This window comes from Podarcis raffonei, chromosome 12 (assembly GCF_027172205.1).
Source record: "Podarcis raffonei isolate rPodRaf1 chromosome 12, rPodRaf1.pri, whole genome shotgun sequence".
NCBI lineage: Eukaryota > Metazoa > Chordata > Lepidosauria > Squamata > Lacertidae > Podarcis > Podarcis raffonei.
This window is the reverse complement of record NC_070613.1, coordinates 45,369,034-45,485,443: the sequence shown is the minus strand read 5'-3', so window position 1 is coordinate 45,485,443 and position 116,410 is coordinate 45,369,034. Positions and strand designations below refer to the sequence as shown.

At 45.9% G+C, this 116,410-nt stretch overlaps 2 protein-coding genes across 5 annotated transcripts; both read right to left on the bottom strand.

Moving 5' to 3' along the window:
• Positions 1–31,794: 31,794 nt before the first annotated feature.
• On the bottom strand, positions 31,795–75,085 carry NOD1 (nucleotide binding oligomerization domain containing 1). Of its 2 annotated transcripts, XM_053359151.1 has the most exons (13): positions 74,685–75,085; positions 68,987–69,064; positions 67,949–68,288; positions 62,081–62,255; positions 58,069–59,869; positions 57,104–57,187; positions 54,041–54,124; positions 52,248–52,331; positions 51,312–51,395; positions 46,029–46,112; positions 36,310–36,393; positions 34,610–34,693; positions 31,795–32,045 (listed from the first exon to the last, which is right to left on the bottom strand). In XM_053359151.1, the coding sequence occupies exons 3-13, from the start codon at positions 68,162–68,164 to the stop codon at positions 31,973–31,975; spliced, it is 2,853 nt and encodes a 950-aa protein (XP_053215126.1). In that variant the 5' UTR covers positions 68,165–68,288; positions 68,987–69,064; positions 74,685–75,085; the 3' UTR covers positions 31,795–31,972. The 2 variants fall into 2 exon arrangements, with proteins under 2 accessions (XP_053215126.1, XP_053215127.1); XM_053359152.1 differs by lacking the exon at positions 68,987–69,064.
• A 1,895-nt stretch (positions 75,086–76,980) lies between these two features.
• On the bottom strand, positions 76,981–89,172 carry GGCT (gamma-glutamylcyclotransferase). 3 transcript variants are annotated; one of them, XM_053359183.1, is made up of 5 exons: positions 88,985–89,172; positions 86,431–86,614; positions 84,954–85,099; positions 82,330–82,465; positions 76,981–77,148 (listed from the first exon to the last, which is right to left on the bottom strand). In XM_053359183.1, exons 2-5 carry the CDS (start codon positions 86,596–86,598, stop codon positions 76,999–77,001), a joined length of 600 nt encoding a protein of 199 aa, XP_053215158.1. In that variant the 5' UTR covers positions 86,599–86,614; positions 88,985–89,172; the 3' UTR covers positions 76,981–76,998. The 3 variants fall into 3 exon arrangements, with proteins under 3 accessions (XP_053215158.1, XP_053215159.1, XP_053215157.1); XM_053359184.1 differs by having other exon boundaries at positions 88,989–89,172; XM_053359182.1 differs by lacking the exon at positions 88,985–89,172 and having other exon boundaries at positions 86,431–87,136.
• Between the last annotated feature and the right edge of the window lie 27,238 nt (positions 89,173–116,410).

Sequence of the window (116,410 nt, the reverse complement as noted above, 5' to 3'; positions counted from 1 at the left end):
TACTAATACAGTTCACATGAGGTACTGGCCAGGCTCGTCGGGCCTCACCACACCTTCTGACGAAGTGAGGGAATGTCCTCTAACACACCCAGAACTTCATGGTAGGGCAGGATTTATAGTGGGTGGTAACAGTGTCTGAACAGAAAACTTCTCTGCCCATATCTTCTCATTGTAGAACATCTAACAGACTTCCCAGTATTTTCTGAAGCATAGCATGCAAACCACCAGGATAAGTGATGCACTCATTAAACAGGGACTGAAATATTTTATTTTCATGTATGAAGCAAGATTGCACCTCCCACCATCTCCCCAGCTTTGAGAAGATGGAAGAATAATTTGAAGAATGGCGAGGGGGGAACTAAGCAGTTAGAAGGCGCATTTGAGCATAGTTAATTTGGAAGGCTATCTTTTTACCAAGCAACGATTCAGGACTGTCTGTACTGACCAAGAGTGTGTGCTCTTCAAACCATTAGATTCATGCTATGAATCAGCTGTTTGGACAAACTCATTTCCACAACACGTTAGATGGAACTGTGAGCAGGACGCAGCTTAACGTTGGTAGTGGCAGTGGGCAAGAAGTCGACCTTCCTTACCCTGCTAATAAACCAGAATGCAATTAGCGACGTCTAATGTAACACGTTTGTAACTTTTTTAATTGAGCTTGTATGGTTGGGGAAATGAGGATTTTTTAAAAGGTTCAACATGTACATGGTCTGCCGGTAAATGATCATTGATTCCACCCCCCCTTTTTTTAACTGATCTAGGTTGTATGTTTTAACATTCCATTTGTGTAAAATAATGTACAACAAGAAGTTAATAAAAAAAAATTGAAGCACACTTTCCATTATGACTGGGTGTCTTCTGGGCTTTTTAAAACAGGAAACTGAACTCTGATTTTCTGTTGTGTTTCTGGATTTTCGCTGTTAGAAAAACGTGTAATGAAGGAAAAGTGGGGTGTATCTTCAGCTGCGTCCTAATTCATTCTGGTCCCTATTCACCAGCTGCTATGGGGCAATGGCTTAGTTGTAATTACTATTATTATTTATTAAATTTGTATACCTCCCTATACCGACAGGTTTCAGGGCAGCTCACAACATAAAAGCACAATATAAAATCACAAAATGCATAATAAAAATAATCCCTCCCCTCCCCAAAGCATTTTTAAAGGGCATTGGATGTGAGTCAGCCAAAGCCAAGGTTAAAGAGGGACATTTTTGCCTGGCACCTAGAGATGTATAATGAAGGCGGCAGACAAACCTCCTGGGGGAGAGCATTTCACAAACGGGGAGCCACTGTAGAAAAGGCCCATTCTCATGTTGCCACCCTTGGGATCTCTTGTGGAGGAGGAACACGCAGAAGGACCTCAGACGATGATCTCAGGGTCCGGGTAGGTTCACATGGAGAGATTCGGTTCCTGTAATTATTCTCCATTTCTGCTGTCGGTTCCAGGTGTTCAAATCCTGCCTTCACCCCATGCCAAGGGCCCACACTGTCTAGTACAGGGGTTGGCAAGGCTTATTGGGCATGGGCCGGATCACTCCCGCAGAGATCCTCCGTGGGTCGGGCCAGTGCAGCGCAACGCTGGAAATCGTGTCTGCACATGCCCAGATGCTGGAAATTGCACCTGCACAGAAGCGATTTCTGGCGACATGGACATGCGCAGACGTGATTTCCGGTGTTTGTGCATGCGCAGAAGTGATTTCTGGAGCCGCGGAAGAGAGTTGCCACACTGCTCCGGTTTAGTGCAGTGCATGGGGACTTGCGGAGAGGGCGGCTTGGTTCGGGGGCAGCTTGTGGACCAGTTAAACGGTCTCTGTGGGCCACTTCTGGCCCATGGGCCTTAGGTTGCCGACCCCTGGTCTAGTATCTGTTTAGGGAAGTTTTTAATGTCTGATGTTTATTGTATTTTTAATATTCTGTTGGGAGCTGCTCAGAGTGACTGTGGAAATCCAGCCAGATAGGCAGGGTATAAATAATAAATTATTATTATTATTATTATTATCATCATCATCCTCATCATAGCTCAGTAGTAGAGCACATGTTTTAGCAGTGTAATCCTATGCATGTTTATTAAATCAGTAAGCATTGTGTGTTTAGGATCGCAGCCTAATCCTGGATTAAGGCCCCAGATTCACTTCCTAGTGTCTGATTTAAATATATGAGAGAGAGAGAGAGAGAGAGAGAGAGAGAGAGAGAGAGAGAGAGAGCTGGGAAAGAACATGAAGAGGAGTTAGAACAGGTGCTTAGCAACCTGGTCCAACTTGGTAGAAGGCAGTTTGGAACAGAAGACCTTCGAGGTCCCTTCCAACTCTCTATTCTATCATTTTGAATCTGTTCTAATAAATTAAAAGCTTTGCAAACTTTGCTCAGCAGTTTTGCTAGACACCTTCCAAGTTTGCTGACCATAACTTGCTGCACTAGGCTCTGTTGTCAAGGAGGCAATGTGATCACACAAGAACCGAATCCGATTGGAGCTGGATGGGTGGAGCCAGGAGCTGGCTGGGGATTAGTGAGGAATGTTACACAATCTCCAGTTCATCTGCCTCATCTGTGCCTCTGATCTCTCCCCTGTTGTCTGTCCAAACAGAGTCCTAGCAGAAAATAATTCGTTGAGGAGCGTTCTGTGTGAACGGGGCCAACTTGTTAAGATTCACTCCTTGTCCGTTTGTTAAATGCAAGGCTGCAAATGTTCAGTCTCTGCACCGCCCGAAGAAGAGTAATATGAAAACTGTCGCAAGGCAACTTAGCATAATTAGAAATTAATTTTTTTAATTGCATTTGGATAAAACAAACCCTTTCGTTTGCTCGACAGGCTGACTTCTGATCTTTAAATTCCCCTCCTTGCTGAAAATGCCACAACCCCACCATAGTTCTTGAGACAATGCAGAGGCAGGGAAGGAATCTATTGCAACAACACAGAACCATAAAATTGTAGAGTTGGAAGGGGTGCACTGGCTCTGGCCTGGTGGAACGCTCTGCCTCATGAGACCAGGGCCCTGCAGGATCTGATTTCTTTCCGCAGGGCCTGTAAAACAGAGTTGTTCCACCTGGCCTTTGGCTTGGAGCCAATTTGATTCCCTCCCTCCCTCTCTTTCTTTTTTCTTTTCCTTCTCCTCCGGCAATGAGGCTACATTTTAATATTTTAATGTTCCATTATTTTAATGTTGTATTTTATTTTTGTTTTTAAGTTGTAATCATTCTTCTTGTTTTTATTATTGCTTGTAAGCCGCTCTGAGCCCGGCCTTGGCTGGGGAGGGCGGGGTATAAATAAAAAATTATTATTATTATTATTATTATTATTATTATTATTATTATTATTATTTGTCCCACACAAAGATGGAACATGCATTGTCGGCACCACCCTCTTAACTCCCACAGTTCTAATGCTGCATGCATTGAATTCATCCTTATATCCTCAAAAGAAAAGTTACCTCTTAGCCTATGGCTACTGTGAAACCTTTTGAAGCTACTAGCTTCTGCTGGCAGTCAACATTATTATTTATTTATCGAATTTGTCTAGGGCATAAGTGGGTGTCTTCTTTTTTTTTTTTTAAAGAATATTTATTAAATTTTCCAATTTTTTAAACAAAGAAACAAAAAGCAGAACAAACAAAAACATTAAAAAAACATAAAGTTCATAAATCATACTTTTAAATAACAAATTTCTCAGACCTCCTCATACTTCTCCTCCTTGTATCCCAATTAAGATTATTTGTTCAGCAAATCCTTCATTTAAAGCATTACAGCTTATAACATTACCTTATTTTTCAAACCCTTTTTTCCCATCTATATTCCTTTATATCATTACAGCTAGAAACCACTCAGTTTGAATCCCATAAGTGGGTGTCTTCTATTGCCACCGGCTATGGTTCCCCGTGAAAATCAACTGTGGGCACCCTCGGTAGTCGGGAGTAGCCACGTTCCGACTTTGCAAAAGGAAATTATTCCAGTCTAGTAGGTGTAGAAGTTCATGTGTGGAATTTAAATGAGCACCTGTGGACTCCTCACCATCTCTCTCTCCTCTATGTATTGGCTCTGCCTTCAAATTACGAGGGTTGTGCTTCATTGGTCTAATGTAGCGTACGTGCCTGTAGACTTGCTTAGATATTACATTCCTTATCCCAGGGTTGGAACGGGGCCTGTTGGCTGGACTTAATCGGCATATAACGGGAAACCAGGGACAGATGAATAATATCGCTCGGGGTGCAGTCAGCCGGAGAGTTTCCTGCCTTCTCTATCAAGAGGGGAAGATCAACAAGCTATCCTTCTAGGCCTGATGGGATACGGGAGAATTTTGTCTCAACATCATACCTTTTTTCAGTGCAACTTGCCCACCCCTCCTGCCTGCCCTCAAGCAAACTGTGGCATGCAAAACCAAAGAGCTTGCAAATTGCTGTTCAGCAAAAGCGCTCCTGAACAAGCACAGATGTGTCAAAGCCACAAAGGTTTTCTACCCTTTGCTGTCTGTGCGTGGCACTTTGGAGCGGCAACCAATCTGGGTTGCACCCTCTGAATTGCGCTGCCCGCTTTTTGTGAATTGGGTGGGACCTGGAGAGGTGGTCAGGTGCTTTACACATCACCTGGGAAGACAGGCAAACTAATGCCAGTGTACGTGGGTGGCGCTGTGGGTTAAACCACAGAGCCTAGGACTTGCCGATCAGAAGGTCGGCGGATCGAATCCCCGCAATGGGGTGAGCTCCCGTTGCTCGGTCCCAGCTCCTGCCCACCTAGCAGTTCAAAAGAATGTCAAAGTGCAAGTAGATAAATAGATACCGCTCCAGCGGGAAGGTGAACGGCGTTTCCGTGCACTGCTCTGGTTCTCCATAGTCATGCTGGCCACATGACCCGGAAGTTGTACTCCGGCTCCCTCGGCCAATAAAGCGAGATGAGCACCGCAACCCCAGAGTCAGTCAAGACTGGACCTAATGGTCAGGGGGTCCCTTTACCTTTTTTTACTGGAAGAAGCAAAGATCACCAGTGTCGAAGCAATGATTCTTCAACATCAACTTCGTTGGACTGGTCATGTTGTGCGGATGCCTGATGATCGTCTTCCAAAGCAACTACTCTATTCTGAACTTAAAAATGGAAAGCGTAATGCTGGTGGTCAACAAAAGAGGTTTGAAGACTCTCTCGAGGCAAATCTTAAAAAAAAGTAGTATAAACACCAACAGCTGGGAAACACTGGCCTGCAAGCACTCCAGTTGGAGAACAGCCTTTACCAAAGGTGTCGTGGATTTTGAAGACACTCGAACTCAGGACGAAAGGGAGAAACGTGCTAAAAGGACGGCACGCTTAGCAAACCTTCACTGTGATCAACTCCTGCCCGGAAACCTATGACCCCACTGTGGAAGAACCTGTGAATCTAGAATTGGCCTCCACAGTCACTTCTAGACTCACTTTTAAAACCATGGTTATGGAAGACAATCTTACTCGGCTACAAGTGCTTGCCAAAGAAGAACCATGTGAATTGTTTGAAGGATATCATATCAGCTTTGGCTGTGCAGCTTAACTATCCTGACCAACCTGTTGTGTGGTTTAACTCCACGCAAAATCAACACTTTATCTCCAGGAACAAACTCCCTCAAGGTAGAATTTCTACCATGAAGAAGTCATGGTATTCTCACCAGTCTTCGCAAGGAAATTTCTGCTGACTCACAAACTTCATCAAACTGATTTACATTTCCAATGACAGGAACTCAATTCCTCAACACATTGGCTAGACATTCACCAAAAAGTTAACCCTTTAGGGTCAGGCGACAGCTCTTTTTGCTGCTGAGCTAAATGCTGTCTAAAAGCGAGATCATTGCCTATAAGGCAAGGTGCAAACATATCATTTTCATGTACTAAAACTGGTAAGGACCCTTTAAAATCTTTGTTTTCACAATCCACCCGGGCTAGACTGGTTTTTACTGCTTGGCCCCCATAGGGAGATTAGACCCAATCCACAGTTCTCCTACTCCTTAATTGCCCAGCTACTTACAACAGTTTGGTGGTGAGGAGCTAGTTGAAGAATGATTAGCTTTGAGCAAATGGTTTTGAATCTGTCCTAATCCCTCTGTTGGTTACTAAGCAATGGGTAAAAGTGCAGCTGTGTTTCAGTTTTGAGTGTGGAGCAAAGTGGCTTGATGCTTTTTCTCTACAAGGCTACGCAAAGCATTAGGATGGAGGAGGTGGCGGATGGGGTGCCCTGTCATATGTCTTGGCCACACCACTTCCTGTGCCTCTCTAGGAGACTGGAACTTTAAACTAGCTTGTTGTTGTTTAGTCGTTTAGTCGTGTCCGACTCTTCGTGACCCCATGGACCAGAGCACGCCAGGCACTCCTGTCTTCCACTGCTTCCCGCAGTTTGGTCAGACTCATGCTGGTAGCTTCGAGAACACTGTCCAACCATCTCGTCCTCTGTCACCCCCTTTTCCTTGTGCCCTCCATCTTTCCCAACATCAGGGTCTTTTCCAGGGAGTCTTCTCTTCTCATGAGGTGGCCAAAGTATTGGAGTCTCAGCTTCAGGATCTGTCCTTCCAGTGAGCACTCAGGGCTGATTTCCTTAAGAATGGATGCGTTTGATCTTCTTGCAGTCCATGGGACTCTCAAGAGTCTCCTCCAGCACCATAATTCAAAAGCATCAATTCTTCGGCGATCAGCCTTCTTTATGGTCCAGCTCTCACTTCCATACATCACTACTGGGAAGACCATGGCTTTAACTATACGGACCTTTGTCGGCAAGGTGATGTCTCTGCTTTTTAAGATGCTGTTTGTCATTGCTTTTCTCCCAAGAAGCAGGCGTCTTTTAATTTCGTGACTGCTGTCACCATCTGCAGTGATCATGGAGCCCAAGAAAGTAAAATCTCTCACTGCCTCCATTTCTTCCCCTTCTATTTGCCAGGAGGTGATGGGACCAGTGGCTATGATCTTCGTTTTTTTTGATGTTGAGCTTCAGACCATATTTTGCGCTCTTCTCTTTCACCCTCATCAAAAGTTTATTTAATTCCTCCTCACTTTCTACCATCAATGTTGTGTCATCTGCATATCTGAGGTTGTTGATATTTCTTCCGGCGATCTTAATTCAGGCTTGGGATTCATCCAGCCCAGCCTTTCGCATGATGAATTCTGCATATAAGTTAAATAAGCAGGGGGACAATATACAGCCTTGTCGTACTCCTTTCCCAATTTTGAACCAATCAGTTGTTCCATATCCAGTTCTAACTGTAGCTTCTTGTCCCACATAGAGATTTCTCAGGAGACAGGTGAGATGATTAGGCACTCCCATTTCTTTAAGAACTTGCCATAGTTTGCTGTGGTCGACACAGTCAAAGGCTTTTGCATAGTCGATGAAGCAGAAGTAGATGTCATTCTGGAACTCTCTAGCTTTCTCCATAATCCAGCGCATGTTTGCAGTTTGGTCTCTGGTTCCTCTGCATCTTAAACTAGTTAGAACTGTTGATTTTCAGGAGATGCCTTGATGTAGTACATGTTTTATTCCATTTCAGACTTTGGATCAAAGCACAGTGTCTGTCTTCCTGTGACCTGTGTGTGTGTGTACAGTGGTACCTTGGTTGTCAAACGTCTTGGTACTCAAAACAACTTGGAACCCAAACACTGCAAACCCAGAAGTTTTCCGGTTTGCGAACTTTTTTTGGAAGCTGAACGTGCTCCATTTTGAGTGTTATGCTTCCAATTTGAGTGCCACACTTCCATTTTGAGTGCCGCACTTGTCTGTTTTTGCTATTTATTTTGCGCTTTTGCTTTTGCAGCTCTTTTGTTTTCTTTGTGTGACTGTGTGGAACCCAGTTCAGCTACTGATGATTGATTGATTGTGCTTTCATTTTATGGAACAATGGTCTTGTTAGTAAATTTCATGTTAAACTGCTGTTTTAGGGGTTGTCTTTAAAAGTCTGGAACGGATTAATCCATTTTGCGTTACTTTCTATGGGAAAGTGTGCCTTGGTTTTTGAATGCTTTGGTTTTGGAACAGACTTCCGAAACGGATTAAGTTTGAGAACCAAGGTACCACTGTATGTGACTGATTCTTTTTGAAGCCCTTTTCTCCCTCCCCTAGCCGATCCCAATGACAGTTGTATCACTTTGCCTTCCTGCCCACCCAGGAGCAAAATGCTCCCGTTTTCGGCTATGCTAGCTGAATTTCTTTAACACGATGTTTCAGAATGACTCCTCTCCCTCCCTCCATCACCCGGGTGAAACACAAACGCATCACGCCTGTCGTCATTGCTCCGTTTCCCAGCAAGAGCACGCAACTTACAAGTGTGAGAAATGATTGTTATGTGGGTCTTGACATTTCCTGCCAAGACAGAATTTCAGAAGCCACATTGCCTCCCTGCCTGTGTGATAGTTCTATCACACAGTTATCAGCACTTTGAGGATCTGTAGCAGGCAATGATCTGCGGTTTGATGGTGAGGTTTGCAGAAGGCTCTCCTCACCAGCAAACGGAATATGGAATCTGCTGACTTGGGTAGCTCTGCATTAACTTGGTAGCTTTATTTTGTTCTTGAATGCTTTCTTCAGAAAACTGCTTTATGGATTTGTGCGGCATACTGGATTGGGATGAAGGAGGAGCTAGTAGTGCAAGTTCTTAAAAGGATTGTTGTTGTTGTTGTTTAGTCGTGTCTGACTCTTCGTGACCCCATGGACCAGAGCACGCCAGGCACTCCTGTCTTCCACTGCCTCCCGCAGTTTGGTCAAACTCATGCTGGTAGCTTCAAGAACACTATCCAACCATCTCGTCCTCTGTCTTCCCCTTCTCCTTGTGCCCTCCATCTTTCCCAACATCAGGGTCTTTTCCAGGGAGTCTTCTCTTCTCATGAGGTGGCCAAAGTATTGGAGCCTCAGCTTCACGATCTGTCCTTCCAGTGAGTACTCAGGGCTGATTTCTTTCAGAATGGATAGGTTTGATCTTCTTGCAGTCCATGGGACTCTCAAGAGTCTCCTCCAGCACCATAATTCAAAAGCATCAATTCTTCGGCGAAGGGCATCAAATCAGAGGAAATGTGGGACATTTATTGTACGTTTGCTCCAAGGATCTCAAGGTGTCATGTGTGATTTCGACCTATAAAGCCTTAAATGGCTCAGGACCGCAATACCTCAAGACTGCCTCTTTCCATATGAACCTACCCGGACTCTGAGATCACCTTCTGAGGCCCTTCTTTGTGTGCCTCCTCCTCTAGAGGGCTGGAGGGTGGCAACACGAGAACGGGGCCTTCTCTGCAGTGGCTCCCCATCTGTGGAATGCTCTCCTCAGAGAAGTTTGCCTGGCGCCTTCATTATACACCTTTAGGCGCCAGGCAAAAAATATTCCTTTTTAACCAGGCCTTTGGTTGATCTGTTTGACATCCTGTACCCTTTAAAATTGTGGCTCTGTGCTGGAGGGGAGGGGTGTTATTGGGTTGTTGTTTTTATTCTGGTTATATATGTTGTGATCTTTTCTGTGAACCACGCTGAGACCTCTGGGTATAGGGCGGTATATAAACTTAATAATAATAATAATAATAATAATAATAATAATAATAATAGCCCTCCCATTCCCTGGTTCCTCACAACAACCCTCTGTGATACAATAGGCTGAGAAAGTATGACTGGCCCAAGGTCAGTCCCTCTGTGAGCTTCATGTCTGAGATCAGAATTTGAACTTTGATCTCCTGGTGCTAGTCTAACATTAACTACTGCTACATGCTGACTTTGTACCATGTTTGGAGACCATGTCCAGGGAATCTAGCCAAATGCAAAACTTGACCCTTAGAAACTTCCTGTATTTTACTGCTTGCCAACCTTGGGTCTGGGAATCAGAGTGGCGCTGTGGGTTAAACCACAGAGCCTAGGACTTGCCGATCAGAAGGTCGGCGGTTCGAATCCCCGCAACAGGGTGAGCTCCCGTTGCTCAGTCCCTGCTCCTGCCAACCTAGCAGTTTGAAAGCACGTCAAAGTGCAAGTAGATAAATAGGTACCGCTCTGGCAGGAAGGTAAACGGTGTTTCCGTGCGCTGCTCTGGTTCGCCAGAAGCGGCTTACTCATGCTGGCCACATGACCCGGAAGCTGTACGCTGGCTCCCTTGGCCAATAAAGCGAGATGAGCGCCGCAACCCCAGAGTCGGTCACGACTGGACCTAATGGTCAGGGGTCCCTTTACCTTTAACCTTGGGTCTCCGAATGTTGTTGGACTCCAACTCCCATCATCCCCATCCGGTTTAGCCCAAAGGTCAGGGATGATGGAAATTGTAGTTCAGCAACACCCAGGAACCCAAGGTTGAAGAACATTTGTTTTGATGGCTTGTTTCAGTTCCCAGTTTTAGCCATCACTAAAGACCAAGATAAGGTTAGAACGACAATGCATATGTTTGGATGTCTGTAATACAGTCAAGAGCGATTTGCTTAATACATTCACTTGGAACAACAAACGCTAGTACAAATGTGGCACCTTCCCTCACCCAAACTGTATGAAAAAAGCAAGCAAACCAAAAATGGCGCATGCCATTTCAGTTGATAGAAAACCCTTTAAAAAGCCAGCAAAATGTATTTCTTCTACAACCGTTAGGTCCAGTCGTGGCCGACTCTGGGGTTGTGGCACTTTATTGGCTGAGGGAGCTGGCGTACAGCTTCCAGGTCATGTGGCCAGCATGACTAAGCCGCTTCTGGCGAACCAGAGCAGCGCACTGAAACGCCGTTTACCTTCCCGCCGGAGCGGTACCTATTTATCTACTTGCACTTTGACGTGCTTGCGAACTGCTAGGTTGGCAGGAGCAGGGACCAAGCAACAGGAGCTCACCCCATCACGGGGATTCGAACCGCCGACCTTCTAATCGGCAAGTTCTAGGCTCTGTGGTTTAACCCCCAGCACCACCCGCGTTCCTACAAATGTGGCAAGTTCCCTCACCCAAACAGTATGAAAAAAGCAAACAGACCAAAAATGGCGCATGCCATTTCAGTTGATAGAAAACTCTTTGAAAAGCCAGCAAAATGTTTTTCTTCTACAACCTGCAACAGTAGATAAATAGGTATAACAGAAGTGTAAACTTTAACGGGATTTTGGACGACCTACGCTCTTAACACAGAAGACTGACAAGAGTATGTTCCCTTCTTCAGTTATACTATTGATCTTCCAAGCCTGGCTTACACCTGAGTAAACTGTATCTAGGAGTAAACAGACATTTTACAGATATTTGCTTGCTTTTAAAAAAAATATAACACAATTTTAGACATTTATTTGAGGTCCAGGATAGTTTACAAGCTCGGTATCAAATCTCTCTGGATAAATATGTCATAAATTCTGGTTTAAACCCCTCCTTAAGCCCTTGGCAGGAGTCACAATTAGATTAAAGCAAGCACGTGGGTGGGGATGAGCATGTTAGCCGCCCCCCCCACTTGTCACTTTATGAATGGCAGAGATCTGAAGAGGGGAGCATTGGTGGAAGTTACCTGCATGCTTTATTGCACTGATTTTTTTTAACCAGTTCTAAAATGTGTGCATTTTAAAAAGCGGGGGGGGGGGGGGAGCAGAGACATCACCTTGCCAACAAAGGTCCGTATAGTTAAAGCTATGGTTTTCCCAGTAGTGATGTATGGAAGTGAGAGCTGGACCATAAAGAAGGCTGATCGACAAAGAATTGATGCTTTTGAATTATGGTGCTGGAGGAGACTCTTGAGAGTCCCATGGACTGCAAGAAGATCAAACATATCCATTCTTAAGGAAATCAGCCCTGAGTGCTCACTGGAAGGACAGATCCTGAAGCTGAGACTCCAATACTTTGGCCACCTCATGAGAAGAGAAGAGTCCCTGGAAAAGACCCTGATGTTGGGAAAGATGGAGGGCACAAGGAGAAGGGGACGACAGAGGACGAGATGGTTGGACAGTTTTCTTGAAGCTCCCAGCATGAGTTTGACCAAACTGCGGGAGGCAGTGGAAGACAGGAGTGCCTGGCGTGCTCTGGTCCATGGGGTCACGAAGAGCCGGACACGACTAAATGACTAAACAACAACAACAAAGATTTCTGGAGCAGGCTGATTATGTGTCATTGCCAAAGTGGAAAGGGTCCTTTGCAAACTTAGTACGCCTTGTTCCAAGAAACCCTTTTTTAAATAACAAAAATAATTCAGATGCTTTTGCTTTTACAGTTGTACCTTGGATCTCGAACGCCTTGGCTCCTGAAGAAATTGACCCCCGAATGATCGAAACCCGGAAGTGAGTGTTCCGGTTTTTGAACATTCTTTTGGAAGCTGAAAGTCCGACGGGGCTTCCGCAACTTCTGACTGGCTGCAGGAAGCTCCACTTTGGTTTTGGAACGTTTTGAAAGTCGAACAGACTTCCAGAATGGAGTCCGTTTGACTTCTAAGGTACGACTGTACAATCAACGTAAAAAATGTACATAGCCATAGGGCACAATGGGGTTCATCTGTAATTCCATTTCTGTGGACAGATAGTGGGCATTCTCTGACAGATGCAGAACAAAGAGACATTTGGTCTTTCAATATGGAATTGCTCTCTATGTCTCTTATTAAAACAAATATTCTGATGTCTGAAATAAGCATGCTTCTCAATTCCTGTTTTCTTTATGCTACAGATTTAATTGATTAAATACCGACTGCCTATCGCTGGGGTTTAAAATAATAAAAGCAGCTTCACTTTAACTTTTTCTTTAAAAAAAAAAAAAAAAGATCTTGCTGGGCCCAGCATCAATGCCTGGCTCAAGATAAAGGTTTGTATATTCACGTGCCAATGAAAAGACAACCCAGTTCCAGCAGGAGACTATTGCATGATTGCATTCTTTGCTCAGTTCTCTTTGAGATCATATTCCCTTGGCTCAGGCTATTCTGGCCTTTTTGTTTACAGAGGCTTTCCTATATAGAAGGGGCTCGCTCTTCAAAAAATAAAATAAAATAGAAAGGTCATAATCATGCGCTCCACTGCAGTGCAGTTTGAGAATAGCCTTGCTGGGCAGATTAGGTATTCTCTCTCAAGGATGATATGTTATCTACCCTGTCTGCTCTTCTGCTTTGTGCCGAAGTCAAAATCCATTTGCAAAGTACAACATCCTCTTCTTGGATTGCAGCCCACCACTCATCTGCACACGGATCAATGTTTGGATCTTGGCCTGCTTCTTCTGAGGGAGCTAGGGCTGTCGTTTTTTTGGCCTGGCCTATTATGGATCCATGTGTGACAGCACAATTTATGAATCTGAATCAACGCAGAGTAGCCCGAGCGATTGTAGATGCCAAGGAAAAGTGGCAGCAAGAGGAAAGAATGTCCTTAAATGCTTCATATTGAACTTTCAAATCCATCCATACCTGGTAAATCAGATTTTTGCAGAATCCTACAGTGTGCTAGGAGACCTCTGTTGTAAACAAAAATCTGCCCTTATGGGGTATCCAAGAGCCCATATAGAGTCCTTACGTAGGTTCCCTATTGGTAGGAGAAAATAACAGAGGCCAACCAGAGAATACTGAGAAGCAAAGCAGCTAGTAAGCTTGATTTTTATTGATCTGTTGCAACAGGGTCCTCACTCACCACACACAAGAGGGAGGAGGAACCCAGAGCAATGGCACGCAAGGCCTTATATAGACATTTTAAATTCCCTGCCCTGGAGCTCAAGGCCACCCTTCCATACATCATACATACATCACAGAAGGGGTGTAACCTAAGACCCCCCCCCCAGATACATCACACCTACATCACAGAAAAGGCGGTCTACAACAGAAATTTGAATGTTGTTTTTCTCCTGTCGTTGTTTATCTCCTGTCTGGCAGGTTACTTGATTGGATACCCTGGAGAGCCTGGCCAGTCTTTTGTAATGATAAATACTTAGTTCCTGGGCCAGGTCACAGGCTAACACCCTATTCATATCTTAAATGTGTCCTTAAGACAGGATTTGTGAGGAAAGAGACAATGGGGAGGTTTCCCACTTTGACCTTGCAGAGATAACATTTGCTCAGTTTAGGAATCAAAATGGTTCCAGATCGGTCTTCCTGTGCTGATCTATGTAGGTGCTTGGTTGGTACACTTACGAACATTTAACATATATCTAAGACCTCAAAATTCCTATCACACCTCAAAGCCATCTAGTCTACATGAAACTTAGCACACTGGCCAGTTTTACATGTAACACTAAACCAAGGTTTAGTACACCTGTTAACCTACGTCTGTTGTTGGGATCAAACTCCTGACTTCTCTCAGCATTGACCATGCTGGCTGGCTGGGAGTCCCAAGAATATCTGAAGTACCACAGGACAATACCAAATACATATCCATCTTTAGAGATTTCTCTGAATCTCCAGACTTCCCACCCTCCCCTCCATGGGTCTTATTGTCAACATTTTCAACTGCATATTGTTTCATAATCCATATTTTCTGTCTCTCCATATTGTCCATAATATTTGTTACATTACAGGTGTTATTAGAATCCTGCTAATGTTTTCATCTGCTTACAGTGGTCTCCTAAATACATTATAATCCCCCCCCATTCTTTATTGAAGTTTTTGTCTTCTTGGTTCCTGAGTTTTCCAGTCAGTTTTGCCATTTTGGTGTACTCCAACAGCTTAGTTTGCCATTCCTCTCTAGTAGGGACTTTGTCTTCTTTCCATCTCTGGACTAATAGCATCCATGTGACTGTTGTTGCACACATAAAAAGTCTTTTCTGCTCCTTTGGGATATCGGTACCTACAATTCCTAATAAAAATCTTCTGGCAACATGGCTTCCCTCAATGAATCCTGGGAACTGTAGCTTACTAAGGGTGCTGGGAATTGTAGCTCTGCAAGGGGTAAACTACAGATCCTTGCGTCGTAGCCTCGTGATGGAATCGGTGCAGAGGCCAAATACTATGTAAAGGTAAAGGGACCCCTGACCATTAGGTCCAGTCGTGACCGACTCTGGGGTTGCGGTGCTCATCTTGCTTTATTAGCCGAGGGAGCTGGCATACAGCTTCCGGGTCATGTGGCCAGCATGACTAAGCTGCTTCTGGTGAACCAGAGCAGCGCATGGAAACGCCGTTTACCTTCCCGCTGGAGCAGTACCTATTTATCTACTTGCACTTTGACATTCTTTCGAACTGCTAGGTTGGCAGGAGCAGGGACTGAGCAACAGGAGCTCACCCCGTTGCGGGGATTCGAACCGCCGACCTTCTGATTGGCAAGTCCTAGGCTCTGTGGTTTAACCCACAGCACCACCCGCATCCCATTGGCCAAATACTAACCCTTAGTTATTATGCTGTTTGGGCATAGAAGTTCAAAGGGCATTGTATTAAATTGCTCCCACATTTGTTTTGAAATGAGGTTGCTGCGTAATGCAGGGTCTTCTCATATGGAAGGACTTTTATGTTTGTTGGGGAAGATATTGGGAGGGTATGTGAGAGACTATAATCGAACCTGCCTGCCTGATTGCGGAAAGTGTTTTGAACCCGGTGTGTTCCAACCTGAGAAGAATGATGCTTTACTGGGGACTAGGCTGACAAATAGTTTAAAAGGCACATCCCACTGGGCAGGATTCCTTAACCTTTCACCACACAGCTTTCTTGCTTAGTCTGTGCTGCAGACATGCTTCGAATGACTCATCCACCAATTTGGACTTCTGCGCCGCACCTTATCGCTTCTTTGTGTTTCTTTCTGTTTGGGGTTGGACCTTCAAACAGCAACGGTTCAATAGATCTTGCGGTCTGCATCTAAGGACCTTGCGCCAAGCTATCAGCGAGGTCTGAAACTTGTCACCTAGCCTGCAGCTTCGGCTGCCAGGTTCAAGGCTGGAAGAAGCTAAAGTGTAAATATTGCCAGGGCAAAGCACAGAAATCTCCCTGGGCAGGCAGCTATCCTCTGACAGTTAGTAGATGGAGCCCTCTAGCAATAGGTTCTCAAAGCAGTACTTCATCATTGCCTCTTAAATGAGTAATGCAGGAGAAGATGGACTTTTTTCCCTCTCTACAGGGATACTGCAAGATGAGTTCCTGGTACGCTTGAGGAATCTGGCACACAGCAGAATGTTGCATTTAATTAATAGACCTTGGATGTGCAGAGTCCAGGCATTAATACGTTTTTTGCCTGTGAAGATACAGATCGTATTAGGCTGTTCCTTTGCCCCAGTACAAATGAGGGCACAAACTGCACTACCAGCACTTTAACGGGCAAGGAAACTGAAATAACCAGCTCTCTTCTCATTGGAAAAAAGCTTCCCTTGCTTACAAGCAATTCTCACTTGCCCTAAGCTATAAAGCATGTAGCTCTTTGCTGGCTTAAATTATTTACTGTGTGTAAATTGCATTCAGGTAGCCAAACGCATTCGGGTATAGGAGAAAGAAGGCAGGATAAAGCTTTCCTTTGTAACAGGGATGTGCCTTTGTGTCCCCAGAGGATGCCCTGTTCCTGTCCTCCACCTGTAACGTTTGATGCCATTTGCGACGTGGATCTTCCCAAGTTGCATGGAAAGCTTCCTGTCTCGCGCCGATGCTGCTGTTGGTGTTGAAGCTCCACACATGGGGGAAGGTGTCAGTGGCAAGCTGTACTAGACATCACTGCCAGGACATCATGCAGAGGGCGAAAAGCAGAGAGATGAGTGACTTTTGTTCTCTGGGAGCCCTGCAAACAAGGCTTTCAAGACTTCCCTAAGGTAACCCAGGTCTTTGCCAGGCACCAGAAAGAAGCAAACCTTCCTGGAGAAAAGGTTCCGTGGGTAGGGAGGGTGCCATCACCAAGAAGGCCCTGTCCCCAGTCACCTTTCTTACTTCAGAAGGTAAAGGGTAAAGGAGCCCTGGACGGTTAAGTCCAGTCAAAGGTGACTCTGGGGTTGCTGCGCTCATCTCACTTTCAGGCTGAGGGAGCCGGTGTACAGCTTCCGAGTCATGCGGCCAGCATGACTAAGCCGCTTCTGCGAACCAGAGCAGTGCACGGAAATGCCGTTTACCTTCCCACCAGAGCAGTACCTATTTATTTACTTGCACTTTGACGTGCTAGTCGGTCACGACTGGACCTAATGGTCGGGGTCCCTTTACCTTTACCTTTACGTCAGAAAAGCTTCAGGTTCCCCACCATTGCTTTAAAGGGATGCCCCACCAGTGCTTATTTTTATTTGCCCAGGTCTTTGGAAGTTATTGTTTCGGTGAGGCTTCTTTTGGGTTTTTTGTATTTTGAATGTGGTCATCTAGCATCAACAATTCCATCAGCAGAAGGTTGGGGAGAGAGGGAGAGAAAGAAAGAGAGAGAGGAATATGGCTGAGTCTTCTCATCAGCTCAGCAACTTTTATCTCTTCATCCTCTTGCACTCCTTCCATTCCAGCCGATCTTTACAAGAATCCTGTAATTAAGAACCAGTGCCTGAGTTCACGTCTTTCCTCCTCCCCCCACAATCCTCTTTCCTTTTGAGCTGCTTTTTTACACTGTACCACTGACTTTAAGCAGGGACTTGTCTTGTAAACTGCTCTGGAAATTCTCCCCCCCCCCCCCCAGTTAAGAAGCAGGGTTATTTTTTTTAAAAAAAAATGCTTCCAATGAATAAATATTTCATGCTGGGTTGTTTCGGTGTCTTGTTTAGATTTAATGCTCTGCTGTACTAATGGTTTTTCTTTAATGGTGTCGCGGTCCACTGGTGGGTTGGTATTTAGATCAGAGCTGCAATTCAACTAAAGAAATTTCTTGACGGGACTGGGAACAAGTCCATTAACTTTGCATGACAATAGTACAGATAGTTCTTTGGTTACGACGTGATTACAGAATTATCCGCCTTGTTTAAAACCCCAACCGCAGTGTTTATTTGCAGAGAACACGGCTACGTTGCAGCATGTGATAGTTTTTTCTTCAAATCCCCTGCATGCATCTTTCAGAGCATTCATCTCACGTGTCTTTGTTTCTAAGGAAGGATGCTACTTGCAGTCGTGGGGGGTGGGGGTGGGTCTTGCTTGGGGAATCTCTCCAAACAGCCCCTCCTCCTCAGCTTTTACAGACTGCCAGAGAGACTAACTCACTAGCAATCCTTGGGTCATCTTCCATTTGTCTTAAGCTCTGCTGCCTTCGTGCCCCGTTCTATTTTTTCATCTCTGATTCAGCAAATAGTTGCTGGCAAGCCAATTAACTTTTATCAAAACACAACCCTCTGGGGTTCAACCCCGTTAAAGATTCAGCAAAATCCTTGCTCAAAATATATGCACGGGCTGAGTCTGCAAACAAGCCATAGGGGGTGAACATCATCTTTAAACTGCACCAGGGCGTAACAAAGCCCCTTCTCCCTTGTGAAATGTTCCTAGGAGGCTGTGATCTGTGTTATAAGAATTTCGAGGTCTCAAATATAGAATAAATGTTCATAAATCACACATTTCTAAATATATGTACCATGTGTGAAATATACAATGGTACCTCGGGTTAAGTACTTAATTCATTCCGGAGGTCTGTTCTTAACCTGAAACTGTTCTTAACCTGAAGCGCCACTTCAGCTAAGGGGGCCTCCTGCTGCCGCTGCGCTGCTGGAGCACGATTTCTGTTCTCATCCTGAAGCAAAGTTCTTAACCTGAGGTATTATTTCTGTGTTAACGGAGTCTGCAACCTGAAGCATTTGTAACCTGAAGCGTACGTAACCCGAGGTACCACTGTACTCTGAGTCGAGAGTGGATTTCATGCTCTTTATTCAGCTCATAGTGTTGAGGAGGAATGGAAGTTCCCCCAGAATGTCTGCTTTATATACATTATTTACACAATGGGCCCCACGTGATTGGCTAATTCCGGGATTCACCTGTCGGCCAATCAGGTTGCAGATTCACTTCCACCTGGAGCTGCATTCTGGACCCTTTTGTTCTAGGACCAATCAGACTGCTGCATTCTGAATCCTATTGTTCTAGGACCAATCAGACTGCTGCCTTTTGGATCCTATTCAACTCAGTACATAACACCGTGCCTGGCATGGCATGGTATGGGAGAGCAATCCTGAAGCCATTTTGACTCTCCCAATGGCCTCAAATATTCCTCTGCAGTAAGGGAGACAAATGGGGAAAGCCTTCCCATTGTCTTTTTGCTTCCAAATCCTGTCTTACAGGCGTATTTGTGCATGAATAGGGTGAGCCTGTGACCAGCATTCAGGAACCATGACAAAAGAACAGTCCAGACTGCCCAGGTAATGCAATCAGTGACCATTATCAGGTATGCTAGCAAACAGGATTTCTGCTGTAGACCTCCTCCTTCTGTGATGTATGTGTTAAAAGAATTTATGTTCTCAAATATACAAATTAAATGTTCATAAATTTACAAGGCAAACACATACGTATATAAACCACGTGTCTAAAATAGTACAGGAGAGCAATCCTGAAACCATTTCGACTCCCCAAATTGACCTCAAATGTTTCTCCGCAAGGAGGAAGGAAATGGGAACGCCTTTCCCTTGTTTTTTGCTTACCTGTCTTTGGGGCATCTTTGTGTATGAATAGGGTGAGCTTGTGACCTGGATTCAGGAATTAAAGTATTGACCATCATAAAAGAATGGCCGGGCTGGCCAGGTGAAGCAATCAAGTGACCATTATCACTATTCTGCCAGACAGGATTTGTGCTGTAGCCCGCCCTTTGTATTTCTGCTGTAGACCGCCTCCTTCTGTGATGTATATATGATGTTTTGGGGGGTGGTCTCTGGCTACAGAGGGACGCGGGTGGCGCTGTGGGTTAAACCACAGAGCCTAGGACTTGCTGATCAGAAGGTCGGCAATTTGAATCCCTGTGACGGGGTGAGCTCCCGTTGCTCGGTCCCTGCTTCTGCCAACCTAGCAGTTCGAAAGCACATCAAAGTGCAAGTAGATAAATAGGTACCATTTCAGCGGGAAGGTAAACGGCATTTCTGTGCGCTGCTCTGGTTCTCCAGAAGCGGCTTATTCATGCTGGCCATATGACCCGGAAGCTGTACGCCGGCTCCCTCGGCCAGTAAAGCGAGATGAGCGCCGCAACCCCAGAGTCGGACACGACTGGACCTAATGGTCAGGGGTCCCTTTACCTTTACCTCTGGCTACAGGGTGGACAACTTCAAGAGTCTATATAAGGGCTTGAGCACCATTGTTCTGGGTTCCTCCTCCCTCCTGCATGTGGTGAGTGAGGACTCCGTTGCAACAGTTTAATAAAGATCAGGCTTACTAGCCGCTTTGCTTCTCAGTATTCTCTGGTTGGCCTCTGTTATTTTCTCCTACCAATAGGGAACCCACTTACGGACTCTATATGGGCTCTAGAATACCCCATAAGGAAAAGGGAGCAGTTTTTCTTATAACATTTGTACTGAGGGTAAGAAAGGACTGTTTACCCCGTCCCCTGCTGGTTTGACTTTGTGGGATGTTAGCATCCCAAATGCTTGTGTAAATGGTCCATTGCAAGAGCTGTAGAACTCTGTGATATCATACATTTTGTGAAAGTTATGGCAGTTAGTCTAACAGTTAGAGCAGCAGGTATGTTGTGTTGTACTGCTGTCTGCCTCAGAGTTAGCTAGTCTGCTGCAACAGTTTGATCTATGTCAGACGTATTAGCAATTTAAGAAACATCCACCCACATTGTATAGTTAATCAGCAACTGCAAGCACACTCAGCAAAAGTTATTTGTTCCTTAAACTTTAAAAGAGAGTGCCTTGCGAAATTTTTATAGGAGGGGAAAGAGAACAAATTAAAGGGTCAAATGACCCAGGGTTGTCTTCCTTATATTCTGCAAATGGGAACTAGAGTCTGTCATTCCCACAATTTTCCCCCTCTCCACACCCACCGTATTCCAGGTCAGTTTAGGAACAAAGCTTCCATGCTCTAGTTATCTCACGCTTGGACTACTGCAATGCGCTCTACGTGGGGCTACTTTTGAAGGTGACCCGGAAACTGCAATTAATCCAGAATGCGGCAGCTAGACTGGTGACTGGGAGCGGCCGCCGGGACCACATAACACCAGTCCTGAGAGATCTGCATTGGCTCCCAGTACGTTTCCGAGCACGATTCGAAGTGTTGGTGCTGACCATTAAAGCCCTAAATGGCCTCGGCCCAGTATACCTGAAGGAGTGTCTCCACCCCCATCGTTCTGCCTGGACACTGAGGTCCAGCGCCGAGGGCCTTCTGGCGGTTCCCTCATTGCGCGAAGTGAGGTTACAGGGAACCAGACAGAGGGCCTTCTTGGTATTGGCGCCCACCCTGTGGAACACCCTCCCCTCAGATGTGAAGGATATAAGCAGCTATCCTATCTTTAAAAGACATCTGAAGGCAGCCCTGTTTAGGGAAGTTTTTAATATTTAATGCTGTACTGTTTTTAACATTTGATTGGGAGCCGTCCAGAGTGGCTGGGGAAACTCAGCCAGATGGGTGGGGTATAAATAATAAATTATTATTATTATTATTGCTTTGGGAATACTTGGTAGAGGTAAAATTGGATTGGCAGACAGGTCCCAGGGGAAAGAAAACATCTCTGGTAGGGAAAGGGTTAAGCATGCTCTTGCTCCCCACCCCCCAGCTAAGGTGTGTACACACTGTACCTTTAAAGATCATTCTTCCCCTCAAAGAATTCTGGGTACTGTAGTTCAGAGGAGCACTTCGAAGCAACCCTTAACAAACAATAGTGCCCATAATTCATTGAGGGAAACCGTATGCTCTGAATGCCATTTAAATGTCTAGTGCAAATCGCCTCCATCTTGTTTTGCAGTGGATAAGAAGCTAGTGTGGATTTGGATATGTACACTGAGTTTAATGTGTGTCATTTGAGTCCTTTGTTTCACATAAGTGCACATGGAAAAGTATTCATTGTTCTAGTTGCCATGAGGAACTCGGTCGTCATGCAGGCGACCCAGCAGCCTTTATGTTGCTGCCTGTCAGCGCAGCCTGTCCAGGTTTGTCTTGATAAGGAAAAATCCTGAGGTGTGGATTTACTCTGCTGCCCAGCTCGACGCCCCACAAGTCTCTCCAGTCAGCAAAAGAAAGAGACTCCAGCCAAGTTAAAGAAGCAAACAGCAGTCTGTAGACCTGATCTTTATTTGTTGTGTTGAAAACAAAAATTGCCCTTTTCCCTTATGGGGTATCCAAGAGCCCATATGGAGTCCTTACATAGGTTCTCTATTGGTAGGAGAAAATAACAGAGGCCAACCAAAGAATATTGAGAAGCAAAGCAGCTAGTAAGCTTGATCTTTATTGATCTGTTGCAACAGGGTGCTCCCCTCACCCGCAGGAGAGAGGAGGAACCCAGAAAAATGGCGTGCAAGGCCTTATAAAGACTTTTGAAATTGTCACCTTGTAGATCAAGACCACCCCCAGAAACATCATACATACATCACAGAAGGGGTGTAACCTAAGACCACCCCTCAGATACATCACACCTACATCACAGAAAAGGCGGTCTACAACAGAAATTTGAATGTTGTTTTTCCCCTGTCATTGTTTATCTCCTGTCTGGCAGGTTACTTGATTGGATTGCCTGGGGAGCCTGGCCATTCTTTTGTAGTGATAAATACTTAGTTACTGGGCCAGGTCACAGTCTCACACCCTATTTATATCTTAAATGTGTCCTTAAGACAGGATTTGTGAGGAAAGAGACAATGGGGAGGTTTCCCACTTTGACCTTGCAGAGAAAACATTTGCTCAGTTTGGGACAGTTTGGGAATCAAAAATGGTTCCAGGTCGGTCTTCCTGTGCTGATCTATGTACGTGCTTGGTTGGTACGCTAATGAACATTACCATATATCTAAGACCATAAAATCCCTATCACAGTTGCAACAAGGTTCAAACACACAAAGAGTGGGAACCTCTGAGCATGGGGTTGCGTGAACCTTTAAGACCTCTCCCCATTTCCCATAATACATTTTTCAACAGCATTATCAATACATCACAGATATGTCACAAAGGAGGAGTGCTTGCCATGTAGAAACATGAGCCCATCACCCACCCCTGTCAATAACCCTACTGACACCTTTTAACACATCCCCCTAGCTGCAAGGCTTTCCTGCGCTTCTCCTCTGAAAGTGTCAGGATTCAATCCACCATCCAGATGGATTTCTGCCTGAGGTATCTGCTGCCCTTGATCGCCTCCTGCCTCCTATTGGGAGGCTAAGTTCACACCTTGTGGAGGGGCAAGGAGTATGTGACCTTATGCTTAAGGGATTATGGAGGCAGGGGGAGCCCTTCCAGAGGAGTCATTAGCCATTGGAACCAAGGAAATCGGTCAAACCGTTGAATTTTGGTGATTCTTTGATTCTATATTGGATAGTCAGAGGAAACAGTACAAGGCAGGGTATCCATTTATTGCTACAATCTTATCGTCTTTTTTCGGAGTCTCTTTGCTGTTGTGTATGTATGGTGCCTGGCCTTAGTTAGAGGCTGTGGTGGGGACTTGGGATTTTTGGGGAGTCATTTAAGTGCCCCCCATTCCTGGTTTTAACAGTCTCCACCTGCCTGACACCTGACATCAGAAACAACATCAGGTGTGGGGGGAAACAGCCGCTTGGGCAAAACTGGGACCTTGTTGTTGTTGTTGTTTAGTCGTGTCCGACACCTCGTGACCCCAGGCACTTCTGTCTTCCACTGCCTCCCGCAGTTTGGTCAAACTCATGCTGGTAGCTTTAAGAACACTATCCAACCATCTCGTCCTCTGTCGTCCCCTTCTCCTTGCGCCCTCCATCTTTCCCAACATCAGGGTCTTTTTACAGGGAGTTTTCTCTTCTCATGAGGTGGCCAAAGTATTGGAGTCTCAGCTTCAGGATCTGTCCTTCCAGTGAGCACTCAGGGCTGATTTCCTTAAGAATGGAGAGGTTTGATCTTCTTGCAGTCCATGGGACTCACAAGAGTCTCCTCCAGGACCATAATTCAAAAGCATCAATTCTTCGGAGATCAGCCTTCTTTATGGTCCAGCTCTCACTTCTATACATCACTACTGGGAAAATCCTAGCTCTAACTATACGGACCTTTGTTGGCAAGGTGATGTCTCTGCTTTTGGCCCATGAGCCAGAGCTTCCCCAACCCTGTTCTAGTAATATGGATATTTCTGACTCTTCAGTGTAGGATTCATTGTATGTGGTGAACAGGGCCGCCCCACCCATGAGGCAAGATAAGGTAACTGCCTCAGGCTGCAAGGTCCACTGTGGCAGCAGATCCCAATGTAGATCCTTCTTCCCCTGCTTGTTCCCAACGTACATTTTCTTTCACCCCTTCTTACCTGGCAGGGAGGGGAAAGCCATTTAGGGATCTGCCTCAGGTGGCAAAATGTCTTGGGCGGGCCCTGGCGGTGAATGCTTTTAGTGTTGTACCTTGGAAGCCGAACGCCTTGTGAGTCAAACGTTTTGGCTCCCGAACGCCACAAACCCAGAAGTGATCGTTCCAGTTTGCAAACGTTCATTGGAAGCCAAACATCTGACGCGGCTTCCGTGGCATCCGATTGGCTGCAGGAAGCTCCTGCAGCCAATCGGAAGCCTCGCCTTGGTTGCCAAACGTTTTGGAAGTCAAACGGACTTCCGGAATGGAATCTGTTCGGCTTCCAAGGTACGACTGTATTTTTAATTGTAGCGCTTCTTTGTTGCTTGCCTCCCTGGGCTATTTGGGGACGAAGAGTGAGATAGAAACATAACTGCTAGTAGTGATATTTGTGTCCAGATTCCTTACTCGCCATCCCTAGCTTAGTGGTAAACTCCATAGACGTCTCCCATTTTGACGATGTTGCTTCAAAGCTCCGCCGCTTTGGACAAGCATTTTGAGAGCTGGCTTATGCTGTTGTGCATTTGCTGCCCACTTCAGCCCACACAATCTGGAACCAAACAGCAGCAGCTAAACCCGCCAGCAAGTTCCTTTGAACGACACCATCAAGCTTGGGTTCGATCCGGCGCCTTGTCTGGCACGGCTAGAAACCGAAGCAAAACCGGTCAGTTTCCCCTTAAAGTCTTTAAAGGTGAATTTATTAACAGAGTCACTTACCTCCGTGGAAAGTGCTTTTCAGCAAATTACCGATCCCTGTGACGTACCGGTCTATTTTAACTTGGAACGTAAACCTATTTTTATTTCCAGAGACCTGAATTCTGGCGAACAAGGTCCCATTGTAGGCTGCCAAGCTCCATTCATTGGAAAAGGCCTATTCCCCCCGTGTTGTTGTGCCAAGATGCCAGGCTCTTTGAGACGATTAAAGGGGTCCAGCTGTATTTTCCAAGAAGCACAGTTTAGACAGAGCTGGTGAAATGACCACAGAATTTTTAAATAGATCACTCAAGCTCTCCACTCCCCAACGACCTGGGAGAGCTTGGTGTTCCTCTTTAAAAAGCTAAAGAGTTATTTTAACTCCAGATCGATTTAGCTCTTATCTAGCCCAGGTTTTGACATAGTTGGGCTCTGGCTGAAATCATCAAGTGCTCAGAACATGTGGTGGACATGCAAGATAACAAAAGCATTCTGGGAAATGATATATAATGAGTTAAAAAAAATGTTTAAAATAACTTTTGTGAAAAAATCAGCTTTTGGGGGCATTTTAGATGCAGAGATACCAAAAGAGCAGAAACGATTGTCTATGTATGTGATGACAGCAACACGGATACTAATGGCCCAGAAACGAATGACTGATGAAGATGATGGACTACGCCGAAATGGCGAAAACGACCAGGAAAATCAGAAACCAGGAAGATAGAAACTTTAATAAGGAATGGGGGAAATTTACAATTTACTTAAGAGAACACTGTAAACAACTAAAAACTTTGGCAGGATTTGAGTAACGCTTTTAATGCATTAAAAACTAAGGAGGAAATTGTTTATTTTAAGAAAATAGAGAAAATATATGATGCATGGCCAAAGTTTGTGATGATGGCAGGAGCAACCCAGCAATAGCTGGGGGGGTGTCAAATGACTCCCCCCCTACCTTTAACCTCTCAGATTTGCTGACACTGAATTGAAAAGGAATGCTTTCTTCTGTAACCAGGACAACAAAGAATGTGAGTCTTGTATATACATAAAATAAGGGATAGAGGTAGAACCTCCTTCGTGCTCTTGCAAATATACCGTATTTTTTTGTGTATAAGATGTCCCCCATGTATAAGACACCCCCTATTTTTGGGGACTCCTAATTAAGAAAACACCCCTCAGCACTATCCGTGTATAAGACGAGCCCCAATTTTAAACCTAATTTTTTTGGTTAAAAAACCCCGTCTTATACACGGAAAAATACAGTAATCAGATTTGAATCCTGTGGCAGCAGCTATTTACCCCCTATTTTTTTTTCCATTTCTAGTGAATTAGCTCTTATCTACGCCGTTACCCAGAAGTCAGTACTGCTGTTGTGTACAAGGCCCCTTTAATTACAGAACAACGGCACAGATTGTGACCTAAGGCTATATTCACACCATAAAGCACTACGATGCCACGTGAAACCATCATGACTCCCCGCAAAGAATTCTGGGAGCTGTAGTTTTAAGGGTGCTGGAAGGTGTTAGGAGACCTCACAGAGCTACAGTGGCCCGAGTCCTTTAACCATCTATCCCTCTTAACAAGCGACTCTGGGAGGGGAAGCGGGGTCTCCTAAGAACTCTCAGCATCCTTAACAAACTCCAGTTCCCAGAATTCTTTGGGGAAAGCCATGACGGTTTAAAGTGGCACCATAGTGCTTTGAATGCAGAGTGTGATTGTGACCCAAGATTGGTGCATCCTTAACAAACTCCAGTTCCCAGAATTCTTTGGGGAAAGCCATGACGGTTTAAAGTGGCACCATAGTGCTTTGAATGCAGAGTGTGATTGTGACCCAAGATTGGTGCAGGCCGATAGATGTTGCTTGGCATTGTGGTCATGAATAGGGTTAGGCAAGAAATGCAGCTGTGATAGAAAGTGAAGAGACAGAGGAAACTTGGGAGAATGGACTGTTAGAATTCCTGCTCCATGACTGCAGTCATGGGATTGTTGTCTATCACATGACGGTGTATGTTTTGACTCCACAGAGTGGGACGTGACGGAGACAGGATGTTTGTGTTACTGTGTTCCGTGAAGTGGGGCTACTGTCCTTTGTTCTTTTCCTCTTTGCTGTCTCATGCTAGAGAGAGAGGGAGCCATGTTGCAGTGCTCCGTGTGTGTTTATATGTAAATAAAGTAGATTAGCCAAAATGCTGAGTTGCTGAGGTCTGTTACGCGAACTGCGCAGACTCTGCGGATCCCTAAGTGTGCCGATGTCTGTTGGCATCGGTCGCTGTGATGTTCAGGCTGAAGAAAGCTTATGAAGCTCCTGATCGACCAGGAGAGAACATGCCAGTCGGGCACGTGTCTCTGCCAGGGTCCTGCTCGAGTGTAGGCTGGAGTTTGGCAGATGTTTGTGCCTAGCATTCCAGGTCAGCGGATTCCCCATCCCACCCATTGCCCACTTGGTCACATTTGAGCCCCTGTTTGATGGTTACTTGCCTGGGTTAAGCTGGTTTGTAGCTGGTATGGCTGTAAGCATGAGGATGGCAACTGAGTGACATCACAGTGCAAAACTGTTGGCATCATAGTACCAAAAAAAGGGGGGGGCCAAGGGAAGAGGCTACAGAAAGGCAGTGCTGCATTCGTTTTTCACACCTGAATTTTGCTATTTGAAAGAGAGTAAGCCAATGGAAGAGAGTAAGCGGGACGCGGGTGGCGCTGTGGGTTAAACCACAGAACCTAGGACTTGCCAATCAGGTCGGCGGTTTGAATCCCCGCGACGGGGTGAGCTCCCGTTGCTCAGTCCCTGCTCCTGCCAACCTAGCAGTTCGAAACTACATCAGAAGTGCAAGTAGATAAAAAGGTACCGCTCCGGCGGGAAGGTAAACGGCATTTCCGTGCGCTGCTCTGATTTGCCAGAAGCGGCTTAGTCATGCTGGCCACATGACCCGGAAGCTGTACACCGGCTCCCTCAGCCAATAAAGTGAGATGAGTGCCGCAACCCCAGAGTCGGTCACGACTGGTCCTAATGGTCAGGGGTCTCTTTACCTTTACCTTAAGCCAATGGTTGTGGCTTATTCTGCGGACTGCAAGCTGAATACTATAGGCTGCCTATCACATAGAATGTGAATGTTAAAGGCACCCATTCATCCTCTTGTCAGGATGCTGTTAGCGAATCCCGGCTGGTTGTGCAGGAAAGTACCGTATTTTTCGCTCCATAAGACACACTTTTTCCCTCCTAAAAAGTAAGGGGGAATGTGTGTGCGTCTTATGGAGCGAATGCAGGCGGGAGGCTCTGCGCAGCGCTCCCTTTAAAGAGCCATGCGGCGCGTGTGTGCGGCTCTTGGGGGCTTTTCCCCAAGGAGGGAGAAGGGCAGCCTGTCAGTCCCTTCTCCCTCCTCGGGGAAAAGCCCCCAAAAGCCGCACACACGCTCCACGCGCTTTTTAAAGGGAGCGCGGCTCTTGCGGGCTTTTTCCCGAGGAGGGAGAAGGGCAGCCGGTCACCGATGGGCTGTCCTTCTCCCTCCTCGGGGAAAAGCCCGCAAGCGCCCCACACACGCTCTGCGCGGCTCGTGAAAAGGAGCGCTGAGCAGAGCCTGGGATGCATACAGGCTCTGCTCAGCGCTCCCTTTAAAGAATTTTTTCCCCTTGCATTCCCCCTCTAAAAACTAGGTGTGTCTTATGGTATAAACACAAGGGAAAGTTTCTTACTGTCCTTTTTTTATTTCAATCTCTACAGAGAGAGGCTATAAAACTCAGCCTCTCGGATAAGGGTGTTGTCCCAAGTGAATCTCCACCCCCCATTTCTTCATTCATCATCCTCATCACCTCCTTTGCGAGTGCTGCTATGTGCCTTCTGTCTTTGCTTTCCTACTTTTAAGGCCCGTTGGGTTTTGGAAGATGGAAGGTCTGGAACTCTTTCTCATGACGTTGGGTGTTGTTCTGGCTCTCTCATGATTTTCCAGCTTTCCCCCTCATCTGCCTCTGAGCTGCGACCTCCCTCAAACCCATTGTAAATCTAAATTGTCTTCCTCTTTCTCCTCCCTGGAAGGTCAGGATGTGGAGGCGGTCTCTACCATTTCCCCTCTGCCCAGTCCACAACGCCTCTGCATAAACTCAGTTGCTCTTTTGCTTGGCCCCCAAGGGTATGGCTGCACTACTTTTAATACAACCAAGGACCCGGCTTGCTTCTAAACCGACCTGTTTGCTGAGCATTCGCCCCAATTTGTTTGCACAAAGTCTGCAGGGAGGTGATATGACCGTCCCTGTTTGTGGAGCCTTGATCCTGATTTGCTGGCACCATGTTTGCAGGACGTCATCTGTTTCGTTCTGATCTGTTTGCAAGTGGAGCACAGATGAAGGCAAACGACACCCCCCATAACCCAAGCTGCTTTCCAGGTATTTTGGACTACAGTTCCCATCAGCCCCAGCGAGCTCACCTGGAGAGCACTGTGGCGTTTGCCTCCTAGGATGGGTCATAAGGAAAGGGTTAAAATAGGTGTGATGTGATTGGCCAGTGAGAACGCAAGAGGGGAATAAAAGTTAGAGTGGGAGGTTGTGAAAGTCAGTTGGGTTGAGGTTTGAGAGTTGGGAGTTGAGGTTTGGGAGTTGAAGAAGGAAGAGGGAGGTTTAGGTGTGGGTTGGTAGAGTTGTATTGTGAGAGAGTGAGAGGAATTCTTAGGTGGAGTCAGATAGATAGTTGGAATAATCAGTTTGGAGTTGTTAGGAACTAAGAATAAGAAACTGCCAAGTAAAATTAACTGTAACCATAAGCTTGTTTCTGCATTTAAAAATAAACTTGATTATTTGTTTATGTTAACAACTGACTGGACTCAGTGTAAAAAAGTAAAAGTAAAGGACCCCTGGACGGTTAAGTCCAGTCAAAGGCGACTATGGGGTTGTGGCGCTCATCTTACTTTCAGGCTGAGGGAGTTGGCGTTTGTCCACAAACAGCTTTCCAGGTCATGTGGCCAGCATGATTAAACTGCTTCTGGCACAACGGGATGGAAACCAGAGCGCACAGAAACGCCGTTTACCTTTCTGGCATTGTGGTACCCATTTATCTACTTGCACTGGTATGCTTTCGAACTACTAGGTTGGCAGGAGCTGGGACAGAGCAATGGGAGCTCACCCCGTTATGGGGATTCAAACCACCGACCTTCTGATCAGCAAGCCCAAGAGGCTCCGTGGTTTAGACCACAGCGCCACCTGCACCCCAGGAGGTGGCAAGCAATGATAGCACTTGCTCGCTAGAGGTCTGTTGGCATGGCATGAGGGGTTTCTTGCCAGCCAAAGTGGAGCTTCCGCTTAGCCCTATAGCATGGTGTTTGTCTCCTTTCTCTCCCCCTCCCACTTCCCTGTCTCTCTGCAGACTGGACTCTGGACCCCTTCTGCCAAAGATCACGAACAGATCACACACGAGTCAAGGCTGATGATACCTTAAGTCAAGAAAATGCTGTCATTGCAGACAGAGCAGAAAGGAAATGAAAATAGAATAATTGAAAATAGAACCATAGAACTGCAGCGTTGGAAGAGACCACGAGGGTCATCAAGTCCAACCCCCAGCGATGAATATGGGGCTCAAAAACATGACCTTGAGGTTAAGAGTCTCATCCTTTACTGAGTGAGCTGTCCCAGACTTGGATGAATGATATTCACTTGCTCAACTGCCAGGTGAGATTGCTCTTAGCTTGTGAATGTCCTACATACTCTTTTTTTTAACCACATTGCTTCATAAATCTCTCTCTCTCTCACTGTGGCGTTTGCCTCCTAGGATGGGTCATAAGGAAAGGGTTAAAATAGGTGTGATGTGATTGGCCAGTGAGAATGCAAGGGGGGAATAAAAGTTAGAGTGGGAGGTTGTGAAAGTCAGTTGAGACGAGTTGAGTTGAGGGTTGAGGTTTGGGAGTTGAAGAAGAAAGAGAGGAATAGGCAGTGGGTTGGTAGAGTTGTATTGTGAGAGAGTGAGAGGAATTGTTAGGTGGAGTCAGATAGATACAGTGGTGCCTCGCAAGACGAAATTAATTCGTTCCGCGAGTTTTGTCGTCTTGCGATTTTTTTCGTCTTGCGAAGCACGGTGTCGGAAAAGTTTTGGAAAAGCTTCAAAAATCACCAAAGTCTTCAAAAACCTCAAAGGCTACCACACAGTGTGCTATCAGTTGCTCCTCGAAGTCAAGTTGCAACTGTATTAACGGTTACAGATAGGTAGCCGTGTTGGTCTGCCATAGTCAAAACAAAAATTTTTTTCCCTTCCAGTAGCACCTTAAAGACCAACTAAGTTAGTTCTTGGTATGAGCTTTCGTGTGCATGCACACTTCTTCAGATACACTTCTTCAGATACAGAAGTGTGCATGCACACGAAAGCTCATACCAAGAACTAACTTAGTTGGTCTTTAAGGTGCTACTGGAAGGAAAAAAATTTTTTGTATTAACGGTGTTAAGAAAAAGGAAACAAACTTGCAAGACATTTCCGTCTTGCGAAGCAAGCCCATAGGGAAAATCGTCTTGCGAAGCAGCTCAAAAAACAAAAAACCCTTTTGTCTTGCGGGTTTTTTGTCTTGCGAGGCATTCGTCTTGCGAGGTACCACTGTAGTTGGGAATAATCAGTTTGAAGTTGTTAGGAACTAAGATTAAGAAACTGCCAAGAAAAACTAACTGAAACCATAAGCTTGTTCCTGCATTTAAAAATAAACTTGATTATTTGTTTATGTTAACAACTGACTGGACTCTGTGTGTCCCCGTGAGATACGGGGTGGTGGCAGCGGAAAAAGCAATTGCAGTGGCGTCACAGGGTCAATAGACCGTCAAACGTCCGGGGGCCCTGTGTGTGATCGCCACACTCTCACACACAATTTTTAGCATCTACGTACATAATAAAGTAACAACAAACAATTGTGTCAGTTGATGCACGATTCCCCCTTTGAAGTAGGCTGCAAATGGTTAGTTATTAAGGCAACAACTACCGTCAAGCCTCTGTTACAAGATATAAAAATAGCACCAAGGAGATATTTTATTTCTTTAAAGCACAACATAAGGCACACGTCTTCCACCCTCGAGTCAACTGGGCATGGCATTCAGGCTTCAGCCACCAATGTTCCAAAGGCCTGGCATCTTGACAGCCGTCCAACCTGATCTCTCTCCCCCCCCCCCCATCTCAAAACAAAACGAGCCTCCTTTCATCTTCAAAAGTTTTTGCATCCTCTTGGCTTATTAGGTTTCCATTTAAGCTGTTGGAGGTGGAAAGAGGGGGGGAAAGAGAAATTAAAATAAAGCAGCTGTTTCTGCAGGTTCTCTCGCTCTCTTTCCTTTGGCGCTCTTCCTGTTCCCTGTTTGTTTTGGGACAAACAGCACAAGGTAGTCCTGGTTTCTGACGAGGACGTGAAATTTCCACCTAGAGAAATCCAAGAGCTTTTCATCTCTTGGGAATGCTTAGCCCGTAGTAGGCAATACTAGAACATATTGAAAGTCACACACAGCCCTTTAGATCACAAGATATAAGCTAAGGCTCTATTTTTTCTGGTGCAAGAAGTTCACCTATCTGATGTGCTCTGGGCTCAGCAGAACAGGGCAGATATCGAAGCGCAACTATCTGCAAGAATGCCTTCCTCCACATCTACCTTCTTGTGCTCTGAGGTCAGGAGGTGAGACCCTCCTGGTGCTCCTTTCTCAGGATGAGGCCTGGGAAATGGCCTCTTCAGTGGTGGCTCCTTTAAGACATAGAACTCCCTCCCTACTAAAATGCCCCTGGCCCCATCTCTGTACAGTTTTAGGTGGCTAGTTAAGACCAGTGTTTCAAACTCCCATTGTCCTAGGCGTATTTTGCAACAGGGAATTTCATCAGCGCGAGGAGCATCTGACCTCTGGGTGCAATACTACGCCTAAGATTTTGGGTTAAAACTAAAAGAGTGGAAGGAAAGGAGGACCCTTTTCTGCCTCCCCACTTCCAGCTACTCTCTGAAGACTGGAGAAAAGACCCTCTTAAGAATATTAGGGGAGTGGGCAGGGACTTGAACATGTGAAAAACGAACATAATATTTTAGCTGCAGTTCTTTCATTTTCATATTCTTGTTATAAAATAGCGTGCCTAGACATTCTGTTGTTGTGCCCATAACCTCGGTTTAAGGTACCATTTATCTCCCAGCTTTCATATCTCTGTTTCTAACACTGGTTAAGACGCATCTGGAGAGACTTGACTGATGCGGCAACTAGTAATTGCTCTTTAGTGATCTGCCACCTGCTTTCAAATATTGTGTGATTTTTATGGATTTGCCTGTTTTAAACGGCCCTGGGGCTTGTTTAAACGCAGTACAGTCGTATCTCAGAAGCTGAACGGAATCCGTTCTGGACATCCGTTTGACTTCCAAAACTTTCAGAAACCAAGGGACGGCTTTCGATTGGCTGCAAGAAGCTCCTGCAGCCAATCGGAAGCTGTGGAACCCGTGTCGGACGTTTGGGTTCCAAAGAACGTTCGCAAACCGGAACACTCACTTCTGGGTTTGCAGTGTTCGGGAGCCAAAACGTTCAACTCGCAAGGCGTTCAACTTCCGAGGTATGACTGTATATTAAACTAACTAAATGTACTTAATTTCTGAAATGGCTACGGAGACAATCACAGAATTGTACAGTTGAAAAGGACCATGAGGATCATCAAGTCCAACCCCTGCAAGTGCAGGAATCTTTTTGCCCAGTGTGGGATTCGAACCCACAACCCTGAGGTTAAGAGAGGAGCATCTCCTGCACTGAAATGAATGGGGGCTGTGTAAGTCCTACAGCACCGGCTCATAAACCAGGAGGCAAAATTGACAAACGCTGGTTCTAAGCCAGCTAAAATGTTAACTGTCACCGGGCCTTGGGCCTGAATAACCTGGTCCACAGGTTTCTATGGGACTTGGGTTATGACTACTGCAAGCCACATTGAGAGACTCATGATTTACCGTATTTTTCACCCTATAAGACGCACCAGAAGACAAGACACACCTAGGTTTTGGAGGAGGAAAACAAGAAAAAATATATTCTGAATCTCAGAAGCCAGAACAGCAAGAGGGATCGCTACGCAGTGAAAGCAGCAATCCCTCCTGCTGTTCTGGCTTCTGGGATAGCTGCGCATCCTGCATTCGCTCCATAAGACGCACACACATTTCCCCTTACTTTTTAGGAAGGAAAAAGTGAGTCATAGAGCAAAAAATATGGTAAATGCCAATTAAAGATGTGGCTAGGCAGCTAAGGTCTAGCCAACTGGTGGCCCACAACTGCATGCAGGGCTCCCAACACGATTCTTCCTGACCTCTGGTATTCCTCTCTTACTTAGACTGTGCGCACAGGGCAGGATTACTCGCTCCCAATTATCCAAATCATACAGACTTCTGATTTGCGTTTGAAGGATCCCCATGTTCAGAAGTCAAGGTGATTGTGGCTGGAACAGCGACCCAACTCAGCTCCACAATCTCTCTTGGCACCTTTGCCCTCTTGGCACCAGAAACAGGTGAAATGCATTTGGGTGCGCAATCCATCGCCAAAGCACGAAAATGGCCAAGACGCAAGGCGTTTGCCACTGTGTCGTGTGCGAGAACATCCCACGCACGTTTTGTTGTACGTCAGCAAACGGACAGCATGTGGCTCTCTGGATGTTAGGTCCCAGCTCTCATCATCATCGGCCATGCTGATGAGACCCAATGAAGTTCAAGGGTCACAGGCTCCCCGTCTAACTAGGCAAGATCCTGCACATGTGTCTAAGCAGACAGTTGGAGTGTGACTGCCACACTTTGGAAAGCCACACAGCCGTCATTCTTACCAGATCTCTTTAATGGCCGTATTGTGCTTGAGAGCATCCGCCAGGCACTTGGCACCTCTAGTGGTAATCTGATTCTGGATAAGCCTAGAAGAGAGAGAGAGAAAGAAAGAAAGGAAAGCCCTCAGCGCCGGAGAAAACACTCTCTGTTTGCGCCCGGTCCACAGCGTCCTGCCTGTCACGCACTTGGCTTGGGCACGGTGCGTCTGAAGCGGAAAATCAACACTCCTTTTTGCTGAACAAGGCTGGGGGCTTGCCAGGAACTGGTGGTTTCTGATTTCCATCTGCATGGCTGGCCTGCTTGGCATCAGACAATCCCACCATAGAAGCGCAGCCAAGAGGCTCCAAGCCTCTTCAGTCTAAAGTGCACGGGCGTCTTTCAGGGTTACTGAGCTTAATTGTATAATTGACCACACAGCTGCTCTCTGATCACAGGAGAGCAGATGTCTGGGGGATTATTCATGACGGATCCAAACGACGGCCGGGGAAGGCAATTCACTGGCCACTTTGGGCTGGCACCGCAAGAGAGGAGGCAGGAAGAGACTGGCTCAGCGGGGCCAACCATCAAAAATATGTAAAGTCACCTTGGAGTTCGATCTCTCCTGTTTTCCTTTGCCCAGAACACTGCAATTTATTTTTTCGTTTTTTTAAAAAAAGCTTCAAGACATTTATTTCTTTAGCATTAGTCACTCAAGGGTAATTGGTTTATAATATGGAAAAACACAACACACGAACAAAAAGAACTGTCAGCGTTACTGACAATGGGGTAGATCCCTAAACAAACGAGAGCCAAGCCTTACATTTTGCTGGTGGTGATTAAACTAAACACTGTGTACATGGGACATCTGTGTCCAGGGCAGCTGTTTATCAGCTCCATCTGGTACGCAGGCTGAGTCCCTACCTGCCCGCAGACTGTCTCGCCAGAGTGGTACATGCTCTAGTTATCTCCTGCTTGGACTACATGGGGCTACCTTTGAAGGTGACCCGGAAACTGCAACTAATCCAGAATGCGGCAGCTAGACTGGTGACTGGGAGCGGCCGCCGAGACCACAGAACACTGGACCTAAAAGACCTACATTGGCTCCCAGTACATTTCCGAGCACAATTCAAAGTGTTGGTGCTGGCCTTTAAAGCCCTAAACGGCCTCGGTCCTGTATACCTGAAGAAGCGTCTCCACCCCCATGGTTCTGCCCGGACACTGAGGTCCAGCTCCGAGGGTCTTCTGGTGGTTCCCTCCCTGTGAGAAGTGAGGTAACAGGGATCCAGGCAAAGAGCCTTCTCAGTAGTGGCGCCCACCCGGTGGAAGGCCCTCCCATCAGATGTCAAGGAGATAAAGAACCACACAACTTTTAGAAGACATCTGAAGGCAGCCCTCTAAGGGGAGGTTTTTAACATTCGATGGTTTGCCACGTTTTTATACGTGTCATCTGCATAGGAATCCTTCAAAAGTTCAACTGATTCCTCTCCTAGCCACTGGTTCAGCAACTCCTCCCGGGAATTGTGAAGAATGAGGCACTCCAACTTTAGATCAGCATGAATCTGATGCCTCGATGCAAATAAGGGCTTCCGGTGACCTTTCTGTCAAAAGGAGCCCAAAGCTCAGGGTTGGGTCCTTGTATAGAAAATGTACAGGGACTGAAATGTGACTCGTAGCCTGAGGCAGTGACTCAAGAGTGCCTTCTCCGCAAGCCAAGACAACTCACCATAGATGACCCAATCGCTTGTTGACCTTTACCATTTCGGCAAAGCATTCGGCTGCTTCGTCATCCAGCTCATTCTTCGTTAGCCTGGTGAGAGAAGCAAACAGGATTTTTCTTTTCTTTTCTTCTTAAAATTTTTTTTATCTACTTTTCAAGTGTATATATTTAACTAATTTTACAATCATTTTGACATTTCAAAACTTGACTTCCTTCCCCCTCTTTCTGCGGTTCCTTCAATTTATTTTTTAATATCTTCTGCATGTCCAAATTAACTTAATGTGCTCATTTATTCATCTTCTTTAAATATATACTCTTATGAAACTGCAAGTTATTAGAATTATCCTGCCAGTGTTTTTATCTCTTTGAAATTTATCTGTAAATTTCCCATAAACCATTGCCATTCTTTTATAAAAAGTTTGTTATCTTGATTTCTTATTCTTCCGGTAGGTTTTGCCATTTCTGCATATTCCATAAGTTTTTGTATCAAGTCCTCCTTTGATAGGACTTCTGCTTCTTTCCATTTTGGGGCAAGTAACATTCTGGCCACTGTAGTCGCATACAGGACTATGTTTCTATATACAGTGGTACCTTGGGATACATACGCTTCAGGTTACATACGCTTCAGGTTACAGACTCCGCTAACCCAGAAATAGTGCTTCAGGTTAAGAACTTTGCTTCAGGATGAGAAAAAAAATTGTGCTCCGGTGGCGTGGCAGCAGCAGGAGGCCCCATTAGCTAAAGTGGTGCTTCAGGTTAAGAACAGTTTCAGGTTAAGAACAGACCTCCGGAACGAATTAAGTACTTAACCTGAGGTACCACTGTAGTTTAGGTAGTTCTGTCCCTATAATTCCCAAAAGAAAAGCTTCTGGGGTATTTTTTTTACAAAGGTTATTTTAAACATCCTTTTCATTTCGTTATATATCATTTCCCAGTAAGCTTTAACCTTACTACAAGACCACTACATATGATAAAAAGAACCTCCTTTTTTCAGTCCCGAGAGTGTATGGCCGTCCTATGGTTTGGGGAAAAAAAAGGAATTTCTTCTCTGCCAGCATAGGTGCAATTTTATTAAAGATCCTGGCTAGCCAGGAATGAAATGGAAACTCTTCGGCTAGATGCGCATGTCTAAAAGGTCTGCCAAGTGATTGACAGTACAGTGGTGCCTCGCAAGACGAAATTAATTCGTTCCGTGAGTTTTGTCGTCTTGCGATTTTTTTCATCTTGCGAAGCACGGTGTCGGGAAAGTTTTGGAAAAGCTTCAAAAATCACCAAAGTCTCAAAAAAGGCTACCACACCGCGTTCTATGAGTTGCTCCTCAAAGTCAAGTCGCAACTGTATTAACGGTGTTAAGAAAAAGGAAACAAACTTGCAAGACGTTTCCGTCTTGCGAAGCAAGCCCATGGGGAAAATCGTCTTGCAAAGCAGCTCAAAAAACCCTTTCGTCTAGCGAGCTTTTTGTCTTGCGAGGCATTCGTCTTGCGAGGTACCACTGTACAGCCATTGTGGGCGTCATTGCGTTCAAGCAAACTTACACTTTGCTAAGATTTCAGCATTCGTTTGAAAAAGGAAGGGTTTTGTTTTTTTAAATGCAAGTGAGATGGAGATCCACTCACCCCCACATGCCTAAGGCATTTCCATGTGATCAAGGAAGGGTTTCTGGTTTTGCTTTTTTAAAATAAAAATAAAAATGCTGCCATGGAAAGCATTCGTGGGAATGGCTGGTGGAGAGGAGGGCAGCTTGGAAAACTCCCAGCGAGGACAGGAAAATAGGTTTAGCCATTAGGACCACACCAAAACTGGTCTTCCACCTTCTCTCCATAGAGATTAAAGGCATTTATAGCTCAACGCTTGACCAAGCAGCCCCAGGCTGGGTTAATGGAGAATAATTGCCCTTTTTAAGTTAGTCTTTTATTTTCTTTTGTAAGCTGCTATGTACGGCTCTCCCCTTCTTTTGGGGTTAGATCGGGGAAAGTGGAGCATATATACAGAAGCTACAAATACTCAGGTTGTCCACAAAGCATTTTAACAAGCTCAGAAGGCTTGTTGCTAGCTGCAAATTATTAGTTAGTTAATCAATTAATTAATTAAAATTTTATGCTGCCCTTATACAGTATAATGGATTGGAAAAAAATGTTTAAATTAACTTTTTTTAAAAAAACACAAACCAACCTGGAAGCTTTTCTATTAGGAATTGTAGGTACCGATATTCCAAAGGAGCAAAAGACTTTTCATGTATGCGATGACAGTCGCACGTATGCTACTAGCCCAAAGATGGAAAGAAGACAAAGTCCCTATCAGAGAAGAATGGCAAACTAAGCTGTTGAACGATGCTGAAATGGCAAAACTGACTGGAAAGCTCAGGAACCAAGAAGACCAAAACTTTTACTAAAGAATGGGAAACATTTATAACTTATCTGGGAGACCACTGTAAGCAGATGAAAACATTAGCAGGGTTGCAAGAGCACTTGTAATGTAGCAAGTACTAAGGAGACAATGGAGTGACATAAAATATGGATTACTGAATAATATGCAGTTGAAAACATTGACAATAGGACCCATGGAGGAGAAAGGTGGGAAGCCCAGAGATTCAGAGGAATCTCTAAATATAGATATGTACTTTGTATTGTTATACTCTTATACTTGTAAAGCCAAATAAAAATTATTCAAATAAAAATAATTTATCCACATGTCTCAGGGCAGTTCACGGATAAAAATAACAATATTAAAAACGCAAAATAGCGTATTTTTCGCTCCACAAGACGCACCTAGTTTTGGGAGGAGGAAAACAACAACAACAAAAATATATTCTGAATCCCAGAAGCCAGAACATCAAGAGGAATCGCTGCGCAGCGAAAGCAGAGATCCCTCTTGCTGTTCTGGCTTCTGGAATAGCTGCGCAGCCTGCATTCGCTCCATAAAACGCACACACAGTTCCCCTTACTTTTTAGGAGGGAAAAAGTGAGTCTTATAGAGCAAAAAATACGGTACATAATAAAAATAAAAACAAGAATAACCCCAAAATCTCCTCCCTGACACATTTTAAAAGGGCATTGTATGTCAATCAGCCCTAAAGGCCTGGTTAAAGAGAAACGTTTTTGCCTGGCGCCTAAAGGCGCATAATGAAGGCACCAATCGAATCTCCCTGGGAAATGAAGAAACGAGCTCTCTAACAACAGGCAGTGAGTGCTGACAGAAATGAAGACAGAGGAGAAACAAGAAATGAGAAACAAGAGCGGTTGTGATGTATTATGTGGTATAGGGGTGGATGAAGCACTTGATTTGCATGCAAAAGGTCCTGGGTTCAAATCCCAGCATCTCCAGTTGGGCTGGGAGAAGTCCCTGCCTGAAACCCTGCAGAGATGCTGTCAGTCAGGGTAGGTAATACTGAACTGGATGGACCAATGGCTTTGATTCAGCACAAGGCAGTTCTTCTTTGTTGTTGTTGTTTAGTCGTTTAGTAGTGTCCGACTCCTCGTGACCCCATGGACCAGAGCACGCCAGGTACTCCTGTCTTCCACTGCCTCCTGCAGTTTGGTCAAACTCATGCTGGTAGCTTCAAGAACACTGTCCAACCATCTCGTCCTCTGTCGTCCCCTTCTCCTTGTGCCCTCCATCTTTCCCAACATCAGGGTCTTTTCCAGGGAGTCTTCTCTTCTCATGAGGTGGCCAAAGTATTGGAGCCTCAGCTTCACGATCTGTCCTTCCAGTGAGCACTCAGGGCTGATTTCCTTCAGAATGGAGAGGTTTGATCTTTTTGCAGTCCATGGGACTCTCAAGAGTCTCCTCTAGCACCAGAATTCAAAAGCATCAATTCTTTGGTGATCAGCCTTCTTTATGGTCCAGCTCTCACTTCCATAAATCACTACTGGGAAAACCATACCTATTCAATGAAGCAGAAGTAGATGTCTTTCTGGAACTCTCTAGCTTTCTCCATAATCCAGGGCATGTTTGCAATTTGGTCTCTGGTTCCTCTGCCTTTTCTAAATCCAGCTTGCACTTCTGGGAGCAGTTCTTCTAGGTCCCAATATTCTGGGAGAGCCCTAAGAATGAACCAACCAATCCAAGAGAATGACAACAACAAAGTGCAACTCTGAGGGTCACGCATGCCCAGAAGCGACAGAATGTTGAGCTTTAGCTAGAAATGGAAAAAACCTGAGGGGAGATGGAATGACACAGCCTGCAAGAGGGCTGGCTGGCACAACAGAAGCACTTTCCTTGGGATGTGGGAATAACCTCAACACTTTGTTGCAGGTCCTGTTTCTTTTTCCATAATTTTTATCAAATTTTCTATTTTACATTTTAGAATATTCATTCATAAGCCACCATAAAATATCAATGACTTCCCTTCTCCTCTTTCCATGGTTCATTTTGCATAACATAAAGGTAAAGGTAAAGGTACCCCTGCCCGTACGGGCCAGTCTTGACAGACTCTGGGGTTGTGCGCCCATCTCACTCAAGAGGCCGGGAGCCAGCGCTGTCCGCAGACACTTCCGGGTCACGTGGCCAGCGTGACAAGCTGCATCTGGCGAGCCAGCGCAGCACACGGAAACGCCGTTTACCTTCCCGCCAGTAAGCGGTCCCTATTTATCTACTTGCACCCGGGGGTGCTTTCAAACTGCTAGGTTGGCAGGCGCTGGGACCGAGCAGTGGGAGTGCACCCCGCCGCGGGGATTCGAACCGCCGACCTTTTGATCGGCAAGCCCTAGGCGCTGAGGCTTTTACCCACAGCGCCACCCACGTATGTTGCATAACATAAATCCCTGCATATTTTAGATAAACTAAACCACTGAGTATTCCATTATTACATCCATCAAAACTTATTGACACTGTTGAATTTATCTGAATGCTGCCCACGTTTTCAAATATATACAATTTCCCCCCATATATTCAATAAATGTTTTCCAATCTTCTTTGAACGTATGTTCTTCTTGTTCTCTTATTCTATATGTTAGGTCCACAAGCTGCACATATTCCATCAGTTTAAGTTGCCATTCTTCTTTAGTTGGGATTTTGCTTGTTTTCCATTTTTGGGCTAACAAAACACGGACCGCTGTAGTGGCATACATAAATAACCTTTTTTGACACCTGGGAATTTCCATCTGAATTATCCCCAACGAAAAGGATTCTGGGGTGTTTTTTTTTGGAAAAGTACTTTTAAACATTTTTTTTCAATTCATTATAAATTATTTCCCAATACTCTTTTACCCTTTTACAAGTCCACCACGTACCCTCAGTCTCATTGCATCTCCAGCACTTATCCAATTCAGTCTTATACATCTTAGCAAGTCTAGGTAAAGGTAAAGGGACCCCTGACCATTAGGTCCAGTCATGACCGACTCTGGGGTTGCGGCACTCATCTCGCTTTACTGGCCGAGGGAGCCGGCGTACAGCTTCCAGGTCATGTGGCCAGCATGACTAAGCCGCTTCTGGCGAACCAGAGCAGCGCACGGAAATGCCGTTTACCTTCCCGCCGGAGAGGTACCTATTTATCTACTTGCACTTTGAAGTGCTTTCGAACTGCTAGGTTGGCAGGAGCAGGGACTGAGCAACGGGAGCTCACCCTGTCGCGGGGATTCGAATCGCTGACCTTCTGATCGGCAAACCCTAGGCTCTGTGTTTTAACCCACAGCGCCACCCGCGTCCCATCTTGGAGTTAAATACCACCTGTAAAACATTTTCAGGTAGTTCTCATTCCTTGAAGCTGTAAACTTCAGATCACTCTTCCAAAGCCCCCCCCCCTCCGAGATTAAAATCTATATGACGTCCTATATCTATTGCTCGGTTCACCCATTATATCGATCCCTTGATGAATTATCAACACAAGTAGAATTGTAGAGTCCAAAGGGACCCCAAGAGTCATCTAGTCAAGTCTGCTCGGAGGGTTCCCCAAAGGATGTTCCCCAAAGGATGCTATCTCTGAGCAGCTACACTTCCAAGAGTCTGCCTCTCTTCCTTGTTTGTGGAGCTAGGATCATGGCTGCCCATAGGTTCCCCAGGCTCTCTCTTCAGGGCAATGCAGCCTAGGACAAAGGACGCTCTGGTGCTGTTCCTTCAACCCAAGCTCTTCATGGTTCAAGCCATCGACAGAGTCGCGGCCTGCCAGTGCGGTGTAGTGGTTAAGAGCACTAGACTTGTAATCTGGTGAACCGGGTTCGCGTCTCCGCTCCTCCACATGCAGCTGCTGGGTGACCTTGGGCCAGTCACACTTCTCTGAAGTCTCTCAGCCCCACTCACCTCACAGAGTATTTGTTGTGGGGGAGGAAGGGAAAGGAAATTGTTAGCCGCTTTGAGATTCCTAAGGGTAGTGATAAAGCGGGATATCAAATCCAAACTCTTCTTCTTCTTCTTCTTCTGCTGTCTTGCATCAGATCCCGGGCACCACTTGGGACACGATCCAAAGTTGCCTCCCTTTTACCGTCAACGCCAGGACTGGCTGTTCCAAAAGCACAATAATTTATTGTCCCCAGAAACGCAGTGGTTGTGATCAGCCAGGCATTGTGAGAACGATGGTGGAACAAAAGAGGGCTTGGCTTTCCAGTGCGTCAGGTGGAGTGTTTAATGTCCCTGCTTCAAAACCGGTTCAAAGGCACAGGAGGGAGAATGTCTGGGGCACAAATGAGTCGCAAGATATTCCTTACGATAATTACGGGGTGTCTTACAGGTGTGCCACAAAAGGCCGTGCGAACGCACCTGGCTAATGCTAGATCGTTCGCTGCTTGCTGATGTTTATTGTCATCTGCGCTGGGATTTATTTTACATGAAGAGTGGAATAACAAATAAAAAAGAAGCGCTACAAAAGCTCCATTGGTCTGCCCTGTATGTTAACGCAATGGGATGAAGACTCATTGTAATGGTTCTAGGGGTTGCTCGTGCATAAGCCGGTCCAAACACCTGGCTGGGTTGCCTGAGTGAACCTTTCCTGTCCGGACAGCCACTCACCCCTGGCTGTCTCAATCGCTGGCAGAATCCGTCAGTGGGCGTTTCTTAAACTTCTTCCAGCAAAGAAGCTCTTTGACGCCTAGTCTCCTCCTACTCTCCCTGCGCAAGGAGGGCGTAGGCAGCGGAGGTCCCTTACTCTCCCCGCTGGTCCCCGGCAAGGAGTCATGGGACTGCCTCGCCGCTTCCCCCATCTGCCCCCCTTCTCCACTGGTGCTACGCTGATTCTCTTCCCCAGAAGATGGGCTGCCTCTCCCAATCCCGGGACGCTCTCTGGAATCCCTCTGGATTTTGCTCTCTCCCTCCGGCACTGATGGCAGTTCCCTGACACTCATCTACCTGGATAACTTGGTTTGGGAGGAGGAAATGTCTCTTGCTCTCCACTGAAGATCCCTCTTTCCTCCAGGGATCTGTAATTTAGGGTTCAAAAATCCAGCTATACACCCCTCCAGCGCTGTTTCTCTCTAGCCTTTCATCCCTTTCCACATTCACCGCATTTTTCGCTCTATAGGACGCACCCGACCATAGGACCCTTCCATTTCTCCTCCCGCTTCGCTGAAGGGGCGCTGCGCAGAGAGGGAAAGCTGTGCAGTGCCTCTCCAGCGAAGCGAAGCCAGGAGAGCAAGAGGGATTGGTGTGCACCGACCCCTCTCGCTCTCCAGGCTTCAGCAAAAGCAACGCGAAGCCTCCGGAGCGCAGCAGGAGCGCTCCCACTGTGCTCTGGAGGCTTCGTGTTGCTATCGCTGAAGCCATGGAGCCTGCATTCGTTCCATAAGACGCACACGCATTCCCCCTTAATTTTTGGAGGGGAAATAGTGCGTCATATAGAGCGAAAAATACGGTAAATCTCTCACCGTACACTCCTGAGTTCATTTTGGATTCATTTAATCATCAGATTTAGTCAACTTAATCAGCTGCTTTTAATACCGGGGATACTTAAAAGTGTTTACTTTTTCAAAACTCGCTGCTGCTCCCTGGGGTTGGATGTGGTCTCAGCTCTGACGCTGGTTCTTGCTAGCTCAGACATCCTTGGGCTGCTAGAACAAGCCCGCAGGGCCTTATCAGCAGAAGGCAGAAGCGACAGCAAGACGTTCAGAAGCCAATGGCTGCCGCTGAGGAAGTGCTCTTAAGGAGGACGTGGAACCAAGAATTGAAACCATGTGAATGTGGAGGTTGGGTGGTGAATTACTCTCCCAAAACTACTCGGAACACACTGAAATGCTAGGAAAACCATGGTGGGTTACAAACCACACACACACACACACACACACACACACACACCACGGCTCAGGACCACAGTACCTCAAGGACTGCCTCTTTCCATATGAACCTACCCGGACCCTGAGATCACCTTCTAAGGCCCTTCTTTGTGTGCCTCCTCCTCAAGAGGTCCGGAGGGTGCCAACACGAGAACAGGGCCTTCTCTGCAGTGGCCCCCCGTCTGTGGAATGCTCTCCCCAGGGAAGTTTGCCTGGCACCTTCATTATACACCTTTAGGCGCCAGGCAAAAACGTTCCTTTTTAACCAGGCCTTTGGTTGATCTGATTGACATCCTATGCCCTTTTAAAATGTGGGGGTTTTGTGGGGGGGGCTATTGGGTTGTTGTTTTCATTTTCATTATGTACAGTGGAACCTCGGTTGTGAAACGCTTCAGACGTCAAACGTTTTGGCTTTCGAACGCCATAACCTGGAAGTGAATGCTTCCGTTTCTGAACGCGCCTCAGAAGTCAAACAGCTTCTGAGGCGCGTTTCTCCATTTTTTCAATGGATTTTGCCGACCAGCAATTGCACCTCAGTTGTCGAACGTTTTGGAAGTTGAATGGTCTTCTGGAACGGATTATGTTCGACAACCAAGGTTCCACTGTATTTTGTGGTTTTATATCTTGATTTTATTCTGTCAGTCGCCCCGAGACCTCCGGGTATAGGGCGATATATAAATTCAATCAATCAATCATATTTGGTCAGATTCTCAGGCCCTTGAGAGCTCAGCAACATGGCATTGGGAGGAGATACTGGCTTTTCTAATTCACAAGTACAAAGCTGTTAGATCACCCCCACTTCCTGGCTGGGGCACAATTAGCTTGGCTGTCTTGCTGCGAAAAAACACATCCCTTCCAAGAGGACCACGGCTCACGCTACAAGAAAAAGGGAGGTGATTTCCGAATGCAAAACTCAACCTATCCGGCTGCAGCAGAGGGAGACAGGGGAAACAGGGCCGCTGTTTCCGTCCCACTGGTCATCGTAAGAGCTACGTCATAACTCGGGGGTTGAAAACATGTGGTCCTCTGGGTGTCGTTCGACTCCGACACCCAACAGCCCCCTGTCGGCGTGGCCAGTGATAAAGAGGAGTTGCCCCCGACCACGGCTGGAGCGCCACCTTGTGTTTCAGCCTAGATGTAACTTTCTAAGGGTTTGCTTGTTTTCCTCTTCCCTCCTCAAACCTCTTTCCTTTTGCGTCGTCTTTTCGATTGTCAGCCTGGAGGGGAGGGGCCGCTATTGGTCTCATGCGATAGGGTAAAAATGCCCTAAACAAAATCTGAAGAGTTTCCTGTTGTGGTTTATTTGTTCTCCTCACTGCGTCCCTTGGCCTCTTCTGTGCTCCAAGTGATCCTTCATGTAGCTCGCACAGAAATCCGCCACTCCAACCTAGGCCTACTCTGGAATCTGGTACGGACTGTGAGAGGTGCACCCGCCTTGTAAAATCCATGTCCCCTCTCCTTGTAAGGAGAGGCGAGCCCCGCGAAGCTGCCCCCCTTCCCAGAATCTGCCAACAAGCGGATCCTTACCAAAATATATTCACGGTGCTGTTGTGCTTCATGGCTTCTGCGATGCTTTTCCCCCCTTCGGTGGTGATGCCGTTAAACGCAAGACTGCAAAGCAAAAGACAGGAGGCGAAATATTTAAAAGATGCACATGCGTGCACACACAAAACAGGGGCAAATGTTTTCTTTTGACAACCTCGCATCGGGACGAGGCTTTATGGGACCGGACAGTATACAAACAATGATTCACATGGACGTGCCACAGATAGAGTGCATAGGACCCTTCTTCCTTCTGTTTCATACAGTGGTGTCATAAGGGGACGACATTGGGGGCAAGGACCCTCTCAGCACTCCCCCCAATCACAGCCTATGTCAGACCCACCAAGTGCCCTTATTTTCCAGGGACAGTCGCCCCAGTTTCTGATTTGATCCTGGAATGTCCCACTTTTCCTTAGGACGTCCCTATTTTCATTGGAGAAATGTTGAAGGGTATGGAGTTATCCGCCGCCCCCCCGAGCCATCTGAAGGCAGCCCTGTACAGTGGTACCTCAGGTTAAGTACTTAATTCGTTCCGCAGGTCCGTTCTTAACCTGAAACTGTTCTTAACCTGAAGCACTACTTTAGCTAATGGGGCCTCCAACCGCCTCCGCGAAATTTCTGTTCTCATCCTGAGGTAAAGTTCTTAACCTGAGGTACTATTTCTGGGTTAACGGAGTCTGTAACCTGAAGCGTATGTAACCTGAAGCGTATGTAATCCGGGGTGCCACTGTATAGGGAAGGTTTTTTAAAAATGTTTTTAATGTTCGTTATGTTTTTGTGTATGTTGGAAGCTGCCCAGAGTTGCTGGGGCAACCCAGTCAGATGGGCGGGGTATAAAAGGTAAAATTATTATTATTATTTATTAATTTGAATAGGACATCCCTATTTTCATTGGAGAAATGTTGGAGGGTATGCATTTTGAAATCAACGAGAAACCACTTGGAGATTAGCAATAAGGAAAATGCAGAGAAGGTGAAGAAGGGAACGAACAAACACACACACACACACACACACACAAACCACATTTGCAATGCCTAGATATCTGCCCCAAAGACTTCCTTCCTGAAATTAAGCATTAACGGTCACATAACTAGAGAACGTTTTTGTGCCGCCGACAGCCTTGGAGGAAATGTCTGCAGGCAAGGAAAGCCCCACCCCGCGATAATTGGGTCCGGAAATTCTTCCGAGTAAAATTTGAACCATTTTTGAGTGACAACTCGTAGATAATGAAGCCGATTAGAAAAGCTGTTCGTTTTGGTCAGGATCCAAAAAGCAGAGCAGCTATTTCCACACGTCTCAGAGCGCCCCCCCCCACTCTTAGATTTCTCACAATTTTTTTCCTTCCACCTGTATCTGGCGAGTGGGTGTTTCAACAGCCATTTGTGCCGTGGCACGAAGGGCTGCTGCTGTTCAAAGTGCGGAGAGGGAGGGAAAATCATTTTGGGCTCAAGCAAGCCTTGGGGAGCTCTTTGCATGCCAACCCCCCTGGCTCACTCTTTTCCTGCCCCTCCTCTTCAAATGTAGATCCGTTGACGTTATTCCCAGAGGTATCAACACTGTTAAGATCCTTCAAAACAGACAAAAAACTTCCACTTTGATGATGATGATGTCACACATTAAAAACTTCCCTGAACAGGGCTGATTTAAGATGTCTTCTGAATGTCAGGTAGTTGTTTATCGCTTTGACATCTAATGGGAGGGTGTTCCACAGGGCGGGCGCCACTACCGAGAAGGCCCTCTGCCTGGTTCCCTGTAGCTTTGCTTCTCGCAATGAGGGAACCGCCAGAAGGCCCTCAGCGCTGGACCTCAGCGTCCGGGCAGAACGATGGGGGTGGAGACGCTCCTTCAGGTCTACTGGGCCGAGACCGTTTAGGGCTTTAAAGGTCAGCACCAACACTTTGAATTGTGCCCGGAAACGTACTGGGAGCCAATATAGGTCTTTCAAGACCAGTGTTATGTGGTCTCGGCGGCCGCCCCCAGTCGCCAGTCTAGCTGCCACATTCTGGATTAGTTGTAGTTTCCAGGTGACCTTCAAAGGTCGTAGAGCGCATTGCAGTAGTCCATGATTCTTCTTCTTCGGTAGCTCAAAGTGTCTTGGGCATTCAAAGTGCCCCAAAACAAGGAACTTTGTCTCTCTCACGCAAAGCCCGCAATGTGAACAGCTAGTACAGACGTACTTTGGTTGCCGAACGCCTTGGAACTATGTTTCGGCTCCCAAACGATTGAAAACCAGAAGTGAATGTTCCGGTTTTCAGAAGCTGAACATCTGGCGCAGCTTCTGGCTGAGTGTAGAAAGCTCCTGCAGCCAATCGGAAGCCGCGCCTTGGTTTTTGAGCCGTTTCGGGAGTCGAACAGACTCCCAGAGCGCATTCTGTCCGAGAACCAAGGTACGACTGTACCTCATCAGGGGGAGAAATGATGCCCCATGGAGACAGCAAAATGGAAGGGTGGGAGGCAGGCTGGGCTTGCAGTAGCAACCAAAAACTCAAGCTTGGAAGCAGGAGAACCCACATATACAAGAGAACAGATTCACCTGTGAGTTTCCTCCTCAAATGTGTGTCTTAAATGGAAGTGAGGAAGAAATTGAGGCTTGCAGACTCTGTGCTGTAACCGTCTCCTAGTGAGACCTGCAAGCATTTTTGGTCTTTGGGGAGCAACGCCATATCAAGAAATGTCTTTTCACGCGTCTCTGTTTCAAAATGGAGTTTGCGCGGTGGCATGGAGAGGGGTGCTGCTGTTTTACGACTCTTGAACCCGAGGCCACTCACGTAAGGCCCTGGGTCCGATGCAGGTGGATTCCCTGAGCGCAATCCCGCAAGGCCACTCTTACACTCGCTCTGCTCAAGCCTGGCTTGGAAGAAGACAGTGCTTCCCATCAGGTCCCTTAGGTGCAACCAAATGAAGTTTCTGGGGAGGTTTCACAAAGCAAGCTCAGAACTGGGGTGCTGGCTAGGTCGGCTGCCCTCACTGAGCCTCCAATGGCTGCTGCCTGTACAGACAAGCAAGGAGCCAATCAGGTAAAGTGTTACTGCGGAGTGTGGACAACTGGAAAGGGCCTTTTCGGTGACAGCCCCCTAGTTATGGATTCCCTCCCAAAAGAGCTTAGATGAGCACCATTATCCCTGAGTTTTCTCAGGCAGACAGTGAAAATGTTTTTTTTCCATCTGGCTTTTAATTCAGCGTTGGACATTTCAGATGTACAAAGCCTTGGATTTTAAGCTTTTGAAAACATTTTTATTCCACCTGGCTTCTAATTCAACACTGGATGTTTTGACTGTGCAAAGCCTTAGATTTAAACTTTTCAAAACATTTTTTTCCCAATTGGCTTCTAATTCAACATTGGACACTTCAACTGTGCAACGCCTTGGATTTTAAGCTTTTGCTGTGTATTTATTTATTATTATCATTATTCTCACCATCATCATCATTCATTCATTCCCTGCAGCTGCCTTCTCAAATAGATCAGAACCTTCCAACACCATTGCACAGAAGGTAAGGCAGACAGGGACTTTTGACCAAAACTAGCCAGCAAGGATCACTGTTCAACAGAGATTTCCAAACACAAAAGACTCAACGTTTTCTCTGGTTCTCAGCTGTTTCACACATTCAGCATGGGCAGACATGGGTCTGCTGTGGTTTGTACATCCAGAAAGAACTAGAAATAATTATTCCTTCCTTGTATGATATTTTATTTTTGCATAAATGTGTGTTGTTGTTGTTTTGTATTCACACGTTTGTGTGCAGGTGGAGCACTCCCAAAAAAATTGCGCGGCAAGAAGCGGCCCTCTCTTCTCACCCAACTAAACAGACTTTTGAGATTTTTACTTGATGAAGTCTGCCATCTTGTGGAAGAAGGAAAACGGCCATTCTCCATAGCAGAAAATCGTCGAGGTTTGTTTGTTAGATGAAAGAAAAGTGATTGACAAGCTTTTGCTTTTTCCCTTAAGGAAAATTGTGTTTTAAAAGCGTCTCTCCGAATTCTGAGCATCTGCCAACGCCAATTTTATTTTTTAATGCTTTTTACAGCCAAATATGGACTGACAATGCTGTTTTGGTACTGTAACGCCACCATTTAAGACATCAATCATCTTTGATTTTTTAAAAGGTCTTTGCTCTAAATTAGGCTCCCCGGTTCTCTGCCAACAACCTATTGGTATTGCTCAACAACAACAGACTCGGAGGATGACTCAGTTGCTGCCCAAGACAGATCCTGACAACAACCGACTCCATTTACCTAGGCTTAGAATGGGGGTCAGCAAACTTTTTCAGCAGAGGGCCAGTCCACTGTTCCTCAGACCTTGTGGGGGGCCGGACTATATTTTGAAGGAAAAAAAATGAACGCATTCCAATGCCCCACAAATAACCCAGAGATGCATTTTAAATAAAAGGGCACATTCTACGCATGTAAAAACACGCTGGACTGTCTGTGGGCCGGATTTAGAAGGTGATTGGGCCGGATCTGGCCAGCGGGCCTTAGTTTGCCTACCCATGGCCTAGAGTCTGGCCACCCTTTGAATTTCCCACAGTGCCTCTGTCTAAGCATCCCTGTGAGGCATTGTGGGAAATTAAAAGGATGGCCAGGTCCAATCACCTGAGGCGGGTATCAGTTGTGGGGCTCAGGCCCCGGCACCTATCCTAGGATGCTGGATGGTTGACTCCAGCCTCACCAGCCCCATTTAACAATTCTAAGGTGCCCCATTGTTCTGAAATGTGGGGTGCTTACTCTTCTGACATGAGGATAATCCTTCATGATATAGAATCATAGAATCATAGAGTTGGAATCGACCACAAGGGCCATCGAGTCCAACCCCCTGCCAAGCAGGAAACACCATCAGAGCACTCCTGACATATGGTTGTCAAGCCTCTGCTTAAAGACCTCCAAAGAAGGAGACTCCACCACACTCCTTGGCAGCAAATTCCACTGTCGAACAGCTCTTACTGTCAGGAAGTTCTTCCTAATGTTTAGGTGGAATCTTCTTTCTTGTAGTTTGGATCCATTGCTCCGTGTCCGCTTCTCTGGAGCAGCAGAAAACAACCTTTCTCCCTCCTCTATATGGCATCCTTTTATATATATGAACATGGCTATCATATCACCCCTTAACCTCCTCTTCTCCAGGCTAAACATGCCCAGCTCCCTTAGCTGTTCCTCATAAGGCATCGTTTCCAGGCCTTTGACCATTTTGGTTGCCCTCCTCTGGACACGTTCCAGTTTGATATGGGTTGCCTGAAGAGTCTAAGCCGTCATTCCCTGCTCAGATATGGTCTTACCTGACGTTTGTTATACTGGGGTGATTCTGCAGTGCTTCTGCAAAGGCTTTGGCACCTTCGTCTCCAACCTGATTGCCCCACATCCTGTCAAAAAGAAAGAAATGTGACATATTATTATTATTATTATTATTATTATTATTATTATTATTACCACCAGTCCTTTTCTTCTTCTTTTTTTTTTTTTAGGGATACTCTCATTTTGACTCAAGAAACAAATCGTCATTTTATAGTTCAAACTGGGAAAAATAAATACAGTGGTACCTCAGGTTTCATACGCTTCAGGTTACATACACTTCAGGTTGCACACTCTGCTAACCCAGAAATAGTGCTTCAGGTTAAGAACTTTGCTTCAGGATGAGAACAGAAATCGGGGTCCGGCAGCGCGGCAGCAGCAGGAGGCCCCATTAGCTAAAGTGGTGCTTCAGGTTAAGAACAGTTTCAGGTTAAGAATGGACCTCCGGAATGAATTAAGTACTTAACCCGAGGTACCACTGTACAGTAAATGGACAAAGATTCACAAAACTTTTGGGGTATGTGTACCCCTGCGTCCCCCCAGAAAGAAAGCACTGATTATTACTATTACTATCGTCCACTAGTAGGTCTCAGGACAGGTTAGCTCAGTTGCCCTTTTAAAATGTGATTTTTTTGTGTGTGGGGGGGGGGAAACTATTGGGTTGTTGTTTTTATTTTTATTATGTATTTTGTGGTTTTATCTCTTGATTTTATTCTGTGAACTGCCCTGAGATCCCCAGGTATAGGGTGGTATATAAATTCAATAATAAATAAATAAATAAAACAAAACTTGCATTAGCAATGGACAAAAAGAAAAAAGAATGCCCTCTGAACAGTCAAACTGTCACCCAGTGTCCAGGATCCTTTGTGTGTGGGGAGGAACCCCAATTATTAAAAACCATGAACAAAAGTGATCCAACTTACCCAATCTCATACATCGTTTTACTCTTCCGGATGGCATCAGCGAGACATTTCCCTCCCTCTGTGGTTATTCTGTTTGCTCCTATTCTGCAAAGAAATACCATGTGGGTAGGTTTTTGTTTTTCGTTTTGCCAGAAATCAAGTCAACGATGGAATGGAATTCCTTCAGTGCCATTTTAGCTAGTGGTTTCTTTCTGCACTTCTCGAAAGAAAACCAGATTCACTTGTGTTTGCTGTTTTCTAACCGGAATGTCTCTCGTTGGAACAGCTATTAATGAATCGGTTCCAACGAAGGGATACTTCGCTGAATGCTTTATGAAACAACATAATAAGCGGATTAAAGAATTTTTGGTTGCCCAATTATCTGCCATTGGGATCCTCATATTTAAATAAGTGTGCATATTTTAAAACCTCCACAGGGCTAGAGATACTCTAAAGAAAATGTGAGTTAATTCAAGGTAAGACGGGAAACATGCAGGAGAAATGGTTTTGAGGAGATATGGAAGGTATGTTTGTAGAATTTGTACTGTTTAAACGGAAAGGGGTCAAACCATCGCAAGAGGTGTTGAAATTTTGGGAGGCTGGATAGTTACAATGGAATGGTCTCGGTGGTGGGGTGCACATTTTTCTTCTGTATGTATGATTATTACTTTGTCAAAATAAAATATATTATTATTATTATTATTATTATTATTATTATTATTATTAATAATAAGCTACTGTGTACTCTTAAAAGGCCATCTTCAATATTTTATTTTTCATCTCTTTCACTCCTATGCACCAGTCTCACAATCAGCTTTACGTAGTGTGTCCTTAACTGTCAGCCAATTAACATGAAGATCTGATTCAAATTGGCTATATAATAAATAAATAAATAAATTTTATTTATACCCCGCCCTCCCCAGCCAAGGCCGGGCTCAAGGCAGCTGACAAGCAATAATAAAAACAAGTTGAATGAATACAACTTAAAAACAGTATTAAAATACAACATTAAAACATTGAAACATTAAAATGCAGCCTCATCACAGGAGGAGAAAGGAAAAAAGAAAGAGGAGGAGGGAATCAAATTGACACTTAAATTTACCACTTAAATTTACTAAAGTTACCATTAACCCTATTCAGGCAGACAACTAGAGAGAGATAGATCACTCAGAAGCAGAGAAACATAACTTTTTCTATGCTGCGAGAGGCGAGCTCCTATCCCTGAACTCTGCCAGCTGGTTGTTATGGGAACAACTGTTTAGAAACTGGTGCCTGAGGTTTGATGTTTATTTTCCTCTTCCCTCCGTGTCCCCTTTCCCTTGTGTGTCGTGTCTTTTTAGATTGTAAGCCTGTGGGGAGGCACTGTCTTGTTTTGACTGCATGTAAGCTGCCCTGGAAGCCTTTTTTGGCTGAACAGCAGGGTACAAATGTCCTAAATGCATCATCATCATCATAATAGCTATCCATGCAGAAGCTTCACTCCATCTAAGAAAAATGATCTTTCCCTGTATCTTTCAAGCTTTCTTTTTTAAATTGTTTATTTGGTTTTCAAATCCAAGCTTTACAATCACATATCCAATGTATAACGTAAAAACAAAATTCCAGGGAATCTCCTGGACTTGCCTCGTCCACTTTGTGGGTCTTCTTATTAATCATCTCCTCCTGCATCTTTTATAATCATCCAAATCTTTTATATCTCCATTATCTCCAAAATTCACCATTAAACTACAAGTGTTATTCCAGTCCTGCCTGTATCTTTCAAGCTTTCACTGCACCGAGTAACACAGTAGAAAGGGGGTGTTAGAAATACATACTTAACATATATGAGGCTTGGACATTCCTCAATGAGTCTTGCAACGTACTTGGCTCCAACGTCGGTAATCTGGTTGTTGTACAAGCTGTGGGGCAGCAGGGGAAATAATAAAAAAAGGAACCGGTGTTTAGATTTGTAACTTTTTAACACCTAAACCACAGAGCCTAGGACTTGCCAATCAGAAGGTCGGCGGTTCGAATCCCCGCAACAGGGTGAGCTCCCGTCGCTTGGTCCCTGCTCCTGCCAACCTAGCAGTTTGAAAGCACACCAGTGCAAGTAGATAAATAGGTACCACTCCGGCGGGAAGGTAAACGGCGTTTCTGTGCACTGCTCTGGTTCGCCAGAAGCGGCTTAGTCCTGCTGGCCACATGACCCAGAAGCTGTACGCCAGCTCCTCGGCCAATAAAGCGAGATGAGTGCCGCAACCCGAGTCGGTCACGACTGGACCTAACGGTCAGGGGTCCCTTTACCTTTACTTTACCTAACAGCTGCAAACCGGGTAGGGTTATTATATCAGATGCATAGGATCTGATTCTCTCCCCACAAGAAAACTCCCCACTACAATTCATTTAGGGTCAGAGACCTGCTTATTTTGTACGAGAACCTGGTAAATTAACTGTGCAAAAGTTCAGGAAGGAGGTTTGCAGTTTGCTTTAAGGCTCCAGTTGCCTCAATTCTGCAAAGCATGTTCTGTACTGTTCTGTATGCGCATTGCTTGCTATGTGGGAAAATATGGATCCTTATCAGTTGCACATTCTAGAGAGGCTTTGAATGGAATGCACATGCCAATGTCTATTATTCCAGCCTGCCAACACCCACCGCCTTCTTGTGCAATTCACAGAAAATTAACGCCATGTTTACCTGCACCTAGACCTGGCTTGGAGCCAGCGTGTGATAAGACAGAGAAATAAACATTTCACTGCACAGCTGCAATACTGTGCCCACTCATTCGGGAACAAGACCCACTTACAACTGCAAGACGACCCAGACTGTACAGAAACTTATTCCTGTATGTGACTACAGCGGCAAGAACGTCACTTGCCCCAAAATGAAAGAAGAAGAAGTCCCAGCCGAAGAAGAATGGATACAAAAACTTATGGAATATGCAGAAATGGGAAAACTTACCGGAAAAATTAGAAATCAAGAAAACAAACTTTGGTATAAAAGAAAGGAAGTAGTTTATGGAATATTTACGGACAAATTGTAAACAGATAAGAACAATAAAGTTAAAGGGACCCCTGACCATTAGGTCCAGTCGTGACCGACTCTGGAGTTGTGGCGCTCATCTCGCTTTATTGGCCGAGGGAGCCGGCGTACAGCTTCCGGGTCATGTGGCCAGCATAGAATCATAGAGCTGGAATAGACCACAAGGGCCATCGAGTCCAACCCCCTGCCAAGCAGGAAACACCATCAGAGCACTCCTGACATATGGTTGTCAAGCCTTTGCTTAAAGACCTCCAAAGAAGGAGACTCTACCACACTCCTTGGCAGCAAATTCCACTGTTGAACAACTCTTACTGTCAGGAAGTTCTTCCTAATGTTTAGGTAGAATCTTCTTTCTTGTAGTTTGGATCCATTGCTCCGTGTCCGCTTCTCTGGAGCAGCAGAAAACAACCTTTCTCCCTCCTCTATATGGCATCCTTTTATATATTTGAACATGGCTATCATATCACCCCTTAACCTCCTCTTCTCCAGGCTAAACATGCCCAGCTCCCTTAGCCGTTCCTCATAAGGCATCGTTTCCAGGCCTTTGACCATTTTGGTTGCCCTCCTCTGGACACGTTCCAGTTTGTCAGTGTCCTTCTTGAACTGTGGTGCCCAGAACTGGACACAGTACTCCAGGTGAGGTCTGACCAGAGCAGAATACAGTGGCACTATTACTTCCCTTGATCTAGATGCTATACTCCTATTGATGCAGCCCAGAATTGCATTGGCTTTTTTAGCTGCCGCGTCACACTGTTGGCTCATGTCAAGTTTGTGGTCAACCAAGACTCCTAGATCCTTTTCACATGTACTGCTCTCAAGCCAGGTGTCACCCATCTTGTATATGTGCCTCTCATTTTTTTTGCCCAAGTGCAATACTTTACATTTCTCCCTGTTAAAGTTCATCTTGTTTGTTTCGGCCCTGTTCTCTAATCTGTCAAGGTCGTTTTGAAGTGTGATCCTGTCCTCTGGGGTGTTAGCCACCCCTCCCAGTTTGGTGTCATCTGCAAATTTGATCAGGATGCCCTTGAGTCCATCATCCAAGTCGTTGATAAAGATGTTGAATAAGACCGGGCCCAAGACAGAACCCTGTGGCACCCCACTAGTCACTCTTCTCCAGGATGAAGAGGAACCATTGATGAGCACCCTTTGGGTTCGGTCAGTCAGCCAGTTACAAATCCACTGAGTGGTAGCATAGTCAAGACCGCATTTTACCAGCTTCTTTACAAGAATATCATGGGGCACCTTGTCGAATGCCTTGCTGAAATCAAGGTAGGCTACATCCTACTAAGCCGCTTCTGGAGAACCAGAGCAGCGCACGGAAACACATGACTAAGCCGATTCTGGAGAACCAGAGCAGCGCACGGAAACACCTTTTACCTTCCCGCCAAAGCGGTACCTATTTATCTACTTGCACTTTGAGGTGCTTTCGAACTGCTAGGTTGGCAGGAGCAGGGACCGAGCAACGGGAGCTCACCCCGTCGCGGGGATTCGAACAACCGACCTTCTGATTGGCAAGTCCTAGGCTCTGTGGTTTAACGCACAGCGCCACCCGTGATCCATATAAGAACATTGGCAGGATTTAAATTATTGAAATGTATAAACCTGAAAACCATAAATAAAATTTGGGTTGTTTTTTTTTAAAAAAAGACAACTGCAAGACTCAGTGGGAAATGAGTGGGACTTGGATCCAAACGCCTTTCCTTTGTTTCCCCCTGGGGCCAACACTGATGAGGGAGCGACAAGGAGATTTGGCGCAAGGCAGAGTCGCACATGAACACACGGTGTTCACGAGGCTCCCTTCGGTCATCGGGACCAGCCCTGAACATGACAGCTACCCGAGCTCCTCATTCATACATACCCCAAATAACTCACAATTCTGTACTTGGACATCTCGTCGTAAAGCACTCTGACTCCTTGGTCTGTGATCTGGTTAACGCTTAACCTGAAAAAAATAAAAGGGGCAGGCAGAAGAAAATAAATGACTCGTTGAGATACATCGCGGGGGGGGGGGGAATAGTTGGAGAATCATCCTTTTAATAGGCACTGAAATGTGCTCTTTAGATTTTGTTGCAGCATCAAAGAAATAAAACAAAACATACGTTTAGAGAAGATTGGGAAATGTTTATTGAATATATAGGTAGGAATTGTGTACACTTGAAAACGTTGGCAGCCTTAAGATAAATTCAAGAGTGCAAATAAGTTTTGATGTATGTAATAATGGAATACTGAATGGTTTAGCTTACCTAAGATATGCAGGGATTTATGATATGCAAAATGAAGCATGGAAAGAGAGGAAGGGAAGTCGTTGATATTTTAAGGATGTTTAAATGAGTATTCTAAATTGTAAAACAGAAAATTTAATAAAAATTATTAAAAACAACTCCATGGAAAACGGGGTGGGAAGTTGAAAAAAATAAGAGAAAAGATGAAACTGGGTTTTGACTGTGTATGTTGAAACTTAATAAAATAAGTTTTTTTTAAAAGGAAAGAGAAGAAAGGAAGAGAGCATGCTAAACCTTGCTGTTTGCTTCCCCTCCAACAAACTGTGGTTTGTTAGCCCAGAAGTCTTATACAGTGGTACCTCGGTTGTCGAACGTAATCTGTTCCGGAATACCGTTCGACTCCCGAAATGTTAGGAAACTGAGGCGCAAAGGGCAGTTTGCAAATTCAACAGAGAAAATTGGGGTGGGGGGACCTCACCGGAAGTATTTACTTCTTCCGGTTTTTAGCATTCAAAAACCAAAACGTTTGAAAACCAAGGTCCCACTGTATAAGAGGCGGGCTGATGACCCTTAAGAGCAGACAACAAGCTCAGGAACTTACCGGAGTACTGCCAGCCTACTGAAACAAGGCATCAGCTGCTTTATCCCGTAATCGTTGATGTTGTTGTTGTCCAAGTCCAGGGCCAGGCGCTTCCGGAAATGATGCATAGTGAACGAGATGGCGCTGCAGTCGGCAGAGTAGACGTTGCAGTAGGTGAGCTTGATGTAGTTGGCGCCCATGCCCTTGGCCACGCCCATGCCCACCTTCTCGCTCTGAGTCTCATAGATGCACCTCAACATCCATACGAAATTGGGCATCACTTGAATCTGCCGGTATTCCTTCAGCCTCGCCCGGGTTAGTCCCTTCAGGTGGGACTTCATGCTTTCAAAGAAATAGGTGAGGAGCACTTTCCTCTTCCTCTTAAGGGACGCGGGAGAAACCAAGTGCTGAAGGAGCTTCTGCTTCGACTTGGACAGCAAGCCGCAGAGGAAGAGGTTGGTGAAGTGGAAGTGCTCGTTGTTCCGGAAAGGGTCCTCTCCCGTCGGGTGGTGCTTCTTCAGCCAAGCGATTGGGAAGCAAGAACGCAGGGTGGCGTCCGAGGTGGAGCATTCGGCAAAAAAACGGAGCAGATCTTTGGCGCTCACCTTCTCATCGGTGACCAGATGCAAAGCGGTGAAGAAGGACTGCAAGGTCAAGTGCAGGAACTCGTAGGAAACTTGGTCTCCGCGGCCACCGTAGTCGGAAACCCTGAGGAAACCCAGCTGCAGCTCCTGCTCAGAGAGGTTGGCAAGGACTTCCTCTTGGTCAAAGACAAAGAGAGATTTCTGCATCGCCGCGTGGGCCACTCTGCTCAGAGCAAACAGCGTCTCTTTGTTGGACCGGTAGGTCTCCACTTGGCTCCTGTTGTTCTTCTTCAGCAAGTTGGTCTTCTGGATCCGGTTGAGGTGGACTTCGGTCATGAGCAAGAAAATATCGGTCAAGGTCACGGTGAAATCCGGGAGCTCGTGGCTGTCGAAGGCCGAGTGGAAGTGGTCAAAGCATTTGAAGATAATCCAACAGAATAAAGGCACTAAGCAGAGGCTGCTCAGATTTGGGTTGGCTTCCAGCTGGTTCAGGACTAAGGTCCTGCACCCTTCGTCTTTGAAGAACATTTTCGTGTATTCTTTCAGGTTACTGCTGGAAAACCCTAGGAGATGTACCTTCTTCCGGACAATGTTCCGATGAACATCCGTCCCTGTCCTGGCAGTCAGGACTTTCTGAGATCCCTTCAGAAGTTTCCCGCTGAGGAGACCCACCAGCAAAGCCAGCGGGTGGATCGATTCAGTGGGGGAGCAGATCTCTGGAACGCTGTTGAGGTCAAAGTCAGAATGGATCTCATCAAAGCCGTCGAAGGTGAACAGAACCGTGTGAGGGAACTTCACGATGAAGTCAAATACCTCTTCTGGGTCCTGGTCTGGGAAACAGTTGTACTTGAACAGGAGGTCTTTCAAACATATGGCTTCATCCTGTTTGAAGCAGCTGAACATCCGGCATCGGAAACGAAAGAAGAATTTGGCCCCTACGTCGAGTTTGCTCTTGGACCAGAGGTTTTGCATCTTTTGCAAGAGAATGGACTTCCCAATCCCTGCATCACCAAAGATATAGATCACCTCTCCAGCTTCATTGATCAGACCAACGTTGACGTCCAGCAGGTCCTCCAAGCTATTCACGTTGCTGAGTTTCTCGTTGTTGTCCTTGATAAACTCCATGATGTTGGAGGAATAAATCTCCTCAAGCAACATGTCCTCCTTCTGGGCATACGACATGATGAACTTTGTGTCTCGGCCCAATTCATCTTTAAGTTTCTGACGGTACCTGCTAACTAAAGGTAGCATTGGTTATGACGAAGAGAAATTCTAGCACAGGATAGCCAGCATGATACTTCATACAAAACGATTACAAAAAAAAGAAAAGAAAAAAACAGAGAGTCAGCGTGGGGTAGTGGTTAGATGATGGACTTAGGACCTGGGAGATCAGGGTTCGAATCTCTGCTCAGCCATAAAGTTCACTGTGTGACCTTGGGCCAGTCACGCACTCTCAGCTTAACCAACCTTAGTGTTGGGAGAATTCTTTATGTTGAGCTCTTTGGGGAAAAGTTGGGATATAAATGTAGCAACTGCCCCAACTGTGCTGGATTCTAGAAGGGTTTGGGCTTGTGTTTGCCTACAGCAGTGGTGTCGAAACTTTTTTCAAAGAGGGCCAGATTTGGTGAAATGAAGGGCCAACCAAAATTGTGAACCATTTTTTAAGGATTGAAGTTGTTGAGGGTTTTTTAGCATTTTACCCCGGGAAATAAACTGCCACAAGGGCTGGATTAGACCCCCGAAACGGACTTTGGACATGCCTGGCCTACAGCAAAGTCACCTCTGACCCTGAGAGCACTTTCAAAGTAGCTCGTTTTATGCCATGCGGGTCTGCTGTTCAAAGAAGTGATTTCATTTTTACACAATTCAGCTCCCTAAAGCCCGCCCCCCGCTGTTCTGTTTAATTAGTGAACCTTCTTTTGATTGTTTTGGAGGGTATTTTAAGTTCACGGAACCTCCTTCTCGGTTTTGTCTACCAGCGGCTTCTGACGCCAGAACTGTGCAGCAAGCCTTTGTGACAACATACACGATATATTTGAAGTAGCCATGAGATCGGATTTCCCCAACCTTGAGCCCTCCAGAGATTTTGGTATTCAGCTTCCATCAGTCCCAAGCAAGACAGCCAAAGTGGTTGGGACTGATAGGAGTTGTGATCCAACAACCTCTTAGTGGAGGCGCAGGTCAATTCTGTGTCCAGGGCAGCTGTCCACCTGCTCCATCTGGTACGCCGGCTGAGACCTTATCTGCCCGCAGACTGACTTGCCAGAGACATGCATGCTCTGGTTATCTCCCACTTGGACTACTGCAACGTGCTCTATGTGGGGCTACCTTTGAAGGTGACCCGGAAACTGCAACGAATCCAGAATGTGGCAGCTAGACTGGTGACTGGGAGTCCTGAAAGACCTACATTGGCTCCCAGTACGTTTCTGAGCACAATTCAAAGCGTCAGTGCTGACCTTTAAAGCCCTAAACGGCCTCGGCCCAGTATACCTGAAGGAGTGTCTCCACCCCCATCATTCAGCCTGGACACTGAGGTCCAGCGCAGAGGGCCTTCTGGCAGTTCCCTCATTGCAAGAAGCAAAGCCACAGGGAACCAGGCAGAGGGCCTTCTCAGTAGTGGCACCCACCCTGTGGAATGCCCTCCCAGCAGATGTCAAAGAGAACAACAACTACCAGACTTTTAGAAGACATCTGAAGGCAGTCCTGTTTAGGGAAGCTTTTGATGTTTGATGCCTCGGCCCAGTATACCTGAAGGAGCGTCTCCACTCCCATTGTTCTACCCGGACACTGAGATCCAGCTTTGAGGGCCTTCTGGCAGTTCCCTCCTGTGAGAAGTGATGGTGCAGGGACCCAGGTTGAGGGCCTTCTCGGTAGTGGCGCCCGCCCTGTGGAACGCCCTCTCACCAGATGTCAAAGACGTAAACACCTATCTGACTTTTATAGACACCTGAAGGCAACCCTGTTTAGGGAAGTCTTTAACGTTTGATGTTTTATCCTGTTTTTAATATTTTGCTGTGAGTAGCTGGAGAAACCCAGCCAGATGGGCAAGGTATAAATAATAAGTTTATTATTGTTTTTAATATTTTGCTGTGAGTAGCTGGAGAAACCCAGCCAGATGGGCAAGGTATAAATAATAAGTTATATTATTATTATTATTATTATTATTATTATTATTATTATTCTTATTATTATTAGGAGCGGGTTTGAGAAGGCTGCACAGAGGAACAAGCTTCAGGCTGGGTAAATGGGAAAAGCAGGACGCAATCTGCACATGTAGGGACACTCTCTAGTCTGTTTATGGGAAGCGTACCCTGAGAAACTCACCTTGCTAACCTTTATTATTTATTTCTCCTGGAAAATGCGTTTCACCAACACTGAAGCAATGAATTATGGGATTACCCAGACAAGCTTTTTCTATAAGGAAAGCCTTCCAAAAGCAGGCATCCTACCTGGGTCAGTATTTTCAACGGGCTTATTACCAACGACCTCTGAAGGGCGAAACCCAATTTCTTCTAGCCACGGCTGCAGCTCATAATAAGCATCTGCAACTTGCTGCAGTATATAGAGGCAGTATTCCGCCACTTCTTCTCCTTTGCTCTGCGCGAGATCCAAAATTTTGCGGACCTGCGGAAAGATCACACGAGACGTCAGAGATCTACAGAGGCAGCGGATTAATAGGTAGAGTACTCTCAAGCGCTCTACAGTCAATTGCTGTTGTGGGGCAACACATCATCTGCCTTCTTCTTTGCAGAACCAATAGCAACATCCCAACGTTGCATTTTTTCTGCATGCATGGTTTTTAACGGAGCTGAGGCTACACCACCACGTCGTGCTAAATGCCAATCGCACCAGTTGCGAGTAGAGGGACACTATCTGGCGTGACACAACAGCAGGCATCATTCAACATGTTACTGTCAGGAGCTCAGCCTACACTCGAGTAGGACCCTGGCAGAGACACATGCCCGACTGGCATGTTCTCTCCCTCCTGGTCGATCGTTCGGGAGCTTCAAAAGCTTTCTTCAGCCCGAACATCACAGTGACCGATGCCAACAGACATTAGCACACTTAGAGATCCGCAGAGTCTTCGCAGTTGCCTAACAGACCTCAGCAACTCAGCATTTTGGCTAATCTACGTTTATTTACATATAAACACACACGGAGCACTGCAACATGGCTCCCTCTCTCTCTAGCATCAGACAGCAAAGAGGAAAAGAACAAAGGACAATAGTCCCACTTCACAGGACACAGTAACACAAACTTCCTGCCTCCGTCACTTCCCACTCTGTGGAGTCAAAACATACACCGTCATGTGACAGACAATAATCCCATGACTGCAATCAGGGAGCAGGAATTCTAACAGTTACCACCCTCCCCCTTTATGTGCATTTCTGTTTCCGCATGATTCATCCATGAAACTGGCGGGAAAGAATCATATGTCACGGGATACAGCCCCAACTTTCAGCCCACATTTCAGCGGGTTAAATGGGGGTGCAATCCGATTTTCTCTCCCTCAAAAAGCAGAAATGAGTGCTGAACTTCCACTCAGGTCAACTTGGTTTCCAGAAGTGGCGTTTACGTCGTGTGAAAGGTCACATAAAATGTGACCCTTATCACGTAAGGAAAACTCTTAATCTCAGGGTTGTGGGTTCAAGCCCCCAATGCAGGGGGTTGAACCAGATTATCTTCATAGTCCCTTACAAATCTATGATTCAATGATCATGCAAAGGGAACGATGTGCTGTCTGAATGCAACCTGAATCTCTTCTCTGTTTTATGATTTAGGGATCCAGTATACCTGAAGGAGTGTCTCCACCCCCATCGTTCTGCCTGGACGCTGAGGTCCAGCGCCGAGGGCCTTCTGGCGGTTCCCTCGCTGCGAGAAGTGAAGTTACAGGGAACCAGGCAGAGGGCCTTCTCAGTAGTGGCACACGCCCTGTGGAATGCTCTCCCACCAGATGTCAAAGAGAAAAATAACTACCAGACTTTTAGAAGACATCTGAAAGCAGCCCTGTTTAGGAAAGCTTTTAATGTTTAATAGACTATTGTATTTTAATATTCTATTGGAAGCCGCCCAGAGTGGCGGGGGAAACCCGGCCAGATGGGCAGGGTATAAATTAATAATAATAATAATAATCCCACAACTTCAGTCTTGTGACATGTGGAAAACAACCCTCCAGATGTCTTTGCCCAAACATTGACCCAACTACCACCATACAAGCAAACACACCGGACTCTGAATCCCAAGAATCTGATTAAGCTAATCTGCTCCCCAAATGCGCAGACTTTCAGAGAAACCGTGGTTAGATTTGGCAACGGGCCACCTGTCTCGCCACATCGGCTTGAACACCAGCTAAAGGGCATAAACGCAAAATAAAAAAATTCCTTCCAGTAGCACCTTAGAGACCAACTACGTTTGTTATTGGTATGAGCTTTCGTGTGCATGCACACTTCTTCAGATACACTGACACAGAAGTCACCAGACCCTTATATATAGTGAGAGGGTGGGGAGGGTATTACTCAGAAGAGTGGTGGGAATGGGTGATTGGCTGATAGGTGTGGTAAACCTGTTGATGACTGTTAACGAATGCAGGAAAAAGCAAGGGGTGAGATGGCTAGAAATAGCTTTATCATGTACAGTATAATGAGATAAGAATCCAATGTCTCTATTCAGACCAGGTCTCTCCATGGTTTTAAGTTTGGTAATAAGTTGCAGTTCAGCAATTTCTCTTTCCAGTCTATTTCTGAAATTCTTTTGTAATAAGACAGCTACTTTGAGATCTTGTATAGAATGTCCTGGGAGACTGAAGTGTTCTCCTACTGGTTTCTCTGTCTTGTGATCAGAAGGTCGGCAGTTCAAATCCCCGCGACGGGGTGGCTCCCGTTGCTCGGTCCCTGCTCCTGCCAACTTAGCAGTTCGAAAGCATGTCAAATGCAAGTAGATAAATAGGTACCGCTCCGGCGGAGAGGTAAACATCGTTTCCGTGTGCTGCTCTGGTTCGCCAGAAGTGGCTTAGTCATGCTGGCCACGTGAACCGGAAGCTGTCTGCGGACAAACGCCAGCTCCTCGGCCTATAGAGCGAGATGAGCGTTGCAACCCCAGAGTCATCCGCGACTGGACCTAACAGTCAGGGGTCCCTTTACCTTTACCTTTAACCTTTGGCGTAGGGTTTGACCTGTTTGTCCAATATAGAGAGCTGAAGGGCACTGTTGGCATTTGATGGCATATGCAATGTTAGAAGATGAGCAATTAAATAGTCCTATACCAATAGTCCTATACCAATAACAGGGACGCGGGTGGCGCTGTGGGTAAAACCTCAGCGCCTAGGACTTGCCGATCGCATGGTCGGCGGTTCGAATCCCCGCGGCGGGGTGCGCTCCTGTTGTTTGGTCCCAGCTCCTGCCCACCTAGCAGTTCGAAAGCACCCTTAAGTGCAAGTAGATAAACAGGTACCACTTTCTAGCGGGAAGGTAAACGGCGTTTCCGTGTGCTGCTCTGGTGCCGGTTCGCCAGAGCAGCTTCGTCACGCTGGCCACGTGACCCGGAAGTGTCTGCGGACAGCGCTGGCTCCCGGCCTCTAGAGTGAGATGAGCGCACAACCCTAGAGTCTGTCAAGACTGGCCCGTACGGGCAGGGGTACCTTTTACCTTTTATACCGATAACACACTTAGTTGGTCTCTAAGGTGCTACAGGAAGGATTTTTTTTATTTTGTTTTGACTACAGCAGACCAACATGGCTACCTACCTGTCACTAGAACTATGGAAGGCATGAATACATTTCCACAAACACAGCAGGAGTCATTTTGAGCCTTGAGAATTGGCACCTTGAAGAATCTCCGAGTACACAAAACACCCTGACTGACTGCAGTGAGGGAATGAAATTTCAAATGTTGAATAACTGGTTCCTTAAGCCCATTAGCCAGAGGCTGCAGAAAACTAACAATTATTAACTGGAGAAACAGAATTAACTCCCGAGGCTGGAGGAAGGGTCAGTTATGGCCAGAAGTACAGGTTTTCTCTCCTGTACTGTTTAGAAAAAAAACTCCACATAAAGCATCTTTGTCTTACTGGAATGTTGGCAGGAGGAGACTACTATTTGCATGGGCTATGGCTCTGTCAATTGGGACAAATGAGCCCAGAACAACAACAGTGAGATGTCCAGGGTCCACATGAATACAGGCCCATCTCACTTTTTGTACTGATCTCAGTATGTTGTACGGGACGCGGGTGGCGCTGTGGGTTAAACCACAGAGCCTAGGACTTGCCAATCAGAAGGTCGGCGGTTCGAATCCCCGTGAAGGGGTGCGCTCCCGTTGCTCGGTCCCTGCTCCTGCCAACCTAGCAGTTCGAAAGCACGTCAAAGTGCAAGTAGATAAATAGGTACCACTCTGGCAGGAAGGTAAACAGTGTTTCCGTGTGCTGCTCTGGTTTGCCAGAAGCGGCTCAGTCATGCTGGCCACATGACCCGGAAGCTGTACGCCGGCTCCCTCGGCCAATAAAGCGAGATGAGCGCCGCAACCCCAGAGTCGGCCACGACTGGACCTAATGGTCAGGGGTCCCTTTACCTTTTAGTATGTTGTACTACAGAGACGAGGAAACTTTTTTGGTTCCACAGGCCAGATCTTTATCAGGATTGGCCTTCTGGGCAAAATCTGCTGCGGCACATGATGTCACTGTGATGTCATGTGGCTGCCCCGCCCACCTGTCCGAATCCCTTGTGAGCTTCCCAGGCGCTCACTCGCCACTGGGGGAAGTCAGACGAAAGCAGGCGTCCTTTATTTTGCTTCACGGGGGACAGACAAAAGGGAGACGTCCTCTCCTCCTTCCCAACGCAGCAGAAATTGACGGCGGAGAAGCGGGAACAAAGCGATAGGAGGAAGCCCTTGCAGTCGTCCCCCTGTTTTTCCAGCCCCAATGTCAGAGGTGCAAAGGGGAAATGCAGGGAGGAGTGCAGAGGGCTTGAAAAGAGCAGCGCCGGGGTGAAGATGAATCATTGTCTAACCCAGGGGTCAGCAAACCTTTTCAGCAGGGGGCCGGTCCACAGTCCCTCAGACCTTGTGGGGGGCCAAAAAATTTTTTTTTGGGGGGGGAATGAACGAATTCCTATGCCCCACAAATAACCCAGAGATGCATTTTAATAATAATAATAATAATAATAATAATAATAATAATAATAATAATAATTAATAATAAATAAATATTTATTTATTTATTTATACTCCACCCTCCCTGGCCAGAGCCGGGCTCAGGGTGGCTAACACCAATAAAATCACAGTAAAAACATAATAGGGGGGGAAGGGGGGGAGGAAAAAACCCCAATTTAAAAGATAGCCTCATTTTAATGTAGCTGATAAATCAAAACCATAAGGGGAGGGAAACATAAGGGTCAGACTGAGTCCAAACCAAAGGCCAGGTGGAACAGCTCTGTCTTGCAGGCCCTGCGGAAAGATGTCAAGTCCCACAGGGCCCTAGTCTCTTGTGACAGAGCGTTCCACCACGTTGGGGCCAGTGCTGAAAAGGCCCTGGCCCTAGTTGAGACTAATCTAACCTCCTTGAGGCTTGGGACCTCCAAAGTGTTGTTATTTGTGGACCTTAAGGTCCTCGGCAGGGCATACCAGGAGAGGTGGTCCCGTAGGTACGTGGGTCCTAGGCCACATTTTAAATAAAAGCACACATTCTACTCACGTAAAAACATCGGGCAGGCCCCACAAATAAGCCAGAGATGCATTTTAAATAAAAGGACACATTCTGCTCATGTAAAAACACACTGGGACGGGCCAGATTGAGAAGGCAATTGGGCCGCATCCGGCCCCCGTGCCTTAGTTTGCTTAAGGTAAGGTAAAGGTACCCCTGCCCGTACGGGCCAGTCTTGACAGACTCTGGGGTTGTGCGCCCATCTCACTCAAGAGGCCGAGGGCCAGCGCTGTCTGGAGACACTTCCGGGTCACGTGGCCAGCGTGACAAAGCTGCATCTGGCGAGCCAGCGCAGCACACGGAACGCCGTTTACCTTCCCGCCAGTAAGCGGTCCCTATTTATCTACTTGCACTTTGACATGCGTTCGAACTGCTAGGTTGGCAGGCGCTGGGACCGAGCAACGGGAGCTCACCCCGCCGCGGGGATTCGAACCGCCGACCTTTCGATCGGCAAGCCCTAGGCGCTGAGGCTTTTACCCACAGCGCCACCCACGTCCCAGTTAGTCTGCTTACCCCTGGTCTAAAATCTCTACTGGCAAATCAGAACGAATGCTCACAGAATAGTCAACCTCCTCTAACCTCCTTGCCAACGGATCCGAATACAGGTGTGAAGTGGATGCAGATACCTTGTCTGCTTGCGTAGGATATTGCGCTGCAATCTCTGCATCCTCGGTAGAGAAGTATTCATTCTTGATCAAGTTGTCAATCAAACACTGGGTATTACGGACTTTGCCAACCAGCAGCTCTCGGTGCACTTTCAGCAAATTAACGAAGGACGGCGGACGGGCCGCCAAAGGGCCTTGCTGAAGAATCTCTCCATTACTGCGGGGCTGAGCTTCCATCGTGATGAAAGTAAGAGGCTGCTTCTTCCAAACTCATCTTTGGAAAGCGGCAGAGGTGCGGTGTAAAGTTGCCTCGGCCGCCGGCTCCATGCAAGAGGAACGATTCTGCTCGGCTTTGCTGGATCTGCAAAGAGAGGAGCACGCAAACCTCCATTAAGCTGTAGGGCGACTCAGAGGAAATGTCACGGAGTCACATGAGCTAATTGGAAATTGTGGTTTTATGTCGGCAGAAGAAGACTGGAAAAAATTTAAGGACTACATACAGAAATATTGTAAAATTAAGGAATGTTGAATGATGTTGGATTGAAATTGAGTGGTTTCTAGCTGTAATGATATAAAGGAATATGGAAGAAAAAAAGGGTTTGGATAGAAAATAAGGTGACATTATAAGCTGTAATGCTTTAAGTTAAGGATTTGCTGAACAAATAATTTGAAAGGGAATACAAGAAGGGGAGGTATGAGGAGGTCAGAGAAATATGTTATTGAAAAGTTTGTATCATGAGCTATATGTCTTTTTCAATCTTTTTGTTTGTTTTTTGTTCGTATAAAAAATTGAAAATCTTAATAAATATCTTTTTAAAAAAAAGGAAATTGTGGTTTTATTATTGGTTTTTATTTATTAATTCTGGGTACCACCCTTTGTCTGTAGATCTCAGGGCAGTTCAAGACATGAAATCACAATATTAATAAACACAAAATACATAATAAAAATAAGAACAAAATCTTTCTTATATCTTTCCGATTATCTACAATTTTCTCTTCTATATTTACGCATTAAATTTATATCTTGTTTCTTCTTTAGCTGCCATGCCAGCAATTTACCTGGTCTGTTAGCAAATCTGAAGTTTTTCCAGGAGATTCCTTGTAATCTTGTTTTTATGATTTATGGTTGATACATCTCTGTAAAATTTTAAGTTGAAAAACCAAATGAACAAATTTATTTTAAAAAGAACAAAAGAACAAAAGCAAGCCAATAATCTCCCTCTCCCACAACACAATTAAAAGGACACTGAATGGCAATCAGCCAAAGGCCTGGTTGAATAGGAATGTTTTCGCCTCATAACCATACATGTATAATGAAGGCGCCAGGCGAACTTCCCTGGGGAGAGCATTCCACAGACGGGGAGCCACTGCAGAGAAGGCCCTGTTTTCGTGTTGCCTGCCTCCGCACCTCTTGAGGAGGCGGCACACAAAGAAGGACCTCAGAAGACGATCTCAGGGTCCGGGTAGATTCATATGGAAAGAGGCGGGCTTGAGGTACTGTGGTCCTGAGCCATTTCAAGCTTTATAGGTCAAAACCAGCCCTTTGAATTGGGCCCGGAAACTAATTGGCAGCCAGTGCAGTCGGACCAGGATCGGTGCAACATGCTCAAATCATCTTGCTGTAGGTTGGCAGCCCAGTTCTGCACTAGCTGAAGTTTCCTTTTTTAAAAAAATAACTTTTTATTCAAAATTAAAACAAAACATATTATCCAGAAACATATCATCCTTATTTCCCCCCCCCATTTTTTCTCCCCCCTCCCTCCCCCCACCCTCAGTTCCAGTCTTTGATTTCTCTAAAAATGCTGTTTTCTGCATGTTACACGGTTGTATAGATCCTCAAACTATTTAGCTGATTATTATCAATAAAAAGTTTGTGAATGTTTATTCAAAACCAGCCCAGGAGTCCAGTTCACTTTGTTGCGTCTTCAAATACTTTGTAAAGGGTTCCCATTCATCTTTAAAGTCACAGCTATCCTTGTCCCGTAGCTTGTATGTCAGTTTTGCCAGTTCTGCATAGTCCATCAATTTCTCTTGCCATGATTTTTTAGTTGGGGTTTCTTCAGTCTTCCATCCTTGTTTGATGGAAGTTTCCAAGCCATCTTCAGAGGCAGCCCTACAGATCACCCACGGAAGTAATCTAACCTAGAGGTTACCTTGAGTTACATACGCTTCAGGTTACAGACGCTTCAGGTTACAGACTCCGCTAACCTAGAAATAGTACCTCGGGTTAAGAACTTTGTTTCAGGATGAAAACAGAACAGAGAACTGACGGCAGGAGTGTGTGTGGCTGTCCAGATGGCGTCATAGGAACAAATCATCACGAACGCACAAGAAAAAGGATGTCTGGAGCCAGCCACATCTTTGGCTCGGGCCATTGGTTCATGTCTTTGGTGTGGCCAAAGCTCAGCGGTGGAGACTGCAAGCAGAATTCAATTCCTGGCATCTCCAGGTTGGTCTGGGAAGAAGGAAGGCTGCCCAAGACCCTGGAGAAATTCTGCCATTCTGAGATAGGTGGACCAATGGGGCAACTCGGCACAAAGCCACTTCCTTTATTTCTCAAGAGGGCTGAGATCCCGGAAAGTATCTCCCCCCCCCCCACGCAAATACACACATCCAAGGCATGCGCTTGCGACATCGTTTGGAAGTAACCCAGCTACTGAATTACCACCAGGCACGCTCTCTCTGCAAAAGCACCCAGGTGATTCAGCCTCAGAAAGCATATAAAAAGTCCTCTGTGGCTTAGCTAGAGCAGAATTTTCGGCACAAAACATTGGCTAATGTGGTCGACTGATAATTGACCGGTACGTAGATTAGCATCAGTACAATATATCTAAATAGCAGTCTGGTGACACGAAGCTCCCATAATATTTATTTAAACCCAGTGCTGTGCCTAACATATAACGATTTGAGAATCGTACTTTCGAAGGCATATTATGCATACTTCTGAAAGGCTTTTTATCTGTTTGAAAATCACTCCCAAATTATTGTTTTCCTAGCCACTCTTGAGAATTACAGGCAACAGCAGATGGTTTTTTTAAAAAACAGATTCAAAAGCTGAAAACATATTTGTGTTTCTATAGTTATAATCTCTGAGATAATGAAGGTGATATTAAAAGAGATGCACTCTTGCATATATGTAAAAGCAGGCATAATGATACTTTAAAGAGATGAGAAGACTGTTATTAACTCTATTTTAGTTGTTTTAAGATATACAATAGCAATAAAAGCATATTTATTACAGATGTGTTTGCAGGCCTGGGCTCCTTTGGGACAAAGAGTGGGATACAAATACATAAAGAAATAAATAAAAATGAATACAGTTAAATGCAATAAATGCAGGATTGATGCCTCGATACCATTATGAACTCAAATAATCACTAATGATAAGTCAAATGGCTGTCTGGAGGGGCCCTTGATAAACACACACGTGCTGAATGGAAGTAAATTCACTTTTCACTTTGGAATAAAAATTTTAGGCACTCTTGAAAAGACAAAGCCTCTGCACTGAAAGCTTTCAAATAAATAAAATTATTTCCGAGTGGTGAACAGGAAATCCCTCCTGGAAAAGAGATAGGTTAAAATGGTAGGTTCTTCAAGTGATCAGGATTCACGGTTGAAATCATTGCATTTGTTGTTGTTGTTTAGTCATTTAGTCGTGTCCAACTCTTCGTCACCCCATGGACCAGAGCACGCCAGGCACTCCTGTCTTCCACTGCCTCCTGCAGCTGGTAGCTTCGAGAACACTGTCCAACCATCTCGTCCCCTTCTCCTTGTGCCCTCCATCTTTCCCAACATCAGGGTCTTTTCCAGGGAGTCTTCTCTTCTCATGAGGTGGCCAAAGTATTGGAGCCTCAGCTTCACTATCTGTCCTTCCAGTGAGCACTCAGCGCTGATTTCCTTCAGAATGGATAGGTTTGATCTTCTTGCAGTCCATGGGACTCTCAAGAGTCTCCTCCAGCACCATAATTCAAAAGCATCAATTCTTGGCTAGAGCTTCTGGCTAAAATGTGGCTCACATGTTTGAGCTGCAAGAATTGCTCAACACAAGGATGTCACAAATTCCTGAGACAAGGGAGTGTCTCTCCCTGAAGAAACTAGAAACTCTGGGACTGCAGTTCAGGAGGATGGCTGAAATCCAGAGCACAATAAACGAACCAAAAAACAAGCAAACACAAATAAGCAAAACCAGGTATGCCAATGCAACTATTAACAATTCCGAACCTATTACACCTATTAATGTTTTTCCTACAACTGGATAAAATCAAGGGACAACTGGATAAAATCTAGGGGTGATACACAACGTAGCAGATCTATTGAACTCAATGGATCTGAATGCTGGAGAGAGAAAAATAAAAAACTAGATTAAGGAGTTGGGGAAGTCAGGCATGAACAATTGCTCAATATCTCAGATATTTTCTCAGCTATGTGCAGAGCTGAACACATGAAATCCCAGATGTTTTCCCAGTTTCCTGGTGAAAACTTTACCCCCCCCCAAACCTTCCTATACCTGCGCAGCATTAGGGAACTTTCATGTACGACCTGTTAAGATTTCCTCCCCAAGGAGCGAAGGATGGCAAACGTTGATTAACAATTAAAACTTCTAAAAGCAATTCTGATCCAGTTTGCAGGCTGGGAAAGATCTCTTCTTAGAAGGCTTCTTGGAGGAGGGAAGTTGTCAATAGGTGTGGAGAAAACAACAATGTTATGGGGAAGGAATTCCAAGGGGTAGAGACGGGGGGGGGGGCAGGACAGACCCCCAATAAGGGGGCATCTGCAAGGAGATTATCTTAGGTATCTGGGTCCCAAACTGTATAGGGCTTTGCACACCAAAACCAGCACCTGGAAATCAGCCTAAGTTCACTGCGAGTGCGAGAAATTATTTCTGTCTCGCCAGAGTGGTGCATGCTCTAGTTATTTCCCGCTTGGACTACTGCAATGCGCTCTACATGGGGCTACCTTTGAAGGTGACCTGGAAACTACAACTAATCCAGAATGCGGCAGCTAGATGGGTGACTGGGAGCCGCCGCTGAGACCACAAAACACTGGTCCTGAAAGACCTACATTGGCTCCCAGTACATTTCCGAGCACAATTCAAAGTGTTGGTGCTGACCTTGAAAGCCCTAAATGGCCTTGGCCCAATATACCTGAAGGAGCATCTCCACCCCCATCGTTCAGCCCGGACACTGAGGTCCAGCGCAGAGGGCCTTCTGGCGGTTCCCTCCCTGCAAGAAGTGAGGTTGCAGGGAACCAGGCAGAGGGCCTTCTCAGTAGTGGCACCCACCCTGTGGAATGCCCTCCCAGCAGATGTCAAAGAGAACGACAACTACCAGACTTTTAGAAGACATCTGAAGGCAGCCCTGTTTAGGGAAGCTTTTGATGTTTGATGCCTCGGCCCAGTATACCTGAAGGAGCACCTCCACCTCCATCGTTCAGCCCGGACACTGAGATCCAGCTTTGAGGGCCTTCTGGCAGTTCCCTCCTGGGCCTTCTCGGTGGTGGCGCCCGCCCTGTGGAACGCCCTCCCATCAGATGTCAAGGAAATAAACATCTATCTAGCTTGTAGAAGACATCTAAAGGCAGCCAAGTGTACTGGACTACAAGGGGCTGATGGGAACTATAGTTCAAAACACCAGCCAGCCCCCTGTTTGGGAAAGGCTTGCATAGACCAGACTGTAACTCAGGACCCCGGCTTGACCCCACATGTTCATACGATGCAAGTCCAATACTCTTATATTTTACAGCACACGGGGTCTGCAAAATATCTTTCAAAAATAAGAGTGCAGACCAGGCTTCCTGCACCCAGCACTAGCTCATGTTGCCCATGCGAATCTTGGGAAATTTTGCACCAAAAGCAAATTAATAATTATAGTATTTTTAAATCACAGGCACACATCTCCTTTCGACCGGCGAGTCGTCACTCTCTCTTCTATTCAATAGGCTGTGAATGGGAAGCAGGTCAGAAGTCTCTGGAGTCGGGCACCCAAAACACTTCTTTCCGGGGAAGAGGCTAGTCCTCATGATCTCAACTCTCTCATTTTATTTATATGCCACTTAATTTTTTAGGCAAAGGCCCAAGCCGTTTACATGAAACGGTGTAAAAATATTTGTTGAAAAATAGCAACGAACACAGACACAGTAATAAAATGGCTAAAATATAAATGAAGTACGATTTTAAATCTACAGATTTTGGGGGGAAAGGGGCGAAATAAAATCACATGTTTTGGATAGGCTTGCCTAAACAACAACAACAAAGTTTTTGGCAGGTCCTGAAAGCAGTGGAAGGAAGGCGCATGGTTGCTGTCAGCTCTTGCCAATGCAAAGAAGTGTCTAACCACAATCCATCTGCTTCTCTCTGCTGGGGGCCTCTGCCAATTAACGCCAATTAACTGCCAATTAAAGCAGCACCCAAGGAGACCCCTGCCTCTTAGCCGGCACCCACAAATGGCCTTCAGTCTTGCCGCATTTCAGTGTTTTTAAGTGGCATGCAATGATGCCCTCTCTCTCTTTAGGGTTTGTGCCTCTCTCTTTTAACAAGGAATCCTAGATTTGCAAAGTTGGAAGGGAATCCCCGGGGTCATCTAGTCCAACCCCCTGCAATGCAGCAAACAAACACGCAGTTAAAAAAAACAACCCAAATAAACAAATAAACAAACTTGCATCCTCAGGCACGATCCTCCAATTCTAGGATGGAGGAGGGAAGGTCTCTTGATCCGCAGGCCAGTCAAGGGGGGGGGGAGTGGCAGGAGAAAATACCCACCCCCAGGATCAGCTCCGCCCCATGGCCGGGTTCAGAAGCGCGTTTCTGCCGGGCTCGACTTGGCCATCCCTGCCCGCAGCTTGCAGGATGCTGGAGTCGTCCGCGGCTGTGTTTCCTAATGGGGAGAGATCCTCTATTCCCCTCACCAATCCTGGCCTTTTTCGCGGGGGGGGGGGTGTGTGGATCTCTCGCCCTCCTCTGGCTGCTCTCCAGCCCCCCACGCCTGCCGCCTCCTCGGTCGAAAACTTTCCAAGTGAGCGCCGGAAACGCACCCGCGGCTGGATCATGGGAGAAAGGGAGGCGGAGAAAGGAAAAGTGAAAGTGCGGGGAGGAGGAAGCAGGCGGGCGCCTCCCCGGCGCGGCCCGCCGAAAGTGAGAGCGGGCGCTGCGGCGGCTTCTCCTGCCGCCCCCTCCCCGGGATCCCGAGCCGATCGCGCCGGATCCCAGCCTGCCCCGCCCGGCAAAAGGGGATGCGGGCGAGCCGGGCGCCGCCCTCCTCCGGAGACGTCTGGAGGGGCTGGAAGGTGCGCTTTGGGCAACGCGGAGGCGGGAGCAGAACGGGATCTGGAGAGCAAAGGATCCCCGTTCCTCGGGTCCCGAACGGAGCAAGATCTCCCGGGCTGTATCACGGGATCCCGGGAGATCTTTGATCCTCCTGATTTGGAGGGCTGGTATTCGACGGCTGGGCCAATTTCCTCTGCACAGAATCGCAGGCTTGGCCACGAGGAGCATCATCAGCAGGACCAGTGGTCAGGGATGATGGGCATTGTAGTCCCTCAAACAGTTGTTTTTGGACTGCCATCACCCCTAGCTAGCAGGACCAGTGGTCTGGGATGATGGGAATTGTAGTCCCCAAAACAACTGTTTTTGGACTGCCGTCTTCCCTAGCTAGCAGGACCAGTGGTCAGGGATGATGGGAATTGTAGTCCCCCAACAGCTGTTTTTGGACTGCCATCACCCCTAGCTAGCAGGACCAGTGGCCAGGGATACTGGGAATTGTAGTCCCAAAAACAGCTGGAGACCCAAATTTGGGAAACACCGATCTAGTCCAGCCTCCTGGCATGCAAGCATCTTTCACCCAACATGGGGCTTGAACCCAAGACCCTAAGATCAAGAGTCTCATGCACTGCCTATTGAGCTATGCAGAGGATCTTGGAAAGATCTCTCATAAATTAAAAGCATCTCAAGGGCAGAGCTCAATTTTTTTAAAAAAATTCTCATACAGCTATTGAAGCGCATGGTCACTCAGTGTGCCAGAGGTATATGCAAATGTCTGGCTCATTTAGGACTAGGTAGAACCTTTAGTCACATAAATGATGAACCACACCGGTGCAGAATACTTTTGTTTTTACCAATCTTTATTTGGAAAGGGAATCTTGCTATGATTTAATACTTCAGTATCCCTTTGCGCTGTGAAGTTTTGCCCTTCCATGCCGTTACATTTTACAGTTTAAATAAAAAGTGAAAGAGTACTTATAACATTCATTTAAAAAGAAAAAACCACTTCAAATATATATTTATAGATTTGCCCAAGTAAGGCCACCTTTTTAGTGGATGAAACATTTTAAATTAAGCTTGGATTGACTGAAGTGTGCGCTCCTACTGAACAGCGCCGTACCTTTTAGGTCCTTTTTTTCCTTTCCCAAACTCAACATCTTGGTTATGCACAATGCTACCGGTGCGATCACATCAACATGTTTGATGTGACAAGATGGGGGGATTTCAGAGATCTGCATGGGGTAATTAAAACAGCGGGAAATTTACGAGCCAGAAACAACACTTCTTCCCCTACTCCAAAATAAATTAGTTCAAAATCTCCATGGTGAAACAGGTGGGTTTTTTGGGAAACCAGCTTTTTTTATTATAAAAATAAATAAAAGGGGGGTGGAGATGCAAGAAAGACACAGCGCCAGCTCTGTGTGATATTTTTGATGACAGACCGAGCTGGTATGCAGACACCCTTGTCAATTAAAGCAAATTGTGTGATCCGTCATCAGTCTGGCTTTGTGTTTGCCATGGAGATAGAAAACAAAGCAAAAAACCAACCTGGAATAAATACAGTTAATATTGCAGTTGTGTAGTAGAAGCACAACTTAATCAAGGACCACCTTAAATGTCATTAATCAAGGATGCACCCAAGAGCTTTTTGTTCTCATTTTTGGATGCAATCCTACACCATCCTAGATGGAAGTACCATTGAATTCAATGGGGCTCACAACGGAGCAGACATGCATAGGATTTAACAAAATAAGAGAGGTACTCAAATATAAGGATGATAAAGAGAAACCAAAGTAGGTGATTCTAAAACATTTCTTTATTCTTTCGTTATCTCATTTTCGCTGAGGGCAGCTTCAATTTCATCAAAAACCGGCACAGGTCCTGCATAGTCATTCGTCTGTATAGAGTCTAATTTCTTCTGGTAGTCCACTGGCAAACCGTTCTGCTTTGCACCCATACAAATGACCTACGAAGAACCACATTAAATGAGGATTTAAAGCAACAGTATTATTTATGTATGCCACTACTGCAGCCCGTGTTTTGTTAGCCCAAAAATGGAAAACGAGCGAGGTCTCAACTAAAGAATGGCAACTTAAGCTGATGAAATATGCGCAGCTTGTGGACCTAACATATAGAATAAGAGAACAAGAAGAACATACGTTTAAAGAAGATTGGAAAATGTTTATTGAATATACAGGGGGAAATTGTGTACACTTGAAAACATGGGCAGCATTAAGATAAATTCAACAGTGTCAATAAGTTTCGATGGATGTAATAACGGAATACTGAATGGTTTATGTAAAATATGCAGGGATTTATGATATGCAAAATGAACCATGGAAAGTGAAGAAGGGAAGTCACTGATATTTTAAGGACGTTTAAAGGAATATTCTAAATTGTAAAACAGAAAATTTAATAAAATTTGTATTAAAAAAAATAAAGCGGCAGTGTTTGATTCCACAAGCCATATCCACACAAATAACCAGGGAAAGGGATGATGAGAATATGTTAGCACTGGTTCACACATTCCTGCACAAAACTCCATTTCTCTGTACTGGATGATTGGCAGGTGAGTGTGTAATTTGATTCAAACGGGCAGCTGATGGGTGGACATTCAACCCAGTTTCACTTGGAATAGATCCAGTGATCTATTCAACCGAATGAAAATCAGTTGTACAACACCCAATCAAAACATTTCCCTTGCGGTTTAAGATCAAGCCCATTCACACTTACAAACCACAACCTGACAAGACATGGGAGGATGTGCCTATCGCCACACCAGAGGACCCACAGGAAAGGACGGGGTGAGCTCACACCCGTTTTTCCCAGTTGCCTCCTCTCCCTGCAGCACTTCCCAAACTTTCCCTGAGGATCCACAGATCCCAGGAGAGGCTTTTTAAAGGGCACTGGAGGGGCTGTTTACATCTTCAGAATCTGGTCCTAGTTAAAGGTAAAGGGACCCCTGACTGTTAGGTCCAGACAGGGACGATTTTGGGGTTGTGCCACTCATCTCACTTTACTGGCCAAGGGAGCCAGCGTACAGCTTCCGGGTTATGTGGCCAGGACTAAGCCGCTTCTGGCGAACCAGAGCAGTGCACGGAAACGCTGTTTACGTTCCCGCTGGAGTGGTACCTATTTATCTACTTGCACTTTGATGTGCTTTCAAACTGCTAGGTGAGCAGGAGCAGGGACCGAGCAACGGGAGCTCACCCCATTGCAGGGATTCGAACCACCGACCTTCTGATTGGCAAGCCCTAGGCCATGGGTAGGCAAACTAAGGCCTGGGGGCTGGATCTGGCCCAATCGCCTTCTAAATCCAGTCCGCGGACAGTCCGGGAATCAGCGTGTTTTTACATGAGTAGAATGTGCCCTTTTATTTAAAATGCATCTCTGGGTTATTTGCGAGGCCTGCCTGGTGTTTTTACGTGTGTAGAATGTGTGCTTCTATTTAAAATGCATCTCTGGGTTATTTGCGAGGCCTGCCTGGAGTTTTTACATGAGTAGAATGTGTGCTTCTATTTAAAATGCATCTCTGGGTTATTTGCGAGGCCTGCCTGGTGTTTTTACATGAGTAGAATGTGCCCTTTTAAAATGCATCTCTGGGTTATTTGCGGGGCCTGCCTGGTGTTTTTACGTGAGTAGAATGCGTGCTTCTATTTAAAATGCATCTCTGGGTTATTTGTGGGGCATAGGAATCCGTTCATTCCCACCACCCCCCCAAAAAATATAGTCCGGTCCCCCACAAGATCTGAGGGACAGTGGACTGGCCCCCTGCTGAAAATGTTTGCTGACTCCTGCCCTAGGCTCTGTGGTTTAGACCACAGCGCCACCCGGGTCCTACGTAGGAAGCAGCAAAATTAAGCAGAAATGCTCATTCTACGACTTGGTTTCCTGAAACTGAAAACATGTGCCCTGCCCCTAAGATTGGCAAAGCAACAGCTTCTGGGAGCTGACAAAGGTGAGAGATGGGCAGATTACTTATTTTTCTCTACATCTAATGAGAAAGGGGTTGAGGGCAGTTATCTGTACAGGGATACAAATCTGATTGTCTTAATTATCCAAAAATTGGATAATTAAAAAATAATAATAACCAGGAAGTATAGTATATCAGTTTTTATTTGGGTAACAGTCTTGGCATCCAACAGCAGCTGAAAACTACCGTGTTATGGGCTGCATGTGCCATTAAGCATCTGCCAAGCTACTCTTGACATGTAGTAACACGGCCAATGTTGGGAGCCTTAACAGAACTCACAGGTTTTGCAGGTTCAGCTGGTTCTGCATTTGAAACAGACATATGGAGTATCACTGGTGGATCATCTCCAGAAGTGGTGGGGCAACACCTCCTCATCCCTATTCCCAGGAGTGGAAAAGTCCACGATAGAAGAGAAGGGAGGTCGCTACTCAAGGGCTGCCCCATGGAAGAAGATGGAGCAAGCTTGTTTCCTCCTGCTCTGGAGGGTAGGAACCGAACCCATGGCTTCAAGTTAAAAGAAAGGAGATTCCGACCAAATGACTTGGGAAGAACTTTCTGGCAGTAAGGAATGAAGCAGTCTCCCTTGGAAGGCTGTGAATGGATTCTCCTCCTTGGAGGTTTTTAAGCAGAGGTCGGGTGGCCATGTGTCATGGCGATTCCTGCACTGCAGGAAGTTGGGCTAGAGGACCTATGAGGTCCCTTCCAACTCTATGATTCTATGATACTCTTCCTATCAGACTGGGCCCTGGCTCAAGACCGGATCCACCGTTTTTGTGCGCCTTCGACAATAATGTTTCAGCAGTTAGGAAGGAGGACCCAGCTGGGGGGGGGAAGCAATTGGGTGTTCCCAACCATTCTGCACATTCCTTCAATGTTCCCCCAACGCCACAAGGAAGAGACTTGTGCCTCCTATGGAGCCAGAACTGCTCTCTACTACTACCGCTGCTTTTAAAGTACAGTGGTACCTCGGATTACATACGCCTCAGGTTACATACGCTTCAGGTTACAGACTCCGCTAACCCAGAAATAGTGCTTCAGGTTAAGAACTTTGCTTCAGGATGAGAACAGAAATCATGCTCCGGCGGCGCGGCAGCAAGAGGAGGTCCCATTAGCTCAAGTGGTGCTTCAGGTTAAGAACAGTTTCAGGTTAAGTACAGACCTCCGGAACGAATTAAGTACTTAACCTGAGGTTCCACTGTAGTCATGATCAGCTGGCTGCTGAACAAGGGTATGAGTTTAAGTCGGGCACTTCCAAGCCAAGCTGGATCTGGGCTCAAGCTGACATGGTTCTTAGACAACCCTCTTAAAGGAGATGTATGACCAGCATCAGACCATGATGCAGAAGGGTTAGGAGAGTCTGCCACCTAACCCCTGCAAAGGAGAGGGCTGCAGAAGTGTCTTCAACTACACTGGTGGCCAAAATTGTGGAAACCTTTGGAGGAAAGTGGGACGCGGGTGGTGCTGTGGGTTAAACCACAGAGCCTAGGACTTGCCGACCAGAAGGTCGGCAGTTTGAATCCCCACGACGGGGTGAGCTCCCGTTGCTCGGTCCCTGCTCCTGCCCACCTAGCAGTTCAAAAGCACGTCAAAGTGCAAGTAGATAAATAGGTACCACTCCGGTGGGAAGGTAAATGGCGTTTCCGTGCACTGCTCTGGTTCGCCAGAAGCGGCTTAGTCATGCTGGCCACATGACCTGGAAGCTGTACAGCGGCTCCCTCGGCCAGTAAAGCGAGATGAGTGCCGCAACCCCAGTCGTCCACGACTGGACCTAATGGGGTCCCTTTACCTTTACCTTGGGGGGAAATGTATTACCTTGGGGAAAAGTGTATTTCCGAGGTTTGATGGCTCACAACACCTGATTGGCTCTCTAAACACTCATGCTCATTGGCTACATTCAAATGAAGGACAGATACTGCATATCAACCTAAGCAAGTTGTGCTTCCCTTTTCTGGTTATTTGGTTATAACTTTTGATAGAATACAGATAACTGAACAAACTTTGTTGCATTACATTCTTTATTAAATTATCTTATATAATTTTATGGTATTACTCCAAAACAAAAGTGGTGTTATGAGCCATCAAACCTCAGAAATACACTTTTCCCAAAAGGTGTCCACAATTTAGGCCACTTGTGTATATTTATGGCCATGGCTATAGTAAAGGGAGGAAGGTATCACTATGTCATCAGCCTGAATGATATGATACAGTGGTACCTCGGGTTACAGATGCTTCAGGTTACAGACTCCACTAACCCAGAAATAGTACCTGGGTTAAGTACTTTGCTTCAGGATGAGAACAGAAATTGTGCGGCGGTGGCGGAGCAGCAGCCGGAGGCTCCATTAGCTAAAGTGCTACTCAGGTTAAGAACAGTTTCAGGTTAAGAACGGACCTCCAGAACAAATTAAGTTCTTAACCTGAGGTACCACTGTACAAGCAATTTGCCTGACTTAGCAGGCCTATACTGAGCCTGAGTTTGCTCCTCAGTGGAGAAAAGGAGGCAGCACTGATCTAGCTAAAGCACCATATCACGTGGCAATCCCCAAGTGCCACTATAAAAGCACAACTCACGTAACCCTAGTATCAAAGTAGCTAAGCTATTTCGCTTTTCATGTTCCATGAACAGCTTAGGCTCAAAGGGGACAATTACAGTGGTGCCCCGCAAGACGAATGCCTCGCAAGACGGAAAACCCGCTAGACGAAAGGGTTTTCCGTTTTGGAGGTGCTTCGCAAAACAAATTTCCTATGGGCTTGCTTCGCAAGATGAAAATGTCTTGCGAGTTCCTGCAGGGTTTTTTTCCCCCCCCCCCCCTTTCCCAAGCCGCTAAGCCGCTTAACAGCTGATCCGCTAAGCCGCTAAACAGCTGATCGCTAAGCCGCTTATCAGCTGATCCACTAAGCCGCTTATCAGCTGATCCGCTAAGCCCGCTAAGCCGCTAATAGCGCTAATCCGCTAATGGGCTTGCTTCGCAAGACGAAAAAACCGCAAGACGAAGAGACTCGCAGAACGGATTCTTTTCGTCTTGCGAGGCACCACTGTACTAAGCATCATGTAGGTAGACTTTTATGAATGAGTTCATTTTCACTCGCAGAAAACCTACACTTACTACTATAATTAGTAACCCAGTTTCTCTCTCATCCGCTCATATTCTCCTTAGAATCACATAGGAAACTTACCTTTTTATACTGCGGGGAAGGAAGGCCTAAGACATAGTCTGTCATTTGGTAGCTACGACTCTTAAGTATTTTCCCTTCTTGAGTCTGGACTGTAACTTCTATTGGGATGTAAATACCTTGTTCAACTCCCTCTTGTCTGAAACAGAATAAGGAATACCTTTCAGATCAAATCACTAACTTGAGAAAGAAAGTGTAGTAATTTGCTTTCTAAGCAGACTATTCATTTAGCAAGGCACCCAGACCAAAGACAAGGTAAGTTCATGAAATTTAGGCCGTATCCAGACAGCAGCTTTCTGAGGTCCTGTTCACAAAATTAAGTTAGAACTAAATAAGAGGGGAGGTATAGAGTTGTGTGGCTTTTTACTGAACATCGTTAGGTAAGTTCTCTTATGGACTGTGCTACATTACACCGTTGGTGCCATAATCTTCTGGCTGAATGGGGCAGGAATTGGCAACCCATCTGTACAGCTTATAAGGGCTTGGAAGCATAAAATGTTATGTACGCAACACTGGCCCTGTTAAAGAGGAAGAGACTCTAGTTAACAGCGTTTATTAATAGGGGCAGTTATTTCAAGAAGTGAGTCACAAGGCTGCAGTCGCTACCAATCCCACCCTTGCCAGAAGAAGGAATTGCCACCACGTACAGATTTTCACTTCCTTCCCTGATGCTTCTGCCTAGAATATCTGAAGTCACTGGCCAACCCATCAACCACCATGTGATGTGTGTTGTATGAACCCAAAGCTTTTTCTCAGAATGTGCTGCCAGTCATGGTTAGCGGGTGCAGTCTCACTGATTCATCTGCAATGTTACTTAACTCTTAATACTTACTAGAATACGTAAGATCGTAAGGGAGTTCCCCTGCCCAGTGAGGAGATCCCTGTTCCGATTGCTGCCACTACGCAGACCAGCACAAGAGAACCCCATTATTCATCTATTTAATGTTACCACCCTCTCTTGTGCCCAAAGCAGGGCACATTAAAATTAAACCAACATTGTAAGATAAAGAGCAAAACCAAGAAGAAAGAAAACTACTACGACTTAATAAACAGCAGAAAATATTACGCAGGAATACCTAATCTTGAGGGACGCGGGTGGCGCTGTGGGTTAAACCACAGAGCCTAGGACTTGCTGATCAGAAGGTTGGCGGTTCGAATCCCCGTGACGGGGTGAGCTCCTGTTGCTCAGTCCCAGCTCCTGCCCACCTAGCAGTTTGAAAGCACGTCGAAGTGCAAGTAGATAAATAGGTACAGCTCTGGTGGGAAGGTAACGCTGCTCTGGTTCGCCAGAAGCGGCTTAGACATGCTGGTCACATGACTCGGAAGCTGTACGCCGGCTCCCTCGACCAATAAAGCGAGATGAGCGCCGCAACCCTGGAGTCGGTCACGACTGGACCTAATGGTCAGGGGTCCCTTTACCTTTACTTACCTAATCTTATGCGGGGGGTCAGTTCCGGGGGAATATGCATAAAATATGGGTATAGCCAAACCTTTGGAGCTGCCCTCTGGCTAAAGGGTAAGGGAGGAGAGAGCAAGTATCCCCAGCATTCCTAGAGCTTGGCGGCAAGGCAGAGAACTTAAAAGCTCTTTTTTGCGCTGTGTAACCCCAAGTGGACCAGGCAGGAAAAGAGCTTTCAAGCTCTTCGCCTTGCTTAGGCCTAGACTTGAACCATTTTAAGCAGCCCACATATAGTTGAAACTCTGCAAGTCCAAATGAATGTCATAAGAGGGATTATGGCAATACAGTAATAAAACCATCCAGGTTAGGCACTGGTGTTCAGCAAAAGCCCCAGAGGACAGGCCATCGTGCACAGCTCTAAACTCCTGCAACAGGTACAGTGGGAACCTCGGTTTTCGAACGTAATCTGTTCCAGAAGACCGTTCGACTTCCGAAATGTTCAAAAACCAAGGCTCAAAGGGATGCCTGCAAATTCAGTTGAGAAAACTGAAAAACATGCAGCAGAAGGCATTCGACTTCCGGGTTTTTGGCGTTTGCGTTCCAAAACGTTTCTCAATGGAGACGTTTGAGAACCGAGTTTCCATTGTAGTTCCCCTTTAAAAAAAGATCTCCTGTTGCTTTCTGTTTCACCATTACAGCTGTCAATAGTGGTAAAGTAACTTTCTAGCACAATCCTATGCACGCTTACCTAGCAGTAAAGCCTGCTGAATACAGTAGGGCTTACCGCTGAGTAAGTATGCACAGGATCTGCATACTTATTACAACGGCGTAGTTCTTTATATTTTTCCTGCTGCTTTTATCAAAGATAAAAACCCCATCTGATTAAATCAGGTTCTGCAACAGGCGCCAAATACCCAATCAAAGCTGTTAATTCAGTAAGAAAAGTGAACTGATGGGCTTTGGTAATTAGCACATGCCGGAAAATCACTATTTAAAAAAAAATACGGTATCTTGCTTAGTTTCTATTCTGTAAATGTTACAAGTGAGCACTTCATACTCGAGCCATATTCCCCCCCTGCACTGAAACTTGTTCACTTGGAGTCCGGCAATTGCTTTGGCAAAGAATTGATGCCATACATACAACAAAACACCCAGAACATTTAAGAAAGTGTGTGGCTCATTATGTTATTAAATTGAGAGAAGATGACAGAACTTGGAAGACACCCACCTATCCAGAGAAGGTAAATCGGTAGGACTCATTCTCCATACAACTCCCCACACTTCATCACCAGGACTATGGATTATAGTTGCTGTACTTCCATGCCAGTTAGAACTGGGCTTGCCATGATGAGAGCCAAAAGCAAGTTTGTAATCCTGCAGTTAAAAGGAGAACAATTAACCTCCGTTTATATATCTATAGGTTTAAAAGACATGTGATTAATTCAAACGAAGCTGTGGAGTGGATCGGTAAGACAGGAGAAAGAAAAGTGAATGGTGGGTCCAATTTAAAACCCCATTCATCATCAATGATAATAATAATAATAATAATAATAATAATAATAATAATAATAAAAACCATCCTGAGACCCCCGGGTATAGGGCGGTATATAAATTCAATTTTTTATTTTTATTATTATTATTATTATTATTATTATTATTTGAATTTATATACCACCCTATACCCAGGGGGTCTCAGGGCGGTTCACAGAATAAAATCAAGATATAAAACCACAAAATACCTAATAAAAATAAAAGCAACAACCCGCTCTTATAGAGTAATATATTAAGTCATAGAATTATGTAATAAAATGTGAATATGATTTAGTGGAAAATTCAATAAAAATTACTTTAAAGAATAAAAATAAAAGCAACAACCCAATAACCCCCCCAAAAAAACATTTTAAAAGGGTATAGGATGTACAGTGGTACCTCGAGTTACAAACGCCTCAGGTTACAAACACTTCAGGTTACAAACTCCGCTAAGCTGGAAGAGTTACCTTGAGTTGAGAACTTTGCCCCAGGATGAAATTGTGTGCTGGCAGCGCAGCGGCAGCAAGAGGCCCCATTAGCGAAAGCACGCCTCTAGTTAAGAACAGACCTCCGGAACAAATTAAGTTCGTAACTAGAGGTATCACTGTAAATCGGATCAACCAAAGGCCTGGTTAAAAAGGAACATTTTTGCCTGGCGCCTAAAGGTATCAGGCAAACTTCCCTGGGGAGAGCATTCCACAGACGCAACAGAAGCGTGGTGACAAAGACCACCCACAAAAACAGTGCCACACTCATGACGACATGCCCAACATTTTTTTTTTTTTAATGGACTAATAAGCTTCCACACCAGGAGTGACTGCAGATGGATAACAGGCTGTTTAGCAAATTTCCCACAATAAGTGGAAATCCAGATTGAATGTATAAAAAAGTATGGCTTGGCATTACGACAACAATGACATCACGCAGTTTCTGCAAAAGGCACCACCACCACATGGGTATGAGCAGGACGGATTCTGCACCAAATCGGAAGCCTAACTACTTTCCCTGGAAAAACGATCACAGAAGGAAGTGATGATTGCACAGCAGTATCTGCTGCATGTCCTAGTCACAGCAATGGAAGACAAAGGTATTTTTGGGCAACAACATAACAACAACATAAAGAGACAAACAACATTAAGATTAACAACATAAAGAGACAAACAGACAGCACCAACCAGTAGCTGTGCCAGGGTGAGAAAAACGGCAGACGGGTTTCTTAACATTATCCTCTCCCGCAGCAGGTTACTACCGTAGGCAAAATACGATATGCTTTCATTCCCGACGCTTTGGAAATCCAGCCCTTCACCCAATCCGGTTGGTGTACAGTGCTTAAAGGTTTCCATCTGCTAGAAAGGAGCCCTGTTAAAAGAAAATGGAGGTGAGATGTTTGTTCGTAAGCTATGCAGGCAGTAAAAGCAGCATGGAGCAGTAGTTCCCAAGTACCACAAAATTTACCCGTGCCCAGACCCTGAATATAAAACAACAGAAATGTTCCCTTCCTTATTGCTCTGCTTTTCCTTTGTTTTGCCTAGTAACGTCACGTTGCTGTCAGGACTGGAGTGGATGGCAAAGATGTAAAGAGACATCATTACCAGCAATGGAAGAACGGTTTTTACAATTAACGGACTTAGCTGAGATGGCAAAATCAACATGTTTAATAAGAAATAAAGTCATTGTTAACATTTACTAAAGATTGGAAACCACTCAAAGACTTTTTGTGTGACAAAATGAAATAATGCATTCAGGTTTGAGGACTGAAGATAATTTGTTTATAGAAAGTGGTGTTCTCTTAGGAGTTATATTGGAGTGGATGAAGTGATTATTGTTTATATGTATATAGCGGACAGATGAAGAACTGGAATTTCTTCAATCCCTGAAGTTTTATCATATATATATATATATATATATATATATATACACACACACACACACACACACACACACACACATACAGAGAGAAAGAGATGAGAGCATGAAAGGACAGGCTGCAGATTTTTATTTTTTATTCTTTAATTTCTATACCACTTTATATTTTTAATAAAAAATCTCAAAGCAGTTTACAGCTTATTAAATCAATAAATCAGATCCACACCATACAGTAAAAGCGCATTTAAAGCACACGGTTTCCTCAAAGAATCAAGGGAACTGTCGTTTCCTCTCCTAGAGCTGCAATTTCTAGCACCCAGGATTCTTTGGAGAATGTCATGCACTTTAAAAATGCCTTAGTTGTGCTCCGAATGTATGATGTGGATGTTCTGAGGCAGACACCAAAGCATATTTACTCGGCAGTATATCCCGCTGTGTTCAAATAAAGGTTTTTCCAAGGAAAGCGTGCATAGCATTGCAGTCACAGAGAAAGGGAGTTTGCAAGAGTGCATGCCTCATCCATACAGCATCCGAGACTTTTTAACAGACTCAACACCTTCGTAAGCAGCAAACAGATGATGTAGCAGCTATTGCAAAATGGCGGCTTTTCGGTTTAGATCAGGGGACCAAATCCTTTCTAAGTTCTAAGAAAACTGAACTTTAAAGAGGGAAATGGAACCAAAAAACTTAAGAAAGAGAAGAACCCGGCAAATTATGGGAAGCAGACACTTTTAAGCAAGACTCTACTGCCCTCCTGATTGGCAAAGAGGGTGGGTGTTGGGTTCGAAATAACGTGCACCCAAGAAGAGGAAAAGCTTGAAAAATGAGAGGACACAAAATTGCTTAAATGCAGTGCAGCATACAATGGAGATGTAAAAGATTTGGATTATCATAAAAGATGCAGGAGGAAATGATTAACAATAGGAGGGAGGGAAGTCCATGAGATTCTTTGGAGTCTTGTTTTTATATTGTACGTTCGATATGTGACTGTAAAATTTTAATCGGAAACACCAAATAAAAAAAATTATATATAAAAAAGAAGCTATAATGTACTTTCAATAATAAAAGCTACTTGATTTCTAAATGCATGAATGAATGCAGTGTAGCACTGAGAAACCTCCCGGTCATGGGAAAATCCTGAAGAGCAGCGGGTGTTAAGAGCTGTGGTTCCCAACATGGGGCACACGCCCCACAGGGGGGCAATTTGAGAATGAGTTATTAACAGTGAATGGCCTTTTAGGCTTCCTCCACGTGAATAGGAGTTCACTTTTTGAATAATAAGAATTATATGTAATGGGGGGGGGGGTCAGGATTTTATAGATGCTTAGGTGGGGAATGGCCAAAAAGAGGTTGGGAACCACTGGTCTAGAGAGACATTGGGGACGGTGCTTGTGTGTGTGTACACACTTGACCCCATCCCTATTTTAATAATAATAATAATAATAAATTTTCTTATTTATACCCCGCCCATCTGACTGGGTTTCCCCAATCAGGTTCCCCTTAGCTGCTCTCCTGAGCAATGTTCTTTCGCTCTTTACGGTTTACCTATTTACACTGTTCTAAAGAATTGTGGATATGGGAGGGACGCCGCCCCCCCAGACCCATCTGGTCCAACCCCCTGAAATTTATTTTTTTATTGCATTTATATACTGCCCTATACCCGAAGGTCTCAGGGCGGTTCGCAGAAAAGATCACGATATATAAAATCAAAATAAGAACAAGAATAACCCCCCCCCAAAAAAAGAGCCACATTTTAAAAGGGTATATAGGATGTCCATCAGGTCTGGCAATGCCCGGCGTGGGGCTCGAACCCGCGACCCCGAGGGCCTCAGGCTCCAGAGACTGAACTGTCCCAGAGGCGACCTGCCGTGGATGCTTCGCTCAGCTTCATGCGTCTCGGGGGTCGGTCTAGATGACCCCGGGGGTCCCTTTTCCAGCTCTGCAGTTCCACGGAAGGCCGACGGGGGCGCAAAGCGGCGAGTTCGTCCGGCCTTCCGGGGGCCCCGGGACCCGCGCCCTTTCCCCGGGGGGCTCCCCTTCTTCCCCCCGCCCCTGCCCGCCTTCGCCGCCCCCCCCCCCCGCCTCAGTCTCGCCTTCCTCGCCTCAGCAGCAGAAGCAGAACGCCGGCAGGACACACAGCGGCCGAGACGGGCCGCGCGACGCCGCCATTGGCTGAGCCGCCGCCGGCCCTTCCCATTGGCTGCCGAGCCGCCCTCCGTCGCCTTCCCGGATGCCCAGGTGGAAGCGCGTGACGCTCTTCTCCCGCGCCGGCACCGCGCAGGATAGGGAGGCGGAGGCGGGGAATGGAGTTTCTGACTGCGCAGGCGCGCCTCAGCTACCTGTAGTACTTCTGCTGCCTATTCTAGTTTTTTTTTTATTCTATTTTATTCTATTCTAGTTTGTTCAATTCTAGTTTATTCTATTCTGTTCTAGTCCTCTTATTTTCATAGAATCATAGAGTTGGAATAGACCACAAGGGCCATCGAGTCCAACCCCCTGCCAATTTTATTCTAATCAATTTTAGTTTATTCTATTCTGTTCTAGTCCTCTTATTTTATTCTAATCAATTCTAGTTTATTCTATACTAGTTTATTGTGTTCTAGTTTATTCTATTCTAGTTTATTCTGTTCTAGTTATCTTATTTATTCTAGTTTATTTTGTTCTATTCTAGTTTATTTTGTTCTATTCTAGTTCATATCATTTTACCTTAGTATTTAATTTTATTTATTTTATTTTATTCTAGTTTATATTGTTCTAGTTTGTTCTACAGTGGTACCTCGGGTTACATATGCTTCAGGTTACATACGCTTCAGGTTACAGACTCCGTTAACCCAGAAATATTGCTTCAGGTTAAGAACTTTGCTTCAGGATGAGAACAGAAATCGGGCTCCGGCAGTGCGGCAGCAGTGGGACGCCCCATTAGCTAAAGTGGTGCTTCAGGTTAAGAACAGTTTCAGGTTAACAGTGGACCTCCAGAAGGAATTAAGTACTAACCCTAGGTACCACTGTATTCTATGCATATTTCATTTAATTTTACTTTACAATTTTATTAGGTTAGATTAGATTTGTATACCGCCCAGCACCCAAAGATCTCAGGGCGGTTGACAGCATAAAAATGCAAAAACCATGTTTTATCATACTCCAAAAAAAATCAGCCCTCGGTGCCTTAACACGCAGAAAAACATCTTTTTCAAAAAAAATCCCTAACCTGAGGCTGACAATTTCACCACAAATCTGATGTCATCCCATTCACTAAAAAATGGTGCCCACTACTTGCAAATTCTCCCCTGAAAGATTTGGCAGTGGAAACAGAAAGCTTTTTATCATAGGCCAAGAAATCACTCGATGCCTTAACATGCAGAATTTTTAAAAAAAATAATAATCCCTAAGCCGCGGGGTCACAATTTCTGCAAAAATCTGACATTATCCAATTCACTCAAAAATGGTGCCAAAGGGTTGCAAACGCTCCCCTGAAAGGTTTGGCGGTGGAAACAGAAGGCTTATTATCATAGAAAAAGAAATCAGCCCTCGACTTCTTAACCTGCGGGAAAAAGATTTTTTTGAAAAAATCCCTAAGCCCTGGGGTCACAATTTCAGCAAAAATCTGACGTTATCCAATTCACTCAAAAATGGTGCCAAACGGTTGCAAATGCTCCCCTGAAAGGTTTGGTGGTTGAATCAGAAGGCTTTTTATCATCGGAAAAGAAATCAGCCCTCGACGCCTTAAGCTGCAGAAAAATATTTTTTTGAAAAAATCCCTAAGCCCCGGGGTCACAATTTCTGCAAAAATCTGACGTTATCCAATTCACTCAAAAATGATGGCAAACAGTTGTAAACGCTCCCCTGAAAGGTTTGGCGGAAACAGAAGGCTTATTATCATCGGAAAAGAAATCAGCCCTCGACGCCTTAAGCTGCAGAAAAATATTTTTTTAAAAAATCCCTAAGCTCCGGCGTCACAATTTCTGCAAAAATCTGACGATATCCAATTCACTCAAAAATGGTGCCAAACGGTTGCAAATGCTCCCCTGAAAAGTTTGGCGGTGGAAACAGAAGGCTTAATATCATAGGAAAAGAAATCAGCCCTAGACGCCTTAACCTGCGGGAAAAGGTCACAATTTCAGCCAAAATCTGACATTACCCAATTCACTCGAATATGGTGCCAAACAGTTGCAAATGCTCCCTGAAAGGTTTGGCGTTGGAAACAGAAGGGTTTTTTAACCTGCAAAAAATCATTCCTCAACGCCTTAATCTGTGCGGTCACAATTTCACAAAATATCTGACATTATCCAATTCAGTCAAAAATGGTGGCAAACAGTTGCATTTTGGGACGTGTAGCATTCTTGCTGCTGGTACAGTGGTACCTCGCAAGACGAATGCCTCACAAGACGGAAAACTCGCAAGAAGAAAGAGTTTTCCGTTTTTCGAGGTGCTTCGCCAGACGAATTTCCCTATGGGCTTGCTTCGCAAGAAGAAAGCCCATAGGGAAATCTCCGGGGACCTCTTTTAAAATGCTGGCGGTCGGGAGCAAAGACTTTTGCCCACCGCCAGCCTTCAGAAGAGGTCCTGGACCTCTTCTGAAGGCCGGCGGGGGGCAAAAGTCTTTGCTCCCCCCCGCCTGCCTTCCCGGGACAGCGGAGACTTCTCCGCTGTCCCGGGGGGATCTTAAAATGCTGGCGGGCGGCAGTGAAGCCTTCGCTGCCGACCCCCCAGCATTTTAAAAGCCCCCGGGACAGCGGAGACTTCTCCGCTGTCCCGGGCGATCTTAAAATGCTGGCAGTCGGCAGCAAAGCCCTCCTGTCCCCGGAGCTTGCGGGGCGGGAGGTGGGGAGAAGGGCTTTTCTTCCCACCGCCAGCCTTCAGAACAGCCTTCTGAAGGCTGGCGGTGGGAAGAAAAGCCCTTGTCCCCCCCCCCAGCCTTCAGAAGAGGTCGGGGGACAAACTGTCCCCGGACCTGGTCTGAAGGCGGTTTCCATAGGAACGCATTGATTGATTTTCAATGCATTTCTATGGGAAACCGTGCTTCGCAAGACAAAAAACTCGCAAGAAGAAAAACTCGCGGAACGAATTAATTTCGTCTTGCGAGGTACCACTGTAGTAGCATACATAGGCAGGATACATAAATAAATTTCTATACAATTTATGTAGTTCTCTCGCTATTATTCCCAAAAGATAAGCTTCTGGATTTTTTTCTTACGAAGATTATTTTAAACATCCTTTTCAATTCATTATATATCATTTTCCAGAAATGATAAAGCTGATCATTCTTGCTCCTCACAAAATATACCCCCACTCCACCGCGAGATCTGACTTTCTGCAATCAGGAAAAGGATGAGGAAATGCTGTCTACTCTCTGTGCAAACCAACTGGGAGAAAGGCTCAAGAGGTTCAGAAGCACACTGAGTTGTCTGCTGAGAGATAATTTGGAGCACATGCCATCCAGTAACACGGGAAAATATGCACATTTTCTGGAAACCCCCAGAAAACACCCCTTTGTTAGGACTGATTCAGCCGAAGGCTTAAACCACAGAGCCTAGGACTTGCCGATCAGAAGGTTGGCGGTTCGAATCCCCGTGACGGGGTGAGCTCCCGTTGCTCAGTCCCAGCTCCTGCCAATCTATCAGTTTGAAAACACGTCAAAGTGCAAGTAGATAAATAGGTACTGCTCCGGCGGGAAGGTAAACGGCGTTTCCGTGCGCTGCTCTGGTTCGCTAGAAGCAGCTTAGTCATGCTGGCCACATGACCCGGAAGCTGTACGCTGGCTCCCTCTACCAATAAAGCAAGATGAGCGCCGCAACCCCAGAGTCGGCCACAACTGGACCTAATGGTCAGGGGTCCCTTTACCTTTACCTTATCTGCAAGCACCACAGCATATGTCTAGGAGCCATGTCTTTGAGCACATGGTAAAAAATGCGCCTGGATGTTTCAACTGGCAGATCTGACTGTTATCACAGCAAGGAATATAATGCATGGTTCAGAGTCTTCTGGGATGCATTCCTGGCAAGTCATGTGACCCATGCTTCATTCTTGCTCTAAAAAAAGAACTTTTTTTTGGGGGGGAGAACACAGCACCCCAAATGGTCGCCATGATCTCACATGAAAAAAATGGGATGTCCCATTTTTCCCCAGGGCACTTGGCAGGTATGCATCTGTGGCCTCAAACACTTGCATGAGCACCTGAAATTAGGCCCGGAAACAAATTGGGCCACTGGAAAATGGGGATGGAGCCACCCATGAATAGGAATGAGGCAGCTCTTCTGCAAGTGTAGATCCGGATGAAAATGATGTTCTGGGTCACAGTGGATTCAGTGGAGTCAAGGCAGTTTAAGAAGACGGTGTCAATTACGTGATAAAGCATAGCATTATTATGTCACATTTTTAGAAAAGATAGTTAAATTGCTGCTCTGTTCAAACTTTTATTTTAAGGGGAAAGCAATGCGCCTGCCAAAACGTTTCCTCCGCCTGCGATATTTTAAGAACTTGGTTGACGAGCGTAACTCAGTTTCAGAAAGGTCATGAGAACCTTAAAGGTAAAGGTACCCCTGCCCGTACGGGCCAGTCTTGACAGACTCTAGGGTTGTGCGCCCATCTCACTTAAGAGGCCAGGGGCCAGCGCTGTCCGCAGACACTTCTGGGTCACATGGCCAGCATGACAAGCAGCATCTGGCAAGCCAGCGCAGCACACGGAAACGCCGTTTACCTTCCCGCCAGTAAGCGGTCCCTATTTATCTACTTGCACCCGGGGGTGCTTTCGAACTGCTAGGTTGGCAGGCGCTGGGACCGAGCGACGGGAGCGCACCCCGCCGCGGGGATTCGAACCGCCGACCTTTCGATCGGCAAGCCCTAGGCGCTGAGGCTTTTACCCACAGCGCCACCTGCGTCCCCATGAGAACCTTAGTTGGTATCAATTCCTTCTCCCCGAGGAAGCGTCTCTGTTGGAACCCTGCCTTTCCTGGACTTAGGATGCATTAGAGTGCCTAAATGAATCAGGCAGAAATTCAGATCTAAGATAATGCTGAAATTGTCTACACATCGATTCTCTTTTTTAGCTTTTCTCTGAGATGCAGGATTGTCAATTCTATTATGATTGAGCCATCGCTGAGAGAGGGAGGGAGGGACGCTATGGTGTCCTGGCTATTTTTATCGTAACGGTAAACAAAAATTAAGACAGAGTGAAGTATAATCCAAACAGAAGTCAATACTAAAATTTCCATTAACTGCAGAGCAGCCAAAATTTGGCTCAAAGCAATTCAGGGCTTTAATGGTTTTGTACTGTATATACTGCTATCTGCTGTCAATGACCACTCTCTCATTTACCGCCAGTGTTACTTGCAACTTAGAAACCTGCTCCTGAGCCTCTTAGGAGTGGGGATCTGCAGTTCAGAGCTGTGGGTCAGCCACAGTCATGTCCTCCAAGCGTCCCAATTTTCCAAGGACAGTACCGGAATTATGAAGGCCATCCTGGCTTCTGATTTGATCTTGGAATGTTCCTGTTATGTCCTGAAGTTCTCACCCTGGGCCAGCAGGGGGATACTGTAGATAGTTTTCACTCAGGATCCCCCTGCTGGCCCAGGGTGAGAACTTCAGTACATAACAGTTGTTGTTTAGTCGTTTAGTCGTGTCCGACTCTTCGTGACCCCATGGACCAGAGCATGCTAGGCACTCCTGTCTTCCACTGCCTCCCGCAGTTTGCTCAAACTCATGCTGGTAGCTTCGAGAACACTGTCCAACCATCTCGTCCTCTGTCGTCCCCTTCTCCTTGTGCCCTCCATCTTTCCCAACATCAGGGTCTTTTCCAGGGAGTCTTCTCTTCTCATGAGGTAGCCATAGTATTGGAGCCTCAGCTTCAGGATCTGTCCTTCCAGTGAGCACTCAGGGCTGATTTCCTTCAGAATGGGTAGGTTTGATCTTCTTGCAGTCCATGGGACTCTCAAGAGTCTCCTCCAGGACCATAATTCAAAAGCATCAATTCTTCGGCAATCAGCCTTCTTTATGGTCCAACTTTCACTTCCATACATAACAGTAGCCCTCCTGAAAATTATGAAATTCGTCGGCCTCTAAAAGCCACCAAATACCCCCGCCTCTCAACAGGGGTAAATGCAGGGGATTTTTTTCAGCCAGAATTCACCGGAACTCAGTTTCAGCACCTCTCAGGTGGGTGCCATTGCCATTAAAAGAAAACAAGGGAGGCATTCGTGGTGAGTTTCGGCACCTGTTTTCCTAGAAGAATAGCACTGGGCAAATGGTCCTTTGTCTGGAGGGGTAGATACTCAGCCCACTTTTAATATCAACACATGTATTTTTATTTTGCCCCCCATCCCACCCCAGCTTTTTCCCCTTTCTTTGTGTGTCTGTTGCTTCTAAGCATCCAACTTTTACAGCTGGCATGGAGACTCGCGGAGGCTGTTGGGAGCTTGCAAGAATATTTCTTAAGACGATTCCCTTCCTAAATATGGTATTATGTGAACAAGAGGTCGCGGTGCAGAGATGATCACAAAAACCTGCAGCACATAGGACAAGATGTGAAAAAGAACAAACACAGACCGCCAGACTGCCTCTTTCTCTGGAATTGGGCCTCTCTAGAGAGATGGTTTGTTTCCGTTGCAAAGCTTTAGAAAAGGGGAAATGTGGACATTTAGCAGACCCCATGCAATGAACACCACGATAAGGAAGGACAAGGATTGCTTATTTATTTTCTCAGTTTATACCTTCCCCATTCCCCAATCTTTCGTTTCTCTCTGTGTGTTAAATTGTTATGCCATATCTCCAAGGTAGAGCCAGACCCTGAAGCTAAAAACAATAATCATCCAGGAGTCGTGTCTTGTCAGAACACTGAGTAAAATAAACCAAACCAGCTAAACTTTTATTGGATGTGATGACATCATTTTGCTAGCAGTTTTTGAGATTACAGAGTGGCTTAGCAATTATGCATTTCGCAACTACAGTGGTACCTCGGGTTACATATGCTTCAGGTTACATATGCTTCAGGTTACAGACTCCACTAACTCAGAAAAAGTGCTTCAGGTTAAGAACTTTCCTTCAGGATAAGAACAGAAATTGTGCTCCGGCGGCGTGGCAGCAGCAGGAGGCCCCATTAGCTAAAGTGGTGCTTCAGGTTAAGAACAGTTTCAGGTTAAGTACGGACCTCTGGAATGAATTAAGTACTTAACCCGAGGTATCACTGTATGCTGTATGGTAATAGGGGCAAAGTGAAAACAACTCAACCATAGACATCCAATAAACTTTATGAGGGAATATGGATTTAACCCAAACCAGCACATAATTTATGTCAGCACACTGTCCTCAATAATGTTTGTGGTAGAAATCCACCATGTGCAACATCACACAGACACTGTTTGGGTGGAGTGGGGAGTAAGTAGGAAGATGAAATCTCCCTTCTTTGCATGTTCATCTCAACAAAATAATGGAAATTGGCCTTCCAAGAAGCATTAGACCTCTCAAAATGGAGAGACGTCAGTGCGATTTATAATAGATCAAGAAGAAAACGTCAGCCTAGGTGTTATGTACTGAAGTTCTCACCCTGGGCCAGCAGGGGGATACTGTGGATAGTTTTCACTCAGGTCCACGTCAGTTATTTTAGGCGGGAAACCCTGGGTTGTTGTTGCTACAATGTTGACAGCTGGCTCTCTATAAAAGCAGGCCGGCTGAGCTGTTTGCTGTTCAGTTTCTGTTCCAGCTTACAAAATAAAGAGCTGCTTTGGAGAAATCGCTGTGTCGTCTGCCATGTCTACCCACTATTCAACACTGGCGACGAGGATGGGATCGGTGGACATCAGAGCACAGCCAGATGCGGCCATCCTCTGAACTGAGCTGAATCACAGAGCGAAATCACTGAGCGAAATCACTGGACAGAACCAATTCAGAGCTGACCATTCTGGCTAGAGCACTGTGTTCCATCCATCGCCCTTCTCTCCGGCATCGGAATAATGGCTTCACTTGTGCCTCTACCGCCGTTTGCGCCAGCCTCTGAATCATGGGACTCCTACCTCGCTCGGTTCGACTGCTACCTCCAAGCCAACGAGCTGACAGCAGTATCAAAGGGACGGAAGCGGGGCCTATTCCTCAGCCTCTGTGGGCCTGAGGTGTTTGAGACGGCCCGAGCATTGGTTGCGCCTGAAGCAGTCCAGGCAACACCATGGGACACGATCCAAGAGAAGCTCCGCAACCACTACGCACCAAAGCCGTCCAAGATTGCTGCCCGCCATGCGTTCTACCACCGGAACCAGGCAGAGGGGGAGTCAATCAGCAACTACACCACTGCCCTGCGACAGGCTGCAATGCACTGTGAGTTCCGAGACTTAGACAATGCCCTGATGGATCGAATCGTCTGCGGGGTCCGGGACATCCATCTGCAACGGCGTCTCCTCGCCAAGCCAGACCTCACGCTACAGAAAGCCATTGAGGAGGCTGTGGCCTCAGAAGCTGCTGAACGCTCCTCCCAGGAGATCCGCAAGTCCAGCAGCCCGTGTCTTGCTAGGAAGCCAGTTCCAGTGCATCATGAAGAGGCCAGCAGTGATGAGGCATCCTCCAGGGAAGACGATGATGTGCACCAGACAAAGCGGGAGCGCAGGAAGTTCCAACAGAAGTCCAAGGGCCAACTGGAATGTGCCGGCTGCGGAGGCAACCATTCCCGTGCCAAGTGTCGATTCAGAGACGCCATCTGTAGGAAGTGTTCCAGAAGGGGCCACATCGCTAAGGTCTGCCGATCGGCTCCGTCTGACACCCCCCCTTCACTGACTCGCAAGTCCAAGTCTTCACTCCAGTCTGCCAAGGAAAGCTGTTTCGCTCTCACCAACTGCCGCTGCCCGTCTGGAACCACGATTGGCCAAACCGACTCGCCTACGCGACGCCAGCTGAACGTCACGGTGCTCATTGAAGGAGCTCCATGTGACATGGAGATTGACACCGGGTCTGCCCTGTCCATCGTGTCTTGGAGCACCATCAAAAGACTGGTACCCAGAGTGTCCAAAAGGCAACTCGACTCTCACCGCGTACACCTGAGAGACTACCAGGGAAACGACATTCCCGTGGTAGGCGTTGGCCGGTTCCGGATTGCCTTCAAGGATTTTTTGGGCCTGCTCCGACTGGTGGTGGTCAAAGGTCAGCGGCCAAGCCTCCTAGGGCTAGACTGGTTTGATGCCCTCGGCCTGGAAGTCACCGGCATCAACTGCATCTCTAACGCAGAGACTGAGGGTCTGGTCAAAGACTTTGCCGAGGTTTTTGATGGCACTTTGGGGCAATATACAGGTACGCCCATCTCCTTTAGCCTTGATCCACAAGTTGCCCCCATCAAGCTAAAGATACGCCGGGTTCCCTTTGCTCTCAAGGCTAAGGTGGATGAACAACTGGACAAGCTGATCGCCCAAGGAGTTTTGGAGCCGGTTGACCACGCCAAGTGGGAAACCCCCATCGTCACGCCTGTCAAGCCAGACGGGTCAGTGAGAATCTGCGCCGACTACAAGTGCACGATCAACAAGGCACTTCAGCAGCACGCTTACCCAGTTCCTGTTGTTCAACACCTGCTGCATTCCCTGGGTGAGGGTAAGGTCTTCGCTAAGCTGGACCTTGCCCAAGCCTATCAACAACTGCCCGTCGATGATGCCACTGCTGAAGCCCAGACGATCGTCACCCACCGAGGGGCATTCCGTTGCCGCCGGTTGCAGTTCGGGGTGAGTGTGGCTCCTGGCATCTTCCAAAGCCTTATGGAGCGTCTCCTGCAAGGGCTTCCGGGCGTGGTACCATATTTTGATGACGTCTTGGTGTCCGCAGACTCACACCAGCAGCTGTTCGAGCGCCTCTGTGCCGTGCTGACCAGGTTCCAAGAGGCCGGGCTCAAGGTAAAGAGGGAGAAGTGCCAGATCGCCGTTCCACAGGTAGAGTTCCTGGGCTATCTTATCGACGCCTCCGGCCTTCACCCGACCACATCCAAGATCCGTGCTATCCAGCAGGCCCCCATCCCAAAGAACAAGACGGAGTTGCAGGCGTTCCTGGGGCTGCTGAACTTTTATAACATGTTCCTGCCCCACAAAGCCACGGTGGCTGAGCCTCTTCACCGACTCCTCAGCACAAAGACGCCTTGGTCCTGGGGTCATCGGGAGACGGCGGCCTTCAACACGGTCAAGGCTCTCCTTTCATCGGACAGTGTGCTGGTACAGTACAGTGAAGCCAGGCCGCTGGTCCTTGCCTGTGACGCCTCACCTTTTGGCATCGGCGCTGTCCTTAGTCACCGTTTTCCAGACAGAAGAGAAGCACCGCTCGCCTACTTTTCCAGGACACTATCTCCAACGGAACAGAATTACAGCCAGCTTGACAAGGAGGCACTGGCACTTGTGGCTGGAGTGAAGAGGTTCCATGAATACCTCTATGGCAGGACTTTTGACCTCATCACTGACCACAAGCCGCTCCTGGGCCTCCTCGCTGGTGATCGTCCAACTCCACTGGTCCTCTCACCGCGCATGCTGCGATGGACTGTTTTCCTGGCTGCCTACCACTACCGGCTCGTCCATCGCCCGGGGAAATCAATGGGCCATGCCGACGCCCTCAGCCGTTGCCCTCTTCCAGCGTTTGTGGAAGACCCGGCTCCAGCTTCATCGCTCCTCCTGATTGAGGATCTTCCGGCAGCGCCTGTATCGGCTTCCACTGTGGCCTCCGCATCTGCCCAGGATCACACCATCAGCTGTGTGCTCAACTGGGTGTGGAGGGGGTGGCCACAAGGGCCTTTTGCATCGGAGTTCCAGCCCTTTGCAACCAGACAACATGAACTCTCGGCTTATCGCGGCTGTCTGCTGTGGGGAGACCGCGTCGTGATTCCCCAAAGACTCCGTCAATGCGTCCTGGAGGCTCTGCACGTTGGCCACCCGGGAATTGTCAAAATGAAGGCGTTGGCTCGGTGTTACGTCTGGTGGCCTAACATGGATGATGCCATCACTGCCTGGGTGTCCGCCTGTCAAGCGTGCCAAGAATCGAGGCCTGCACCACTGGCAGCTAAGGGACACACCTGGGAGATGCCAAAGACACCCTGGTCAAGGGTGCACATCGATCTGGCTGGCCCCTTTCACGGCCGGACCTTTATGGTAGTGGTGGACGCCTATTCCAAATGGCTGGAGGTGGCCCTGATGCCCTCCACCACTACCGAGGCCGTCATCCGGGTGCTGCGAGGCCTGTTTGCGACGCATGTGTGTCCTGATGTCCTTGTCTCCGACAACGGACCGCAGTTCACGTCAGGCACTTTTGAGCGGTATCTTTTGGGACTGGGCATCCGCCATGCCCTAACGGCACCCTTTCATCCATCCAGCAACGGGCAAGCGGAGAGAATGGTGCGCTCGGCAAAAGAGGCACTGGCGCACCTGGATCGGGGAGACTGGCACGAGCGGGTCGCCGAATACTTGTTAATGCAACACATCACCCGTCATGCGGCCACAGGGGGGAGTCCTGCTGAACTGCTTATGGGCGGCCGCCTCAGGTCACCGCTTGACCGGCTGCACCCGGACTTTGCCGTGGCCGAACCCCCAGGCTGTGCCAACGCGCCACGGTCATTTGTTCCAGGAAACCAGGTCTTTGCCCGGAACTATGTGGGGGACATTCCTTGGGTGCCAGCCACAGTAGTGGGAGTCACTGGAACTCGCTCGTACCAGGTGGCACTCGAAGACAGACGCTTGTGGCGCCGGCACATAGACCAGCTTAGGCACAGGGTTGGGGACTTGGACACTACCGTGGTGCCCCCAACTGCGCTTGTGGCTCCAGAAGAGACACTTACAGATGGCGAGGCTCCACCTACACCTCCCTCGCAAACTGCCAGCATGGAGCCGAACCAAGCCGCTTCAGAGGGTCTTCCAGACTTACCACAGACTCAGACCACTCCACTTGTGGAGGCTCCACCCACAGCAGCGGATCCAGGGGATTTGGTTTCAACGCCACCTAGGGTCGCACCACAGCCTCAGCAAGAATTGTGTGGCCCCCCGGACTTGGCTACCAGTTCCCGGCGGTCTGGCAGAGTTTCCAAGCGCCCAACTTATTTAAAGGACTATGTTGTTGGACATGTATCACTGTTGGTCTAAGTATGGAAAATGTAACCGATATGCTTTTGTGCCTAATTGAACCATTACGTGTAGTGCTGTATATAAGGAAACTATTACGATTGTAACTAATGCCTTATCTCGGTGGGGAGGGGTGTTATGTACTGAAGTTCTCACCCTGGGCCAGCAGGGGGATACTGTAGATAGTTTTCACTCAGGTCCACGTCAGTTATTTTAGGCGGGAAACCCTGGGTTGTTGTTGCTACAATGTTGACAGCTGGCTGCCTATAAAAACAGGCCGGCTGAGCTGTTTGCCAGTGGCGTAGCATGGGGGGTGCAGGGGGGCCCGGCCGCACCGGGTGCAACATCTGGGGGTTAGGGTTGGGGGCCGCAAATCCACGGGTTAGGGGGCACAAATTACTTGCCTTGCCCCGGGTGCTGACAACCCGTGCTACGCCACTGCTGTTTGCTGTTCAGTTTCTGTTCCAGCTTACAAAATAAAGAGCTGCTTTGGAGAAATCGCTGTGTTGTCTGCCATGTCTACCCGCTATTCAACACTAGGTAGGACTTAAATTTGCTGGAAATTATGGTGTGTGGCTTTTTTTTTTTTTTTGCGCTGGCTCGCCAGATGCAGCTTGTCACGCTGGCCACGTGACCCGGAAGTGTCTGCGGACAGCGCTGGCTCCCGGCCTATAGAGTGAGATGAGCGCACAACCCTAGAGTCTGGCAAGACTGGCCCGTACGGGCAGGGGTACCTTTACCTTATGGTGTGTGGCTTAAATTGTGCCAAAGCATGTGCAACTACTGTTCTTTGTACCTATAATTTTGTGGATGGGTTGGGACTCTTCCAGACAGAATGCCAGAAAAATGGAAAGATATATTTTTTCCTGGAACAGGAGTAACTCGATCCACCAGCTAATTACAAATTATTCCTTTTTGGCTCTTAGATCTTTGTAATGTTAGGTGACTGACTGTATTCTGCACCAGCATTCTTGGCAAGTGTACCAAGGATCACATTCTTTCTTTCTCTCTCTCTCTCTCTCTCTCTCTCTCTCTCTCTCTCTTTTTCTCTCTCTCCCTCTCCCCTTCTTCAGCGTACAGGGCCCAGGCAGGCGTTTCTTTCCTACAAAGCCCGTGCACAGTCCATCTCCCACTTAATTTGATTCTTCAGCTAGCGTATTTATTGTGTCAGCCTGGGAGAATAACCCTTGGATCTCTTGCGATTCTGTTTCCTAAACCATGCTCATTTATAGCCTTTTAAACGTTGCATATTTCAGATTCGGTCTGCTAGGGTGTTCTCCCAGCACCTACCACAAATACAGAAAGGAATAGACGCCGCTTGCGAACAAGCGACATAGAGCTCTCTAGCCGAGCCTGGTTTCCTTAGCATCCCCTCTAATTATATTTCCAATGCCTTGTGATTTAGAGGAACCACTGTGTCTCAGCAGAGGTGACAGCCGAGACCCACCTGCGGAATCTGGAAAGTCAGCATAGAAGTGTGTCAGTGGCAATATTACCACAGGAACTGGCTACGCAGATTAATCAGCGTCAGGCTTCCTGGAAATTCACCGGCAGGACATCCTTTTGCTGGCAGATGGTGGCAATTATATGTGCTTAGTGGATGGCCCAATTTCTTTGCCCATGTGGAAATGATGTAGTAGTCAATTGGCAAAGGAACAGCTACTTTGAAAGGCTTTGGACGAGTGAAACCAACCACTTGTCTCCTTGATCCTTGCCCATCCTGGCTGATAAAAGCGAGCCGGGAAGGACTAGGCGATGGGCTTCGTGGGCTGGTGAATGCTTCCCTCCGTGAGGGAGCCTTCCCAGACCCGCTGAAAGAGGCGGTTATTAAACCGCCTCTTAAAAAACCATCTTTAGATGCGGCCATGATAGCCAACTATCGCCCAGTCTCAAACCTTCCATTCATGGGCAAGGTGATTGAGCGAGTGGTTGCTGAACAACTCCAGGCACGCCTGGAAGAAGCGGACCATTTGGATCCCTTCCAGTCGGGATTCAGGCCTCATCATGGGACTGAAACTGCCTTGGTCGCACTGGTTGATGATCTCCGGCGGGCTAGGGACAAAGGTGAGAGCTGTTTCCTAGTTCTGCTGGATCTCTCAGCAGCGTTTGATACCATCGACCATAACATCCTTCTGGACCGTCTTGGGGGGCTGGGAGCTGGGGGCACTGTCATACAGTGGTTCCGCTCCTTCCTCCTGGGCCGTGTTCAGAAAGTGGTGGTGGGGGATGAGTGTTCAGACCCCTGGGCCCTCACTTGTGGGGTGCCTCAGGGTTCTGTCCTCTCCCCCATGCTTTTCAACATCTACATGAAGCCGCTGGGAGAGATCATCAGGGGGTTTGGGCTGGGTGTTCATCAGTATGCGGATGATACCCAGCTCTACCTGTCTTTCAAATCAGAACCAGTGAAGGCAGTGAAGGTCCCGTGTGAGTGCCTGGAGGTGGTTGGAGGTTGGATGGCGGCTAACAGATTGAGGTTGAATCCTGACAAGACAGAAGTACTGTTTTTGGGGGACAGGAGGCGGGCAGGTGTGGAGGATTCCCTGGTCCTGAATGGGGTAACTGTGCCCCTGAAGGACCAAGTGCGCAGCCTGGGAGTCATTTTGGACTCACAGCTGTCCATGGAGGCACAGGTCAAATCTGTGTCCAGGGCAGCTGTTTACCAGCTCCATCTGGTACGCAGGATGAGACCCTATCTGCCTGCGGACTGCCTCGCCAGAGTGGTGCATGCTCTGGTTATCTCCTGCTTGGATTACTGCAATGCGCTCTACGTGGGGCTACCTTTGAAGGTGACCTGGAAACTACAACTAATCCAGAACGCGGCAGCTAGACTGGTGACTGGGAGCGGCCGCAGAGACCACATAACACTGGTCTTCAAAGACCTACATTGGCTCCCAGTACGTTTCCGAGCACAATTCAAAGTGTTGGTGCTGACCTTTAAAGCCTTAAACGGCCTTGGTCCAGTATATCTGAAGGAGCGTCTCCACCTGCATCGTTCTACCCGGACACTGAGGTCCAGCTCCGAGGGCCTTCTAGCGGTTCCCTCACTGCGAGAAGCCAAGTTACAGGGAACCAGGCAGAGGGCCTTCTCGGTAGTGGCGCCTTCCCTGTGGAACACCCTCCCACCAGATGTCAAAGAGAACAACAACTACCAGGCTTTTAGAAGACATCTGAAGGCAGCCCTGTTTCGGGAAGCTTTTAATGTTTGATGTATTATAGTATTTTAATATTCTTTTGGAAGCCGCGCAGAGTGGCTGGGGAGGCCCAGCCAGATGGGCGGGGTATATATAAATAATAATAATTATTATTATTATTATTATTATTATTATTATTATTATTATTATTGTTGTTGTTGTTGTTGTTAATTTTTAGGTGTACGGAACATGCTACTCACAAGTATATTTTATGCAATCCTCCTATTTCCTATGTTCCAGTCGCGAGTGCTATTGCTGTTTATGATCACTGGCAAGACAATAAGTTTGGCAGGCAGGAGAGGCAGGGCCTTTTCAGGGATGGCCCCAGCTGCTGCTTGTGGAATTCTCTTCGGACCGATTTATCCCAACACTACAGATGAGGATTAAAAACACATCGGTTTCCAGTTGTGTTTTCTTACTGGTCTTTCGGTGTTGCTGATCTACATGGCCTTTAAGGTTTTTAATGTGGATGTCTCTGTAACAGGATTCTGGCCTTTGTATTGGCTTTATGCTGCTGTTTTTAAAATGGTCTTGGGTTGCTTTTCTTTTTTTAAAAAAATAATTTTTATTAACAGGCCAATTACATCACATTATCCATATCACATTAATTCCAAATTATACAGCCAAATTTTAAATTTTCTTGGGGGTACCCATACATCAAGCTCCGCTCGAGTCCAAAACAGCATCACTTATCTTACTGCTTTCATTAGACAGTTCTGTCCAGTTTGATCTGGATAGTCCTTTATTACTTCCTTTCTCTTCTTGTTGTTATCATAAATTCCTTTCTTTGCGATCTGATGATTTTCACAAGCAGGTTAAAAGCTGGCATTCTATGTGGATTTTGTACTCTTCCAAAAATCATATCGATCAGGGACAGCCTCTGTACAACGCTTCCATAAACAAAATTAGTCTCCGATCTGTCCTTTATTTTTCTCAGGCTTACCAAATAAATCAAATGAGTCTGGGGGCTCTGTCAGGCCAAACTCACATTCCAACATTCCTTCTCATTCGAACAATCCTGATTCTCCTCCCCCAGTCCTTCTTCCTCCGGCAAGCCTGTCTTGGCGAGACGCCATTTTTTAACTGCGTCATAAAAAAATTTCTCTTTTCTCACCGTTCTCCAGTCTTCTTTCCTATTATAATCCATCCCACATAGTTCTTAAAGTCCTGCCTATGATTCATAAAAACGCGACGATCTTGTTTCTATCTGGGGTGAAGGGTTATTAATGTCACATCATGCAGAAAAAAAAGAGTTTTTTCTTTCCCCCCCCGGTCTTGGTTTGCTTTTCATACCATTGTCTTATATTTTACGACTGTCTTACGAAAGATGCCTTGTGAGGATTATAAACATACCTAAATATACATAAAAAGAAAGAAAGAAAGAAGAGAAATCAGGGAGAGGAGCTGAGGGAAGTCCTTGGGGGGTGGGGAGAGTGGGGGGAGGGGAAGAATGTATGTGATTATATGGTATGGTAATTTGTTATATGGAAATTGAGTTATAAAAATATAGAAAGAAAGAAAGAAAGAAAGAAAGAAAGAAAGAAAGAAAGAGAGAGAGAAAGAAAGAAGAAGAGTTTGGATTTGATATCCTGCTTTATCACTACCCTAAGTAGTCTCAAAGCAGCTAACATTCTCCTTTCCCTTCCTCCCCCACAACAAACACTCTGTGAGGTGAGTGGGGCTGACAGACTTCAGAGAAGTGTGACTAGCCCAAGGTCACCCAGCAGCTGCATGTGGAGGAGTAGGGATGCGAACCCGGTTCACCAGATTACGAGTCTATTGCTCTTAACCACTACACCACACCGGCTAGATAGATCAGTAGGCACTTAGGGGAATCTCAAGGTTTGCAGAGGTGGAAAAAATATTTAGGGGAGATTATAAGAGAGGGATGTACCCCAAACGACCCACTGGAGACTGTGCGCAGTGGCTACAGAACTCTAAACTACAAGGTGTGACCCGAAAGTTCGGTGAATGGTCACAGAAATCGGACCACGAGAAATATATGAACATACATATCTTACAGGCCTTCAAAGTAGGCCCCCTCTGATACAATGCACCATTGACAACGTTTGCAGAACTGTTGGAAACTTTGGAGAAGTCCTCTTTTTGTACTGCTTTCAGTTCCTTCATCACAGCGGCTTGGACTTGTGGAATGTTGGAAAATCTGTGCCCTTTCAGTGCAGATTTCAGTTTTGGAAAAAGAAAGAAATCCGGTGGGGCCTAATCAGGAGAATATGGAGGGTGGGACAACTCAGTAACCTCAGTAACGATTTCACGTGAATATGCAATTCTTCCGCCATCATTCAGATGGACAAACGCCGATCCCTCATCAATAACTCATGAACCCTTGTCGACATTTGCCGCCGTTCTGCTCGTCGACGTGATCTTTGATGGTTTGCTGCCCTTCACAGAAATGCTTAAACTACTCATACACTGTCTTTTGAATTACAGCTTTATCTCCGCACACAATTGTGAACATTTTGTGGGTTTCCGATGCCGATTGTACGTTCAAATATTTCTCACTGTCCGATTTCTGTAACCATTCACCGAACTTTCCGGTTACACCTTATACTATCTGTTAAGTTGTGGGTGAACCTATCAGATGACACAGCGTGTGATGGCCTGGGAATCTGATTCAGAATCTGAACCTGAGGAGTCCCAGCCTGCACAGGAGTCCCCGTCACCAGGGCAGCTGAGCCGGGGCAGGGGCTTGAATCTGAAGGGCCTGCACCTGTGCCGGATCCTCAGTAGCAGACACCAGATGAATCCATTCTGGCTCCGGAGGTGATTGAGGACCCATTGCTGGCAGGTGCGCCTCTCCCAGCCCTGTCAGGGGAAGGTGAGTCTCCCCCTGGGTCCAGTAACCCTCCATCCTCTCCTGAGCTGCAGAGGCTCAGGGCAGAGAGGCGGAGGGAACTGGGTTCTCTCAGGAGGAGTACTCACCTTAAGGCCAGGAGAGGCAGGTCACTTGTGGGCCGGGACCGCCCCTGGCCTCGGAGGTAAAGGCCAGTCAGCCCAGTCCCAGGTTGCGGGAGCAATGACGTTGGAAACCTGTTTCTGCCAGCACCCAGACCTGTTTTTCCAGAGTTCCCGACCACACCCGGCTTCTTGCTTTGGACCCCGCTTCGCCCTTGGTGGACAGTCTCCAGACCCTCAGCCCAGGACCGGACTCTGACCACGCCTCATGGTAACCCCCCTCCCGGGACAAGCACACAGTGATTCTTCAAACAGCTCTTGTTTATTCACAGGCCAGGACAGAACTGAACTGAAGGGTTCAGCCAGCCTGCTTATATAGAGCTCCAGTACAATGTAATTGTAACAATTTTCTAAAACTATCCAATCACTGAACGTCACTTTCGATCCCTTATTTGCATAACTATCTACAGTATCCCCCTGCTGGCCCAGGGTGAGAACTTCAGTACATAGCACTATCTGAGGTGGGGTGGAGTTGGGTCAATGAGTATGGCTGGCTGAAATCCTGAACGGCAGCAATCCACACTGCAGGTCCTACTTGCTATATTATGTTATGGCTTTATTGAAACATTTCTTCCCTGTCTTTCAGTCCACAGAGAACATTCAATGTGGCTCCCAGTACTCATAAATATAACTGTGCAAATGCATTAATAGGGCCTGTGAGCCAACAACCACATTAGTGTCACAATCAATAAAGCACCAGCCTCTTGAAAGAAAATCACACCAGCAGGGGGAAAATACCAACACCTGAAGCCAACAGCTTTCAGGCGCCACCCAAGTCAGCTCCTCGCAGAAACAGAAGCATCTTCATCTGGTACCTAAAAACAAGTAGGTAAAAAAAGGTAAAGGACCCCTGGATGGTTAATGTTGCGTTCGCAAAGTAAAGGAAGGATTGAACTCTGGTTAATAAGAATACATACAGAGACTTGAACCAGCAAGACTCTGGGGAGGGTGCGTATAATTGTGTCTCTCTGTGCCTGTCCCGTTCTGCAGCCCCTCGCCCAGGTAGTTTTTACTCACAAAAGAACTTTTTACAGAGTGTTCGTAAGAACCAATCAGATTTCTTCTGAGCATTCCACAAACCCACGTGGGGACAAAGTTAGATCAAAAGAAATTCTTTTAACTACAAAGAGTAGTACTCTGAGCATGCATACATAATCTGAGAGTAAATAAAAGAGGACTAGAGAAACTCCAGAGATCACAAACAGGAGTAAACAAGAGAGGATGGAAGGATGGCAAGGAGACAGGCATCTTTATCACCTTCCTGTGAAACTATTTCCAGGCCCTAAGATTAACATCCTAAGATTAATATACATCAAAGAACTTGCCCACTATCTTTAGGGCCCAGGATGCCAGCCTGGCGAAGCAACTGCTGTGTACATGACATGTGAGGAAGAGAGGAATGGAACAGGGGTGCAGGGGTGCAGATTGATCAAGAATCCTATCAAAATAGTTTAAACCCAGTCAACGCAATGCTTTCATTGCTGACACAAACGGCTTACTCTATATCTGTTATAATTCCTCATAGCAATCCCACCTGATCACTACATCTCTGGATATAGAATCATAGAATCATAGAGTTGGAATAGACCACAAGGGCCATCGAGTCCAACCCCCTGCCAAGCAGGAAACACCATCAGAGCACTCCTGACATATGGTTGTCAAGCCTCTGCTTAAAGACCTCCAAAGAAGGAGACTCCACCACACTCCTTGGCAGCAAATTCCACTGTCGAACAGCTCTTACTGTCAGGAAGTTCTTCCTAATGTTTAGGTGGAATCTTCTTTCTTGTAGTTTGGATCCATTGCTCCGTGTCCGCTTCTCTGGAGCAGCAGAAAACAACCTTTCTCCCTCCTCTATATGGCATCCTTTTATATATTTGAACATGGCTATCATATCACCCCTTAACCTCCTCTTCTCCAGGCTAAACATGCCCAGCTCCCTTAGCCGTTCCTCATAAGGCATCGTTTCCAGGCCTTTGACCATTTTGGTTGCCCTCCTCTGGACAGTTCCAGTTTGTCAGTGTCCTTCTTGAACTGTGGTGCCCAGAACTGGACACAGTACTCCAGGTGAGGTCTGACCAGAGCAGAATACAGTGGCACTATTACTTCCCTTGATCTAGATGCTATACTCCTATTGATGCAGCCCAGAATTGCATTGGCTTTTTTAGCTGCCGCGTCACACTGTTGGCTCATGTCAAGTTTGTGGTCAACCAAGACTCCTAGATCCTTTTCACATGTACTGCTCTCAAGCCAGGTGTCACCCATCTTGTATATGTGCCTCTCATTTTTTTTGCCCAAGTGCAATACTTTACATTTCTCCCTGTTAAAGTTCATCTTGTTTGTTTCGGCCCAGTTCTCTAATCTGTCAAGGTCGTTTTGAAGTGTGATCCTGTCCTCTGGGATGTTAGCCACCCCTCCCAGTTTGGTGTCATCTGCAAATTTGATCAGGATGCCCTTGACTCCATCATCCAAGTCGTTGATAAAGATGTTGAATAAGACTGGACCCAAGACAGAACCCTGTTCCTCATAAGGCATCGTTTCCAGGCCTTTGACCATTTTGGTTGCCCTCCTCTGGACACGTTCCAGTTTGTCAGTGTCCTTCTTGAACTGTGATATTTGCACTCCTACAGGTTAAGTCCAGTCAAAGGTGACTATGGGGTTACGGCGTTCAATTCGCTTTGAGGCTGAGGGAGCTGGCGTTTGTCCGCAAACAGCTTTCCGGGTCATGTGGCCAGCATGACTAAACCACTTCTGGCACAACGGGACACCGTGACGGAAGCCAGAGCAGCACACGGAAACACCGTTTTCCTTCCCATCACAGTGGTACCTGTTTATCTACTTCGTCTGGTGTGCTTTCGAACTGCTAGGTTGGCAGGAGCTAGGATAGAGCTCACTCTGTAGTGGGGATTCGAACCGCCAACCTTCTGATCGGCAAGCCCAAGAGGTTCAGTGGTTTAGCCACCTGCATCCTGACTAAGAACAAGTAAGGGCATCCATGGATACAAAAAGATATGGAATATGCAGAAATGGTGAAACTTACCAGAAGAATAAGAAATCAAGATAACAAGCTTTTTACAAAAGAGTGGAAATGGTATATTGAATATTTACAGATATATTGCAAACATATAAAAACACTGGCAGGATTATTGTGATAACCTGCAGTTACATGAGATTATATATTTAAAGAAGATAAATAAATGAGTAAATTAAGTGAATTTGGCTATGCAAAAGATATTAAAAATAAATTTAAGGAACCACAGAAAGAGGGGGACGGAAGTCAAGTTTTAAAATGTCGAAATGATTCATCAGAGACTGGGGCCACCACTGGAAAGGTTTGTTCACCTGAATCGATACCCGCTGTACTTCAGACAGGAAGCCCTCACCTGGGACTTCAACAACATGAAAGCAGTTGTAGGTCCCAAATCAACTGACACTGGGTTAGACCCAGAAAAAAATCTGGGAGCCAGTGAAGATGGAGCAATGACAGCGTTATAGAAACAGGCTTCTGACAAGACTCCGGCTACTGCATTCTTGCACCAGCTGAAGTTTCCAGATGCATTTAAAGGCAGCCCCATGCAGAGGGTGTTGCAGTAATCCTATATAATCCAAGATGGGCCTTTTTCTGGTGAAGGGTAAAGCTGAAATGTCAGTGGAAGTGGCTTGTGGGGTGGGGTGGAGCAGCTACATTGTCTTCCAGGTCCATGGATCGTTGTTGCTTTCTGGGGAGGGGCAAGGGGTCCAGGGGGGTGATGGAGTGCAAATGCACTGGTGCCCCTTTGGCAATACAGTGGTACCTTGGTTCTCAAACTTAATCCTTTCCGGAAGTCCGTTCCAAAACCAAAGCGTTCCAAAACCAAGGTGTGCTTTCCCATAGAAAGTAATGCAAAATGAATTAATCCGTTCCAGACTTTTAAAAACAACCCTTAAAACAGCAATTTAACATGAATTTTACTATCTAACGAGACCATTGATCCATAAAATGAAAGCAATAAACAATGTACTGCAGTCACACAATCAATCAGTAGCTGAACTGGGTTCCACACAGGTGTCTGTCTAAATTGGCTAAAAGAGTGGATTGTATTAAAAGATGGTGATTTGTTAGATCTAGAAGGATTTAATAATCGTTATGGTTGGCATGCGTATTTAGCTTATGAAAAAGGGAAAGTACACAGGGGATTTGTGAATCATGTCATAAGGAAATCATTATATAAAACATATACAAAATATAAGGATCTCCTAGAACCGAAAACACCATGGTGGGCATCACCTCTAGAAGCAATTACAATAAATTTTACTACCTAACTTGAATTTTACTATCTAACGAGACCATTGATCCATAAAATGAAAGCAATAAATAACATACTCCAGTCACACAATCAATCAATCAATCAATCAATCAATCAGTAGCTGAACTGGGTTCCACACAGTCACAAAAACGAAAAAGAGCCGAAAAAACAAAAATGCAAAATAAAAAGCAAAAGCAGACAAACCTCAGCATAACACTCAAAACGGAAGTGTGGCACTCAAAACAGAAGCATAAGACTCAAAACAGAGAATGTTCGGCTTCCAAAAACAGTTCGCAAACCGGAACACCTACTTCTGGGTTTGCAGTGTTTGGGTTCCAAGGCGTTTGAGAACCAAGTTACCACTGTAGATGACTCAAGGCTGAAACACTGTCCCTTCTTTCTTTGGAGCTGTGTATACACTCCTGTTTGCTCTGTGATCCAGTGTGATCCGACTCCTGGACCGGGAAGTGGTATATGCACAATGTGGGCCATGTACGGGAAGAGAGAGGACTCAGGAGAGCCCCTTCCTTGGGCAGCTGAAGATGAGAGTTATATTTCCTGACAACTGGTAGCGGACGGGAGGAAAACCAGGGCTCCAACAAAATGACATTTAAAGGGGCTCTTTGCCAAACTTTTCATCACTTGCTGGGAAAGGCAGCGTCCAGTTGTTTATCCCACTCCAGAGATCAAAGATTCTAGTCAAAATCCTTCATTGTTTACGGAGGGAGTAAAGGCAGCCTAGGCTCCCAGTCTCTCCCAGAGAAAAGAGGATGGCTTTGGTCTGATCCTAGATTTCCGGTAGCATGAAATTCAAACTGTCTACACAGCTGAGAGATTTTGAAATCCCTGAGCCTGGCGGGCACATGTCCTCCAACATTTCTCTGATGAAAATAGGGACATCCTATTCCATTATTAGGGACGTGGGTGGCACTGTGGGTTAAACCACAGAGCCTAGGGCTTGCCGATCAGAAGGTCGGTGGTTCGAATCCCCATGTCGGGGTGAGCTCCCGTTGCTCAGTCCCTGCTCCTGCCAACCTAGCAGTTCAAAAGCATGTCAAAGTGCAAGTAGATAAATAGGTACTGCTCCGGCGGGAAGGTAAATGGCGTTTCCGTGTGCTGCTCTGGTTTGCCAGAAGCGGCTTTGTCATGCTCGCCACATGACCTGGAAGCTGTACGCCGGCTCCCTTGGCCAATAAAGCGAGATGAGCGCCGCAACCCCAGAGTCAGCCATGACTGGACCTAATGGTTAGGGGTCCCTTTACCTTTTTTGTTGCTCTGTACAGTGGTACTTCAGGTTACATACGCTTCAGGTTACAGACTCTGCTATCCCAGAAATAGTGCTTCAGGTTAAGAACTTTGCTTCAGGATGAGAACAGAAATCGTGCTCCGGCGGCGCAGCAGCAGCGGGAGGCCCCATTAGTTAAAGTGGTGCTTCAGGTTAAGAACAGTTTCAGGTTAAGTACAGACCTCAGGAACGAATTAAGTACTTAACCGGAGGTACCACTGTATTTTAAAATGAATTCAACATCATATACTCCAGTAGCCAAAGCTGACTTCTGTCCCCTATATTAATTTTAAAAATTAAGCAGATCTTTGCCCGTCTTTGTTTGCACCAAATAATTTCTTCTGCTTTTCGGCAGGAGATTAAGAAGTTGTGCAGGGCAGCACACTAACTGAAACGCCGTCCTCTTTCGAAATCTGCAGTTCTCCAGATTTTACAGCACAGTTCTCCGCTCAAACAATGTGTACAAAAAAATACTAGGATAAAGGGTGCATTTACATTAGTGAAAACAGCATGCAAAATGCTTCATATCAGAGGAGATTGCTGTGCAAGCGTGTGTACGTTAGCAAGGTTGCACACAAAATTGTGTGTATCAGAAGCGACTCGGGCTAAAATGCTGGAGAGTTTTCACAAGGACTTGCCTGGTCTTTGTGTCGAAAAGAACTGGAGTCAGCAGGATTATATACAGCGGTGAGTTGTTGTTGTTTTATCAGAGTGCTGGAGACAAAGCGTGCCTGGAAGCACCGTCAAACGGAGAGTGTGTTCTGATTTCCTCTGTGCTCCGAAATGAAAGGATTAGTGGAGAAGTCTGGTAGAAAATAGAAATCCAGAATGGAAACCCAAACAAAAATTAGCAGCTGCTTTTGTGCTGCTTCACAAACACACATACACTTTCCTAGGTACTACGGTTACAGGACCAGCTTACAAATTTCAGAGGCTCACATGCTGTTCATTGTTGGGCCTCAGGCAGGGTTGATATGGAAGCAGAATTTTTCCTATCATGAGAAAACATGGCTTTTGCTTGGAAGAAATCTCAGCGACGGCAGAACTCTGTTGGCCACTAATGTTGCCAGATCCGAAAAAGGAGGCACCTTTTATCATATGTGGTGGACATGCAAGGTGGTAAAAGCATTCTGGGAAATGATATATAATGAACTGGGAAAAAATGTTTAAAGTAACTTTTTCAAAAAAAACCCAGAAGCCTTTCTTTTAGGATTTTTAGGTGCCAAAATCCCGAGGGAGCAGAAAGGACTATTTATGTATGCGACTATGGCTGCACGGATGCTATTAGCCCAGAGACAGAAAGAAGACGAAGTCCCTACCAGAGAGGAATGGCAGACCAAGTTGACGGACTATGCCGAAATGGCAAAAATGACTGGAAGGTTCAGAAATCCAGGAAGATCAAAACTTTAATAAGGAATGGGGGAAATTTATAATTTATCTTAGAAACCATTGTAAACAGTGAAAATTGTTACTGGGATTGGAATAACAGTTGTAGTGTAACAATGAACTTTGGACAATATGGAGATATAGAAATTTGGATTATTATAAAAGATGCAGAAGGAAAGGATTAACAATAAGACCTACACAGGAAAGGAAGGAAGCCCAGGAGATTCTTTGGAATCTCACTTTTAGATATTATGTTGTTATGTGAATGTAAATTTTAATCTGGAACATCAAAAAATAAAAATAAAATAAAAAATGTTGCCAGATAACTCGTGTTATCAGACTTTTGGAGCTTTTGGTTCAAGGGGAGGCGGTTATTGGGTCATTCTTGTTTTTATTTCTATTCTTTATTTTATAACATTTTATTAATTGTCCAACAATAACAATAACAAAACAAACAACAATAAAGATAAAGGTTAAAACAAAAACAAAACAAAAACCCCTATTCCCTTCCTTGGTCCCATTGTATATCAATGTACTACATGTCCATTATAAAGTTTTAACCATTTGAATTACTTATTGTCCATCCATAATAAAATTACAAGTATTCTTAAAACCCTGCCAATGTATTAACCTGTGTACATTGCTTCTGTAGATATGCAATAAAGTCCTTCCATTCTTCCTTAAATTCATTGTCGTCTCTTCCTCTTAATTTGATTGTCAATTTTGCCATCTCAGCATATTCCATTAATTTAACTTGCCAATCTTCTTTAGTTGGGACACTTTCTTCTTTCCAATGTTGTGCTAATAATGTTCGTGCAGCCGTGGTTATGTACATAAACAAGTTCTTTTGTGATCTTGGTAAATCCATTCCTGTAACAGGAAAGCTTCTGGTTTTTTGTTAAAGGTTATTTTAAACATTTCATTATAAATAATTTCCCAATACTTCTTAACAATTTTGCAATCCCACCACATATGAAAAAATGTACCTTCTATTGTTTGTTTTTATTTCTATTCTAATTATGTACTTTTGCACATAGCTATATACACAAAAAAGTTGTGACCGTCCAAAAAAAGCTAAAGTTTTCAGCAGAGAGCATTCTTCTGAACTACGGTATATACCCATTGTATGGAAATTAACAATGGGACAACGAAAATGGATTCTACATGCTCTTGTGGTAGCCAAGGGATTTATATTGATGAACTGGAAGAAAACAAAATATATGACCCCCTTCAATAAATGGATCAACAATAACACTTGCAACTTGTGAATGGACTGCTTACTCATTTATCCAGACTTTGGATAAATATGACAATATTTGGAATGAGTTTATACAAAATGTAGCAGGTTATTAATATTTGCATGTGTGTTAGGATAATAATACCAGATTTATAAAACAATGTATGGGCTAGGGTATTTTTCATATATTGTATATACTTATACAGTGGTGCCTCGCTTTTCGAACGTTTCCACTGATGAACATTTCGGTTTTCGAATGCCGCAGACCCGGAAATAAATGCTTTGGTTTTCAAACGCGCCTTGGAAGTCAAACATGAAACGCGGCTTCCATATTGAGCTTTCCGTATTGAGGCTTCCGTACTGAGATTTTGGTTTCTGAACATTTCGGAACTTGAACGGTCTTCCGGAACGGATTACGTTCGGAAACTGAGGTACCACTGTATATTGTTGAGGTGTTTTTTTCGTACACATTTTTGTGCCTTTTTATTTTTCTTTCCTTCTCTTTTTCTTTTCATCACTTTATTTCTTCATAATTTTTTTTTAAAAATTTTATTAGGGTTTTCAGATTACAAAACAGAAAAGGAAAAAAGAAAAAATACAAAATAAAAATAGTTAAAAACAATCAATCTTTTCATCACATTATTTTTCATTTACTTGTTTCCCGGACCTCCTCATACCTCCCTTTTTTGTATTCCAATTCAATTTATTAGCTCAGCAGTTTCTTTCCCTCTTTATTCTACCCTAATCTTTAATGTTAAGTTGTTATAACATTAAATTTTTACTTATAAAAAAACATTTTTTCATATTATTTTATACCATTACAGCTAGAAACCACTTAATTTCAATCCAACATCATTCTAGCATTCATTAATTTTAC

Excerpts from the sequence above, each read along its gene's own strand:
- NOD1 (XM_053359151.1), bottom strand. The coding sequence starts at position 68,164 with ATGGAAGCTCAGCCCCGCAGTAATGGAGAGATTCTTCAGCAAGGCCCT. Across the intron at positions 57,188-58,068 it reads AGTAGGCTGGCAGTACTCCG|GTTAAGCGTTAACCAGATCA; the intron begins GTAAGTTCCTGA and ends TATTTTTTTCAG. Across the intron at positions 32,046-34,609 it reads ACGGCCATTAAAGAGATCTG|CTTAAATGGAAACCTAATAA; the intron begins GTAAGAATGACG and ends CACCTCCAACAG.
- GGCT (XM_053359183.1), bottom strand. The coding sequence starts at position 86,598 with ATGGAAACCTTTAAGCACTGTACACCAACCGGATTGGGTGAAGGGCTG. Across the intron at positions 85,100-86,430 it reads TCACCCTGGCACAGCTACTG|GATTACAAACTTGCTTTTGG; the intron begins GTTGGTGCTGTC and ends TTTTAACTGCAG. Across the intron at positions 77,149-82,329 it reads CTTCCCCGCAGTATAAAAAG|GTCATTTGTATGGGTGCAAA; the intron begins GTAAGTTTCCTA and ends GGTTCTTCGTAG.